The sequence below is a fragment of the Chiloscyllium plagiosum genome, unplaced genomic scaffold (genome assembly GCF_037043375.1).
Source record: "Chiloscyllium plagiosum isolate Xiang-an unplaced genomic scaffold, Cpla_swu_hap1 HiC_scaffold_49, whole genome shotgun sequence".
NCBI lineage: Eukaryota > Metazoa > Chordata > Chondrichthyes > Orectolobiformes > Hemiscylliidae > Chiloscyllium > Chiloscyllium plagiosum.
Window position 1 is genome coordinate 17,393,038 of NW_028270187.1, and position 144,179 is coordinate 17,537,216.

The 144,179-nt window shown below is 47.0% G+C and overlaps 1 long non-coding RNA gene across 4 annotated transcripts; it reads left to right on the plus strand.

Annotated features, from left to right (window-relative positions):
* Positions 1 to 6,967: 6,967 nt before the first annotated feature.
* On the plus strand, positions 6,968 to 75,796 carry LOC122552135 (uncharacterized). Of its 4 annotated transcripts, XR_015755176.1 has the most exons (6): positions 6,968 to 7,046; positions 7,151 to 7,557; positions 26,947 to 27,081; positions 46,479 to 46,612; positions 67,715 to 67,824; positions 75,619 to 75,796. It is a non-coding gene; the product is annotated as an uncharacterized LOC122552135 (long non-coding RNA). The 4 variants fall into 4 exon arrangements; XR_015755175.1 differs by having other exon boundaries at positions 6,988 to 7,557; XR_015755177.1 differs by having other exon boundaries at positions 6,988 to 7,516.
* The last annotated feature ends 68,383 nt before the right edge of the window (positions 75,797 to 144,179 follow it).

The following is a 144,179-nucleotide window of genomic DNA, read 5'->3' on the forward strand; positions in this document are numbered from 1 at the left end:
TAATGCCACTAGGCCATCACTTCGCCTGCTCACAGTTTGTATATCCCAGTGCAACATGAATCACAACTCTTTCTTCCTGCACAATCGTTTGACCTGGCGCTCTGGTGATGTCACTCAGTGCCTCTCCATGTGGTATCCCTCACTGTGTGGGTCTAATTGCTGCCTCTGTCACCGTCTCTCACTTTTGAAGCTACTCCAGATCATGAGCCAACAGAATTCTCCACTCCAGAGAGATGAGGCAGCACAGGTCAGGAATGTAGACTGGGATTTTCCAGATCTCTGTGGGCTCAGTGCCATTCTATATGTGTCACCCTCAAAGCTTTAGTCTAATTTCCCATTCTGCCTATTTCTGTGTCTTTTACAGGTACTCATGGAGTTCCTGACTCAATAGACTTGCCAACTGCTGGTTGGGACGATGGTTGGTCAGCCAGAAAGACAAAGTCAGGGAGGTCGGGAGTCTTCAATAAATCCTGGTCCCAGGTAAGATCATTCCAGTGCACAGAGCAGAAAGTAATAAGGGGGGATCGAAACATCAGCTAACAAGACATGACATAGAGAAAGTGCTGGAGGGGGAGCATAGTACAGATACACCCCAGGTTCAATCACCACGCCTGTGGCAAGTTTTGTTGTAATGAGACAGCGTCGGGAGTTGTCAGTTATCAGTCCAGGCCTGTGCTTTCTTAGGGAGCATCAGAACAACTGAGGGGAAAGCAGGCCTCCCACGAGAGGGTGGTAATGCTGCCTGGGATCTTTCTGTTCCCTATTCCCTCTCCAACACTGTATCAATGGCTTGTATTGAGGACCAGTGTCTTCAATCATTCTAATTCCTATAACAGTTCCTATCTCTGTCATCTCCTCCCCTCTCACCAATTATTTCACATATTTGAAACCTCCAGTGACCATCCTTATCGCTGTAACTTGCTTCAGTCTCTACAACATGCCTAGTCTCGATCGTCTCCTCCTCCAACAACTGGAGTAATGGGTTCTGTTTCTGTGCAGCATGACTCTTCGGCCAAGGTTCCCTAAATGGAATGAGTCGCGTTTGCCTGTGTTTGGCCCATATCCCTTCAAACCTTCTCCTCTCCATGTACCTGCCCGAGTGTCTTTTCCATGTTGTAATTGTACTTGGTTTTTACCATTTCCTCTGGCAGTCCATTCCGTCTATGCACCATCCTCTTTGTATAATATTGCCCCCCAGCTCCCTCTTTAAATCCTTGCTGTCACACCTCACGTTTATGCCTCTAGCTTTGGACTCACCTACCCTTGGCAATTCACCTTACCTCGGCCCTACATGGTTTCATAAACCTTTATAACGTCACCCTGTGGCCTCCTCTGCCCAGGAGAAATATTGACGACAGTGTTACCAATTTCTCCAACTCATGTACTCAATGCGCTGACCAATAAAGACAAGTATGCCAATTGCCGCTTTCAACACCCTGTCGCCCTGTGATGCCAGTCCAAGGAACAATGTAATTGCACCCCTTGGTGTCTCCCTTCTCTACAACACTGTCCAGGGCCCAACCATTAACTGTGTTAGTCCTCCCTGGTTTGTCTGAACTAAATCCAACACCTAAATTAATCTCCATCTTTCATTCCTTGGCCCACTGGCCCAGTTGATTAACATCCCCTTCGATAACTATATTCCCTGCCCATTCTTCCACTAATCTTGGTATCCACAAACATACTAACAGGGACTGCTATCTTTTCACTCAGATTGTTTATGTAAATGGTGCACAACAGTGGTCCCAGCACCAATCCTTACAGCACACTGCTGGTCAGAGGCCTCCAGTCTGAACAACAACCCTCTCCCACCACCCTCTGTCTCCTACTGTCATCCCATTTTGTATCCAGTTGGCAAGCTCTCCCTGATCCTTTGTTATCTACTGTTACGAACCAATGTATCATGCTACACCCTGAACAAGGGTTTGCGGAAGCCAGAAACAGTGTCTGTTGCCCTGCCTTCGTCTATCTTTTTGGTCATATCTTGAGCAAACTCCAGTCAAGTTTGTGAGACATGTTATCCCATGCACAAAGCCATGCTGGCTGTCCGTAACCAGGCCTTATCTTTCCACATGCATGTAAGGTCTACCTCTCAGAATGACCTCCAACAACTGACCCACCCTGATGTCTCAATCATCAGTCTGTTGTTCCCTGGCTTTCTCTTGCAGCCTTTCTTAATTAATGACACAACATTATAATCATAGTCAGAGAGTCATACCGCACTGTTCGGTTAACGCTAACCATACTCTAAAATGGATCTCATCCCACCTGCCTGTTCCTCGATCATATCCCTTCAAACCTTTCCTATTCCTGTACTAATCCAAATGTCTTTTAAACATTGTAATTGTCCCCATGTTCACCCCTTCCTTAGGAAGTTCATTCCACACACAACCCACCCTCTGTGTAACAATGTGCCTCTCATGTCTTTTTTTATATATATCTCTCCTCTGAAATTAAAAATGTAGTGCCTTGTCTTGAAACTCCTCTGTCCATGGGAAAAGACAACTCCCGTTAACTCTATCTATCCCCCTCATGATTTTATAAACTTCTATGAGGTCATCTGTCAACATTCAAGTTTCTGTGAAAAATACCAACCTATTAAGCCTTTCTTTATACTGAAGCCTTTCGTACCGAGTCACATCCCAGTAAATCTCCTCCCAACCCTTTCCAGCTTAATAATATCCTTCCTATAACTGTTCGACCAGAACTGGACACAGTATTCCAGAAGAGGACTCACCAATGGCCTGTATAATCTCAATGCGACTTCCCAACTCCTACATCCAAAGGACTGAGCGATGAAAGCAAGTGAGGCAAACACCTTTTTTTAAACCCTCCTGTCTCTCCATGTTGCAAACTTCAAAGAACTATGTAGCTGAACCCTGAGGTCCCTCTGTTCAACAACACTACCGTAGGTCTTGCCATTAATTGTATAATTCCTGCCCGTGTTTGTTGTACCAAATGCATTACCTCGCATTTATTCAGATTGAACTCCATCTACAGTTTTTCAGCCGTTCACACATTTCATCAGGATCCCTTTGTAAACGCCTTTTCTCGGTTAACTCCTCAGGTTCCCATGTTCAACTGAAAACATTCCCAGCCTATTCAGGCTTTTCCCTGAAGCGCAAACCCTCCAACCCTGGCAACATCTTTGGTCATTTCTTCTGAACCATTTCATGTTTCACGATATCCTTCCGATGGCATTGAGACCAGAATTGCACACAGTATTCCAATAGTGGTCAGGCCAAACATTGTTTAGTTCCCTGAGTGCCCCAGTCTTTATCCACAGTAAGTTCCAAAGTGAAATATTTGTTTCGGATCTTGTAGTTTCACACATCGTTGGCTTCATTGATCATTAAGGATACCGGGTTTGTCCCGAGCTCTTCTTTTGCTCTTAATACACTTGTAGAGTCTCTTTGGATTCTCCTTAACTTTCTCTGCCAAAGCTATCTCGTGTCTCCTTTTTGCATTCCTGATTTCCATCCAAAGTGTATTTCTACTGCCCCGATGCTCCTGAAGGGATTCCCTTGAGTCAGCCAGTTATATCTGACATGTGAGCCCTTTTTTCTTGACCAGAGCCTCGAACCTCAGCCAGTGTTTCCTAATTCAGTCAGCATTGAGCTGCACACTAACAGGAACACGTTGGCGCTGAACGCTCCTTTTATCTCAGTTTTAAAATATTCCTACTTGCCAGACTTCCCTTTATCTGCAAATAGCCTCCCCAGATCTACTTTAAAAATTCATGTCTAATACTATCTTGCTCCATTGAATAACTTTAACTTGTGGACCAGGCCGTCCTTTTCCATCGCTATTTTCAAACTAATACAATTGTGGTGACTTTCCCAAGTGCTTCCCCTCTCACACCTCAGTCCCGTTCCCTACCTTGTTTCCCAAGGGGAGGTCAGGTTTAGCCCCATTCTCCAGTCGGGCCACTTACATAATGACTGGGAGGTTTCAGAACACACTTAACAAATTCCTTCCATCCAAATGCTTAACTTAGTAGCAATCCCAGTCCAGGTTTGGAACAGTTAAGATCCCCTATCATTACAACCCTATTATTCTAAGAGATATCTGAAATCTCCTGACATATTTGCTCCTTCATCTCCCATTGCCTATCGCTGTAGTCCGACCGAAAACTAATGGCCAATTTTTATTTCTCAGTTCCACTAATATCGCTTAACTGGGCGATCCTGCATGAATACTCCCTCGAGGTACTGCTGGGATGTTTCCCCCAATCAAAACCACCAGCTCTCCTCCTGTTTTGCCTCCTGTTCTATCCTTCCTGGAGCATCTGTCTCCGGAACATTGAACTGCTGGTCCTGTTGCTCCCTCAGCTGTGTTTCTGTCATACTTATGGTATCCCAATCCCATGTTCCCATCCATGCTCTGGGTTCATCTGCCTTATCTGTCTGGCCCTTTGCATTGAAATAACTGCAGTTTAATCCACCAGTTTTCCCTAATTGTCTGCTATGTTCTTGCCTGCCTTGTCTACTTATATTGTTCTCTTCAACATTTGTACCAGCCACAACTTTCTTTCTGGCCTTACGACTCTTTGGGGTCACACAGCCTTGCCAGACGAATTTCAATCCTCTCGAGCAGCTCCAGCAACGCTCCCCACCAGGATGTGGTTCCCCCTCCTGCTCCCAGTTCAGGTGTATTCCCCACCCTGTCTATCTGTGCTGACACCTCCAGAGATCTCCGGACTTGCCCAGCAAGGTCCCTGTGTTCCTCAGTACTCCAGGAGGACCTACCATTCATGATGTATATCATTCGTTTATTAGACTTCCCACAGTGCATTACCTCACAGTGATCAGAAGTAAACTCTGTCTGCCATTACTCTGCTCAGTTTATCATCTGATCGATATCAGACTGCAGCCTGAGTCCATCCCGCTCACTGTAGACAACACCCTCCATCTTTTATGTCATCTGCAAACCTGCTAGTGATTCCTTCTGCTTTTCCATCCGAGCGATTAATGTACGTAACATCCAGCCATGGTTCCTGCACAGATCCCTGTGGTACACCCGCTGGATAATGGCTTTCAATCACAAAAACAACCCTCCACCTATTGAGGACCCAATTTACCAACTTGCCTTGGATCCCTTGGGCTCTTCCCTTTTGAACCAGCCTTCCATCTGGGACCTCGTCAAAGACCTTAATGAACTCCATATAAACCACATCATCTGCACTGCCCTCATCAATATCAGAGGACAGTCGTCTACCAACTCCATACAGACAATCCCAAATGAAATTGCGCGGGTATCCGTTTTTGGCGAATACATTGTAGAGGTGTTCTTCTTCCTCTTTTTGCAGTTCTGGTGTGTTGTGGCCCTTTTGAACAGTGTCTTGATGCAACCTCTTTTGTGTGTGTTGGGGTGGTTGCTTTCATAGTTTAGGACTTGGTCTGTGTGTGTGGCTTTCCTGTATACCTTTGTGGTGAATTCTCCGTTCGGTGTTCTCTGTACCATCACGTCTCGGAATGGGAGTTGGGTGTCCTTTTCTTCCTCTCTAGTGAATCCGATTCCTGTGAGTGTGGCGTTGATGATCCTGTGTGTGTTCTCTACTTCTCTGCTTTTAATGATTACAAAGGTATCATCTACATATCTGACCCAGAGTTTGGGTTGAATTTGCGTTAAGACTGTTTGTTCTAATCTTTGCATTACCGCTTCTGCTATGAGTCCAGAGATGGGTGAGCCCATGGGTGTGCCGTTGATTTGTTCATATATTTGGTTGTCGAATGTGAAGTGTGTTGTGAGGCACAGATCCAGTAGTTTGAGTATGCAGTCTTTTTTGATAGGTTCACCGTCCTGTTGTCTGTTCTGTATGTCCAGCAGGTTGGCTATTGTTTCTCTGGCTAGGGTTTTGTTGATAGAGGTGAACAGTGCCGTGACATCAAATGAGACCATAGATTCTTCCTTGTCTATGTGTCCAAGAATTCCTGTGTTGACTGTACAAAGTGTCTGGATCCGCTGATCAGGTGTTTCAGTTTCTGCTGTAGTTCTTTAGCCTGTTTGTGTGATGGTGTCCCTGGTCGTGATACTATGTGTCTGAGTGGGATGTCTGGTTTGTGCACTTTAGGTAGTCCATAGAATCTGAGGGTGTTGTTGCTTTCAGGTTTCATTCTCTGTAGGTCAAACCTGATTATCTGTCCTTTTTTTTTTTTGCAGGTTTCTCAGTGTGTTGTTTATCCTATTGGTGAGCTGCGGGGTGGGGTCAAACTCCACGCAATTTCATCCACAGATGCCTCAGGGAAAGACAACGGAACGAGGACATGCCGCAACCCAAAGGACTAGCCACACTACCATACATCAAGAACATTTCTGAACTGACAGCCAGACTACTGCGACCACAAGGACTCATAACGGCACATAAACCAACAGCCACCCTCAGACAACAACTCACCAGGACGAAGGACCCGATACCCAACATGAGCAAAACCAATGTAGTGTACAAAAACCCATGCAAAGACTGCACAAAACACTACATAGGACAAACAGGAAGACAGCTAACAATCTGTATCCATGAACACCAACTGGCCACGAAACGACACGACCAGCTATCCTTAGTAGCCGCACACGCAGATGACCAGCAACGTGAGTTCGACTGGGACAACACTACTATATTAGGACAAGCCAAACAGAGAACAGCCAGGGAATTCCTAGAGGCATGGCACTCATCCACAGTTTCAATCAATAAGCACATCGACCTGGACCCAATATACCGGCCACTACAGCGGACAGCTGGAACTGACAACCGGAAGCGGCAGGGACAGACCACTATAAATGCCGGAGGAAACATCACAGAAGCGCTTCACAGGAGGCTCCCTGAGGATGTCACCTAGACAGGGGACGAAACGTCTGCAACACAAATTCCCAGCTCGGCGAACAGAACCACAACAAGGAGCACCCGAGCTACAAATCTTCTCCCAAACTTTGAACCCTTGAGACTCTACAAAGCTCCGTCATGAACAACAAGCCACCATCTCTCTATTTCCTTTGCCTTCTTCAGTGTCTGCAACTCTCGCTCCATTAACGTTCTTTAGTCACTGCAGGTCTGCCGAGCTCCCCAGATAACCTGTTTCATCCCCTACAGCTCCCTCAATCACTGTAACACCCTCTGCTCTGTCTAATCCTCCTCTTTCCCACTGTCTTCCAGGCACAACGGCGATCCTGTAAGAGAGCAGTGCGGAATGGGATGTTATAAATCTCAGCTGAGGCTTGATGCCGACCATTACCTGGGAGTCACAAGGGGAGAGACCCGAGCGAGTGCAGCACAGAGCGGGAGAATATAAATCAGCAGCGAGGGTCAAGGCCGACTGGGACCTGGATTTGGATAAAAAGCAGAGCAGGAGGCTCGAAATCCGCACCGAGTCACAGAGGGAGTGACCGTGTGAGGGAGCAACTTGGAGCAGGAGCTTGAGACTGACTCACACCTGGGAGAATATAAATCAGCACCGAGGATCGAGGCCTAGTTGTACCTGGGAGTCACAGAGACGGTGACCCTGTGAGGGAGCAGACTGGAGTGAGAGCTGGACGATTACACGTCCGAGGAGACACATCACTGTGTGTGCACGTGTCCCTCCATTGTTCTGTGTTTGTGTGTGTGTATTTATGCGTGTGTGTCCCCTTCCCTCGCTGTGTGTGAGCATGTCCCTCCTTCACTGTCTGTGTGTGTGTGTGTGTGTGTGTGTGCGTATGTCTGCGTGTTTCCCTCCCTCACTGTGTGTGTCTGTCCCCTCAGTGTGTGTGTGCGTGTGTGTGTGTGTGTGTGCGTGTGTAAGTGTGTGTGTCCTCTAGCTTTCTGAGCACATGTCCCACCCTTGCATGTGTGTGCGTGTCTCAACCTCGCTGTGTATGTGTGTGTGTCCCTCTTGCTGTGAGTGTGTGTGCGCCCCTCTTGCAGTGTGTGAGTGTGTCCTCCCCTCTCTCTGTATGCGTATCACTCACTCACTGTGTGTCTGTGTGTCCCTCCCTCGCTGTGAGAGTATGTGTGTGTGCGTGTCCCTCTCTCACTGTGTGCGCGTCGCTCTTGCTGTGTGTGTCCCTCATGCTGTGTGTGTGTGTGTCCCTCCCTCGCTGTGTGTGTGTGTGTCCCTCCCTCGCTGTGTGTGTGTGTGTCCCCCTCCCTCGCTGTGTGTGTGTGTGTCCCCCTCCCTCGCTGTGTGTGTGTGTGTCCCCCTCCCTCGCTGTGTGTGTGTGTGTCCCCCTCCCTCGCTGTGTGTGTGTGTGTCCCCCTCCCTCGCTGTGTGTGTGTGTGTCCCCCTCCCTCGCTGTGTGTGTGTGTGTCCCCCTCCCTCGGTGTGTGTGTCCCCCTCCCTCGCTGTGTGTGTGTGTGTCCCCCTCCCTCGCTGTGTGTGTGTGTGTCCCCCTCCCTCGCTGTGTGTGTGTGTCCCCCTCCCTCGCTGTGTGTGTGTGTGTGTCCCCCTCCCTCGCTGTGTGTGTGTGTGTCCCCCTCCCTCGCTGTGTGTGTGTGTGTCCCCCTCCCTCGCTGTGTGTGTGTGTGTCCCCCTCCCTCGCTGTGTGTGTGTGTGTGTCCCCCTCCCTTGCTGTGTGTGTGTGTGTCCCTCCCTCGCTGTGTGTGTGTGTGTCCCCCTCCCTCGCTGTGTGTGTGTGTGTGTGTGTGTCCCCCTCCCTCGCTGTGTGTGTGTGTGTGTCCCTCCCTCGCTGTGTGTGTGTGTGTCCCCCTCCCTCGCTGTGTGTGTGTGTGTCCCCCTCCCTCGCTGTGTGTGTGTGTGTCCCTCCCTCGCTGTGTGTGTGTGTGTCCCTCCCTCGCTGTGTGTGTGTCCCCCTCCCTCGCTGTGTGTGTGTGTCCCCCTCCCTCGCTGTGTGTGTGTGTCCCCCTCCCTCGCTGTGTGTGTGTGTCCCCCTCCCTCGCTGTGTGTGTGTGTCCCCCTCCCTCGCTGTGTGTGTGTGTGTCCCTCCCTCGCTGTGTGTGTGTGTGTCCCTCCCTCGCTGTGTGTGTGTCCCCCTCCCTCGCTGTGTGTGTGTGTGTGTGTGTCCCTCCCTCGCTGTGTGTGTGTGTGTCCCTCCCTCACTGTGTGTGTGTGTGTCCCCCTCCCTCGCTGTGTGTGTGTGTGTGTCCCCCTCCCTCGCTGTGTGTGTGTGTGTGTCCCCCTCCCTCGCTGTGTGTGTGTGTGTGTCCCCCTCCCTCGCTGTGTGTGTGTGTGTCCCCCTCCCTCGCTGTGTGTGTGTGTCCCCCTCCCTCGCTGTGTGTGTGTCCCACTCCCTCGCTGTGTGTGTGTGTCCCCCTCCCTCGCTGTGTGTGTGTGTCCCCCTCCCTCGCTGTGTGTGTGTGTGTCCCTCCCTCGCTGTGTGTGTGTGTGTCCCTCCCTCGCTGTGTGTGTGTGTGTGTGTGTGTGTCCCTCCCTCGCTGTGTGTGTGTGTGTGTCCCTCCCTCGCTGTGTGTGTGTGTGTCCCCCTCCCTCGCTGTGTGTGTGTGTCCCCCTCCCTCGCTGTGTGTGTGTGTGTGTGTCCCTCCCTCGCTGTGTGTGTGTGTGTCCCCCTCCCTCGCTGTGTGTGTGTGTCCCCCTCCCTCGCTGTGTGTGTGTGTGTCCCCCTCCCTCGCTGTGTGTGTGTGTCCCCCTCCCTCGCTGTGTGTGTGTGTGTGTCCCTCCCTCGCTGTGTGTGTGTGTGTGTCCCTCCCTCGCTGTGTGTGTGTGTGTGTCCCTCCCTCGCTGTGTGTGTGTGTGTCCCCCTCCCTCGCTGTGTGTGTGTGTGTGTCCCTCCCTCGCTCTGTGTGTGTGTGTGTGTCCCTCCCTCGCTGTGTGTGTGTGTGTGTGTCCCTCCCTCGCTGTGTGTGTGTGTGTGTCCCTCCCTCGCTGTGTGTGTGTGTGTCCCCCTCCCTCGCTGTGTGTGTGTGTGTGTCCCCCTCCCTCGCTGTGTGTGTGTGTCCCCCTCCCTCGCTGTGTGTGTGTGTCCCCCTCCCTCGCTGTGTGTGTGTGTCCCCCTCCCTCGCTGTGTGTGTGTGTGTCCCCCTCCCTCGCTGTGTGTGTGTGTGTCCCCCTCCCTCGCTGTGTGTGTGTGTGTCCCTCCCTCGCTGTGTGTGTGTGTCCCCCTCCCTCGCTGTGTGTGTGTGTCCCCCTCCCTCGCTGTGTGTGTGTGTCCCCCTCCCTCGCTGTGTGTGTGTGTGTGTCCCTCCCTCGCTGTGTGTGTGTGTGTGTCCCTCCCTCGCTGTGTGTGTGTGTGTGTCCCTCCCTCGCTGTGTGTGTGTGTCCCTCCCTCGCTGTGTGTGTGTGTGTGTGTGTCCCCCTCCCTCGCTGTGTGTGTGTGTGTGTCCCTCCCTCGCTGTGTGTGTGTGTGTGTCCCCCTCCCTCGCTGTGTGTGTCCCCCTCCCTCGCTGTGTGTGTGTGTGTGTCCCTCCCTCGCTGTGTGTGTGTGTGTGTCCCTCCCTCGCTGTGTGTGTGTGTGTGTCCCTCCCTCGCTGTGTGTGTGTGTCCCTCCCTCGCTGTGTGTGTGTGTGTGTGTGTCCCTCCCTCGCTGTGTGTGTGTGTGTGTCCCTCCCTCGCTGTGTGTGTGTGTGTGTCCCTCCCTCGCTGTGTGTGTGTGTGTGTCCCCCTCCCTCGCTGTGTGTGTGTGTCCCCCTCCCTCGCTGTGTGTGTGTGTCCCCCTCCCTCGCTGGGTGTGCGAATGTCCCTCTCTTGCTCTGTGTGTGTTTTTGTGTTTGTGAATGTCCCTCCCTCACTGTGTGTGCATGTCCCTTCCTAGCTCTGTGTTCGTGTCCCTCTCTCGCTGTGTGTGTCTGTAATTGTGCGCATGCGTGTGTCCCTCCCTCGCTGTGTGTGCGTGTCCCCCTCTAGCTGTGAGTATGTGTGTCCCTGTTGCAGTGTATGTGAGTGTCCTTTCCTTGCTGTGTGTGTGTATGAGTATGTGTGTCCCTCCCTCGCTGTGTGCCTGCGTGTATCCCCTTAACTGTGTGTATGCGTGCATGTCCCTCCCTCGCGTTGTGTGTGTGTGTGTGTGTGTGTGTGTGTGTCCCCCTTGCTCTTTGTGTATATCCCCCTCAGTGTGTGTGCTAATCTCCCCTTGCTGTGTGACTGCATGATCCCCTTGCTGTGTGTGCATGTGTCCCTCCCTCGCCGTGTCTGTGCGTGTCACCTCTCGCTGTGTGTGTTTATGTATGTCGCTCCCTCGCTGTGTGTGTGTGCATGTCCCTCCCACGGTGTGTGTGTGTGCATGTCCTTCCCTCGCTGTGCGTGTGCGTGTCCCTACCTCGCTGTGTGTCTCAGCAAGCCTCTAGCTCACTGTCTGTGTCCCTCGCTCGCTGAGTGTGTGTGTGTGTGTGTGTATACATGTCACACCGTCACAGTATATGTTTGTGTGTTGCCCCTTCGCAGTGTGTCCCTCACTCGCTGTTTGTGTGTCACTCCCTCGCGTTGTGTGCGCGTGTCCCTCCCTCACTCTGTGCGTTTCCCTCCCTCGCTGTGTGTGTGCGTGCCCCTCCCTCGCTGTGTGTGTGCGTGCCCCTCCCTCGCTGTGTGTGTGCGTGCCCCTCCCTCGCTGTGTGTGTGCGTGTCCCTCCTCGCTGTGTCTGTGTGTGTGTCCTTCCCTCACTGTGTCTGTGTGTGTCCCTCCCTCGCTCTGTGTGTATGTGTGTGTCTCTCCCTCGCTGTGTGCGGTCCCACCCTCGCTGTCTGTGTGTGTGTGTGTGTGTGCCTCCCTTGCTGTGTATGCGTGTGTCCCTCCCTCGCTGTGTGTGTGTGCGTGTCCCTCGCTGTGTATGTGTCAGTTCCCCCCCGAATGTGTGTGTGTGTCCCTCTTGATGTGCATGTGTGAGTACATGTCCACGTTTGCTGTGTGTGCGTGTCCCTCCCACGCTGTGTGTGCATGTCCTTCTCCCCCTTGCTGTGTGTGTGTGTGTGCACGCGCGCGCATGTCCCTCCCTCGCTGTGTGCGTGTGTACCCCTCTTGCTGTGAGTATGTGTCCCTCTTGATGTGTATGTGAGTGTCACTCCCTCACGGTGTGTCTATTTGTCCCTCCCTCGTTGTGTCTGCGTGTATCCCCTTAACTGTGTGTATTTGTGCGTGTCCCTCCCTCGCTTTTTGTGTGTGTCCCACTTGCTGTGTGTGCGCGTGTCACTCCCTTGCTGTGTCTGTGCGTGTCCCCTCTCCCTGTATGTGCGTGCTTCCTGTCAGTTTCTGTGCACATGCCCTGCCCCTCACCGTGTGTGCTTGTCCCTCCTTCCCTGTGTGTGTGTGTGTGTCCCTCGCTTGCTGTGTGTGTGTCCCTCGCTTGCTGTGTGTGTGTCCCTCGCTTGCTGTGTGTGTGTCCCTCGCTTGCTGTGTGTGTGTCCCTCGCTCACTGTGTGTGTGTCCCTCGCTCGCTCTGTGTGTGTGTGTGTCCCTCGCTCGCTCTGTGTGTGTGTGTGTCCCTCGCTCGCTCTGTGTGTGTGTGTGTGTGTGTCCCTCGCTTGCTGTGTGTGTGTCCCTCGCTCGCTCTGTGTGTGTGTGTCCCTCGCTCGCTCTGTGTGTGTGTGTGTGTGTGTGTGTGTCCCTCGCTCGCTCTGTGTGTGTGTGTGTCCCTCTCTCGCTCTGTGTGTGTGTGTGTGTGTCCCTCCCTCGCTCTGTGTGTGTGTGTGTCCCTCCCTCGCTCTGTGTGTGTGTGTGTCCCTCCCTCGCTCTGCGTGTGTGTGTGTGTGTGTCCCTCCCTCGCTCTGTGTGTGTGTGTGTCCCTCCTTCGCTCTGTGTGTGTGTGTGTCCCTCCCTCGCTCTGTGTGTGTGTGTGTCCCTCCCTCGCTGTGTGTGTGTGTGTGTGTCCCTCCCTCGCTGTGTGTGTGTGTGTGTGTCCCTCCCTCGCTGTGTGGGTGTGTGTGTCCCTCCCTCGCTGTGTGGGTGTGTGTCCTCACTGTGTGGGTGTGTGTGTGTCCCTCCCTTGGTGTGTGTGTCCCTCCCTTGGTGTGTGTGTGTGAGTTTCCCCCCTTGCTGTGTGTGTGTGTTTCCCTCTTAGTGTGCGTGTGTGTGCTTGGACCTCCCTCGTTGTGTGAGCATGTGCCTCCCCCGTCGCTGTGTGTGCGCGTGTCCTTTTCTTGCTCTCTGTGTGTGTTTGTGTGTCTCCCTCCCTCACTGTGCATGCATGTCCCTCCCTGGCTGTGTGTGTGCGTGTCCCCCTCTCGCTGTGTGTGTCTGTGTTTGTGTGCTTCCTCATGCGCGTGTTGCTCCCCCGCTGTGTGTACATGTCCCTCTCTCACTGTGTGTGTGCGTGTCCCTCCCTCCCTCGCTGTGTGTGTGTGTCCCTCTCTCGCTGTGTGTGCGTGTCCCTCTCTCACTGTGTGTGTGTGTGTCCCTCCCTCCCTCGCGGTGTGTGCGTGTCCCTCTCTCACTATGTGTGTCTGTTTGTGTGCTTCCTCATGCACGTGTCACTCCCTCGCTGTCTGTGTATGTGTGTCCCTCCCTCACTCTGTGTGTGTGTGTGCGCGCACGCGTGTCCCTCTTGCTGTGACTGTGTGTGCCTGGCCCTTCCTCACTGTGTGTGCATGTGTCGCCTTCTTGCTGTATGTGCATGTGTGTTCGTGTGTGTAGTCCCACCCTCGCTGTCTGTGTGTGCGCGTGTCCCTCCCTCACTGTGTATGTATGAATTTCCCCCCTTGCTCTGTGTGTGTGTGTGTGTGTGTGTGTGTGTGTGTCCCTCTTGCTGTGTTTGTGTGTGCCTGGCCCTTCCTCGCTGTGTGTGCATGTGTGTCCTCCTCGTTGTGTGTGCGCATGTCCCTCTCTTGCTCTGTGTGTGTGTGTGCATGTCTCCCCCTGGCTGTGTGTGACCCCTCTCACTGTGTGTGTCTGTGTTTGTGTGCTTCCTCATGCGCGTGTCACTCCCTCACTATGTGCGCGTGTCCCTCCCTCGCTGTCGGTGTGTGTGTCCCCCTCCCTCGCTCTGTGTGTGCATGTGTGTCCCTCCCTCGCTGTGTATGTGTGAATTGCCCCCTTGCTGTGTGTGTGTGTGTGTGTGTCCTGCTGTGCATGTGTGTGTGTGTGGCCCTCCCTCGCTGTGTGTGCATGTGTCTCCTCTTCACTGTGTGTGCGCGTGCCCCCCTCTTGCTGTGTGTGTGTGTCTGTGTTTGTGTGTGTCCATGTCCCTCACTGGCTGTGTGTGTGCGTCTGTAATTTTGTGCTTGCGCATGTGCGTGTTCTTCCCTCGCTGTGTGTACGTGTCCCTCTTGCAGTGTATGTGAGTGTCCTTCCCTTGCACTGTGTGTGTGTGTGTGTGTGTGTGTGTGTGTGTTACTCTTGCTGTGTGTGTGTGTGGCCCTCTCTCGCTGTGTGTGCTTGTGTCTCCCCCTCGCTGTTTGTGCGCGTGTCCCACTCTTGCTGTGTGTGTGTTTGTTTGCGTGTGTCCATGTCCCTTGCTGGCTATGTGTGTGCGTGTCCATCTCTCGCTATGTGTGTGTGTCCCCTCTTGCTGTGAGTATGTTTGACCCTTTTACAGTGTATGTTAGTGTCCTTCCATCGCTGCGTGTGTGTCTGTATGCGTGTCACTCCCACAGTGTGTGTGTGTCCCTCCCTTGCTGTGTGTCTGTGTGTATGTCCCTCCCTCACTTCGTGTGTGTGTGTTCCCCTCGCTGTGTGTGCGTGTGTCCCTTCCTCACTGTGTAAGTCCCTCCCTCGATTTGCGTGTGTGTCCCTCCCTCGCTGTGTGTCTGCGTATATCCCCCTCACTGTGTATGCATGTCCCTCCCTCGCTGTGTGTCTGCAGGTATCTCCCTCGCTGTGTGTGTGTGTGTGTGTGTGTCCCTCCCTCGCTGTGTGTGTGTGTGTGTGTCCCTCCCTCGCTGTGTGTGTGTGTGTGTGTCCCTCCCTCGCTGTGTGTGTGTGTCCCTCCCTCGCTGTGTGTGTGTGTCCCTCCCTCGCTGTGTGTGCGTGTCCCTCCCTCGCTGTGTGTGCGTGTCCCTCCCTCGCTGTGTGTGCGTGTCCCTCCCTCGCTGTGTGTGCGTGTCCCTCCCTCGCTGTGTGTGCGTGTCCCTCCCTCGCTGTGTGTGTCTGTGTGTCCTTCCCTCACTGTCTGTGTGTGTGTCCCTTCCTCGCTCTGTGTGTGTGTGTCCCTCCTTCGCTCTGTGCGTGTGTCCCTCCTTCGCTGTGTGTGCGCGTGTCCCTCCCTCGCTGTGTGTGCGCGTGTCCCTCCCTCGCTGTGAGTGCGCGTGTCCCTCCCTCGCTGTGAGTGCGCGTGTCCCTCCCTCGCTGTGTGTGCGCGTGTCCCTCCCTCACTGTGTGTGCGCGTGTCCCTCCCTCGCTGTGTGTGCGCGTGTCCCTCCCTCGCTGTGTGTGCGCGTGTCCCTTCCTCACTGTGTAAGTCCCTCCCTCGATTTGCGTGTGTGTCCCTCCCTCGCTGTGTGTCTGCGTATATCCCCCTCACTGTGTATGCATGTCCCTCCCTCGCTGTGTGTCTGCAGGTATCTCCCTCGCTGTGTGTGTGTGTGTGTGTGTGTCCCTCCCTCGCTGTGTGTGTGTGTCCCTCCCTCGCTGTGTGTGTGTGTCCCTCCCTCGCTGTGTGTGCGTGTCCCTCCCTCGCTGTGTGTGTGTGTGTCCCTCCCTCGCTGTGTGTGTGTGTCCCTCCCTCGCTGTGTGTGTGTGTCCCTCCCTCGCTGTGTGTGTGTGTCCCTCCCTCGCTGTGTGTGTGTGTCCCTCCCTCGCTGTGTGTGTGTCCCTCCCTCGCTGTGTGTGTGTGTCCCTCCCTCGCTGTGTGTGTGTGTCCCTCCCTCGCTGTGTGTGTGTGTCCCTCCCTCGCTGTGTGTGTGTGTCCCTCCCTCGCTGTGTGTGTGTGTCCCTCCCTCGCTGTGTGTGTGTGTCCCTCCCTCGCTGTGTGTGTGTGTGTCCCTCCCTCGCTGTGTGTGTGTGTGTCCCTCCCTTGCTGTGTGTGTGTGTCCCTCCCTCGCTGTGTGTGCGTGTCCCTCCCTCGCTGTGTGTGCGTGTCCCTCCCTCGCTGTGTGTGCGTGTCCCTCCCTCGCTGTGTGTGCGTGTCCCTCCCTCGCTGTGTGTGCGTGTCCCTCCCTCACTGTGTGTGCGTGTCCCTCCCTCGCTGTGCGTGTGCATGTCCCTCCCTTGCTGCATGTCTCAGCAAGTCCCTTGCTCGCTGTGTGTCTCTCACTCGCTGTGTGTGCGTGTCCCTCCCTCTCTGTGTGTGTGAGTGTCCCTCCCTCGCTGTGCATGTGTGCATGTACCTCCCTTGCTCTGTGTTTATGTGTGTGTATGTATGTGTGCATGTCACTCCCTCGCTTTGCGTGTGTGTCCATCTCTTGTGTGTGTGTGTGACCAGCTTGCTGCGTGCACGTGTCCCACCCTTGCCGTGTCTGTGTGTGTCCTCTCTCGCTGTGTGTGTGCCTCCTCTCAATTTCTGTGCATATGCCCTCCCCCTCGACATGTGTGTGCTTGTCCCTCCTTCGCGGTGTGTGTGTGTCCCTCCCTTGCAGTGTATGTGCGTGTTCCTCCCTCACTTGCTCTGTGTGTGTATGTGTGTGCGTGTCCCTCCATTGCACTTTGTGTATATCCTCCTCACTGTGTGTGCGCTTCTCCCCTCGCTGTGTGAGTGCTTGTCCCCCCTTGCTGTGTGTGCGTGTGTCCCTCCCTCGCCGTATCTGTGCGTGTTCCCTCTCGCTGTGTGTGCGTGTCCCCTGTCAACTCCTGTACACATGCCCTCCCCCTCGCCGTGTGTGTGCTTGTCCCTCCTTCCCTGTGTGTGTCCCTCCCTCGCTGTGTGTGCGTGTCCCTCCCATGCTGTGTGTGTCTGTGTGTCCTTCCCTCACTGTGTGTGCAAATCCTTCCCTCGCTGTCTGTGTGTGTGTCCCTTCGCTGCGTGCCTCTCCCTTGCTGTGTGTGTGTGTCCCTTCCTCGCTGTGCGTGTGTGTGTCCCTTCCTCGCTGTGCGTGTGTGTGTCCCTCCTTCGCTCTGTGTGTGTGTGTCCCTCCTTCGCTCTGTGTGTGTGTGTCCCTCCTTCGCTGTGTGTGTGTGTGTCCCTCCTTCGCTGTGTGTGTGTGTCCCTCCCTCGCTGTGTGTGTGTGTGTCCCTCCCTCGCTGTGTGTGTGTGTGTCCCTCCTTCGCTGTGTGTGTGTGTCCCTCCCTCGCTGTGTGTGTGTGTGTGTCCCTCCCTCGCTGTGTGTGTGTGTGTCCCTCCCTCGCTGTGTGTGTGTGTGTCCCTCCCTCGCTGTGTGTGTGTGTGTCCCTCCCTCGCTGTGTGTGTGTGTGTCCCTCCCTCGCTGTGTGTGTGTCCGTGTCCCTCCCTCGCTGTGTGTGTCCGTGTCCCTCCCTCGCTGTGTGTGTCCGTGTCCCTCCCTCGCTGTGTGTGTCCATGCTCCCTCCCTCGCTGCGCGTCTCAGCGTGTCCCTCCCTCGCTGTGTGTGTGTCCCTCCCTCGCTGTGTGTGTGGTCCTCGCTCTCTGTGTATGTGCGCGTGCATGTCCTTCCCTCGCTGTGTCTGTGTGTGTCCCTCCCTCGTTGCGTGTGTGTCCCTCCCTCGTTGCGTGTGTGTCCCTCCCTCGTTGCGTGTGTGTCCCTCCCTCCCTCGCTGTCTGTGTGTGTGTCCCTCCCTCCCTCGCTGTCTGTGTGTGTGTCCCTCCCTCGCTGTCTGTGTGTGTGTGTGTGTGTGTCCCTCCCTCGCTGTGTGTGTGTGTGTCCCTCCCTCGCTGTGTGTGTGTGTGTCCCTCCCTCGCTGTGTGTGTGTGTCCCTCCCTCGCTGTGTGTGTGTGTGTCCCTCCCTCGCTGTGTGTGTGTGTGTCCCTCCCTCGCTGTGTGTGTGTGTGTCCCTCCCTCGCTGTGTGTGTCCGTGTCCCTCCCTCGCTGTGTGTGTCCGTGTCCCTCCCTCGCTGTGTGTGTGTGTGTGTGTGTGTGTGTGTGTACCTCCCTCGCTGTGTGTGCGTGTGTCCCTCCCTCGCTGTGTGTGTGTGTGCGTCCCTCCCTTGCTGTGTGTGTGTGTGTGTTTCCCTCTTGGTGTGCGTGTGTGTGCTTGGCCCTCCCTCGTTGTGTGAGCATGTGTCTCCCCCCTCGCTGTGTGTGCGCGTGTCCCTTTCTTGCTCTCTGTGTGTGTTTGTGTGTTGTCCCTCTCTCGCTGTGTGTGTGTGTCCCTCTCTCGCTGTGTGTGCGTGTCCCTCTCTCATTGTGTGTGTGTCCCTCCCTCCCTCGCGGTGTGTGCGTGTCCCTCTCTCACTGTGTGTGTCTGTTTGTGTGCTTCCTCATGCACGTGTCACTCCCTCGCTGTCTGTGTATGTGTGTCTCTCCCTCACTCTGTGTGTGTGTGTGCGCGCACGCGTGTCCCTCTTGCTGTGACTGTGTGTGCGTGGCCCTTCCTCACTGTGTGTGCATGTGTCGCCTTCTCGCTGTATGTGCATGTGTGTGCGTGTGTGTAGTCCCACCCTCGCTGTCTGTGTGTGTGCGTGTCCCTCCCTCACTGTATATGTGTGATCTTCCCCCCTTGGTGTGTGTGTGTGTGTGTGTGTGTGTGTCCCTCTTGCTGTGTTTGTGTGTGCCTGGCCCTTCCTCGCTGTCGGTGTGTGTGTATCCCTCCCTCGCTCTGTGTGTGCATGTGTGTCCCTCCCTCGCTCTCTGTGCATGTGTCTCCTCCTCACTGTGTGTGCACGTGTCCCTCTCTTGCTGTGTGTGTGTCTGTGTTTGTGTGTGTCCATGTCCCTCACTGGCTGTGTGTGTGCGTGCCCTTTTCTCACTGTGTGTCTGTAATTTTGTGCTTGCGCATGTGCGTGTTCTTCCCTCGCTTTGTGTACGTGTCCCTCTTGCAGTGTATGTGAGTGTCCTTCCCTTGCAGTGTGTGTGTGTGTGTGTGTGTGTGTGTGTGTGTGTGTGTGTGTGTGTGTGTCTGTGTGTCCCTCCCTGGCTATGTGTCTGTGCTTGAGCATGCGCGTGTCCATCTCTCGCTGTGTGTGCATGTCCCCTCTTGCTGTGAGTATGTTTGACCCTTTTACAATGTATGTTAGTGTCCTTCCATCGCTGCGTGTGTGTCTGTATGCGTGTCACTCCCACAGTGTGTGTGTGTCCCTCCCTTGATGTGTGTCTGTGTGTATGTCCCTCCCTCGCTGTGTGAGTGCGTGTTCTCCTCGCTGTGTGTGCGTGTGTCCCTTCCTCGCTGTGTAAGTCCCTCCCTTGATTTGCATGTGTGTCCCTCCCTCGCTGTGTGTCTGCGTGTATCCCCTCACTGTGTGTGTGTGTGCATGTCCCTCCCTCGCTGTGTGTCTGCGGGTATCCCCCTCACTGTGTGTGTGTTCATGTCCTTCCCTTGCTGTGTGTCTGCGTGTATCCCCCTTACTGTGTGTGTGCGTGTCCTTCCCTCGCTGTGTGTCTGCGTGTATCCCCCTCACTGTGTGTGTGTGTGCATGTCCTTCCCTCGCTGTGTGTCTGCGGGTATCTCCCGCACTGTGTGTGTGTGTGTGTGTGTGTGTGTGTGTGTGTGTGTGTGTGTGTGTGTGTGTGTGTGTGTGTGTGTGTGTGTGTGTGTTTGCGTGCATGTCCTTCCCTCGCTGTGTGTCTGCGTGTATCCCCCTTACTGTGTGTGTGTTCATGCCCTTCCGTCACTGTGTGTCTGCGTGTATCCCCCTCACTCTGTGTGTGTTCATGTCCTTCCCTTGCTGTGTGTCTGCGTGTCTGCGTGTATCCCCCTTACTGTGTGTGTGCGTGTCCTTCCCTCGCTGTGTGTCTGCGTGTATCCCCCTCACTGTGTGTGTGAGTTCATGTCCTTCCCTCGCTGTGTGTCTGTGTGTATCCCCCTCACTGTGTGTGTGTGTGTGCATGTCCCTCCCTCGCTGTGTGTCTGCGTGTATCCCACTTACTGTGTGTGTGCATGTCCTTCCCTCACTGTGTGTCTGCGTGTATCCCCCTCACTGTGTGTGTGTGCGCATGTCCTTCCCTTGCTGTGTGTCGCCGTGTATCCCCCTCACTGTGTGTGTGTTCATGTCCTTCCCACGCTGTGTGTCTGCGTGTATCCCCCTCACTGTGTGTGTGTGTGTGCATGTCCCTCCCTCGCTGTGTGTCTGCGTGTATCCCCCTCACTCTGTGTGTGTTCATGTCCTTCCCTTGCTGTGTGTCTGCGTGTATCCCCCTTACTGTGTGTGTGCGTGTCCTTCCCTCGCTGTGTGTCTGCGTGTATCCCCCTCACTGTGTGTGTGTGTGCATGTCCTTCCCTTGCTGTGTGCCTGCGTGTATCCCCCTCACTGTGTGTGTGTGTACATGTCCTTCCCTCGCTGTGTGTCTGCGGGTATCTCCCGCACTGTGTGTGTGTGTGTGTGTGTGTGCATGTCCTTCCCTCGCTGTGTGTCTGCGTGTATCTCCCTCACTGTGTGTGTTTGCGTGTCGCTGCCTTGCTGTGTGTGTGTGCCCAAAATTTGCACCATCAGAGGATTGGCCATCATAAATTGACTGTAGTATTCAGGAATGTGTGGTTTAAGTAAGTTCACCACGAGAAATGCAGGGTTTAATGTACAGGTAGAGGCGTGGGTCTGGGTAGGATGCTCTTCAAAGGTTTGGAATGGACTGGTTGGGCCAAATGGCCTGGCTCCACACGATGGTGATTCTGTTCAGGTTATTGTCCAGCCCTGTCAACCATCCCCGTCTCTTACACCTGGCCTGATCCCCAATGTTCTCCTTAACACTGTGATCTTCTCCAGACTCTAAAACACTCCTTGCCGATATAACCTTCTCCAGTCCTTGCAAAGATCGATATGTCTGTCACCTCTTCCTGCTTTTAGAACCCTCCCTATAACTATTACCATTTGGTATAGCACTCCCAATCACTGTTCCCTCTTGAAACTCCCATAAACATTTGTATCTCTGAAAACTCATCTGGACTGTCTCAACTTTTTTTGACAGTTACGTGCTGAGACCTGCTCTATTTCAGTGAAGTAATTAACTCTTGGCAACACTGACTGTTATAATCTCCCTCCAGCCTTACAGCACTGAGGATCTGTAGAAGCTCTTTTCAACCCGACAGCCATCTCTGTGTCTGTAATCTCCTCCACCCCCCATAATACATTCTCTCTGAGCTCCTCTGTAGTCCACTAAACACTCCCTAACACTGTCTGTATCAGTGTAACCTTCTCCAAAAACACAACCTTCTCTATCTGTGTAAATCCCTACACCAGTCCCTGTCCCTCTCAGCTCCGCCTAACAATACAACCCTCCATGTCTGTGTATTCACCTTCAGTCCCTACTCCCCTCCCTATCTGTGTAACCTTCTCCATGCATTTTTGCTACAGTCTCTTCAACGGTCCCTGTCAGTGTAACCTCTTCCAGACCCGAAAGCCCCCCTCTCTTTAACTTCCTCAGGCCACATACCTCTCACTATCTGTAAGCTACTCCTGTCGGAGAACCCTCCCTCTGTGAACTGCTCCTACTCTTTAACTCTCCATCAGCTTCTGCAGCTCTTACAGCCCTCCCTATCTACCAAACCTCTTCCAGTCCCGAAACACCAACAGTCTGTGGAGACCCGACCATCATCCCTATCAGTGTAATCCTGTCAGGTCCCTGCAGTACTCCTGGTCTGTCGAACTCACTCCATGCCTGTGCCTCTCCCAATCCAGTCCCTACAAAACCCACTATCTATTTAACAGCCACCTGTCGCTATCACCCCCATGTCAATGTAAGTTCCTCCTGTGTCTCCACCATCTACCCATCTCCATAACCTTGTCCAGCTCTTACCCAACTATCTGTTTAAACGTTACCCTCCCCTACAACTTCCTCCTGTTTGTGCTATGCTCCCTTACCTGTGAAACTGTCTCTGACCAAAATTGCTATCCCAATCTCTGAAACAAAATCCAGATTCTACAACCTGCATAACCCCTAGAACCTAAGCCTTCCCTACATCTATTAACATCTCCAGTCACGACTACCCAGCATATCTCTGTTTGTTCTTCCAGTCGATACAAACATCTTTATCTCTGTAATCTGCTCAGCTCCCTAAAACACTCCCTGCGGTGATCCAGCCCTGTCCTACAATCATCCTTATCCCTGTAAGCTTCTCCATCCCTCCCAACATTCCCAACTCCATGAACTTCTGCAGGCCCTATAGCTGTCCACATTTCTGTAACCTCCTGTGGGTCTATGGTCCTTCTTCTCTGTGTAACCTTGTTCAGACCCCATACTCTCCAGTTTCCTGAATCCTCTTCCTGCATTGCAACCAAAACAACATGTTTATGTAATATCCACCAGTGCTTAAACCCTCCGCAACTCAGTAACAACTCGCAGTCCTAACAAAACAACTAAACTGTGAAACCTTTCATTTCACTACAATCCTCCCTCCCTCCCTCCTCAAATGCCTTCGTCACCATGAAACCTCACAATTACTGAAGCCACCTTTTGGCTCTGCAACCCTCCTAATGTCTACAAAATCCTCCTGTCCTGATATCCCTCTCTATCTCTGTAATCCCCACCACCCTCCAGTGCCCTTCTGGGGAACATGGCAGAGGAGGGAAGATTTGCAGAGTCCGGGCCATGTTACGGAGGTAGAATTCTGTGAATTACAGATTTGGTCGAATGTCTGTGGTGTGCAGAGTATTGGCGAGGGTTCTAAAGACAGGGTGTATGACTATTTGGGAAACCATAGTTACATTAGAGACAGTCAGCACGGGTTTGTGAGGGGTCAGGTCATGCCTCACAAACCTTATTGCATTCTTTGAGGATATGACAGAATACGTTGATGGCTCATTCAGAAATGAAGGATGATTTTGGTTACAGGGGAATCTGTCTGTCTGGATACAGGATTGGATACCCCAGAGTAGACAGAGGGTGGCAGCAGATGGAGAGTATTGAGCCTGGAGCTCAGTGACCAGTGGTTTTCTGTAACAGTCGGCTCTGGGACTCTGCTCTTTGTGATTTATTTTAAAAATAATGTGCATGTGGATGTTGGAGAGTGGGTTTGTAAGTTTGCCAATCACATGAAGGTTGGTGGCGTGGTGGGGAATGTGGAGGGCTGTTGTAGGTTGCAATGGAACATTGACAGGACGCAGAGCTGGCAGGACGTGACAGATGGAGTTCAATCTGGAAAAGAGTGAAGTGATTCATTCTGGAAGGTCGAATTTGAATACAGAATACAGGCTGAAAGGCAGAATACTTGGCAGTGTAGAGAAACAGAGATCATGGGGTCCGTGTCCATAGATCCCTCAAAATCACCACACACGTTCATAGGGTTGTTAAAAAGGCATATGTTGTGTTGGCTTTCCTTAGCAAGGGGATCGATTTTAAGAGCCGCGATGTTTTACTGCATCTTTATAGCGTCCTGGTGAGACCACACTTGGAATATTGTGTTCAGTTCTCGTCCCATCTTTACAGGAAGGATGTGCAAGTTTTAGAGAGTGTACACAGGAGATTTACCATGATGCTGCCTGGAATGGAGAGCATTTCTTATGAAGAAAGGTTGAGGGAGCAAAGGCTTTTCTCATTGGAGTGACGAAGGGGGCGGGGCAACTTGGTAGAGGTGAACAAGATGATAAGAGGCACAGAGTGAGTGAATAGTCAGAGACTTTTCCTCCTATGGCATAAATGGCTATTACAAGGGGGTGTAATTTTAAGGTGAATGGAGGATGGATCAGAGGGTAGAGAATGGTAGGTGGTTGGAATGCACTGCCAATGGTGGGAGTAAAATTAGACACATCCGGGACATTTACTAGACTCTTGGACAGACACATGGATAATAGTAAAATGAAGGGAATGTAGGTTAGTTTGATCTTACAGTTGGAATAAAGGTTTGCATGAAATGTCCGAAGGGTTTTGAGCGGAACTGTTCTGTGTGGTAAACTGGGTAATAAGCTCAGATCAGTGCAAAAAGAATATGGCATTCAGGAGGAGCTCGTGAACTGGATACAAAAGTTGCTTGATGGTAGGAGCCAGAGGGTGGTGGAAGACATGTTTTTCTGACTGCAGGCATGTGACCAGCGGTGTAGTGGGCCCACTGTTGTTTGCCATTTGGATAAATGGTTTGGATGGGAATATTGGTTTCCTGGTAAGTAAGGTTTTTGGGTGACACTGACATTGGTGGTAAAGTGGTTAGTGGAGAAAATTACATATGATACAACAGGATGAACAGTACTGCTGGGATAGTGGGCTGAAGAATAGCAGATGGAGTTTAATTAGATAAATGTGAAGTGTGCCATTTTGGTGAAACAAACCAGGGTGTTACTTGTACAGTTAATGTTCGGGCCCTGGGTAGTGTTGTCAGTCAGTGACCCAGTGACCCACGCACACAGTTCTTTGAAAGTGGTGTCACAGGTAGACAGGCTAGTGAAGCAGGTGTTTGGGATGGTTACCTTCATTGGGGAGAGCATTGAGAGTAAGAGTTGGGATGTCATGTTGTGGCTGTAAAAGACATTGGTGGGGCCACCATTAAAACATTGTTGATCAGTAGGAAGAACTCATCTAGTTCACTAACCTCCTTTCGGGAAGGACACCAAATATTCTAACCTGGTCTGGCTGACATGTGACTCCAGACCCACAGCAATATGGCTGACTCCGAGCTACCCTCTGGGTAATTACCAGTGTGGTCAAAAAATGTTAGTTCAGGCAGTAACACCCACATCCCATGAATAAATAAATAAAACTAAATATGTTCTTCCCTACCTCTGCAACCCCTCCAGCTGCAGCAATCCGTACTGGCTTTGTAACACCATTCAGACCCTGACCACTCTCTGTAACACTCTCACCACCTCCAGCACCTTCACCTCTCCCTGTTCCTAACGTGTCTATAAACCCTGACAATGATTCCCCTTCCCTCTGCCCTCCTCCTGGGAGCAGACCCATTCCAATACATTAACATTTACTCCTAAAGCACACTTTTCAGGATTTTAAGTACTTTTTGGTGATCTTCTCAGCCTTATAATCTAGCCTTTTGTCCTGAGTGAGGGATAAGTGGGAATTTCTTGCTGAGGTGTTTACTGTTTCAATGGAGTGTTCTTTTGTTGAGTGTTTTACACTGTTCCTTCAAATGGTTCCCACTTTTCATTTACAGACATATGTTTCAGTCTGTTTAGCCTGTTTACCTTGGTCAGTTCTCCTCTCAAACCCATGTAATTTGCATTTTTGTTTCTAGTTGTAGCTTGTCCTTTCTGTGATTCACTTTAAAACTTTATATTTCTTCAAAAACTGCACTTTATCACAATTTCCCAGAGGATCTCTCCAGGTGACATTACTCATTCACTAAGTTTCATCACACAACGGTCGCTCTGCGATAGTTATGTCCCTTGCCAGTTGCACAATGTGTTTTTCAAAGAAACACTGAAAAAAACATTCTCCGAACTCCTCTTCCAATATCACTGTTGACCGTGTGATTGTCCCAGATTATACAAATATTGAAGTTTTCCAAAATTGTCACCATGTGTTTGTCAAAACATTCCAATGAGTTCCTGTTTAATGCAGTGATGAGCAATGGAATGCTGTTCAGTGGTTAAAACTGTTCTGTTGCTTGTGTCCTTGGCAAGTAGTAGCCAGAATTTACATTCAGACTGACTCTACTTCATGATCTGATGCCAAATGCTTTCTCTGTAATGCCTTTGTTACCCATCATTGTTAGCGTTGCCCATTTTGCCTGAGTTTCTGCAAGGTTGTGAACCATTGAATATTTATGTCCATCTTTTGTTCACCCTGTAACCACATCTCTCTGGTGTCTAAATTTCTTCTATCTCTGTGTCAGAAATCCATCTGTCTTATTGATGAGACTTCGTCCATTCAAAAAAAACCCATAATTTACTCTTTCCCACAATTTCCTGTCACAAACCTATTCCCTGATGTACAGTTTTAGTTAATCGCTGTCCCATTCTGTTCCTTCTTGCTTGTCTTCAGTCACATTCCCATGCTGTTCCGATGCTCCACCTTTTCTCTTTGGATTTGGAAAGCTCCTTTCACCTGGACCCTGTCCCTGCATCCTCTCTGTCAGTTTAAAGCCCTGTCCTTAAACCAACTGACATGATTGGCCAGGACACTGGTCCCAGCACAGTTCCAGTGGGACCATCCTAATGGATTACTTTTTTATAAATCAGGTAGGGGATGTGGGTGTCTCTGGCTGACCAGCCTTTCTTGCCCATCCCTAGCTGCCCACGAGCTGAGTAGCTTGCTCGGCCATTTCAGAGGGCAATTGAAATGCAAACACTTTGCTGTGGGTATGTCATGAAGACCACGTGAGCATGATCAGATCTCGTTGTCGAAAGGGCAAGTGGGCTCAGTGATTAGCACTCCTGCCTCACAGCACCAGGGTTCCAGGTTCGATTCCAGCCGCGGGTGACTGTGTGGAGTTTGCATATTCTCCCCGTGTTTGCGTGAATTGCTTCCGGATGCTCCGGTTTCCTCCCACAGTCCAAAGACGCGCAGGTCAGGCGAATTGGCCATGCTAATTTGCTCATCATGTTAGGTGTATTAGGCTGAGGGAGATGGGTCTGAGTGGGTTACTCTTCGGAGTGTTGGCATGGACTGATTGGGCCGAAAGGCCTGTTTCCACACTGTATGGAATCTAATCTAAGGGATTGGGATTTTTGTACATCAGCAATGGTTTCATATTTGTTTATGGATTGTTAATTGCTATTTTTAAAATTATTGGTTTTAAATTCCACCATATCTTATGATGGGATTCAAACCTGCCTCCCCTGAACATTAGCTGAGGTTTTGGATAAATGCCCTAACAATAATGTTACAAGGCCATCACTTCACCTGCTCACTGGTTGCTCATCCCTGACCACTGATACGTGAAGCTAAACCCATTCTTCTAACATGACTGTGTGATCCTGAAGTCTTCCAGAACTCTGGTGATATCACTCAGTCTCCTTCTGTGTGGTATCCCTCACTGTGTGGGTCTAATTGCTGCCTCCCGCTCTTGCAGTTACTCCAGTTCCTGAGCCAACAGAATTCTCCACTCTCAAGATACACAACAGCTAGGCCAGGGATGGAGTTTGGAATTTTCCAGATCTCTGTGGGGCTTATTTCCATTCTCCATGTGTAACTCTCGCTGCATCAGTCTAATTTCCAATTCTGTCTATCTCTCTGTCTCCTCTAGGTACTCAGGAAGTTCTTGACCGAATAGATTTCCCAACTGCCGGACGTCTCATCCAACACCCCATTGAAGATGGTTGGTCAGCCAGAGAGACAAAGGGAAGGGGGTTCTTGAGCCTTCAATAAATCCTGCAGTGTGGTAAGATCACTCACAGTGCATAGAGCAGGGAGCAATGAGTGGGCTCCAAGAATCGGCTAACAAGACATGATATAGATACAGTGCTGGAGGGGAGCACAGTATAGGCACACCCCAGACTCAATCACCACATCTACTTTAACCTATGTTGCACTGCGACAGCATCGAGAGTTCAGAGTTATCAATCCAGGCCTGCGCTGTCTTCGTGACCATCAGGACAACAGAGGTTAAAGCAGGCCTCCTACGAGAGCTTGGGAATGCTGCCTGGGATCTTTCTGTTCTGTGTTCTCTCTCCAACACTGTACTAAGACTCACTACTCTGCAACACTGTACCTATGGCATGGCTTGTGCACCAGTGTCTTCAGTCATCTTTAACTCCTATAAGAGTAGTTGTCCCTGTAACCTACTCCATTCCCGATTAGTCCCTCCACATATTTGAGATGTACTGCACTCCAGATTACCATCCCTATCGCTGTAAATTGCTTCAGTGTCTACACCATGCCTTATTTCGGTACTGTAATCCTCTTTAACTGGATACAGAGTGATACAGCATGGAAACAGAACCTGTGGTCCAACTCCTCAATGCTGCCCATGTTACCTAAACTGAACGAGTCTCATTTGCCTGCGTTTGGCCCTTAGCTCTTCAAACCTTCTCGTCTCAATATACCTGCCCAAATGTCTTTTCCGTGTTGTAATTGTTCTTGTTTCTCCCATGTGCCTGAGGCAGTCTGTTCCATCTATGCACCATCCTGTGGAGATAATGTTCCCCCTCAGCTCCCTCTTTAAATCCTTGGTCTCTCACCTCCCGTTTATACCCTCTAGTTTTGGAATCACCTACCCTTGGATATTCACCATTCTTAGGCCCCGCATGGTTTTGTAAAACTTTATAAGGTCACCCCGTGGCCTCCTCTGCCCAAGGGAAATATTTAGGACAATGTTACAAATATACCTAATGTATGTAACAAAGTGCTGGCCAATGTTGGCAAATGTGCCAAATGTCGCTTTCCCCACCCTGTCCACCTGGTATGCCACTTCCAAGGAACAATGTAACTGCACCTCTTGCTCTCTCTCTGTTGGACAATACTGCCCAGAGCCCTTCCATTAACTGTATTAGTCGTCCATGGTTTGTCTTAACAAAATCCAACGGCTGAATTAAACTCCATCTTTCATTCCTTGGTCCACTGGCCCAGTTGGTCACGATCCCCTTTGATAACCGTATTTACTGCCCACTACACCATTCATTTGATCATCAACAAACGTTCGCACAATCACTCCTATATTTTGAACCAAATCGTTTATGTAGATGATGCACATCAGCGGACCCAGCCCTGATCCTTTCTTCAATAATGGAATAAAACCATATTCTTGTCATAGAGCCATACAGCATGGAAACTGACCCTTCAGTTGATACCCACTATAATCTAAAACTAAACTCTTCCCAGCTGTCTGAAGATGGTCCATATCACTCCAACCCTTCCCTATTCACCTGTTTATCCAAATATCTTTTAAATGTTGTAATTGTACCCACATCAACCCCTTTCTCAGGAAGTTCATTCCACACTCAAACCACCCTCTGTGTAATAAATTGCCCCATATCTTTTTTTGAACATCTCTCTCCTCTAACCTTAAAAATGTGACCCCGCCTCTTGAGACTCCCCCATCCTGGGGAAAAGGCAACTACCATGAAATCGACCTATATATCTCATTTTTTTTCATAAATCTTTATAGCATCATGTCTCAACCTCCAGGCTCCAGTGAAAAAAGACTCAGCCGACCCAGCCATTTTTCAGAACTCAAGCTTTCCATACCCAGCAATATCCTGGTAAATCTCTTCTGAATGCCCTGCAGCTTAATAATATTCTCCCTGTTAACTGGGTGACCAGAACTGGACAGAGTATTGCAGAACAGGCCTCACAAATGTCTCTTTCCTCATTCCTGAAGAAGGGCTTATGCCCGAAACGTCGATTCTCCTGTTCCCTGGATGCTGCCTGACCTGCTGCGCTGTTCCAGCAACACATTTTCAGCTCTGATCTCCAGCATCTGCAGACCTCACTTTCTCCTCACAAATGTCTGCGCAATCTCAACATGACGTCCCAAATCCTCCACTCAATGGACTGAGCAATAGTCAGGCATGCCAAGCACTGTCTTATCCATCCTGTGATTGCAAGCTTCAAGATTTATGTAGCTGAACCCAGAGGTCCCTCTGCTCTAAAAGACTAACCGAAGCCTTAACATTAATTGTATAAGCTCTACCCTTGTTTGTTGTACAAAATGCATTATCTCGTATTTATTCAGATTGAATTCCATCTCTACTTTTTCAGCCCATTCACTCACTTCATCAAGATCCCTTTGTAATCTCAGAAAACCTCCTTCACTGTCCATGATGCCACCCTCCAGCCTGCCAGCCCATCACACATGGCTGTCAGTAGTACACATACCTTTGCTAGGGGCTCCACAATTTCTTCCCTAACATCCCACAGTGTCCTGTGATACACTTAATCAGGTTCTGGGACTTGCCATAGCTTCGAGTTTTAAAACCTCCATCACCACCTCTTCTATAACATGCACTCTTTTCAAGTCATAGAGATATACAGCATAGAAACAGACCCTTCGGTCCTCAACTCGTCCAGGCTTACCAGAAGATCTAAATAAATCCCATTCCCTTTTCCAGCATTTGGCCCATATACGTCTACACCATAACTATTCAGATGCCCATCCAGACACCTTTTTAATGTTGTAATTGTATCAGTCTCCATTACTTTCTCTCTCAGCTCATTCCATACACACATCACCATGTGTGTAAAGAAGCTGTCCCTTCAGTCCCTCTGTAAACCATTCACCTCTAACCTTAAACCTATGCCCTCTAGTTTTGGACTCCCCAACTTCTGGGAAAAGACCTTGAATGCTTACCCAATCCATACCGCTCATGTTCATATAAACCTCTGTAAGGACATCCCTCAGTCTCCGATTCTCCAGTGACAGTAACCCCAGCTTATTCAGCAACAACCCGGGCAATATCTTGTTAATCTTTTCTGAGCCCTTTCAAGTTTCACAACATCCTTCCTGTAGCAGAGAGACTGGAATTGCAGAGAACTCCAATTGTGGTCTAATGTATTACTCTTGTTGCCTGAGTTCCCCAGTCTTTCTCCACAGTAAGTTCTGGAGTGAAAAAATTGTTTTGGATCTTAGCAAATATCCTGCAGTTCCACAGATCGATGGCCTCATTGATCTTTAATGGACACTATGTGTCCTGAGTTACTTGTGCACTCTTAATATACTGATACAATCACTTTTGGATTCCCCTTTCCTTCTCTGCTGAGGCTATTTCATTTAGCCTTTCTCCATTCCTGTTTTCTACTCAAAGTGTATTCCTACAGCCCCTGTATACCCTCAGGGATTCCCTTGATGCAGCTGACTATACCTGACATGTGCCCCCTTTTCCTTGACCAGACCCTCAATAGACAGCCAGTGTTTCCGAATGTTGTCAGCGCTGACCTGCACACAAACAGGAACATGCTGGTGGTGATCGATCAGTTTATCTCACTTTTAAAATATTCTCACTTGCCAAACTACCCTTTTCCTGTAAATAATTCCCTTCCCCAATCACATTTTGAAAGTTCCTGGCTAATACGATCAAGATTGGTCAGGCCCCATTTTATAACTTGAACCTGTGGACCAGGCCTGTCCTTTTCCAAAGCTATTATCAAACTACTACAACTGTGGTCACTTTGGCAAAATGCTTTCCCACTAACACCTCAGTTCCTTTCCCTACCTTAATTCCCAAGTGGAGGTCAGGTTTTGCCCCTTTCTCTTTTCAGGCCATTTACATATTGATTGGGAGTTTTCTGGAATAAAATTACCAATTTTCTCCCTTACAAACCCTGAACACTGGCTGTCCCAGTCGAGGTTTGGAAAGTTCAAAATCCGTACCATAACAGCCTTATTATTATGGTTGATATTTAAGATGTCCTGACATATTTGTTCCTCAGTCTGCCACAGATTATTCGGGGTCAGCAGTTGATCGTATCAAGATGATGACCCATTCTTATTTCTCAGTTCCACTAACATAGCTTCACTGGGCGATCCCACAGGAATATCCTCTCTAAGTACTGCTGTGATGATTCATGCAATCAAAACCCACCACCACACGTCCTCTCTTGCCTCCCCTTCCTGTAGCATCTCTACCTTGAAACAATGAGCTGCCAGCCCTGCCCCTCCCTCAGCTGTGTTTCTGTAATAACTATAATATCCCAGTCCCATGTTCCAATCCATGCCTTGAGTTAATCTTCCTTAGCTGTCAGGCCCCTTGCATTGAAATAAATGCAGTTTAATCATCAGTTTTCCTCCATTCCTTGCTATGTTCTTGCCTGCCTTGTCTGCTGAAATTGCTGTCTTTAACTCATGTACCAGCCTCAATCTTCTTTCTGGCCTATGTTTATTTAAGGTCCAACACCCTGCCAGACTAGGTTATATCCTCTCAAGCATCTCTCGCAATTCACCCCACCAGGATATGGGTCCCTCTCCCGCTCTCAGTTGAGGTGCCTTTCCCACCCTGTCTCCCTGTGCTGACACCTTCAGGGATCTATGGACTTGTCCACCAAGGTTCCTGTATTCCTCAGTACTCCGCAAGGTCCTACCATTCATTATGTCTGTCTTTCGCTTATCGTACCTCCCACAGAGTGTTACCTCACTTCGATCAGACCTAAACTTTGCTTAGATTATCATCCAATCGACATCAGACTGTAGCCTGAGACCATCCCCCTCACTGTGGACTACACCCTCACCTTTCATGTCATCCGCAAACCGACTAACGATACCTTCTGCTTTCACATCCGAGTTATTAATGTTCTATGGTTCCTGCACAGTTCCCTGTGGTACACCCGGTGGTGAAAGTATGCTATCCACCAATTTTGCATCCAATTTGCCAACTTGCCTTGTCATCCAGTCCTTTTGGACCAGCCTTCCATGTTGGATCTTGTTTAAGGACTTATTCGAGTCTATGTAAACCACATCATCTGCACTGCCCTCATCAATATACTTAAGCACCATTTCAAAAAAAACTGAACTGAATTCCTCAGACAGTATCTTCCTCTGCCAAATCCGTGATGACTAAACCGAGTTGATCCTTACCTTTAAGTGTCGGTTTATCCTCACAATTGTTTCCAATAATTTCCCTCCCCCTGCTGTCAGACTATCTGCTCTGTAGTTACCTGGCCTACCCCTGCTGCCCTTCTTGAACAAAGGAACCACATTAGCGATCCTCCAGTCATTCAGCATTTCACCTGTGGCCAGCAAAGTATTAAATATATCCACCAGGGCCCCAGCAGTCTCTGGGTAATTAGCATGGGGTCAAAGAATGCTGGTCTAGGCAGTGACACCCACATCCCATGAATGAATCAATAAAAATACATATGTCTCTCCCTACCTCTGCAAACCCCTCCAACTGCAGCAATTCATACTGGCTTTGTAACACCATTCAGGCCCTGGCCCCTCTCTGTAACACTCTCACCACCTCCAGCACCTTCACGTCTCCATGTTCGTATTGTGTCAATAAACCTTGACAACGATTTCCCTTCCCATTGCCCTCCTCCTGCTAGCAGACCCATTGCAATCCCTTTAAAACTTACTCTAAAACTCTCTCTTACTTCAGGATTTTAAGTACTTTATGGTGATCTTCTCAGGTGATGGAAATGTGTTGCTGGAAAAGCGCAGCAGGTCAGGCAGCATCTAGGGAACAGGAGAATCGACGTTTCGGGCATTAGCCCTACTTCAGGAAGCCCGGTGATCTTCTCAGCCTAATAATCTAATATGATCCATTTTGTCCTGAGTGAGGGACCGGTGGGGATTTCTTGCTGAGTTTTTGTCTGTTTCAGTGGAATGTCCTTTTGTTGAGTATTTTACACAGCTCCTTCAAATGTTTTCCACTGTTCATTTACAGGCACATATTTCAGTCTGTTCAGCCTGTTTATCTTGGTCAGTTCTCCATCAAGCTCATGTAATTGGCTATTTTTGTTTCTAGTTGTAGCTTGTCCTTTCTGTGTTTCACTTTAAAACTTTATAGTTCTTTAAACTGAACTTTATCACAATTTCCCAGAGGATCTCTCCAGGTGACATTACTCATTCACTAAGTTTTATCACACAACAGTCACTCTGAGACAGTTACGTCCCTCGCCAGTTGCACAATGTGTTATTCTAAGAAACACTGAAAAAAATTTTCTGAACTCCTCTTCCAATATCACAGTTGTCAGTGTGATTGTCCCAGACTTTGTGAATATTGACGTTTCACTAAATGTTCACCATGCCTTTATTAAAAATTCCAATGAATTCCTATTTATTGCAGTGATGAGCCATGAAATGCTGTTCGGTGCATAAAACTGTTCTGCTGCTTGTGTCTTTGGCAAGTAGTAGCCAGAATTTACATTCAGACTGACTCTACTCCATGATCTGATGCCAAATGGTTTCTCTGTAATGCCTTTCTTACCCATCATTGTTAGCGTTGCCCATTTTGCCTGAGTTTGCACAAGGTTGTGAACCATTGAATATTTATGTTCCACCTTTTGTTCGCCCTGTAACCACATCTCCCTGGTGTCTAAATCCCTTTTATCTCTGTGTCACAAATCCATCTACCTTGTTGCAGAGACTTTGTCCATTAATAAAAAAAGATAATTTATTCGTTCCCACAATTTCCTGTCACAAATGGATTTGCTGATCTACAGTTTTAGTTAAACTTTGTCCCATCCTGTTCCTTTCTGTTGTCTTCGGTCACATTCCCCGTGCTGCTCTGATGCTTCACGTTTTCTCTTTGGATTTGGAAAGCTCCTTTCACCTGAAGCCTGTCCCTGCATCCTCTCTGTCAGTTTAAAGCCCTGTCCATAAATCTACCAACGTGATTGGCCAGACATTGTTCCACTGGAACTGTGCTGGGACCAATCTGAATGGATTTTTTTAAAAATCAGGTATGGGATATGGGTGTCTCTGGCTGACCAGCCTTTATTGCCCATCCCTTGCTGCCTTGAGCTAAGCAGCTGGCTCGCCCATTTCACAGGGTAATTGAGAGGCAAACACTTTGCTGTGGGTATGTCGTGCAGACCACATGAGAGTGAACTGTTGTCTTTCTCTGAAGGTCAAGTGTTTGGATTTTTATCAATACTTATTTATGGATTGTTAATTCCAATTTTTAAAACATATATTCATTTAAAATTCCACATGGTTAGAAGTTAGAAAGAAGAAGGGGGTGGTCACTTTGTTGGGACTGTATTGTAGACTGTTGTAGACCCAACAGATACCAGAGGAGCAGATGTGTAGAGAGATTGCAGATAACTATAGGAATAATAGAGGGGTGCAGGCTGGAGATTTTAATATTCCCTGTACTGACTGGGCCACCTAGAGAATAAGAAGACCTGGATGGAGGGCAATTTTTCAAATGTGTCCAAGGAATGTTCCTAAATAAATATGCAGAGGGCCCTACTCTACTCAGGCAGGTGCAACACTGGACCTCCCCTCAGAAAACGAGGTCGGGCAAGTGAGTGAAGTGTCATTCAGAGAGCACTTTGGGTCCAGTGCCCATAACTGTCTTCGTTTTAATATACTTATGGAAAAAGATCAGCAGGTCCACAAATTGAAGAGGAAAACTGAAACAGGGCCAGGTTTGGGGCCATTCTGCAGGACCTGGCTAGCGTCAATGCCGTGAATTTAAAATTGCACAACGCCCAGTTATAATCCAACTCGCTTTGGAAGCGCTGGTCATCACTGTAAAGATGAAAGGCTTAAACTAAATTTGTTTGATATTATATTCCATGACATGCCATCCTGTACCTTAGGATTGTGCTCCACAACCACCTGATGAAGAAGCAGTGCTCTGACAGCTAGTGCTTTCAAATAAACCGGTTGGACTGGAACTGAGGGTCGGGTGATTTTTAACTTTGTCCACCCCCAATCCGACACCGGCACCTCCATATTATGATTCTAATCGATTGGGTGAGTCTGTTTGAAGGAAAAGGAACAACTGGCAAATGGGAGACTTTTCAAAGTGTGATCTCAAGAATCCAGGGCCAGTATGCTCCATTTGGATAAAGGGAAACGCTGGCAGGGTTAGGGATCGTTGGCTGATGTGGGATAATAAGGCTCTGGTCTTGAAATGAAGACTGCATGCATTGGGTTTAAGATTTCCGTATCTACATAAACTCTTCTATTCTTAAAGACATGCTCAATCTGTGGAGACCCTACAATCTTCTCAGTCCCTGTAATACTCCCAATCTGCAGAAGTCATTCCAATGCCTGTGACTCTTCCAATCCAGTTCCTACAAGACCCTCTGTCTGTGATATATTTTCATTGCCAGCACCCACCCTGTCAATGTAAGCTCCTCCAGTGTCTCCATCCATCTACTCATTCCCATAATCTTCTCCAGCTCTTACATGTGTAAACATCACCCTTCCCCACAACCCTTCCCACTTTGACCAAACTGGAGGAGGTTACTAATGCTCCCTAATCTGTGAAACTGTCTCCAACCAAAATTGCTGTCTTTATCACATGGAAAATCTGTATGATTCCACACCCTCCATATCTAAATAACCTGCAGAACCTCAGCCTTCCTGTATCTATAAACATCTTCAGTCACGACTACCCTCCATATGTCTGTTTGGTTTTCCAATCAGTACAACCCACTTTATCTCTGTACTCAGCTCCATTCACCTGAAACATTCCTGTCTGTGTAAAACACCCCAATCTACCAACATCCTTACCAAACTGATCCATCCCTCCCAACGTCCCTAGCTCCATGAAACCCCTGTAGGCCCTACAGCTTTCCACATTTCTGTAACCTCTTGTGACTCGATGCTCCTCCCTCCCTGTGAAACCACCACCAGTCCCCACAACCCTCTGTCTCTGTTACCTCTTACAACCTTAGCAACGCCTCCTCTTTGTGTCTCTTCATTCAGACCCCATCCTCTTCAGCTTTCCGAAACCTCTTCCTGCCTTCATAACCCTCGCTATTTAGAACATAGAATAGGACAGCCCAGTACAAGCCCTTCAGCCCTCGATATTGTGCTGACCTTTTATCCTACTCTTAAGACTAAACTAACCTACATACCCTATATTTTGCTATAATCGCTGTGCCTATGGAAGAGTTGCTTAGATGTCCATAATGTGTCTGAATCTACTACCACGGCTGGCAATCCATTCCACGCACCCACCACACTCTGTGTAAATAACGTACCTCTGATATCTAAGCTAAATCTTCCGCCAATTGCCTTAAAAATAATCCCCTTGTGCTAGCCATTTTGCCATGGGAAGTTGTCTCTGGTTATCCACGCGATCGATGCCTCTCATTGCCTTGTACACCTCTATCATGTCGCCATTCTTCCTTCTTCACTACGATCAGAAAAAGCCTAGCTTCCACAACCTAACTTCAATTGGCATGCCCTCCAGTGCAGACAGCATCTTGCTAAGTATCCTCTGCGCTGTCTTTAAAGCTTCTACATCCTTCCTATAATGAGGTGAACAGAACTGTTCACAGTATTCCAAGTGTGGTGTAATTAGGGCTCTATAGATCCAGCTCTATAGACCTGGATCTCTTAAACTCAATCCCCCGCTAACGAAAGCCAACGCACCATATGCCTTCTTAATACCCTCTCAACTTGGGGTGGTAACTTCAGGGACACAAGAACCCTCTGTTCGTGCACACTGCTAAGTATCCTGCCTTTAACCATGTAAACTTTTTTTTTCCTTCAGAATCCTCCAATGTGAAACCATCCCTATCTTTGTAACTTCCTCCAGTCCCTGCAACACTCATAAACTGTGAAACCTCCTCAAGTCCCTATATTCCTAATACCTGCAAAATCCTCCAGTCCCAATATCCCTCCCTAACTCTGTAAATGCCCTTCTGGGGAACACTGCAGAGGAAGGAAGAGTTGTCGAGTCCGGGCCATGTTACAGAGGTAGGAAGGGCTGCAGAACCTGGAGGATGGTGCAAACATGGGAAGGGACGTGGGTCCTGTAGGAGTGTAGAGGGAGCGGGATTCATAGAGCCTGCAAGATGGAACCAAGAATGGATTACAGAAACTGGAGGATGTTATGATTTGAACCACAGATAATTTTCGATTGGACCATTCAGCCCCTCTTCGAATCATAGAGATGTACAGCATGGAAACAGACCCTTCGGTCCAACCCGTCCATGCCGACCAGATATTCCAACCCAATCTGGTCCCACCTACCAGCACCTGGCCCATATTCTTGCAAACCCTTCCTATTCATATACCCATCAGATGCCTTTGTTTCAGCCTCCACCACTCCTCTGACAGCTCATTCCATACACGTAGCACCCTCCGCGGGGGAAAAATGCTCCTTAAGTCTTTTTTATATCTTTCCCCTCTAAACGTAAACCTATGCCCTCCAGTTCTGGACTACCACAGCAAAGGATAAAGACTTTGTCTCTTTACCCTCTCCATGCCCCTCATGATTTTATAAACCACAATAAGGTCACCCCTCAGCCTCTGACACTCCAGGGAAAAACAGCCCCAGCGTATTCAGCCTCTCCCTCTAGCTCAACCCCTCCAATCCTGGCAACATCCTTGTAAATATATTCTGAACCTTTTCAAGTTTCACAACATCCTTCCGATAGGAAGGTCACCAAAATTGCACACAAATTCCAAAAGTGACCTAACCAATGTCCTGTACAGCCACAACATGACCTCCCAACTCCTGTACTCAATACTCTGACCAATAAAAGAAAGCATACCAAATGCATTCTTCACTATCCTACCTACCTGTGACTCTGCTTTCAAGGAGCTATGAACCTGCACTCCAATTTTTACTGTATTCAGCAACACTTTGTCAGACCTTACCATTACGTGTATAAGTCCTGCAAAGATTTGCTTTTGCAAAATACAGCACCTCGCATTTATCTGAATTAATCTCCATCTGCTACTTCTCAGGCCATTGGCTCATCTGGTCCAGATCCTGTTGTAATCGGAAGTAACCTTTTTTGCTGATGACTACACCTCCAATTTTGTTGCCAAATGGACACTTACAAACTATACCTCTCATGCTCACATCCAAATCATTCATGTAAACAATACAAAGTATTGGACCCAGCACTGATCCTTGTGGCATCCACTGTTCACAGGCCTCCAGTTTGAAAACCAACCCTCCACCACCACCCTCTGTCTTCTACTTTGAGCCAGTTTTGTACTAATTGGCTAGTTCTCCCTATATTCCATGAGATCTAACCTTGCTAACCAGTCTCCCATGGGGAACCTTGTTGAACGCCTGACTGAAGTCCATATAGATCACATCCACCGCTCTGCCCTCATCAATCCTCTATGTTACTTCTTCAAAAATCTCAATCAAGTTTGTGAGACATGATTTCCCACTCACAAAGCAATGTTGACTGTCCCTAATCAGTCCTTGCCTTTCCAAATACATGTACATTCTGTCCCTTACGATTCCCTCCAGCAACTTGGGGGCGGCACGGTGGCACAGTGGTGGGGGCGTCACGGTGGCACAGTGGTGGGGGCGGCACGGTGGCACAGTGGTTAGCACTGCTGCCTCACAGCGCCAGAGACCCGGGTTCAATTCCCACCTCAGGCGACTGACTGTGTGGAGTTTGCACGTTCTCCCCGTGTCTGCGTGGGTTTTCTCCGGGTGCTCCGGTTTCCTCCCACAGTCCAAAGATGTGCAGGTTAGGTGAATTGGCCGTGCTAAATTGCCCCATAGTGTTAGGTAAGGGGTAAATGTAGGGGTATGGGTGGGTTGCGCTTCGGCGGGTCAGTGTGGACTTGTTGGGGCGAAGGGCCTGTTTCCACACTGTAATCTAATCTAATCTAAACTTGCCCACCGATGTCAGGCTTAACAGCCTATAGTTTCCTGGCTTTTCTTTACTGCCTTCCTTCAATAGTAGCAACACGATAGCCAACCTCCAGTCTTCTGGCTCTGATGTCCTTTTTCTAGAGATCTTTACCGGAACGGGTGAGCACAGCTTCAGATTGCCAGGATGGGAGATGTGAATTCAGATGTGAATCTATTTGCTCATTCTGTCTGTGTGCCTGACACTGACCTGATAGAAAGCACTGTCTGTACATTGTGGTAACCTCCAGATCTACATGACTGACCACAGCTCACTTAATCAAAGCCTTCATTTAGAATGTTCTTTATTTTAATATTTTTAAATGGCAGTTATGTGAAATGCAGGAATTGAGGAGTTGTGATTTTTAAAAGAATGAAACTTTTGTCATTGACCCTGACCCATGCAATGGGGATTCGTGGATTCTGTAGTTCCCTGCAGACAATCACTCAGAGGGTTGTATCACCAGGGAATCTGAGTGCAGATAATCTTTGCTTAGTTGAGTGTCAATTTACCATTTATGTCGGCTAGGACAGTGTTTCTGGAGAATGTATAGCTGTGTAAATACCTCACTGACAGGTTCAGGGGTGAGTGCACTGGGCCCTGAGCACCAACAGCTGGGAAACCTCATGCTGTTTGTATGTTGCAAAATTGAGAATTGCAGATGCTGGAGATCATGGTCTCGATTAAGTGGTGCTGGAAAAGCACAGCAGGTCAGGCAGCATCTGAGGAGCGTGAAAATCGACGTTTTGCCCAATGTCAATTTTTCCGCTCCTCAGATGCTGCCTGACCTGCTGTGCTTTTCCAGCACCACTCTAATCTTGACTCTGTGGGGCTTGGCACAGACTGGGTGAGAGCAACTCCATAAATAAATGACAGGTATGGAGCTTGGGATCCTCCTGCTGTGTTTGACCTTGTGCCATATCGTCATCTCCCTCTCATGAGTGAGCGTGTCATGTTTCCCAGTCCTGACAGTGTCCACTCCCTGGAAACCCTTCCAGCTGTTGAACATCTCCCTTCTCTCTCACTGCCTCCAGTCCCTCCAACCTGGCCTTGGTCTTGTATCTCCTGCAGTTCCAAAAAGATCTTGCTCTTTGTTATCGCACTGCATTCCTTTGAGCTGTGTGGGAACAAACCTGAAGGAGATTTGGGCCATTGGAAGAAAAAGACAACTCCCCCTTCTCCACCTTTGTCAAACAGAGTCTGCTTGTTTGTCTCTCTCCCATAAGGGGAAGTGGGCATCCTTTCAGCATCCACCCTATCCATTCCCCTGAGGATCTGTACATTTTAATGAGGACAACTGTCCTCCTGATGACCCGCAGTGGCACAGCACCGAAGTGACAGGTATATGTTCCTATAATGTTTACGACCACTTCCTTTTGCTCGACCCCTTCATCATTCTGAAACCTCCCCCAGTCTGGACAGTGTTCCAAACCAATCATTACTGAGAATGCTCCACCCTCCCAACCTCTTTAAACTCCTCACCCTGCGACAATCCTCCTTGTCTGCGTGAACCCCTCCAAGTTTCTACAGTCCATCCAACTTATTCCATCTCCTCCAGCCCTCACCATCTCCGTATGCTCCAGTCACTACATTTCTCCATGCCTCTGTAAACCCCTCCAGCCCCTCCAAATCTACCTATCTCTTCAAGGTCCAACAGTTCCAAAAAGCATCCCTCTACCTGGAACTTCCACCAGAGACCACTAGCCTCCAGATCTCTCTCATCCCCTGCACTTCTCTCTATCTCTGTTCCCAGCTTCAGTCCTGACAACCCTACTTCCATGTACAACATCATCAAGTCCATGCAATCCTCCCGAACTGTGGGACCTCCAAAAGACCTTACAATTCTATCTCGGTGTCTGACTGCCTGCAGTGATTTGAAACTTCCCCAATTAGCGTCAGAGAATCATAGAGGTGTACAGCATGGAAACAAACCCTTCGGTTCAACACGTCCATGCCAGTCCAGTCGCACCAACCAGCACGCGACCCATATCCCTCCAAACACCTCCTATTCATGTACCCTTCCAGATACCTTTTAAATGTTGAATTGTGCTAGTCTCCACCACTTCCTCTGGCAGCTCATCCAAACATGTACCACCCTCTGTGTGAAAACGTTGCCCCTTAGGTCTCTTTTATATCTTTCCCCTCTCACCCTAAACCTATGCCTTCTAGTTCTGGACTCCCCAAATTCAGTGAAAAGACTTTGCTTATTTATCCTATCCATGCCCCTCATAATTTTGTAAACCTCTATAAGGTCACCCTTCAGCCTCTGAAAATCCAGGGAAAACAGCCCCAGCCTGTTCAGCCTCTCCCTATAGCTCAAATCCTCCAACCCTGGCAACATCCTTGTAAATCTTTTCTGAACCCTTTCAAGTTTCATAACATCCTTCCGATAGGAAGGAGACCAGAATTACACACGGTATTCCAAAGTTGGCCTAACCAATGTCCTGTACAGCCGCAACATGACCTCCCAACTTCTGTGCTCAATACTCTGAATAATAAAGGAATGCATACCAAGTGCAGCCTTTGCTATCCTATCTACCTGTGACTCTACTTTCAAGGAGCTCTGTACTTCATTTGAAAAATTGGAGAGACAGATGGAGTAGCCTGAGGTCTTGTGGGTAAAGCTAGTTCAGTCTAAACTGTTAGGCAGAGCCAGTGAGGTATTTGTAGTGCTGTTTCATGAGTGGTCAGGAGATTATGCGCATGTCAAACAGGCTATTTTAAGTGCTTGTGGCTTAGTACCAGAAGAACTATTAGTGCCATTACAAAAGAGAAAGTGCTAGAAAAGCTAAAAGGTCTTAAAATTGATAAATCTCCTGGCCCCGATGGGCTACATCCTAGAGTTCTGAGGGAAGTGGCTGAGGAAATAGCGGAGGCGTTGGTTGAGATCTTTCAAAAGTCACTGGAGTCAGGGAAAGTCCCAGATGATTGGAAGATCGCTGTTGTAACCCCGTTGTTCAAGAAAGGATCAAGACAAAAGATGGAAAATTATAGGCCAATTAGCCTAACCTCGGTTGTTGGTAAAATTCTAGAATCCATCATTAAGAATGAGGTTTTTAAATTCTTGGAAGAGCAAGGTCTGATTAGAACAAGTCAACATGGATTTAGTAAGGGGAGGTCGTGCCTGACAAACCTGTTGGAGTTCTTTGAAGAGGTGACAAGTAGGTTAGACCACGGAAACCCAGTGGATGTGGTCTATCTAGACTTCCAAAAGGCCTTTGATAAGGTGCCAAACAGGAGGCTGCTGAGTAAGGTGAGGGTCTATGGTGTTCGAGGTGAGCCACTGGTATGGATTGAGGATTGGCTGTCTGACAGAAGGCAGAGAGTTGGGATAAAAAGTTCTTTTTCGGAATGGCAGCCAGTGTTGGGGCCACAGCTGTTCACACTATATATTAATGATCTGGATAAAGAGACTATGGACATTCTAGCAAAGTTTGCCGATGATACAAAGTTAGGTGGACAGGCAGGTAGTACTGAGGAAGTGGGGAGGCTGCAGAAGGATCTATACAGTTTGGGAGAGTGGTCCAGGAAATGGCTGATGGAATTCAATGTGAGCAAATACGAGGTCTTGCACTTTGGAAAAAAGAATACAAGCATGGACTACTTTCTAAACGGTAAGAAAATTCATAAAGCCAAAGTACAAAGGGATCTAGGAGTGCTAGTCGAGGATTCTCTAAAGGTAAACATGTAGGTTGAGTCCGTGATTAAGAAAGCGAATGCAATGTTTTCATTTATCTCAAGAGGGTTGGAATATAAAAGCACCGATGTGCTACTTATAAAGCTCTGCTTGGGTCCCATTTGGAGTACTGTGTCCAGTTTTGGTCCCCACACCTCAGGAAGGACATACTGGCACTGGAGCGTGTCCAGAGGAGATTCACACCGATGATCCCTGGAATGGTAGGTCTAACATATGAGGAACGACTGAGGATCCTGGGATTGTATTCATTGGAGTTTAGAAGATTAAGGGGAGAGCGAATAGAAACTTACAAGATAATACATGGCTTGGAAAGGGTGGACGCTAGGAAATTGTTTCCGTTAGTCGAGGAGACTAGGACCCGTGGACACAGCCTTAGAATTAGAGGAGGTAAATTCAGAACAGAAACGCGGAGATATTTCTTCAGCCAGAGAGTGGTGGGCCTGGGGAATTCATTGCCGCAGAGTGCAGTGGAGGCTGGGACGCGAAATGTCTTCAAGGCAGAAATTGATGAATTCTTGATGTCACAAGGAATTAAGGGCTACGGGGAGAATGCGGGCAAGTGGAGTTGAAATGCCCATCAGCCATGATTGAATTCGGAGTGGACTCGATGGGCCGAATGGCCTTACTTCCACGCCTGGGTCTTATGGTCTTAGTGTATCGACAGCGGTTCAAAACATAAAGAAGGAACCAGGACAGACTTATGTAGAGTTCTAAAGCATTAAACATAGTAATCTTTCTGCAACATCTCCAGTCTCCATGCCCCTCCCCATCATGTTGAGCTGCTCCAACCCCCACAAGCATTCCTGCCTGTGTACACGATCAAGTTGATACAACTCTTCAGATTTCTGTCGTGTCCTGCAGACCCGTTTTTTGTGAATTCTGCCGATCACTAATACTCTCCCCATCTGTGTAAATGTTTCCAGCCATTACAATTCACTTTACTGTGCAGCCCCCACCAGACCTGACAGCCATCACTATCTGTCAAAGCTACTTCTGGTCCATATCCTCCGAATTGTTGAAACCTGCTCTCACCATTATTTCCTAACGATGTTGTCTCTAAAGCCATCCCTATCAGGTTAATCTCCTCCACTGCATACAACACTCCCAGTCTGTGTAATCTCTTCAATTCCTTCAGTTCCTATATATCTATGTATAGGTGTGACTGCTTTGTGGCCATTGTATCCTTGTTTATATCTGCAAAAGGCTCTGCTCACTGTAACACATCCTATGTTCATAAGTGAACCTGGTCTCTCACAAGCCTCTCCATGACTCTCTCCTCCAGTCTCTACAAGCTTCCCTATCCCTGTCGCATCTTGCAGCATGCACACCACTCACTCTCTCTGACACTCCTTCCAGAACATAAAATCATCTCTCCTTCTACCTTTATCCATTCGACAACTTCCTCCCTCTCCCTGCAACATTCCCCAGTGTATATCATCGTCCATGTGGTTGCAACATTCTCCAGTCCATACCAGCCTCCCTTTCCCTGTAATATTCTCCAGTCCATACCATCCTCCCTATTGCTGTGATATTCTCCAGATCCCACAACTGTTGTTAAATGTACGACGTTCTGGAATCATGCGAATGTTTCTACACCCTGATCAACATAGTCCATGTAACGATCCACAACCCTACACACGTCCCTCTCTCTGAAGTCTAATCAAAGACGCTTTATCTCTCTAAAGGTTTTCTCCTGTCAACATTCTGTAGCAACTGTAACTATGTTTAACCCTGCAACATTGTCGCGTCCCCAAACATCTCTCCCACTCTGTGACCTCTATCCATCCCTCAAAGGCCCTCTCTCGGTGACACGCTCCATGCATTTGCAACAAGGCAGATGGAATGACAGCATTAACTGAAGGGAACAGATATGATCGAACTGTTATTGTGGAGGTGTGGCTGCAGAATGATCATGACAGCAATGTGATTATTGAGGGGTTGTAGGGAATTAGGCAGGATCAGCAAAAAACCAAACAAGGTCCCGTTTTGTTGTGAAGAAAGGACACAGTCAGTGCTTTCGTCAGACAGCCAATTTAGTCTGGGAATCAAAATATAGAATCATTTTGCATGGACAGCTTCCAACGAGCAAGGGGGATCTGGAAGATCAAATCACAATCCATGCTCGTTGGTAAGTTGGATACAATATTTTCTTGGTGAGAGTAGACAGAGGCATGTGGAGTGGTCACTTTCTGACTGGACGTCTGTGGGCAATGGTGTTTCACAAGGATCAGTGCTGCGATGTCTGTGTGTAATTTATATCTGTGATTCAGATGGAAAGGTCAGCAGTTTGAGTGGTAATTTTGCAGACGACATTTGGAAAGGCATGTAATGATTAGGGATAGTTAGGGGAATTGTGGACAGTGAGGAAGAGTGTTCAAGGTTGCAGCACTATGTCGATCAGCTGGAACGTTGGGCAGAGATGTGGCAAATTGAATTTCATCGGGACAAGTGTGAAGTGATGCATTTATGAAGTCAAATGGAAGAGAGAAGTGCACTAATTGACTAGTTGGAAACATTGATAAACAGAGAGACATTGGAAGCAAATCCATAGCTCCCTAAAAATAACAACCCAACAGGATGTGGTGGGAGAGGGGGTGGATGGTATGCTTACCTTTATTGGGCACAGTATTGAGTACAGACGTTTGCATGTCATGTTGTGACTGAATGAGACTTCATTTGGCCATGTTTGGAAGGTTGCGTGTCGTTCTCATCGCCACGCTACAGGAAGCATGTGGAGGTTTTGGGGAGGTTGCAACAGAGGGTTGGAAGAATATGGCCTGGATGTGAATGTGTTTACTGTAAGGAGGTTGGATGCAGTTGTATTGTTTTGCGTGAGTATCGGAGACTGAGGGGTGACCAGATACTGGTATACAGCATTAGGAGAGGCGTGAATAGTGTGGATAGTTGGAATCCTCCTTCCTATGTCGAAATGTCAAATACTAGGGCGCATCTGTTTAAGGTGAGAGTGAGAAGTTTTAAATGAGATGAATGAGGCCAGTTGTCTTTATCGAGAGGGTAGAAGCTGCTCAGGAGGTGGGAGAGGTAGCAACGAGAGCAAACATTTGAAGGGCATTTAGACAGAAACATCAACAGACAGAGAATAGAGGGATATCGCCCATGTGCAGGCAGATGGGATTAGTTTAGAATAGCATCATGGTCAGCACAGCCATGGTGGGCCGAAGGGCCTATTACTCTGCTGTTCTGTTCGATTTTCTAACTTAACGACATCGAACCTGTCAAAGCCCCTCCGAATCCTGGATGTTTCATTCAATTTCTCTCCCATTCTTCAAAACCCAATAGGTTCAAGGGCAATCTACTCCACCTCCTCTCATTGGAATATCCCGCCATCTCCAGGATCAGCCGAGTGAAGCTTCCCTGGCCTGCCTCCAATACAAGAATGTCTTTCCTTAGGGCACGCATACTGTTCATTATCATCTAGGTGTGGTCTGACTTGTACCTTGCATCGTTATAGCAAGACCTCCCCATCACTTCGTTTTGCTCACTGGTTGCTCATCCCTGAGTACTGATACGAGAGCAATATGAGGCTAAACCCATTCTTCCAACATGACTGTGTGATCCTGAAGTCTTGCAGCACTCTGGTGATATCACTCAGTCTCTCTCCATATGGTATCCCTCACTGTGTGGGACTAATTGCTACCTCTGTCAGTGCCTCCCGCTCTTCAAGTTACTCCAGATCCTGAGCCAACAGAATTCTCCACTCCAGAGAGACGCAACAACACAGGCCAGGGAAGGAGTTTGGGATTTTCCAGATATCTGTGGGGCTCATTTCCATTCTCCATGTGTAACCCTCACTGCATCAGTCTAATTTTCTATTATGTCTATTTCTCTGTCTCCTGTAGGTATTTAGAAAGTTCCTGACTCAATAGACATCCCAATTTCTGGGGTCTCGTCCAACACCTCATTGAAGATGGTTGGTCAGCCAGAGAGACAAAGGGCAGGGAGATGTGGAGTCTTCAATAAATCCTGCAGTGAGGTAAGATCACTCAGAGTGCACAGAGCAGAGAGCAATGAGAGGGCTCCAAACATCGCTAACAGGACATGATATAGATACAGTACTGGAGGGGGAGCACAGTACAATACAGACACATCCCAGACTCAATCACCACCTCTACTTTAATTTACGTTGCACAGAAACAGACTGGGGAGTTCATAGTTATCAATCCAGGCCTGTGCTGTCTTAGTGAGCATCAGGACAACAGAGGGGAAAGCAGGCCTCCAACGAGAGTTTGGGAATGCTGCCTGGGATCTTTCTGTTCTGTGTTCTCCCTCCATTACTGTGCTAAGACTCACTACTCTGCATCTCTGTGCCTATGGCATGGCTTGTGCACCAGCGTCTTCAGTAATTTTTAACTCCTACAACAGTTCCTGTCCCTGTAATTACTTCCCTTCCTGACTGTCCTCCACATATTTGAAACATAATGCATTCCAGACTACCATCCCTATCGCTGTAACTTGCTTCAGTGTCTACAACATGCTTTATTTCGGTACTGTAATCCTCTTTAGCTGTATACAGAGTGATACAGCACGGAAAAAGAACCTGTGGTACAACTCCTCAATGCTCTCCATGTTTCCTATAATGAATGAGTCTCATTTGCCTGAGTTCGGCCCTTAGCTCTTCAAACCTTCTCCCCTCCATGTACCTGCCCAAATGTCTTTTCCATGTTGTAATTGTTCTTGTTTCTCCATGTGCCCCTGGCAGTCTGTTCTGTCTGTGCACCATCCTCTGTGGATAATGTTGCCCCTCAGCTCCCTCTTTAAATCTTTGCTCTCTCACTTCCCGTTTGTACTCTCGAGTGTTGGACTCCCTTACCCTTGGCTGCTCACCATTCTTAGGCCCAATCCTTGTGGCAATCCACTGGTCACAGACCTCCAGTCTGATAAGCAAACCTCCACCACCACCTTCTACCTTTGAGCCAGTTCTGTATCCAAATAGCTAGTTCTCCCTGTATTCCATGAGATAGAATCTTGTTAATCAGTCTCCCATGGGGAACCTTGTCGAATGCCTTACTGAAGTCCATATAGATCACATCTACAATCCTCAGCCCTCTTCAATCCTCTTTGATACTTCTTCAAAAAACTCAATCAAGTTTGTGAGACATGATTTACCAATCACAAATCTCTATCTCTAATCAGTCCTTGCTTTTCCAAATACATGTACACCCTGTCCCTCAGGATTCCCTCCAATAACTTGCCCACCACTGACGTCAGGCTCACTGCTCTATAATTCCCTGGCTTGTCCTTACCACTCTTAAACAGTGGCACCACGTTAGCCGACCTCCAGTCTTCCGGCACCTCATCTGTGACTATCGACGATACACATATCTCAACAAAAGGCCCAGTGATCACTTCTCTAGCTTCCCACACAGTTTGAGTGTACACCTGATCAGGTCCTGGGAATTTATCCACCTTTATGCATTTCAAGACATCCAGCACTTGCTCCTCTGTAATATGGACATTTTGCAAGGTTTCACCATCTATTTCCCTACATTCTATATCTTCCATATCATTTTCCCCAGCAAAAACTGATGCAAAATATTCGTTTACTGTCTCTGTCTTTTAAACGTTGTAATTGTAACCACATCCACCCTTCCTCAGGAAGTTCATGCCACAATCAAAACACCCTCTGGGTAACAATTTGCCCCCATGTCTTTTTTTTTGAACATCTCTCTCTTCTAACCTTAAAAATCTGGTCCCTCCTCTTGAGACTCCCCCATCCTACGGTAAAGACAACTACCATTCAATAGATCTATATCACATTTTTTTATAATAAACTCTTATCATATCACATCTAAAACTCCAGGCTCCCGTGAAAAAAGACTCAGCCTATCCAGCCATTTTTCAGAACTCAAGCCTTCCATATCCAACAATGTCCTGGTAAATCTCTGCTGAACACCCTGCAGCTTAATAATATCCTCCCTATAACTGTGCGACCAGAACTCGACAGAGTAGTGCAGAAGAGGCCTCAAAAATGTCTGCACAATCTCAACATGACGTCCCAAATCCTCCACTCAATAGACTGAGCAATAGTCAGGCATGCCAAGCACTGTCTTATCCATCCTGTTATGCAAGCTTCAAGATTTATGTACCTGAACCCGGAGGTCCCTCCGCTCTAAAACACTAACCGAGGCCCGAACATTAATTGTATAAGCTCTACCCTTGTTTGTTTTACCAAGTGCACTACCTCGCATTTTTTCAGATTGAGTACCATCTACAGTTTTTCAGCCCATTCACCCATTTCATCAAGGTCGCTTTGTAATCTCAAAAACCCTCCTTCACTGCCCACTATGCCACCCTCCAGCCTGTCCAGCACATCACACATGGCTGTCAATGGTACAAATATCTTTGCTCGCGGCTCCACAATTTCTTCCCTCGCGTCGCACAATGTCCTGTGATGCACTTAATCAGGTCCTGGAGCTTTCCATTCCTTTGTGTTGTAAAATCTCCAGCACCACCTCTTCTAAAACATGCAGTCTTTTTAGAGATGGGCAGCATGGAAACAGACCCTTTGGTCCAACTCATCCATGCTGACCAGAAGATCTAAATAAATCCATCCCATTTACCAGCATTTGGCCCATGTACCTCTAAACCCTTTTTATTCATATACCCATCCAGATACCTTTTAAATGTTGTCATAGTATCAGTATCTGCTACTTTCTCTCTCAACTCATTCCATATACACATCACCGTGTGCATAAAAAAGCTGTCCCTTCAACCTTAAACCTATGCCCTCTAGATTTAGACTCTCCAACTCTTGGGAAAAGACCTTGACTGTTTACCCAATCCATACCCCTCATGTTTATATAAACCTCTGTCAGATCACCACTCAGTCTCCGATGCTCCAGGGAAAATAACCCCAGCTTATTCAGCAACAATCCTGGCAACATCTTGTTAATCTTTTCTGAACATTTTCAACTTTCACAACATCCTTCCTATAGCGGGGATACTGGAATTGCAGAGAACTCCAAATGTGGTCTAACGTATGACTCTTGTTCCCTGAGTTCCCCAGTTTTTGTCCACAATAAGTTCTGGAGTAAAAAATGTGTTTACGGTCTGAGCCATATCATGCGGTTCCAGACACCAATGGTCTCATTGATCTTTAAGGGACACTATTTTGTCTCGAGTTACTCTTTTACTCTTGATATGTTTTATACAATCACTTTTGGATTCTCCTTATCATTCTCTGCTGAGGCTATTTCATGTACCCTTCCTGCATTCCTGATTTCTACCCAAAGTGTATTCCTGAAGTCCCTGTGATCCTTAGGGATTCCCTTGATCCAGCTGGCTATACCTGACATGTGCCCCCTTTTCCTTGACCAGATCCTCAATAGACAGCCAATGTTTTCTAATGCTGTCAGCATTGGCCTGCACATAAACAGGAAAATGCTGGTGGTGTTCGCTCAATTTATCTCAGTTTTAAAATATTCTTACTTGCCAGACTTCCCTTTCCCTGCAAATATACTCCCCAATCACCTTTTGAGAGTTCCAGGCTAATATTATCAAGATTAGTCTGGCCCCATTTTATAACTTGAACCTGTGGACCTGCCCTGTCCTTTTCCATCGCTATTTTCAAACTAATAGGCTTGAGTCACTTTGGCAAAATGCTTTCCCACTCACACCTCAGTCCCTTTCCCTACCTTGTTTCCCAAGGGGATGTCAGGTTTTCCCGCTTTCTCTTTTCAGGCCATTTACATATGGATTGGGAGTTTTCTGGAACACAATTACCAAATTCCTCCCTTGCAAACACTGAACACTGGCAGTCCATGTCTAGGTTTGGAAAGTTTAAAAACCCCAACCATAACAGGCCTATTATTATGATCGATATTTGAGATCTCCTGATATGTTTGTTCCTCAGTCTGCCACTGATTATTCGGGGTCATTAGGACAATCGTGTCAGAGTGATGACCCATTCTTATTTCTCAGTTCCACTAACATAGCGTCACTGGGTGATCCTACAGGAATATCCTCTCTAGGTACTGATGTAATGATTCATGCAATGAAAACCCACCACCACACGTCCTCTCTTGCCTCCCCTTCGATCCTTCCTGTAGCATCTCCACCTTGAAACACTATCACCCACCCTGTCAATGTAAGCTCCTCCTGTATCTCCATCCATTTACCCATCTCTATAACCTTCTCCAGCTCTTAACCCTATATGTTGAAACATCACTCTCCACTCGAACCCTCCCTACCGCAGGAACTTCCTCCTGTTTGTGCAATGCTCTCTTATCTGTGAAACTGTCTCCAAACAAACTTGCTACCCCAATCTCTCAAAAACCAATCCAGATTCCACAGCCTCCATGTCTAAATAACCCCCAGAACCTAAGCCTTCCTATATCTGTAAATATCTTTAGTCACGATGACCCTCCATATCTCTGTTTGTTTCGCCAGATGATACAAACCTCTTTATCTCTGTAATCTGGTCAGTTCCCTAAAACAGTCACTGTCTGTGTAATCCAGCCCTGTCCTACAAGCATCCTTATCCCTGTAAATTTCTCTATCCCTCCCAACATTCCCAACTCCATGAATCCGTCAGCCCTACAGCTCTCCATATTTCTGTAACCTCCTGTGGGCCTATGGTCCTCCCTCCCTGTCAAACCACCTCCAGTTCCCATATCCCTCCCAATCTGGGTCCTCTGCTCCAGATCAGACCATTGCTGTCTCTGTAAACAGCTGCACTCCTGACAACCCTTCCCATTTGTATAACCTCGTTCAGACCCCATACTCTCCAGCCTCCTGAATCCTCTTCCTGCATTGCAACTAAAACCACATGTTTATGTAATATCCACCAGTGCTTACACCCTCCCCAACTCAGGAACCTCTTACAGTCCTAACAAAGCAATTAAACTGTGAAACCTCTCATTTCCCTACAATCCTCCCTCCCTCCCTCCTCAAATGCCTTCATCAACATGAAACCTCACAACTACTGAAGCCTCCTTTTGGTACTGCAACCCTCCTAATGTCTGCAAAATCCTCCTGTCCTGATATCCGTCCCTATCTCTGTAACACTTACCACCCTTCAGTGCCCTTCTGGGGAACATGGCAGAGGAGAGAAGATTTGTAGAGTCCAGGCCATGTTACGGAGGTAGAATTCTGGGGATTACAGATTTGGTCTAATGTCTGTGGTGTGCAGATTATTGACGAGGACCCTAAAGGCAGGATTTATGACTACTTGGAAAACCATAGTTAAATTAGTGACAGTCAGCATGGGTTTGTGTGGGGCAGGTCATGCCTCAAAAATCTTATTGAATTCTTTGAGGATATGACAGAATACGTTGATGGATCATTCAGAAAAGGATGATTGGGATACAGGGAAATCTGTCTGTCTGGATACAGGATTGGATGGCCCAGAGAAGACACAGGGTGGCAGCAGATGGACAGTATTGAGCCTAGAGCTCAGTGACCAGTGGTGTTCTGTAACAATCGGCTCTGGGACTTTGCTCTTTGTGATTTTTGTAAATGACTTGGATGTGAATGTTAGAGAGTGGGTTAGTAAGTTTGCCAATCACATGAAGGTTGGTGGAGTAGTGGGTAATGTGGAGGGCTGTTGTAGGTTGCAATGGGAGATTGACAGGACGCAGAGCTGGGCTGGAAGTGGCAGATGGAGTCCAATCTGGAAAAGTGTGTAGTGATTCATCCTGGAAGGTCGAATTTGAATACAGAATACGGGGTGAAAGGCAGAATACTTGGCAGTGCGGAGGAACAGAGAGATCATGGGGTCCGTGTCCATAGATCCCTCAAAATCGCCACGCACGTTGGTAGGGTTGTTAAAAAGGCATATGTTGTGTTGGTTCCCCTTAGAAGGGGATTGATTTTAAGAGCCGGAAGGTTTTACTGCATGTTTATAGCGTCCTGGTGAGACCACACTTGGAATATTGTGTTCAGTTCTGGTCCCCTGTTTACAGGAAGGATGTGCAAGTTTTAGAGAGTGTACACAGGAGATGTACCAGAATGCTGCCTGGAATGGAAGGCAGTTCTTACTAAAAAAAGTTTGAGGGAGCTAAGGCTTTTCTCATGGGAGTGAAGAAGGGGGTAAGGTGAACTGGTAGAGGTGAACAAGGTGATGGAGAAAGTGAGGTCCGCAGATGCTGGAGATCAGAGCTGAAAATGTGTTGCTGGAACAGCGCAGCAGATCGGGCAGCATCCAGGGAACAGGAGAATCGACGTTTCGGGCATAAGCCCTTCTTCTGGAATCCTGAAGAAAGTCTTATGCCCGAAATGTCGATTCTCCTGTTCCGTGAACAAGGTGATGCGAAGCACAGAGTGAGTGAATAGTGAGAGACTTTTCCTCCTATGGAATAAATGGCTATTACAAGGCGGCATAATTTTAAGGTGATTGGAGGATGGATAAGAGCATAGAGAATGGTAGGTGGTTGGAATGCACTGTCAAAGGTGGTAGTAAAATTAGATACTTTCGAAACATTTAATAGACTCTTGGATAGACACATGGATAATAGTAAAATGAAGGGTATGTCGGTTAGTTTGATCTTACAGTTGGATAAAACATAGGCTTGAAGTCATGGCCGAAGGGTCTTGGGCTGAACTGTTCTGTGTTCTATGTTCTGTCTGATAAACTGGGTAATAAGCTCAGATCATTGCAAAAAGGATATGGCATTCAGGAGGAACGAGGGAACTGGATACAAAATTGGCCTGATGGTATGAGACAGAGGGTGATGGGATACATGTTGTTTTTTCTGACTGGATGCATGTGACCAGCGGTGTAGTGGGTCCCCTGTTGTTTGTTATTTGGATAAATGGTTTGGATGGGAATATTGGTTTCCTGGTAAGTAAGGTTTTTGGTGGTAAAGTGGACAGTGAAGAAGGTATCTGTGATTCAACAGGATGAACAGTACTGCTGGGATAGTGGGCTGAAGAATAGCAGATGGAGTTTAATTAAATAAATGTGAAGTGTTCCGTTTTGGTGAAACAAACCAGGGTGGGAATTGTACAGTTAATGCTCGGCCCCTGGGTATTGTTGTCAGTCAGTGACCCAGTGACCCATGTACACAGTTCTTTGAATGTGGTGTCACAGGTAGACAGGCTGGTGAAGCAGGTGTTTGGGGTGGTTACCTTCATTGGGTAGAGCATTGAGAGTAAGAGTTGGGATGTCATGTTGTGGCTGTAAAAGACATTGGTGGGGCCACCATTAAAACGTTGTTGATCAGTAGGAAGAACTCATCTAGTTCACTAACCTCCTTTAGGGAAGGACATCAAATATTCTAAACTGGTCTGGCCGACATGTGACTCCAGACCCACAGCAATATGGCTGACTCTGAGCTACCCTCTGGGTAATTAGCACGGCGTCAAAGAATGTTAGTCCAGGCAGTGACACCCACATCCCATGAATGAATATATAAAAATACCTATGTCCCTCCGTACCTCTGCAAACTCCTCCAGCGGCAGCAATCCGTCCTGGCTTTGTAACACCCTGACCACTCTCTGTAACACTCTGACCACCTCCAGCACCTTCACCTCTCCCTGTTCCTATCATGTCAATGAACCCTGACCGTGGCTCCCCTTCCCACAGCCCTCCTCCTGCGAGCAGACCCATTACAATCCATTAACATTTACTCCTAAAACACACTCTCATTTCAGGATTTTAAGTACTTTTTGGTGATCTTCTCAGCCTCATAACCTAGTATGATCCCTTTTGTCCTGAGTAAGGGATCAGTGGGAATTTCTTGCTGAGGTTTTTACTGTTTCAATCGAATGACCTTCTGTTGTGATTTACCATGTTCCTTCAAATGTCTTCCACTGTTCATTGACAGGCACATATTTCAGTCTGTTTAGCCTGTTTACCTTGGTCAGTTCTCCTCTCAAACTCATATAATTGGCTATTTTTTGTTTCTAGTTGTAGCTTGTCCTTTCTGTGATTCACTTTAAAACTTTATATTTCTTTAAACTGCACTTTATCACAATTTCCCGAAGGATCTCTGCAGGTGACATTACTCATTCACTAAGTTTCATTACACGGCCGCTCTGCGATAGTTATGTCCCTTAACAGTTGCACAATGTGGTTTTCAAAGAAACACTGAAAAAAATTGTCCGAAATCCTCTTCCAATATCAATGCTGCCCGTGTGATTGTCTCAGATTATACAAGTATTGAAGTTTTGCAAAATTATCACAATGCCCTTGTTAAAAAATGTCAATGAGTTCCTGTGTAATGCAGTGATGAGCAATGGAATGCTGTTCGGTTGCTAAAACTGTTCTGCTGCTTGTGTCCTTGGCAAGTAGTAGCCAGAATTTATATTCAGACTGAATCTACTTCATCATCTGAGGCCAAATGCTTTCTCTGTAATGCCTTTGTTATCCATTATTGTTTGCGTTGTCCGTTTTGCCTGAGTTTGCACAAGATTGTGAATCACTGAGTATTTTTGTTCATCCTGTATTCATGTCTCCCAGCTGTCTAAATCTCTTTTATCTCTGTGTCTCAAATCCATCTTCCTTATTACAGCGACCTTGTCCCTTCAAAATAAAACACAACTTACTCTTTGCCACAATTTTCTGTCACAAATCTATTCGCTGATGTACAATTTTAGTTAAACTCTGCCCTATCCTGTTCCGTTCTGTTTGTCTTCAGCCACATTCCGATACTGTTCCGCTGTTCCACGTTTTCTCTCTGGATTTAGAAAGCTCCTTTCACCTGAAGCCTGTCCCTGCATCCTCTCTGTCAGTTGAAAGCCCTGTCCATAAGGAGAAAGTGAGGTCTGCAGATGCTGGAGATCAGAGCTGAAAATGTGTTGCTGGAGAAGCGCAGCAGGTCAGGCAGCATCCAGGGAACAGGAGAATCGACGTTTAGGGCATAAGATTTCTGAAGAAGGGCTTATGCCTGAAACGTCGATTCTCCTGTTCCCTGGATGCTGCCTGACCTGCTGCGCTTCTCCAGCAACACATTTTCAGCCCTGTCCATAAACCTACTGACATGATCGGCCAGGACACTGATCCCAGAACATTTCCAGTGGGACCATCCTAATGGATTATTTATTAAATCAGGCATGGGATGTGGGTGTCTCTGGCTGACCAGCCTTTCTTGCCCAGCCCTAGTTGCCCTTGATCTGAGTTGCTTGCTCAGCCATTTCAGAGGGTCTTTGAGAGGCACACACTTTGTTGTGGGGATGTCGTGCAGACCACGTCAGGATGGGCAGATGTCTTTCTCGAAAGGACAAGTTTTTGGGTTTATTTGTACATCAGCAATGGTCTCATACTTATTTGTGGTTTGTTAATTACTATTTTTAAAATTATTGATTTCAAATTCCACCATTTCAGATGGTGGGATTCCAACCTGCCTCCTTGAACATTAGCTGAGGTTTGGGATACATGCTCTAGCAATAATACCCCTCGGCCATCACTTCGCCTGCTCACACGTTGCTCATTCCTGACCGGTTATACCAGTGCATGATGAAGCGAAACCTGTTCTTCCAACATAATTATGTGATCCTGATATCTTCCAGTACTCTGGTGATATCACTTACTATCTCTCTCTCTCTCTCTCTCTCTCTCTCTCTCTCTCTCTCTCTCTCTCTCTCTCTCTCTCTCTCTCTCTCTCTCTCTCTGTCTCTGTCTCTCTCTGTCTCTCTCTCTGTCTCTCTCTGTCTCTCTCTGTCTCTGTCTCTCTCTCTCTCTGTCTCTCTCTCTCTGTCTCTCTCTCTCTGTCTCTCTCTCTCTGTCTCTCTCTCTCTGTCTCTCTCTATTTCTCTGTCTCTCTCTATTTCTCTGTCTCCTGGAGGTACTCAGGAAGGTCCTGACTCAGTAGACTGCCCAACTGCTGGGTGTCTCGTCCATCACCACATTGAAAATGGTTGGTCAGCCAGAGAGACAAAGGGCAGGGAGATCTGGAACCTTCAATTTATCCTGCAGTGAGGTAAGATCACTCACAGTGCACAGAGCAGAGAGCAATGAGAGGGCTCCAAATATCGGCTAACAGGACATGACACAGATACAGTGCTCGATGGGGAGCACAGTTCACACATACCACACGCTCAATCACCACTCCTGCTGTAAGTTCTGTTGTACTAAGACTCACTACTCTGTAATACTGTATCTATGGCATGGCTTATTCAGCAGTGTCTTCAATAATTTGTAACTCCTATAACAGTTCCTATCTCTGTGATCTCCTAGCCCGATTTTCCCTCCACATATTTGAAATGTACTGAATTCCGGACTACCATCACTATCGCTGTAAATTGCTTCAGTGTCCACAACATGCCTTTTCTCGGTAGTCTCCTCCTCCAATAACTGGAGACCATGCACCACGGAAACTTTTCCTTCAACCAAACTAGTCCATGCTGACCAGTGTCCATGAACGAGTCGCGTTTCCCTGCATTTGACCTGTATCCCTTCAAACTTCTCCTCCCCCCAAATTGAACATTTCTCTACCACTTCCCCTGAACATTTATTCCATAACTGCACCATCCTCTGTGTGGAAACTTTTCTCCTAAAATCGATTTTATGTCTTTCCTCTCCCATCTCATATTTTTGCCCACTGGAACACAGAACATGACAGCGCATTACAGGCCCTTCGGCCTTCGATTTTGCACCAACGTGTGGAACCAATCTGAAGCCCAAGTAACCAACACTATTCCAACTCTTGTCCATATGTCTATCCAATGACTGTTTAAATGCCCTTAAAGTTGGCGAGTCTACCACTGTTGCAGGCAATGCATTCCATGCCCCGACTAATCTGAGTAAAAAACCTACCTCTGGCATCTGTCCCATATCTATTTATTCATGTTAATATCTACCTCAATGTAAAGGTATCTCCCCTTGTGGTAGGCATCGCCATCCAAGAGAAAAGGCTCTCACTGTCCAACCCATCTCACCTGCTGATTATCTTATTTGTCTCAATTAATTGACCTCAAACACATTCTTTTGAACAAAAACAGCTTAAAGTCCCTCAGCCTTTCCTCATAAGACCTTCCCTCCATACTGCGTAACTTCCTAGTAAATCTCCTCTGAATCATTTCTAAACTTACACATCCATCCGGTAATGCAGTGTGAACAAATGTGGCCACACTCAGAAGTTTGTATAGCTGCAGCATGATCTAATGGTTCAGAAACTCAATCCCTCTACCAAGACAAGCTCACACACTGAATGCCTTCTTATAAAACCCATAAACCTAGGTGGAAACTTTTAATGATCTCTGTACATGGACATAGAGATCTCTCTGTTCATCTACACTACCAACAATCTTACCATTATTCTAGTACCCTTTTTTCCTGTTACTCCCTCCAGAGTGAATCGCCTCACACCTTTCCACATTAAACTCCATTTGCGAACATTCAGTCCAGCTGTGCAGCTTATCTATACCTTTCTGTATCCTACAACACCCTTCGTCACTATCCACAACTCTACCGACCTTAGTGTCTTCTGCAAATTTACTAACCCATCCTTCAATGCCCTCATACAGGACATTTATATAAATGACAGCAACAGTGGATCCAAAACACATCCTGGAAGTACCCACCAGTAACAGAACTCCAGGATCGATATTTCCCATCAACCACTACCCTCTGCCTTCTTTCAGTGCACCAATTTCTGATCCAAACTGCTAAATCACCCACAATCCCATGCCTCCGTATTATCGGCAATCGCCTACCATGGGGAACCTTAACAAAAGCCTTACTGAAATACATATATACCACATCAACTGCTTTATCCTCATCCATCTCTTTGTTTACCTTCTTAAAGAACTTAATAAGGTTTGTGAGGGCACGACCTGCCCCTCACAAAACCGTTTTGACTATCCCTAATCAACTAACTCATCTCCAGATGATTATAAATCCTACCCCCTACAAGCCTTTCCAACAGTTTACCCAGAATCAAAGTAAGGCTCACAGGTCTATAACTACCAGGATTTTCTCCACTCCCCTGCTTGGGGTGGCACGATGGCACAGTGGTTAGCACTGCTGCCTCAGAGTACCAGTAGACCTGGCTTCAATTCTTGCCTCAGCCAACTGTCTGTGTGGAGTTTGCACATTGTCTCCGTGTCTGTGTGGGTTTCCTCCGGGTGTTCCAGTTTCCTCCCACAGTCCAAAATGTGCAGGTTAGGTGAATTGGCCATGCTAAATTGCCCATAGTGTTAGGTGAAGGGGTAAATGTATATAAATATGTTTATATAAATGTCTGTAGGTTCACCCCTCAGTCTCCGATGCTCCAGGGAAAATAGCCCCAACCTATTCAGCAACAACCCTGGAAACATCTTATTAATCTTTTCGAAACCCTTTCAAGTTCACAACATCCTTCTGACAGCAGGGAGACGAGAATTGCACAGAGTACTCCAATTGTGTTGTAACCTAGTAATCTGAGTTCCCCAGTCTTGGTGCACAGTAAGTCCTAGAATGAACAAATTGTTTAGGATCTTAGCCATATCCAGAGGTCTTGCACATCGACGGCTTCATTGATCTTTAAGGGCCTCTACTTTGTCCCGAGTTAATCGTTTACTCTTATTGTATCTATATTATCTAAAATCAGTTTTGGATTTTACTCATCCTTCTTTGCCGAGGCAATTTCATGTCCTCTTTTAGCATTCCTGATTTCCATCCTACAGCCCCTGTGATCCTCAGGGATTCCCTTGATCCAGCTGGCTATATCTGACATGTGGCCCCTTTTCCTTGACCAGACCCTCAGTAGACAGCCAGTGTTCCCGAACGCTGTCAGCATTGACCTGCACACAAACAGGAACATGCTGGCGCTGATCGCTCAATTTAACTCACTTTTAAAATATTCTCACTTGCCAGACTTCCCTTTCCCTGCAAATAGACTCCCCAATCACCTTTTGAAAGTTCCTGGCTGATACGATCAAGATTGGTCTGGCCCCATTTTATAACTTGAACCTATGGACCAGGCCTGTCCTTTTCCATCGCTGTTTCAAACTACTAGAACTGTGGTCACTTTGGCAAAATGCTTTCCCACTAATGCCTCAGTCCCTTTCCCGACCTTGTTTCCCAAAGGGAGGTCAGGTTTTGCCCAATTCTGTTTTCAGGCCGTTTATATATTGATTGGGAGTTTACTGGAAATTAATTACCAAATTCTTCCCTTGCAAACGCTGGAAAGTTAAAAAAACATCTATCATAACAGCCCCATTATTATGATTGACATTTGAGATCTCCCGACATATTTGTTCCTCAGTTTGGCACTTGTTATTAGGGATTAGTAGGACAATCAAATTGGAGTGATGACCCATTCTTATTTCTCAGTTCCACTAACATAGCTTCACTGGGTGATCCCACAGGAATATCCTCTCTAAGTACTGCTATGATGATTAATGCAATCAAAACACATCACCACGCGTCCTCTCTTGCCTCCCCTTCGATGCTTCCTGCAGTCCCTCTACCTTGAAACAATGAACTGCCAGTCCTGCCCCTCCCTCAGCTGTGTTTCTGTAATAACTATAATCTCCCAGTCCCATGTTCAAATCCATGTCCTGAGTTCATCTTCCTTAGCTGTCAGGCCCCTTGCATTGAAATAAATGCAGTTTAATCATCAGTTTTCGCCCATTCCCTGCTATGTACTTTCCTGCCTTATCTCTTGAAATGGCTCTCTTTAACTTGTGTACCAGCCTCAATCTTCTTTCTGATCCTTCGACTGTTTAAGATACAACACCCTGCCAGATTAGATTGTATCCTCTCTAGCAGCTCCAGCAATTTGCCCCACTAGGATATGGGTCCCCCTCCCGCTCCCAGTTCAGGTGCCTTTCCCACCCGGTCCACCTGTGCTGACACCTTCAGCGATCTTTGAGTTGTCCATTCAGGTCCCTGTGTTCCTCAGTACTCCGCAAGGTCCGAACACTCATTACGTCTGTCCTTCGCTTATCATACCTCCCACAGGGTCTGACCTCACATCGATCAGAACGACACTCTGCTCAGATTATCATCTGATCGTCATCAGACTGTAGCCTGAGACCATTCCCCTCACTGTGAACAACACCCTCACCTTCCATGTCATCTGCAAACCGACTAATGATACTTTCTGCTTTCACATCGAAGTTATTATTCCCCAGAATAACCAGTGATCGTTCCTGCACAGATCCCTGTGGTACACCCGCTGGTGAAACAATTTCAAACACGAAAAAGATTATCCACCTATTTTGTATCCAATTTGCCAACTTGCTTTGGATCCCATGGGCTCTTTCCTTTTGATCCTTGCATTTGCAAGCGTTGATTCATCCTCAGAGTGGTATCCAATAATATCCCATCCCCTGCTGTCAGACTATCTGCTCTGTAATTACCTGGCCTATCCCTGCTGCCCTTCCTGAACAGATGAACCACATTCGTACCGCACTTAGGTGGTAGTGTGGGGGTTAAATTTAAGAGAAAAAAAACAGGAGATCAGGGTGCCGCACGCAGCAGTCCCCTGCAAAAAAGAGAAAAAAAATAAACAGGAGATTCCTACCCTCCCCTTCACTGTTTTGATCACACACCAAACGAAAGAAAAAAAAAATGAACCACATTCGTGATCCTCCAGTCATTCGGCACTTCACCTGTGGCCAGCAAAGTATTAAATATATCCACCAGGCCCCTGCAATCTCCTCTCTTACTTCCCATAGCAGCCTGGGATACATTTCATTGGGCACTGGGGAGTTCTCCACCTGTTTATGCCTGTGAAAATATTTAGTACCTCCTCCTTATTGATCTTAACATGTTATAGAACCTCACCTTCCCCGTCTGAAATCCCCGGCTACAATGTCTTTCTCCTGCATGAATACAGATGGGAAGTATTAATTGAAGACCTCACCTACTTCCTCTGGCTCCATGCACAGGTTGTTTATTTGGTTTCTAATAGGCCTCACCCTTTCCTCAGTTACCCTTTTATTCTAACTATACTGACAAAGTACCTTGTGGCTTTTCCTTCATAGTATCTGACAAGGATATTTCACAGCCATTTCTAAGGACCCCGTTGCACTCCCTATCCTTGTGAATGGCTTCACCTGGTTTTATTGCACTGTGTTTTCTTCATCAAACTCACGATATCGCCTGATCTGTATTCGCTGGGCTTGCGGCCTTTACTACTCTCTCTTCATGAACACAATGGGATCGGCTCCTGTGAAATGAGTATCAGGCGTTAGGTAAGAAGTTAAAAAGCAGGACCTCAAGGGCAGTGATTTCTAGATTACTCCTAGTGCCACATGCCCCAGTGAGGATAGACATAGAAAGATAGGCCGGGGGGGTGGATGTATGCCTGAGGAGCTGTTGGAGGGGGCAGGGTTTTCAGTTCTTGGATCATTGGGATCTCTTCTGGGGTAGAAGTGACCTGAATGGGGCGGGGGGGATGGGTTAGACTTGAACCAGAGGGGCACCAGTATCACTGCGGGGAGATTTGCTCGTGTTACCCTGGGAGGTTTAAACTAGTTTGGCAGGAGGTTGGGACTCTGACTAAGAGAGGGACCATCGAAAAGTCAGCGGAAAATACATTAGCCATCAAAAGCAAGTTTCCTATTCAGGATATCTAGGGGCACAGACGAGGGAGGGAAAAGACCTCTGGTTTAAAGGGCATTTATTTCAACGCATGAGGCCTGACTGGTAAGGCAGATAAGCTCAGAGCATGGATTTGCTCTGGGGACTGGGATATTATAGCCATAACAGAAACATGGCTGAGAGAAGGGCCGGACTGGCAGCTCAGTGTTCGAGGATACAGAAACTACAGGCGGGACAGAAGGACAAGTAAGTGAGGAGGGGAGTTGTCCTTTTGATAAGGGAGGACATAACAACAGTGATTAGAAAGGATATGCTCAAAGAGTCAACAAATGAGGCCACATGTTTAGAACTTAGAAACAAACCAGGGGTGGTCACTCTGTTGGGATGGTATTATAGACCCCTAAATAGCCAGCAGGTACTAGAGGAGCTGATGTGTAGAGAGATTGGTGATAACAGTCGGAATAATAGAGTAGTATTGGTTGGAGAATTTAATTTTCCCAGTATTGACTGGACCACCCAGAGAGTAAAAGGCCCGTACTGAGTGCAATTTGTCAAATGTGTCCAAGAACGTTTCCTAAATCAAGATGCAACTCTAACAAGGCCCAACTCTACTCAGGCGGGTGCAACACTGGACCTCCCCTCAGAAAACGTGGTCGGGCAAGTGACTGAAGTGTCAGTGGGAGAGCACTTTGGGTCCAGTGACCACAACTGTCTTCGTTTTAACATAGTTATGGAAAAAGATCAGACAGATCCACAGATTAAGGTGTGAAACTGGAGTAGGGCCAGGTTTGGGGCCATTAGTCAGGATCGAGCAGAGGTCGATTGGGTGAATTAAAAATAACACAAAACCAGGTTATACTCCAACAGGTTTATCTCACAGCACCAGCTTTCAAAGTGCAGATGATCATCCTAAAAGATGAAAACTTAAACTAAATGTGTTTGTTATTACATTCCATGACACTGCAATCCTGTTGCTATAAATTCTGTGCCTTATGATTGTGCTCCATAACCACCTGATAAAGCAGCGAACCAAAACCAATCGCTCCCAAATAAACCCACTGGACTGGAAGCTGGGGTTGTGTGATTTTTAACTTTGCCCATCCCAGTCACCACCGGCTCCTCCACATCATGCTACCGTCAACTGGGTGAGTCTGTTTGAAGGAAAAGGAATGACTGGCAAATGGGAGCCTTTTAAAAGTCTGATATTAAGAATCCAGGACAAATTTTTCCCTGTTAGAGTGAAGGGAAAAGCTGGCAGGTTTAGGGATTCGTGGCTTATGAGGGATATTGAAGTTCTGGTCCGGAAAATGAAAATGGTATACATTGGATTTAAGCTTTCCATATCTACCTCACCTAGCTCACCAGACTGATTGACACAATCTGTGAAGACCCTACAATCCTCTCAGGTCCCTGCAGCATTCCGATCTGTAGAACCCGCTCCAATGCCTGACTCATCCAATCCACTTCCCTATCTGCGTGACATCCAACCGTCGCCAGCACACTCCCTATCAATGCAAGCTCCTCCAGTCTCTCTATCTATCCGCCCATCTCTATAACCTTCTCCAGCTCTTACACCCCTATCTGTGTAAATGTCACCGTCCCCCACAACACTTCCCACTTTGACCAACTGTAAAAGATTAGTAATGCTCTCTTATCTGTGAAACTCTCTCCAACCAAAATTGCCCTTGTTATCTCCTGGAAAATCTGTCTGATTCCACATCCTCCATGTCTAAATAACCTTCACAACCCAAACCTTCCTGTATCTATAAACATCTACTGTCACGACTACCCTCCTTATGTCTGTATGTTCTTCCCATCTGTACAACCGTCTTTACCTCTGTCATCTGCTCCGGTCCCTAAACAATCCCTGTCTGTGTAAACCTCCCCAACCTAACAACATCCTTATCACAGTAAAGTGCTCCACCCCTCCCAATCTTCTTTGCTCAGTGAAACCCCTCCAGCTCTCCACATCTCTGCAGGATCCTGCAGTTCCACAAAACATCCCTCTATGTGGAACTTCCACCAGAGACCACTACCCACCATATTTGTAATCCCCTGCTGACCCCTCTATCTCTGTTCCCAGCTTCAGTCCCGTCAACCCTACTTCCATATACAACATCATCAAGTCCTTGCAATCCTCCAGATCTGAGGAAACTCCAGCAGACATTGTCACTCCATCATGATCTCTGACTGCCTACAGTGATTTGAAACTTCTGCAATTCAATAACATTTCCAGTCTCCGTGCCCCTGTCGATCATGGTGAACTGCTCCAAACCTCTCAACCCTCCCTGCCTGTGTTCATCATCAAGTTGATACAACTCGTCTCATGTCTGTAGTTCCCTGCAGCCGTACAATCTTCCCCGTTTTTGTGAAGTCTGCCTATCACTATTACTGTCCCTATCTGTGTAACTGCCTCCAGTTACTACAGCCTCTTTACTGTGTAGCCCCCATCAGACCCTAAAGCCATGCTATCTGTGTAACCTCCTTCAGGTCTATATCCTGCAACTTGCTGAAACCTGCTGTCACCACTGCAACCCCCATTATTACTCAACATTGCTTTGTCTTTAAAACCATCCCTATCAGTGTGATCTCTTCCACTGCGTACAATACTCCCAGTCTGTGCAATGGGCGATGCGTGGTTTTATAAAAGGGGAATTTAAAAAAAAATCTGTTGGATTCTATATTTTGGTGTGACCATAATAGACAGAATAGATAAGGGTGGGGGAGGCTAGTAGCGGTCGAAGTATATTTGAAATTTAGGAAGCATTTTGATAAGTTTCAACAAGGGTTAAATATTAGCTCAGGAGAGAATAGGGCCCCTGAAAGGTCAATGAGGCTGTCTGTGAGGAATCACTGCTGATGGGGGAGGTTCGAAACAAATATTTTGCATTTTGATTTACTTTGGAGAAAGACATGGAAGCTCGGGAACTTGGGAAAATACATAGTGATGTATTGAACAGAGTTCACATTGGATAGCAGGATGGTTTAAAATGAAAAAAGGTTGATAAAACCTTGGGACATGATCAGATGTATCCCAGCGCTCTGTGAGAAGCTCGGGAGGAATTTACAGGGCACCTCACAGGGATATTTGTATCATCAACAGCCACCTCAGACCAGTGAGACTGATAAAAGAGGTGGGTAAGTTGTTGGAGGAGATTCTGAGAGAAAGGATCATCATGCATTTGGAAAGGCAAGGATGGATCAGCGATGGTCAGCATGACCTTGTGCACGGGAAACCATGTCTCACAAATTGGATTGAGTGTTTGCGGAGGTAGAAAAGTGATAGATTTTGGCAGAGCAGTGGATGATGTCCACATTAACTTTAGCAAGGCCTTTGACAAGGTTTTGCACGGCAGACTGGTTAATAAGTTTAGATCACTCATAACCAGGGATCACTCACCAACTGGAAACAAAATTGGATTGACGGTAAGAGACAGAGCATGCTCATAGAGAGTTGCTGCTCAAACTGAAGTCCTGTGACCAACGGTGTGTCATGGGGTTCGGTACTGGGTCACTGTTGTGCATCATTTATATGAACGGTTTGGATGATAATACAGGAGTTATGGTTAGCAAGCTTGTAAGTGAGACTGGAAGTGGTGGTAAAGTGGACAGTGAAGAGGATTATCTGAGAGTGGGCCAGTGAGTTTAGGAATAGCAAGTGGAGAAATACACAGTGTTGCACTCTGGTAAAGCTGACCAGAGCTGGACTTGTACAGGCAGAGACCCAGGGATGCAGGTAAAAGGTTCTTTGAAAGTGGTGTCACAGATAGACAGGTTGATGAAGCAGATGTTTGGGATGCTTACCTTCATTGGTCAGTGCATGAGATTAGGAGTTGGGATACCATGTCATGTTATATCTGTACAGGACATTAGTGAGGCCACCATAAAAATAGTGTTGATTACCTGGAAAAACTTAACTGGTTCACGTCTGTCCTTTAGGGAAGGACATCTGACATTGTTACCTGACATCTGACACCATGGCTCACGTGTGAATCCAGACCCATAGCAATATAGCTGATTCTGAGCTGCCCACTGGGAAATTAGCTGTGGGGCAAAGAATGCTGACTCAATCAGTGACATCCTTATCGAATGAATGAATCCATTAAAAAAAAGTGTTCCTCCCTACCACTGCAATCCCCTCCAGCGCAGCAATCCGTACTGTATTTGTAACACCGTTCAGGCCCTTGGCCTCTCTGTAACACTCTCATCACCTCCAGCACCTTCACCTCTCCCTCTTCCTATCATCTGATTCCCCTTCCGACTGCACTCCTCCTGCTAGTAGACCCATAGCGATCCCTTTAACAAATACTTCCATATTTCTAAAGCATTGGCTTCTTCAGAAATTGTCTTCTGTGCATCGCTTAATGAAGTCTGGTAAATCCTGGGAATTACTGAACCAAGACCGTCCAAAGTGGGGGAGGAGCAGTGGGACGGCATCGAGCAGCTGGACACTTGATGTGGAGAAAAAGGGGAATCCAGGAGAAAACAGCACAAGGAGCACGCTGTCACACCAACGTCCCACCCACCCCATCCCACGGCCACCTTCTGCCCCAAGTGTGGAAGGCCACATCAGTCTGTACAGCAACACACAGACTCCCGTGAGAGTGGGAGAGAGTCAGCCTGGTTTGTGACCCACCGCCAATGAGATGGTGAGATAGGGAAGTTGAATCCCCTTTCAGTTGTCCTACTGTCTTTGTTTCAAATTCCAATAATTCCCTGTCCAATGCCATGCCTCACAATGTAATGCTGTAATGGGGCCTTAACACTGCCCTTCACCTTCTGTGTTCTGACTCTTATTACCCAGAATTTGGTTTCCTAATGTTTGATAGTGTGAGGCCACATATAATCCCATTGTTATCCCTAACGATGAGAGTTCCCCATTCTCCTTCCCACTCTGCCTGACTTACCACAATGTTGTGTAGCCGTGAATATTAATGCCCCACCTTTTGTTCACCCTGTGACCACGTCTCCCTGATGGTGATTAGATAGAAATCACAGTCACACCAGCATATCCCTTATTACAAATGCTTCGTGCATTCAAATTATGAAATAGTAATTTACTTTTGAAATCACAAATTCCTGTCACAAATCTATCTGCTGATGTATAGTTTTAGTTAAACTTAGTCTCTTCCTGTTTCTTCCTGTTTTTCCTCAGCCTCAGCCCCATGTTTCAATATTTGAACATTTCTCTATGGAATTGGGAATTTCCTTTCAGCTGAGCCCTGTCCCTCCTTGTCTGTGTCAGTTTAAAGCAGTCTACATTGTCCTGGTCATATGATTGCCCAGGACACACATTGGTCCCAGCACTGAACCATCTCAATAAAATAGCTGACTCCTCCCTGAGTACTGGTAGCAGTGCCCACTGCATCAGACCCACTTCTTCTGACACTATGGTTTGATCCTGAAATCTCTGGTGATATCCCTCAGTCTCTCTCCATTTGGTATCCCTCACTGTGTGGGTCTAATTGCTGCTCCTGTCAGCGTCTCTCACTCTTACAGCTACTCCGGATCCAGAGCCAAAAGAATCTTCCGATCCGCCACAGTACGGACCAGGGATGGAGACTGGGATTTTTGTGATCTCTGCTGGACTCAGTGCTACTCTACATGAGTTATCCTCACTGCATCAGTCTAATTTCCCATTCTCTCTATTTCTCTCTCATGCAGGTAATCAGGATGTTTCTAACTCCTGTCTCATCCATCACCTCATTGAAGATGCTTGGTCAGCCAGAGAGATGGAGAGGGAGATCTGGAGTCTTCAGTAAACCCTGAAGCCGGTAAGATCAATCATAGTAAACAGCACAGGGTGGAGGTAGTAGACTTCTATATTCAGACTGGAACACAGGACATAGCTACAATGCTGGGCAAGGAACAGCAACATTCTCGGCTTCATTCCCACCAACTTGTGAGGGCTCTGCTGTCACCTCTGCTGTACCGGAACTCCCTGAGACTGCACAGGAGGTCCCAGGCATCAGTCTTGGCACATACTCTATTAGTGATCTCTGTAATATACTACAGCCCCGATATTCCTTCCTCTATTTGGAATCGCCTCTAGTACACACAATGCTGTCTGTCTCTGTCAGGTTCTCCAATCCCTGACACCCTAATCCCTAGCCTTCACCAGTAGATACTAAATTCCTTCATCCCTGTAATTGCCGATCCCTGTCTATCCCTGTAAGCTCCTCCTACCAATGCCACCCTCCATGTAAATGTGTTTTGTCTCTAACCTCTCCATCCATCCTTATCTGGGTAAACTTCTCCAGCTCTTACAACCCTTCCTTACTTATGAAAAAAATCGTAACCTCCTTATGGTTCGACTAATCTTCGATCTTAATCTATTTAAACTTCACCCTCTCCCCACCAACCCTCCTGACCACAGGAACCTCTTTCATTTTGTGCAACCCTCCCCATTTGTGTAACTGTCTCCAGCCCAGTAACCTGGCATTCTCCATTGCCTTCCTATCTATGCAGCCTCCTGAACCTAGAAGCCTTCTTATATCTTTAAATATCTGCAACCTTCCATATCTCTGTCAATATACACAATAATCTCCTACTGAAACACTCCCTATCTGTGCCTCTCAGTCTGCCTGCCTCTCTCTATATCCATCCCTATCCCTATCTCCAGAATCTAATCCAGTTCCCTCTCCCTCTGTAAATTCCTCCAATCCGCAAACCCCTTTGTCCCATGAACATTATTGCCCAGATTTAGCTCGAAAATCCTCAAGTCCCTGTAAGCCTCCCTATCTCTGTAACCTCTATCCATCTGTTTAACCCCCTACTACTGAGGAATGACACCCTGCATTCGCCATAAGGCAGATGGAATGACAGTGAATAGATATGCTGGAACCGTCATTCTGGAGATGTAGCTGCAGAATGACCATCGCTGGGAAGGGACGATTGAAGGGTTGTTGGGATCTAGGCAGGATAGGCAAAAATCCAACAAGTTGTGAAGAAAGGATAGGGTTAATGCATTAATGAGATAGCCACGTGGAACTGAAGATCAAAATTTGGAGACTATTTGGATGGAGCTGGGAATGAACAAGCAGCTGCAGAAATCATTGGCTGGAATTCTTTTAAAGGAATCAACCAGTGATGGGAATGTCAATATGGTTACAGTCAGGACACTGAATGTACTTGTAGCAAGGGCAGTACAGTAACTGTATGTGACAGTGGTCTCCATCCCGACTGGATAACTAATGAGTATCAGGACTGTAATGGATGGAATCCTGGATTGTATACGAGATGGTTTTCTATAACATCATATCAAGGAGCCAGCAACAAAATTATCCATTGGATTTCAAATGCTGTGTAATAATAAATATCCAATAGTCCCATTTTAGAGGAGTTTTGTGAGGAAAGACCCATAGTGTTATAATGCAGATATTGAGTTCGAGTTAAGACCATAAGATGTCGGAGCAGAATGAGACCATTTGGCCCATTGAGGATGCTCTGCCCTTCAATCAGATCATGACGGATCTGATACTCTCCAACTCTACATTCCTGCCTTTTCCACAAAACCCTTGTTTCCCTGATCCATTAACATCTGACTATCTATGCTGTCAATATTCTTAATGACCCAGCCTCGACAGTCAGGAATTCCCACAGATTCCCTACCCTCTGAGTGAAGACATTCCTCCTCATCTCCATCTTAAATGTGTGAGCTCTTGCTGGGATTTTCTGGTTACACATTCTCTGACACAATTGAAACGAAAGGAAGTCACAAAGATAATTATTGCAGATGATATGAAAATTGGTGGAGTTGGTGTGAAAGAGCAAGGAGATCCAAGGTTGCAGGAGGTTACTGATCAGTTGGAAAGATGTGCAAAGAAATGGCAAATTAAGTTTAATCTGTACAAGTGTGAGGTCATGTCAAATTCAAGAAGAAAGTGAGGGTACTGAGGGACATTGATGTACAGAAGGATCTTGGTGCATTGAGTGGTAAGGTCCTAGGGAGTGTTACTGAACAAAGAGACCTTGGAGTCCAGGTTCATAGTTCCTTGAAAGTATAATCCCAGGTAAATAGGATAGTGAAGAAGGTGTTTATTCTGCTTGCGTTTACTGATCAGAGCACTGAGTAGAGGAGTTAGGAGGTCATGTTGTGGCTGTACAGGACATTGGATAAGCCATTTTTGGAATATTGCATGCAGTTCTTGTCTCCTCCCTATCGGAACGATAAATTGCAAGGTTTCAGAAAAGATTTACAAGGATGTTGCCAGGATTGGAAGATTTGAGCTAAAGGGAGAGGTTGAATGGGCTGGGGCTACTTGAGGCTGAGGGGTGACCATATAGAGATTTATACAATCATGAGAGGCATGGATAGGTTTAACAGACAAGGTCTTTTCCCTGAGGTAGTGGAGTCCAGAACCGGACGGCCTAGGTTCAGGGTGAGAGGGGAAATATATAAAAGGAATCTAAGGGGCAACTTTTTCAGGCAGAGGGTGATGCGTGAATGCAATGAACTGCTAGAGGAAGTGGTGGAGGCTGGTACTATTACTGCATCTAAAAGGCATCTGGATGGGTATACGAACAGGAAGGGGTGAGGGCGATTTGGGCCAAGTGCTGGCAAGTGAGACAAAATTACGTTAGCGTATGTGGGCAGCGTGAACGAGATGGACTGAAGAGTCTGTTTCTGTGCTGTACATCTCTACGACTAAATGTTTTGCACTGTTCCTTTCTGCTTGTCTTCAGCCACATTCCCATGCTGTTCCAATGTGTCCCCTTTTCTCTTTAGATTTGGGAAGCTCCTTTCACCTGAACCCTGTCGCTGCATCTTCTCTGTCAATTAAAGCACTGTCCATTTCCAGCCACAAACTTCACTGTTTCCCCTGTTTACCTTGGTCAATTCTCCCATGAAACACATGCTTGGTTGTGATTGTAGGGTGTGCTTTATGGTCCATCATCTCACTGAATTCCACTACACTACAATTTCCCAGAGGATATCTCAGTGTGACATTACTCCTTCACTCAGCTTCATCACCCAACGGTCGATCTGAGATAGTCACGTCCCTGGTCATTTACACACTGTGTTATTCAAAGAAACACTGACACAAACACTTGAAGAGGAGTTCGGAGAATATCATTTTTGACAAAGATTGAAGTCTCCCAAAATTATCACATTGCATTACACAGGAATTCACTGGAATGTGCAAACAGGGCTGAGCAATGAAATATTGTTAGGCAGCCTAACCACTGTTCTCTTGCTTGTGTTTTTGACACGCGTTACTCATAATCTGCATTCAGGCTGATTCAGCTGCATCATCTGAGGCCACATGCTTTCTCTGTTATGCCTTTGTTACCCATTACTCTCAGGGTTACCCATCCTGCACTCCCTGAGACCCCTCAAGGATGGGTACGATTGAATATTTATGTGCTGCCTTTTGCTTCTCCTCTAACCACATCTCCCTGGTGACTAAATCTTATTTATCTCGGTGTCACAAGTCTATTACCTTATTACAGATACATTGTTCATTCCAAAAAAACGAACATTGTAATTGACTTTTTCCCAGAATGTCCTGTCACAGCCTAATTCACTGATGTACAATTTTAGTTAACCTCTGTCCCTTCCTGTTCCTTTCTGCTTGTCTTCAGCCACATTCCCATGCTGTTCCAATGTGTCCCCTTTTCTCTTTGGAATTGGGAAGCTCCTTTCACCTGAACCCCGTCGCTGCATCTTCTCTGTCAATTAAAGCACTGTCCATAAACCCACCGACATAATTTGCCAGGACACGGATCCCAACTATGTTGTTTTCAATTCACTCAATGGGATGTTAGTGTTTCTGGCTGGCCAGCATTTCATGCCCCCCACCCCGAGCTGCCATTGAGCCAAGTGCCTTGTGAGGCTATTAGACAAGGCAGCTTAGAGTCAACCCTATTGCTCTGGATCTGGAGTCATATGTAGGTCAGACCAGCTGCCTATCGCAGATTTCATTCTTGAAAGGATATTGAGCATTCAGATGGGTATCCCTGCCACTGTCATTAAATTCTGGATGAACAGTCTAGTGAGAATAACACTGCCCCACTGACAGCTCCCTCATCCCTGAGCACTGATCCCAGTGCACCATGAATCAAAACCCCTTCTTCTTGACCGTGGTTTGATCCTGATACCTTCCTGCAATTTGATGCTATCACTCAGACTCACTCCATGTGGTATCTGTCACTGTGAGAGTCTAATTGCTGCCAGTGACTGCAGCTTTTGTCGTGTCGTGTGATAGAGTCATACAGCAAGGAGACATACCTTTCGGTCCAACGCATCTGTGCCAGTGTCTTGAATGCTTGTAATTCCCAGAAAAGTTCCAATTTCTGTAACCTCCACCCTTCCCATAATCCTGCTGTTTATTTGAAACCTTCTCCAATGCTGACGACGCTCCCTATGTATAATTTGCTCTAAACTCGGTAATTTGCCCAATCTCAGTAACCGCATCCTGCACTCAGTACAATCATCTCTATTTCTGTAGTTTTCCACAATAACTACAGTCCATCCTGTCTCTGTAAAATACTCCAGCCCGGACCAAAATACCCACCTGTGTACCTTCCTCAAGCTCCAAGAGAACATGATCTCACTGTAACCTTCTGCAGGCCAGATCACATTCCTGCCTCCTGGCCTATAGCACCACATGACCTCTGTAACCATCTCCCATCCCGGCCCAACTCCTTATCTGTGTAAACACCTCCAGACCCTTTTCCAGCTGTAACAACACTTCCCATCTCTGTGTGCTCCTCCCTGCCCCTCAAACACCCTCTCTATGTGTAGCTCTGCAGTTTGGGGTGGTTCAGTGGTGAGCACTGCTGCCTCACAGCGCCAGAGACGCAGGTTCAATTCCAGCCTCGGGTGACTGTCTGTATGGAGTTGGCACATTGTCTCTGTGTCTTCATGGGTTTCCTCCCACAGTCCAAAGATGTGCAGGTCAGATAAATTGGCCATTCTAAACTGACCGAGCGTTAGGTGCATCATTCAGAGGGAAGTGGGTCTGGGTGGATTACTCTTTAGAGAGTTGGTGTGGACTTGTTGGGCCGAAGTGCCAATTCCATATTGTAGTAGGGAATCTAATAAAATCTAAACTCTCCCTCTGCGTTCCATATTAATGACCCTAAAAATGTCCCTCTAACAATTAAACAGCTCCAAACATCCCAAACTCTGTAAACTACGACAGCTCCAACATCCCTCCTTATCGGTGTAACCTCTTCCTGAAAACCTCTCAACATGTGGAGACCCCACAGTCCTCCCTATCTGTGTAATCCAACAGGTCCCTGCATTACTCCCGATCTGTAGAACCCTGTGCCTGTGACTCTCCCAATCCAGTTCCTGCAAGACTCACTATCTGTGTAACAGTCTCCCGTCACTATCACTCACCCTGTCAATGTAAGCTCCTCTAGTATCTCCATCCATCTAATCATCTCCATAACCTTCTCCAGCTCTTGTACCCTATCTAGTAAATGCCACCCTCATCTATAACCCTCCCTACGGCAGGAACCGTTCCACAGATTCATCACCCTCTGGCTGAATAAATTCCCCCAGATCTCCATTCTAAAGGGTTGTTCCTTCCCTCTGAAGCTGTGCTCTTGAGCCCTGGTCTCTCCACCAGTGAAAACATCTCCCCAACCCCGTCCACTCCATCTAGGCCCCTCAGTATTCTGTAAGTTTGAATGAGATCCTGCCACCGTCAACTCTGAAAATTCATCAAGTACAGACTCAGAGACTTCACCAGCTTCTCATATGACAAACATTTCATCCTGGGCTCTTTCGTGTAAAACTATTTCTTGTACCCCTTCGCATCCTTTGTCCAGACAGTTAATGTGTAACATGAACAGCGTGGTCCCAACACTGACCTCTGCGGAGTTCCCCACGTCACCAGTTCCCATCGTGAAAACGACCCCTTTATACCAACTCTGTCTTCTGCTAATCAGCCAATCCTCTACCCATGCCAAGCATGTTGTTCTGAAACTGAAATTTTATTTCACAAACCCTGCTGGGTTTGTTTTCCTGTCTGGCTGTGAATAAGCAATGTAGATAAAAGGGAGGAATGGTTTGTCGGGGTTTTCAGAAACCTTTCAACATGGTCCCACTGAAGATGTGGATAAGCAAAATTGTCAAATGTGGGATTGGAGGGAATGTACTGGCATGGATTGGGAATTCTTTAACAGAAAACTAAGTGGGAATAAATGGATTAGTGCTTGACCCCCAACTATTCACAAAGGGATTCGATGCATTTGATGGATGGACAAAATCTACTGCTTCCATGTTTGTTGCTGACACAGAACGAGATGGGAATGTGGGTTGTGTGGAGGAAGCAAAGGGGCCATGAACAGTCCATGAGTTTCCCTTGTACAAATTCATTGATGTGATGTGGCCATCACTTGCTTGGCCATCATTACCTTCCCATTTGTAATTACCTGGAGAAGGTGGTGGGAAGCTGCCTTCCTCACCCATTGCGGTCCTTTAGGTGTAGGGACAGACACAGTGCTAGGAGGATGGAGCGTGGCTTGGAGGGCACCTTGGCAATGCTGAAGTTACCGTGCACCTGGAGCTCCTGTTCTTCCAGGGAATAGTGGTTCCGGGTTTGTGAAGTGCTGCTGAAGGGGCCTGCCTGAGTGATCTCAGTGCTTTTTGTAGATACTTTATTTATTTATTTATTCACTCGTGGTTATGAGCATTACTGGATGTATTGTTGATTTGGAGTTGTCCCTGAGAAGGTGGAGGTGAGCTGCCTTCCTGAACCACTGCACCAGCCATTGGAACTGTTGTTATCTGTGTCCCCTCCAGCAGGCGCTACATCACTCCACACATCTGTAACTGCATACAGACAATGCAGCTCTTCCTGTATATGTGACATCCTCCTCTGCCGACAACTCTAATTGTTCATCAGAATGTCTCACCACTTCCATTGCCATCTGTGCTAGTGATCTCTCAAATTTCTGTATTCTTGTTTAAACTTCTGATCACCCATAACCTCTTCCTTTCTAAATTTGTAACCCCTCAGTACCTGTAACTCTCCATATAACTGTATTCAATGACAGCACAGGTTCACTTCCTTAAATCTCTGTGAATTACAGCGGCTGGTTGTGCTGCATTGGTACTTTTCATCCTCCTCATCCATCCTAGTTCTCCCAGCCCCTGCAATCCCACTATTTAGAATGCTCCCATTCTCTGTACCTCCTTATGTTCTGAGGGTCCTTGAACACCACGAGTGCTTCAAATATCTGTAACCCCCCCCCCCCCCCCCCCCCAGCCCAGTTACTGCGAGTCTTCTAACTCTGTAACATCCAACAGTCTCCAGTGCCAATCAACACTCCCTGGCTGTCAATTTGAATTTGTTGAAGTCTTCACATCTCAGTAAGCAGCTCACAAAAATCCCTTTAGACTCTACAAGGCTCCATCACCAACAAGCCGCCATCTCTCTATTTCTTTTGCTTCCCTCAGTGCCTACAAACCTCCATGTATCTTCCAGAAACCTGCTTTAGACACTGCAGGTCTGCCTACCTCTCCAGATAATCTGTTCCATACCCAACAGCTCCCTCAATCACTTTAACACCCTCTGCTCTGTCTAATCCTTCTCTTTTCCACTGTCTTCCAGGCACAACGGCGATCCTGTGAGGGACCAGTGTGCAATGGGATGTTATACATCTCAGCTGAGGCTTGAGGCCTACCATTACCTGGAAGTCACAAAGGGAGAGAACCTGAGAGTGAGCACCACAGAGCGGGAGAATATTAATCAGCAGCGAGGATCGAGGCCGACTGGGACTTGGATTTGGAGAAACAGCAGAGCAGGAGGGGCGAAATCATCACCGAGTCACAGAGAGAGTGACCATGTGAGGGAGTAATTAGCAGGAACATGAGGCTCACTCATGCCTGGGAGTTACAGAAGCACCAAAGTGGGAGGATATAAATCAGCACTGAGGATCGAGGCCTAGTCATACTTGGAAATCACAGAGACGGTGATGCTGTGAGGGAGCAGTGTGCAGTGGGAGCTGGAGGATTACACGTATCTGGGAGTCACAGAGACGGTGACCCTGTAAGGGAGCAGAGTGGAGTGGGAGCTGGAGGATTACACACACCTGGGAGTCACAGAGACGGTGACGCTGTGAGGGAGCAGAGTGGAGTGGGAGCTGGAGGATTACACGTATCTGGGAGACACAGAGACGGTGACCCTGTAAGGGAGCAGAGTGGAGTGGGAGCTGGAGGATTACACGTATCTGGGAGTCACAGAGACGGTGACGCTGTGAGGGAGCAGAGTGGAGTGGGAGCTGGAGGATTACACGTATCTGGGAGTCACAGAGACGGTGACCCTGTGAGGGAGCAGAGTGGAGTGGGAGCTGGAGGATTACACATATCTGGGAGTCACAGAGACGGTGACCCTGTGAGGGAGCAGAGTGGAGAGGGAGCTGAAGGATTACACGTATCTGGGAGTCACAGAGACGGTGACCCTGTGAGGGAGCAGAGTGGAGAGGGAGCTGGAGAATTACACGTATCTGGGAGTTACAGAGATGGTGACCCTGTAAGGGAGCAGAGTGGAGTGGGAGCTGAAGGATTACACGTCCCTGGGAGTCACAGAGACGGTGACCCTGTGAGGGAGCAGAGTGGAGTGGTATCTGAAGGATTACAAGTTCCTGGGAGTCACAGAGATAACTTTCTGCTGCTGGGACATGCCTGCACTGCGTTTGAAAGAAGTGCAAGAGCCATTACAGAAAATGCTGTAAGTTCATTGGCTGATAAATTCGCTGTTATTAGCGACTGTCAGTTAATTGCTATAAGTTAGCAATTTTGTTTTCAACTTCTGAAATAAGGGTTGCACACAGAAATAAGAGGGAGAAGTAAAATTGTGAGCCAATATAATAAATTACCCTCAGTAAGCCACAGTTGAATAAGGGATTTAACCATATTGTTATTTCCTGGATGTTCACATCATTCTAAGTAATTAATTAAGTAACTCGAGACAAAATGCATTTTAGGACATGTTTGTCAGATGGAAAATGTGTTCTGTTACATTGGGAAGTCATAGCCCCTGCTCGTGTCTGAGATGCACACTGAGTCATGGAGCTCAGACAGTGACGAGAGACCCTATGGGACATCTGTGATGCTGAGTTATGTGGATAACACACTCGCAGAGCAGATCACCCTGCAGACATGACGGCCAGGAAGAAGGAAGGGTCTGGGGTCCAGGCAATCGGAGGGAAACAGTCAGGGAATACAAGCATAACCTGGTGTTTCCCTCCCAATGCAATTTCCCAGTTTGAGAGCTGATGAAGGTGTAGGCTGCTCAAGGGAGGGCAGTCAGAGCCATGTCTGTTCCCCCACAAGCAGCCTGACTGTACAGGAGAGGAGGGAGAAGGAAGGAGGGGCAATAGTCACAGGAGAGACAGGGAAGTGAAGAAGGTGTCAGCGTGTCTGTCATTCCAAGATAGTGGGGTTAAGAATGTCACTGTGACTGCAGGACATTCATCTGGGGGACAGTGAGCAGTCAAAGATCATGCCCATGTTGGTAGGAATGACCTGGGTAGGAAGGGTGAAGTGGTCTGGGAATCAGAATTTAGGGAGCTCGGTGGATGGTTAGCAAGCCGATCCACAGATGTAGCACTCCCTGGAATAGTCCCAGTGCCGTGTCCAAGTGAGAACAGGACTCAGAGTTTTAGGTAGATGACAGTGTGACTGGAACGATGGTGCAGCAGGAAGGGCTTCAGATTCTTGGGACATTGGAACTGGTTCTGGGGAAGACAGCAACTGTACAAACTGGATGGGCTAACGTGACAGAGCTGGGACTGAATTTCTTACGGGGTTTGGGAGGGATTGGAAATAACTTGGTGTGTGCTTAAGACCCAAAAAGAAATAGGAAAGGAGAGTACCAGGATTCTCAAAATAATGGGAGATACAGTTGGTACTAGTTTACAACAACACGATTAACAGTGGAAGACGGAGTGAGAAAGAAAGCCTTAATCTGAGGTTCTCTGCATGGACCTGAATACTGGGAGGGTGCGGAGTTACAGACGCAGATTGGTGTGTGGAAATCTGATGTACTGATCACTGAGAGCTGGCTCAGGGAATGGCAGGATAGGATGTTAAATATTGCTGGGTATAAAATATCCAAAATGATAGAAGGGAAGGGAAAGGATGAAGGTAGAAGTATTGGTTTAGATTAGCGTTAGTTAAGGAGTCCAAGAGAAAGAGGATCCGTCCAAGGACAGAATGAATTTGGCTGGAGCTACAGAACAAAAAGTGTATAATTACACTGTGAGGTACAGTCTGTCGGCCAGCAACCATTGGAAAGGATGGAGAGAATAAATATGCAGAGTCATTTGAGAGTGATGACAGTATTACAGATTAGTTATAATGAGAAACTTAATTTATTCAGATATTGACTGGGTTACTGGTGGTGCAGCGTCCTGAGGGGCGAGTGTTCCTGGATTACATGGAGGAGAGCTCACTGCAGGAGTATGTGTCCAGCCCAAGAGAGCATGTACTGTTGGCCCTGGTCCTTGGGGAAGAGGTGGGGTAAGTGGATCCATTGTTAGTAGGGGAACGTTTTGGGGGGTCAGCGATCATTTTATTGTAACGTTCAGGATGATGATAGAGAATGCTATGCAATAATTGAGAGTGAGAAACATTAGTTGACTGAGAGCAGCCTTCAATGGAGCAAGAATGAAGCTGGGAACTTTTCAACGAGGCCAGTGAAAGGTTAGCTTTAAATAGTGTGAACCAAATCAGATGGAGCTGGGATGATGGAGATGGGGCTGCAGTGTGACCATGACTGGGAACTGGATAATTAAAGGTTTTCCCCATTTTGACAGGAAGGATTAATAGACCAACACAGTGAAGTGGCTTTGTGTGTAAAGGATGGGATCAGTATTATTGTGATGCTAATCATTTACATACTGTTCCTCTCTGCCCTCATCCCTCATGCCTGTGTCCTATGAGATATTGATCCCATCAGATATTGGTAACCTTTTGAAAACTTCAGAAAACAGCAGTATAGGGGGGATGACTCTGTCCACTGTCTGCACTGGTCAAGATGTAATGTTTTGTAAAGCCCTAGTTCTGTCTCCCCGGACACTATTGGTCTTAGGGTGCAGATCCCGGCACCTTTTTAAAATGCTTTGAGAGTTTCTGCCTCTGCTCGGCTTCCATGTGTGCCTCCCAGATCCCGACCATACTCTGGGTGAAATAATAACTTTCCTCACCACTTCTCTAATACTTCAACCAATTATATTAAATATCCACCACCGGTAACTGAGCTCTCCAACAGGAACAAGGTGTTCGCTCCCTCTCTACCCAGGCTCCTGACAATATATGCACTCCAATCAAATCTCCTCTCAGCATCCTCCGTTCCAATCTTTCCTCATAACTGCACTTCCACTGTCACAGGGTGAAGAATCTCCTCTCTCCCCTCTCCAGTCGAATTCCAGCTTTCCATGTGATGGGGTGACCAGAACTGCACACAATCCCCAAGCTGTGACTGAGCTCATTATTTATACAGTTCCTGCATAAGCTTCCTGCTCTGATTTTCTACACTTTGGCTGATAGAGGAAATGGTGCCATTTGCTACATTAATGAGATTATTGGTGTTTCCAGCTACCTTCATTTATCTGCCCCCACTGACTATACTCTCATTTATTGTCCATTCCTCTCTATTGTGGATGTCCCCAAATGCCTTGCCTTGTACTTCTGAGTTGTTTGCTCCATTCACCCGGATCCTATAGTTTCTGTTTTTAAACAGCCTGCCATGGGATCTCTCATCAAATCCAAGTCAGTCACATGCAGTTACAAGTTACTGCCTCAAACCGACACAGTCAGATCAATTACACACGATCTTCCTTGAACAACTCCAGATCGATTGTCATGGAGTCCTTGGGACTTCCTTAGTGACCGTTTATCCACTGTCTCAGAATTCCAGCCGTGACCTATTCAGTCAGTCCCTTGCTCCACATTAAACAAAGCTGCAGGGTTCTCCAGGCCTCTGGCATCATCCCTGCATCCAGGGAGGATTGGATAATGTAGGTAACTATAACGCAGGGGATTTTCCCCGGCTCCTTTTAAAAGTCTGGCACATTGTGTTACCCCTTTTTAAGGATTTGAATCTCCTTTATAACTCACCGCTCCAAGTTTAGGTAAAAAAGATGACTGCAGATGCTGGAAACAAGATTCTGGATTAATGATGCTGGAAAAGCACAGCAGTTCAGGTAGCATCCGAGGAACAGTAAAAATCAACGTTTTGGGCAAAAGCCGTTCATCAGGAATACAGGCAGAATGCCTGAAGGGTGGAGAGATAAATGAGAGGAGGGCGGGGTGGGGAGAAAGTAACATTGAGTACAATAGGTGAATGGGGGTAGGGATGAAGGTGATAGGTCGGGGAGGAGGATGGAGTGGTTAGGTGGAAAAGAAATACTCATTTCCCCTTCCCCCACCTCACCCTATTTCCAAACTTCCTGCTCAGCACTTGTCCTACCTGCCTATCTTCTTTTCCACCTATCCACTCCTCCTCCCTGACCTGTTACCGACATCCCCTCCCCCACTCACCTATTGTCCTCTATGCTACTTTCTCCACACCCCACCCTCCTGTCATTTATCTATCCACCCTTCAGGCCCTATGCCTGTATTCCTGATGAAAGACTTTTGCCCGAAACGTCGATTTTACTGCTCCTCGGATGCTGCCTGAACTGCTGTGCTTTTCCAGCACCACTAATCTAGAATCCGTTCCAAGTTTGTTGCTCCCAATATTTCACACTTCATACCTGTTTTGATTCAGACAGACAGAGGCCGAAACCAACTTATGATGTGGTCAAGTCTCATTTTAGTCAGGTTTTATGGAAGGGGTTTCTCTCCACAAAGTGAAGTGCATTTTCTCATGAGACCATCCCCAATCTGCCTCATTAACTACCCTCCCTGCCCACGTGGTTGCCTTCTCATCTGATACTAACGCAATGATTTTTCCCCTTCATCATAACAGCTGCCCACTCTCTGGGTATCCCAGAATGCAGGTGCCTGTTCCAGGTGCCATTTGTCAAAAGGCATTACACTCTTAGATTGTCAATCTGAAACTGCCCTGGACATGGCAGAGAGGTATAACTGGGGCTTCACTTTGTGGACAAGCCTCTGAGGTTCTGGTGAATGACATGGCGTAGGAGAGGGACATTATCTTCCTCCAGGACTGGCAGGGAAAGCTATGACACCAGACTATGCCAGCTTGGTACGAGCCTGACCCCTGGGTCAGTGAGGTGCCAGCCTTCTGGGTGAATGCCCAGCAGGGTAGGAAGTAGGTCAGTGACCTTTCCCACTCCACCAGGGGAAGTGCCACCATCTGCATTTTGTGACCTTGCCCTCACTCTATCTCTGTTACTGAACCCACCTCCCACCAAGGCTCATGTTCTCCCACTGTCACTGAATGCAGCACCTTCTGTCAGTCTCTCCAATCTCATCACTGCCCCTCTACCCAACTCTGCCTGGTGTCTGTGCTGCTTAATCACTCATTCAGGACACCTCACCAGCTTACCCCACAGCTGTACCAGCACTAACAGCTGCACCAACCTTTTCCATCTTCCTTAAGACCTCATGCTAATTTTTACATTCCAGAACGAAACATCCCACAATAGGAGAGAAAGAGCCAAGAGAGATAGGCGTTTCCCAACATTCAGCTCCTCACCCCCTCACAGGGGAGGGATCCTGACCCTAACAACCACGATAAGCTGACTGACCGTGTCCAAGCTCCCAGATTGGGACTTGAGGCTCCCGTTGACTGACTGTGCTGGGCACCGTGACTGACTGTGGACAATGATATCAAGCACCCTGTGTTTGTGTCTGTGCTAAATACCAAGACAATACAGCAGGCGGATGAGTCTGATTGCTCTGGCTGAGGGGAAACACTGCTAAAGGCAGGGTAAGGCAAGGCAATAAGGCAAGGCAATAATTCTGTAAGTATTCAAGTCTGCTCAAAGTGAGTGTACAAACACGGAGTGAGCACACCAGCGGGGCAGTCCATGAGCTGAGTGTATGTCCCTGAGAACAGTGTCCTTGCGGCAGCATTGAGTGTGTACATACATGGAGTGAGCAGCCCAGCAGGACAGACCATGATCTGGGTGTGTGTCCCTGAGCACAGTGTCCTTGCACTAGTATTGAGTATGTACAAACACACAGTGAACAGCCCAGAGGGACATTCCATGAGTTGTGTGTGTATCCCTGAGCAGTGTCCATACAATTAGAGTTGTCAGTGCACCCCGAGCTGCAGCATTGAAGTACAGAAGTGTACTGTCAGTGGGTCGGAGATGTGCTGGGAATACATGGTGAGGCTGGCATGTGATAGATGCCAGCATTGGTTGGTGTGGAGTACATGTAGTTTCTGTTCGTGCATTGTCACCAGAGACGTTGGTTTCCAAGAGAGAAGGCCGCAGGAGCAAGGTGCAAGATGGAGTCACCAGTTACCAACTCTGGCATTCATGTCAAATTCTCCATATTGAGCTTCCCCACAGTGGGAGGGAGGATATGAAGTGAAAATTGATGAGGAGAGATCTACAATAATGTGGCTGTTGATCATCAGTCATCATTCAGTCAGCACCTCGTCACTGCTGCACTCAAATCTTGACTTAAAGAACAGTCCAGCACAGGAACAGGCTGTCCCGCCCAGCAAGCCCACACTGACACATGATACCCTTCGATTGTTCAAATGAAAGTTTTTGCTTCTACACATTCTATTTCATTCTTTTCGGTGCTTTCTCTTCTCTGTGCCAAGATACCTCTTAATTCTTGCTATATTAGCTCCTTCCCCTCTATCAGTGCATCCCAGTCACTTGCACATTCTGTCTGAAAAAGCAAAAAAAAACTTACCAATCATGTCTCTTGAACTTTCTCCATTTTAACTAAAACCTATGGTTCCCCCTAGTAATTGATATTTCTCCTCTGGGAAAAAGCCTCTAACTGTCCTTCTATCTATGCCTCTGACAGTTTTGTAAATATCTATCAGGTAGCCCCATAGTCAATGATGCCCAGGTGCAAACAAACCATGTGTGTTCAATTTCTCCTTCTGGCTAATACCCTCCAAACCAGACAACACTCTGGTAAACCTTTTCCATATCCTCGCCAACACTTCCACATCGTGTGGCAAGCAGTACTCGACAGAATATTCCAATGTGCACAAACTAATTTTCTCTACAGCTGCAATATGGCCTGCTAATTTTCATACTGTATGCTCCGATGCCTGTCTGCAAGTTTGCCGTCAGTCTTCGTGATCACCCTATCCACCCGTGTTGCCACTTTCAGGGAACTGTGGAGCTATAAACCTTGATCTCTTTGGATGTTGATGCGGCCAGTAGTTTTTCCATCCACTTCTCTCCTGCATTAGACATTCTAAAACACATCACGTCACAGTTGTCCAAATAAAGTTACATCTGTGTTTTCTCTGTCCAAGTCTGCAGCTGACCTATATCCTGCTGTATTCTGTGGTAATCATCCTCACAATCTGCAACTCCACCATCTATTTACAGATCTCCAGTCACACAAACACTGTTCCACCACTACTCTGTCTTCTATGACCAAGCAGTTCTCTATGCATCTTACTAACTGACCGCTGATCCTATTTCACTTCACCTTCTGTATGAGCCTGGCATAAGGAACCTTATCAAAGGCCATGCTAAGGTCCAAACGGCTAGCATCCATGCCCTCATCAATCAATTTTCTCACTTCCTCAAAATAATCAATCAAGTTTGTGAGACAGGATCTTCCCCACACAACTGTGTTGTCTGTTGCGAGTAAGTCCATACTAGAGTACTGTTGGAGCTGCACTCATTCAAATAATTGATTATTCCATCATATTCCCGACTTGAACATTGAAGAGTAGATTAGATTCCCTACAGTGCGGAAACAGGACTAGCGGCCCAACCAGTCCACAGCAACCTTCCGAAGAGTAACCCACCCAGACCCATTTCTCTCTGACTAAAGCACCTAACACTATGGGCAATTTAGCATGGTCAATTCACCTGACCTACACTTCTTTTGCCTTTGGGAGGAAACCCACGAAGACACGGGGGGGAACGTGCAAACTCCCCACATTCACACTAGGTCTGTGGTGCTGTGAGGCAGCAGAGCTAACGACTGAACCACCATGCCACTCTTGATGGTTACCGTAGAGAAGGAGGCATGTTGGACCGTGATGGTTACTGTACAGTGGGAGGTATGTCGGGCCGTGATGGTTACTGTACAGTGGGAGGTAGGTTGGGCCGTGATGGTTACTGTACAGTGGGAGGTATGTCGGGCCGTGATGGTTACTGTACAGTGGGAGGTAGGTTGGGCCGTGATGGTTACTGTACAGTGGGAGGTATGTCGGGCCGTGATGGTTACTGTACAGTGGGAGGTATGTCGGGCCGTGGTGGTTACTGTACAGTGGGAGGTATGTCGGGCCGTGGTGGTTACTGTACAGTGGGAGGTAGGTTGGGCCGCGATGGTTACTGTACAGTAGGAGGTATGTCGGGCCATGGTTACTGTACAGTGGGGGTTATGTTGGGCTGTGTGGTTTCAGACCTAATGAGTTGTGCAGAATATGATTCTGCTCCTGCCGATGGCCCTCTACACTTCATGGATGCATCATTATTAGTTTCTCAATCTATTTGAAGACTGTGCCATTCACTGCCCAGGGGGCTACATATCATGTTGAGGTGGGTCTGCAAAATGTAAAGATAGCCCTTGCTCCCCATAAGAACTGTGCAGTGACCTATTCTTACCGATGTATGAAATGGAGTGGTGTACCTGCAGCAGGCAGATCGGTGATGATGTGGTCAGTTATAGGTTTCCCTTTTATTGATTCCCCCATAACCAGCCACAGAGCAGTCCCGCAGCCACAGGATTCAGCATCAATACCGAGCACTATACTGACTATATACCAAGGAGCTGCCCCCTCAGCCTGGCTATGTGCTTCCAGTGGGGCAGACCCCACCAGAGAGGGTGGTGATGTTGCCTGGGACATAGTCCTGTTCACAGAATCCTGCTTTACAGACAATATCTGACTGTTGCTTGATTAGTCCTTGGGAAATATACAACAGGTCACTTTTCCTTTTTGTATAATGAAGAGTTAACATCATTTTTCTTACATATTTGAAAGAAACTAACATCATTATTTTTCAGTTGAAAACAATTGAAGTGAACAATAATTGAAATACCAGAGCGCACAGCTAACTATTACACAATTCAGTGACTGTAGTAAACAGCTCATTGATGTTCAGATGAATGAACACACCATCTTGCAGGCAGCAAAGCTGTTGAAAAAGACTTGGAGAAAAAGCCTGAATTCAGACACAGTGTTACTGGGCCTCACCATGACCTCCAAAACACTGGCCATCTCCAAAATCTGTCCAGAGAGCTTCCAAACTGGAGCTGGGCAGTTACTGACATAATCCCTCACAACGGACTGGTTCGAGACATACCTGAACAGCAGGGAGATGTGAGTGGGGAAAACTGGCCAATGGAATAGCACATGGCGCTGGTCTCGACCCAGTTCAACATTTGTAACAATGACCTGTGAACAGCCATGTCTTGCAAGTATATCTCTTCTGATATGGTCCCTAAACTCTGTAATTCTGCACCTTGGACCCGATCCTGAATGAAGGTGTTATAAAGGTGATGGGCTCCTGCAACACATCATACATTGAATCCCTCATAAAACATATCCAGTGTTATAATATGCAATATCCAAACAGAATTGTGTAGCTCCATTGAAGGCCAGTATGATCCCAGCCCAACAACCTTGTATGTAACTTGAGCTGGAAATATCTGTGTAAATGTTTACAGCGTTGTTTTAACCGTTAACAGCAAAGTCTCTTTACTGAAGGTATGATAGCCTTTCATAATACCAACTTTTAGATTGTCCAATAAGCCCAAAATCCACCCATTTATTCCGTTCACTTTTATAACAACGATATGATGAAAACACTGCCCAACTCACGGTCAGGAGCATTGAAATGTTGAGTCTCATTACCACACCCAAGATCAAATTATTATTAAGTGCAAGGACTTTGAAAATATGCAATTATTTTCCTTTGTATTACTATTGTGAACTAATAGTTGACCCTCCTGTTCCTCAGATGCTGCCTGAATGGCTGTGCTTTTTCAGAACCACACTTTTTGACTCTGATCTGCAACATCTGCAGTCCTCACTTTCTCCCTGCTAATATCCATTCATAATCATTTTCGTGGCAACAATATCACTGTGTGTTTAAACATGTTACAGTCAGATATGGATATATTTTCAATTGCTTCTGCCTATCATAGAACTTAGTAATATGGGATGTGAATGTCAGTGTATGTGTGATGCTCGGTATGTAGGCCATGCGTCTGAAAGACTGACAGATTATTTCAAACAATATATCCCTTCAGCTGTTCAGAACAAGCAAGATACTGCCTCGACCCAACCAGCCTGAGCTCACAAAGTCCAATACTCAGGGTCCAGCATTTGGCATGTTTGGACAATATTTTTCATTTTAATTTCTTCATGGAATATGATTGGGACGGTATTTCTTGCCTGTTTCGCTTTGCCCTTGAGAAGGTGGTGTTGAGCTGTCACATTGACCCGTTGCAGTTCATGTGATGTAGATGTGCATTAGCGAGGGTCTTTGAAACAGTGGCACTGAAGGAACCGCAATATACTTCCTAAATCAGGATGGTGGACAGCTGGGATCGGAACGTGAACATGGTGGGGGTCCCATGTATCTGTTTCCTTTGTCCTTGTTGATGGTCGGGCTTCAATGGTACGTTGTAAGAAGCCTTGGTAAATTTCTGCAGAGCACCGTGTAGATGGCAGGTATTGCTGCTATTGGGTGTCAGTGGATGAGGGGTGAAGCTGCACTAACACAGGCAAACGGTGGGTATTTCATCACACACACATTCAGTGTGTGTCTTCTAGATGGGTGACAGGCTTTTGGAAATCATGAGGTAAGTTATTTCTGCAGGATTCCAAGCCCCTGACATATTATTGTAGCCGATTAATTTATATGCATCAAAGTGTAACACTGGACAAGCACAACAGGTCAGGCAGCACCTGAGGTACAGGAAACTTGACATTTTCGCAATAGCCCTTCACAGGAATGGGTAATGAAATTATATGGTCAGTCCAGTTCTGGTTAACGGTAACTCCCGGGATATTGCGAGGTGGGAGTTCAGTGATGGTGGTGGCATTGAACGTTAGAGAATATGGTTCAATTTTCTATTGTTAGAGGTAATCGTTGTCTGGCACATGTGCAATGGAAATGGTACTTGTCAATATTAAGCACAAACCTGCATATTTCCAGGTCCTTGTTGCATTTGGATAAGGATTGCTTCAGTGCCTGAGTAAATCACAAATAGTGTCGAACATTGTCCAATCATTAGCAAGCATCTCCACTTGTGATTTTAAAGCTTAGGGATAGTCATTTATGATTAGGCTTAGGGCAAAGAGCACTCTGAGAGCTCACTGATGCTGCCCCTCTCTCTGAGCTAGGAAGCTGGCTTCGAGTTCGACCTGCTCCAAAGGATTCTGACAACATATCGGAACGGATTAATGTTACAATATTTATCCCAAGGAGCTGAGTGAGGACTTGGTTAGCTCAATCGGTTGGACGGTTAGTTATTAATGTCAACAATATGGGTTCAATTCCTGCACTGACTGGGATGACTAACGGACTGTCCTACTCAACCTCTCCCTTACTTGAGGCATGATGACTGTCCAGTTAAATTGCCACCAGTCGTCTCTGTCTAGCAAGCGAGCATCCCTATCATCCTGTAGGAGTATGGTGGCTTACTCTTCCATTTCTGATCTACAGGCTTACCCAGAAACCCCTCCCTTGGAGAACTGGAGCTGAGATGGCTGCTGCCCACCAACCCCAGCCACCTTCCTTTGTACCAGGTATCACTTCAGCCAGTGCAGACAATTCCTATTTGCTCCAGTTTTGCCGTTAATCCTGGATACGACACTTGATCAAATGCAGTTATGATGAAACTAAGTGCAGTCCCTGTCGCCTCATCTCTAGAATTCAGCTGTGTGTTTTCTTGTTGTATATCGTTCAACCAAGGCTTCAATGAGCACAAGGGATGAGAGCCCAAACTGAGCTTCAGTGAGCAGGTTGGTGCTGAGGAAGTGCTGCTTGATCCCACTGTGAGAGACATCTTCCATCACTTTATTAATGATAGGGATTAGAGCAATGGGGCAGTCATTGATTGTCTGATGTTTTGTCTGTGTGTACAGGACACACCCGGATAGTTTCCCACATTGTCAGGTAGGTCCCAGTGCAATATCCCTGCTGGAATAGTTTGAATGGAATGTTATCAGAGCCCCATCAATTGCATTATCCCATCCCTCCAGCCGTTTGTAGATACCATACATAGTGAATCAAATTAGCTGAAGACTCCCATCTGGAGAAGACTAAAGTAGATCATCCCATCGACACTTCGGTCTGTACATTGTTGTGAATGTTTCATCCTTAGCTTTTCCTTTGTTGTGCTGGGCCCTTCCATAGTTGAGGAAGGTGATATTTGTGTATCCTACTCTTCCAGTGAGTTGTTTAATTGACCACGCAATTCACGCTGATTGCATATGACAGGATTGCAGAAATTAGGTCTGATTTGTTAGTTAGATTTGTCTGTCACTGGCTGTTTATGCTATTTGGTGAGTAAGTGGTCCTGTTTGGTAATGTCACATCATTGTGAGGTGTATCTAGTGCTGCTCTTGACCGGCCATCCTGTGTACTTCATTGAACAAGGGTTTATCCCCTGGCCTGATGGTCAGGGTATTGTGGAGCACAGGCCAGGCAGTTACAGTGAAAATTGTGCAGGAGTACAATTCTGCTGCTGTTGGTAATGACCCGAATCACCTCACACACGCCAGTGCTGAGTTCTAGATCTCTTTGAATTTTGTTCCGTTGAACATGTTGATGGTATCTCTCACATGTGTGCTCGTGTGTATACACACTCACACACTCACACTCACTGTCACTGTCATTCTCACTCTCACTAACTCTCACAATCACAAACACAATCACACTCACACTCACTCACTCTCTCACTCTCACACTCTCACATTCTCTCATTCTCTCACTCTGACTCTTTTACTCTGACACTCACTCTCTCACTCACTCACTCACTCACTCACTCACTCACTCTGTCACACTCTCACACTCACAAAATTCACAATGTAAAATCGGGACTTTGTCTGTAGAAATACTGTGTGTGGTAGTCACCTTTCCCAATCCGGTCATCGATCAATGTGCCTGCAGCCGGTAGATTAGATTAGATTAGATTACATTACATTACAGTGTGGAAACAGGCCCTTTGGCCCAACAAGTCCACACCGACCCGCCGAAGCGCAACCCACCCATACCCCTATATTTACCCATTACCTAACTCTACGGGCAATTTAACATGGTCAATTCACCTAACCTGCACATCTTTGGGATTGTGGGAGGAAACCGGAGCACCCGGAGGAAACCCACGCAGACATGGGGAGAATGTGCAAACTCCACACAGTCAGTCGCCTGAGGTGGGAATTGAACCCGGGTCTCTGGCGCTGTGAGGCAGCAGTGCTAACCACTGTGCCACCGTGCCGCCCACAAAGGTTGGTGGTTGGTTGGTTGGTAGGTTGGTGAAGATAAGGTCAAGAATGTTTCTCCTTCTCAGTCGTTCCCGTCCCACTCAGTGCAGACCCTGTCTTGCAGCTATGTCCTTTTGGACCAGACCGTCTTGATTAGCAATGCTGCTGCTGAGCCCCTCTGGATGGTGGTTTTGAAATAACCACCCAGGATACCTTTTCCAGCGTTGTCACTCTCTCAGGGCTTCCATTAGGACACTGATCCATCAGCTGAGGGAAGGGAGTCAGCAGGAGGTTTCCGTGGCAGTGTTTGATCTGACACAATGAGGTTTTGTTACGACACGTTGTTGCTTGAGGAGTCTGTTGGTGTCTCTCCCACATCCAGCCCTAGCACCCAGATGTTAGGAAGGAGGGATTTCCAGCGTCTGCAGTGCTTTTTTGTCACTATCAATCAAATGGCCTCTTCTGTGCTCTATGACTCTTGTGATTGGACTGTCCAAGGTCTCACTCCTTCAGTTCCTCCAAGTGCCTTGTCAATTCCACAGATTTCTACAATATTTTCTCCATTAAGACATTGCATAATTCCGTTTTTAAACTCTCTATGTGTATTTCTGTATCTTTCCCTGTCATCTCCTCCAGCCGCAACATCCATTTGTATCTCTGTAACCCTCCGTATCACTACAATCTTTATCCCATACTCCAGTCCCATCTATCGCTGTAAATTCCTCCAACCACTGGATCCCTCCCTATCTCTCTCATCTTCAGTTGCTTCATCTTACCCCATATTCTGTAAACGAACTTAAAAGTATCTCACTAACCTATTCTAGCATGCACAGGCCACACTATCTCTGTAACATCTCCTGTCTTGCTTTCCTGTCTCTGCAACATCTCCAGCCTTGTTTTTCTATCTCTGTAACATCTCCAGCCTTGCTTTTCTCTCTCTCTGTAACATCTCCAGCCTTGTTTTTCTCTCTCTGTAACATCTCCAGCCTTGTTTTTCTATCTCTGTAACATCTCCAGCCTTGCTTTCCTCTCTGTCTGTAACATCTCCAGCCTTGCTTTCCTCTCTCTGTAACATCTCCAGCCTTGCTTTCTTGTCTCTCTGTAACATCTCCAGCCTTGCTTTCTTGTCTCTCTGTAACATCTCCAGCCTTGCTTTCTTGTCTCTGTAACATCTCCAGCCTTGCTTTCTTGTCTCTCTGTAACATCTCCAGCCTTGCTTTCTTGTCTCTCTGTAACATCTCCAGCCTTGCTTTCTTGTCTCTCTGTAACATCTCCAGCCTTGCTTTCTTGTCTCTCTGTAACATCTCCAGCCTTGCTTTCTTGTCTCTCTGTAACATCTCCAGCCTTGCTTTCCTCTCTCTGTAACACCTCCAGAAAGCTTTCCTATCTCTAAAATATCTCCAGCCTTGCTTTCCCGTCATCTCTGTAATATCTCCAGCCTTGCTTTCCTATCTCTGCTTTCCTGCACACCTCAATGAATTGGTTTTTACGCACTTAGTGAATTGGTTATATATCCGCTCCTGTATTTTCATATTTCTGGGACTCTTGTTCAAGAAGGGGAGTAGGGATAACCCTAGTAACTATAGGCCGGTGAGTCTCACTTCTGTTGTAGGCAAAATCTTAGAGAGAATTGTAAGGGCAAGGATTTATGAACATCTGGATAGGAATAATGTGATCAAGGATAGTCAGCATGGTTTTGTGAAGGGCAGGTCGTGCCTCACAAACCTTATTGAATTCTTTGAGAAGGTGACTAAGGAGGTGGACGAGGGGAAAGCGGTAGATGTGGTGTATATGGATTTTAGTAAGGCGTTTGATAAGGTTCCCCATGGTAGACTACTGCAAAAAAATACGGAGATATGGCATTGAGGGTGATTTGGAGGTTTGGATTAGGAGTTGGCTGGCTGGAAGAAGACAGAGTGTAGTAGTTGATGCCAAAGGTTCATCTCGGAGTGCCGTCACTAGCGGTGTTCTGCAAGGATCTGTTTTGGGACCATTGCTGTTTGTCATTTTTATAAATGACCTGGAAGAGGGGTTAGAAGGTTGGGTGAGCAAGTTTGCGGATGATATGAAAGTCGGAGGAGTTGTAGACAGTGAGGAAGGATGTGGCAGGTTACAGCGGGATATAGAGAAGCTGCAGAACTGGGCAGAAAGGTGATTCACTTTGGTAAGAGCAACAAAAAGATGGGGTACTGGGCTAATGGTCGGATACTTGGTAGTGTGGATGAGCAGAGGGATCTTGGTGTCCATGTACACAGATCTTTGAAAGTTGCCACCCAGGTAAATAGTCTGGTGAAGAAGGCATATGGCGTACTGGCTTTTATTGGTAGAGGAATTGAGTTCTGGAGTACTGAGGTAATGTTGCAGTTGTATAAGACTCTGGTGCGGCCGCATCTGGAGTATTGTGTGCAGTTTTGGTCGCCATACTATAGGAAGGATGTGGAGGCACTGGAACGGGTGCAGAGGAGGTTTACCAGGATGTTGCCTGGTATGGTAGAAAGATCGTATGAGGAAAGGCTGAGGCACTTGGGGTTGTTTTCATTGGAGAAAAGAAGGTTTAGGGGTGACTTGATAGAGGTGTACAAGATGATTAGGGGTTTAGATAGGGTCGACAGTGAGAATCTTTTTCCACGTATGGAGTCAGCTATTACAAGGGGGCATAGCTTTAAATTAAGGGGGGGTAGGTATCGGAGAGATGTTAGGGGTAGATTCTTTACTCAGCGAGTCGTGAGTTCATGGAATGCCCTGCCAGTAGCAGTGGTGGACTCTCCCTCATTATGCGGGCATTGGATAGGCATATGGAGGATAGTGGGCTAGTGTAGGTTAGGTGGACTTGGATCGGCGCAACATCGAGGGCCGAAGGGCCTGTACTGCGCTGTATTCTTCTATGTTCTATGTTCTATCCCCAGCGTTTGGACCCTAACCTCGACGCATAAAGCCTCATTTGAAGACACGTCCAAGATATCGTCCCTCCTTACTGCAGTAACTGTTCCTTAATAAATAATGCAATACTACCTCCTTTTTAACATTCCCTCCTGTCCTGCCTATAGTTCCACTAGTACAGAATATTTAGTTGTTAGCCCTGACCACCCTCAAACACGTCTCTGTGATGGCAAAAATATTTCACCTCCACATGTCAACTCACGCCATTATCTCATCAGTCTGTCTGATAATACACCCAGTATTAACGTAAGCTGGAATATAACACCTGGAATACTCTGTGCCTCGGAGTTCCTCAATCGTCCTCAAACATGCCCAAACCATGAACCAAAATTGTAACTCTGGGACTGAATGAATATTTGTTGAACTGTAATTTCTTTTTTAAAAATGTATTTCTCAAGTCCAACTTTCCAGAACTGAGCAGTCAGCTCCACATACAATGAGTCCTGATGGTTAATTTCCCGCTCAGTGTGCAGAGAAACTGAGGACTGTGTGCAGTAATGGAGAAACTGAGGACTGCAGATGGAGATCAGAGTCGAACAGTGTGGTGCTGCAAAGGCACAACAGGTCAGGACGCATCCGAGGAGCAAGAGAGTCGCTGTTTCGGCCATAAACTCATTATCAGGAAGAGATTGGCGCATTCCTTTTTATTTGAATCTGTGATTCGCAGGACGTTGAGAACCGTACTTACTCAGGCAGCACTGCATATTGCACTGAAATGGAAAGCAGTCAATCATTTGTTTGGACAGGGTGCAGGCAAGGTGAGGGGAAGTACAGACTGATTGAAGTACAAACATAAGGATAGATAAATCCCCTGGGCCAGATGGGGTATACACAAGGTTACTCCAGGAGGTGATGGAAGAGATCGGTGTGCCTTTGGTGATGATCGTTGTGTCCTCGCTGTCCACTAGAGTGGTACAAGATGATTGAAGTGTGTCAAATGTTATTCCCTTGTTCTAGGAAGGGAATAGGGATAACCCTGGGGAATGACCGAACAGTCAGTCTTACATCAGTGGTGGGCAAAGTATTGGAGACGCTTCAGAGAGGCAGGATTTACAATTGCTTAGAAAATGATAATTTGATGAGAGATAGTCTGCATGGCTTTTTGAGGAGCAGGTCATATCTCACAAACCTAATTAAATTATTTTCAGATGTGAAAAATATAAGTCGTGAAGGTAGACCGGTAGATGTGGTGAATACGAATTTTAGCAAGGCGTTTAATTAGGTTTCCCATTGTAGGCTCATTCAGAAGCTAAGGAGGAATGGGATGCAGGGAAATTTGGCTCTCCGGATACGGGCATGGCTGGCCCATAGAAGACAAAGGATGGTAGCAGATGGAAAGAATTCAGCCTGGAGCACAGTGACCTGTAGTTTTCCACAGGGATCGGCTCTGGGACCTGTGCTGTTTGTGATTTTTATAAATGACTCTGATGAGGAAGTGGAATGGTGCTTAGTAAGTATACCGAAGATATGCAGGTTGATGGAATTGTGGATAGTGTGGAAGGCTGGTGTAGGTTGCAACAGAACATTGACAGGATGCAGAGCTCGGCTAATAAGTGGCAGACAATGTTCGACCTGAAAAAATGTGAAGTGATTTGGTTTAGAAGGTTGCATTTGAATACAGAATACAGAGTTAAAGGCAGAATTCTTGGCAATGGGGAGGAACAGAAGGATCGCGTGGTACATGTCCATAGATCCCACAAAATTGTCACCCAGGTTGATATAGTTGTTAAGAAAGTGTATGGTGTGTTGGTTTTCATTATGGGGGATTGAGTTTAAGAGCGGAGAGGTTAATGCTAAGCTCAATAAAGCTGTGGTTCAACCACACTTGGAATTTTGTATTCAGATCTGGTTGCCTCAGTATAGGCAAGCCTCAGAGAGTGTGCAGATGAAATTTACCAGGATGTTGCCTAGACTAGAGGACAGTCTTAGGAAGAAAGTTTGAGGGAACTAGTGCTTTTCTCCCTCGAGCGAAGATGAATGACAGCTGACTTGATAGAGGTGTACAAATGTTGAGAGACAAAGATTGGATAGCCACAGTCTTTTCCCAGGCAGAAATGGCTATCTACAAGGAGCATAATTTTAAAGTGATTTGACGAAGGTTTTGGGGTGATGTCAGAGGTAGCTGCTTTACACAGGGTATGGTGGGGTTGGAGTGCACCGCCAGTGATAGAAATAGAGTCAGATATATTTGGCATAATTTAGAAGACTCTTGGATAGGCACATGGAAGCTAGTGCATTGAAGGTTATATATGTTAGTCTGATCTTAGAGTAGGCTAAAAGGTCGGCAATGTATTGAGGGCTGAAGGGCTCTTATTGTGCTGTACTGTTCCATGTTTCAAGTTTCTCTCAGCTGGTGGACTCTCATCAGTCGGTGAATGTGTGAGGGAGTGAGGTGTGTGAGGTCAGGAAGCTGTAAGGGGCGTGAGGCCAAGACTTCCAGTTATGGTGTGCATGGTTACAGTCAGCTGAGTGCCAGCACAATATGTGTGGTTACCTCGACCAGACAAAATCCACCAAGTTTAGTTATTAAACTGATTTTTGGTTTGTCCTTAGCTCCTGGTTTCTTCAGATACATTCTGGTGAGTGACCAATGTATTACTATCCGACCATCCACAGGCAGGTACAATTTTATTTTGATACTGGTGAATGTGAAGGTACATTTATTGGATATAATGTCAGATGATTCACTGTGAGACACAAGATGCTGTAGAAAGCTGTCAATTGTGAACATTTTCACACAGCGTCTGGACCAGGGAACAGATGGAGGAAGTATGGGGAACGTGCTAGATATCAGCACCGTAAGCAATACCATGTGATTCTGACACTCCATGCCCATACAATGCCTGGTTCCTGATCAAACATTGGTATCTAATTTAGATAGTATTTGTAACTACACTGAGAACATTGATAGGTAAAAACAAGGCCTCAGATGCTGGAAACCAGAGTCTAGATTAGAGTGGTGCTGGAAGAGCACAGCAGGTCAGGCAGCATCCGAGGTGTAGGAAAGTCGACGTTTCGGACAAAAGCCCTTCATCAGGAATGATAGCCTGTTGGCTAGTTTCCTCCTGCCCAAGGTGGAATCCAAATGATTTACTTTGAAGGAGAGGGATAAGTGTGCACTACAGGGCAAGAGTTATAGCTGGGGGCAGGGAAATTATGATGCGGTGAGGCATGACTTAGGATGTGTGGCTTGGAAAAAAAAGCTTCAAGACAAGGGTGTAATTGATATGTGGAGCTTGTTCAAGGAACAACTATTGAGTGTCCTTGATAAGTATGTACCTGTCAGGCAGGGAGGAAAGGGTCGTGTGAGGGAGCCGTGGTTTAATAAGGAATTGGAGTCCCTTGTTAAAGGGAAGAGGGCGGCCTATGTAAAGATGAGGCGTGAAGGTTCAATTGGGGTGATTGAGAGTTATAAGGTAGCCAGGAAGGACCTGAAGAGAGAGCTAAGAGCAGCAAGGAGGGGACATGAAAGGTCCTTAGTTGGTAGGATTAGGGAAAACCCTAAGGCTTTCTCTAGGTATGTCAGGAATAAAAGAATGACTAGGGTAGGAATAGGTCCAGTCAAGGATAGTAATGGGAAGTTGCGTGTGGAGGCTGAAGAGATTGGGGAGACACTGAATTCGTCAGTATTCAATCAGGAACAGGACATTGTTGTCAATGTGAGTACTGAGTCACAATTAAGTAGAATGGATGGCTTTGAGGTATGTAGAAAAGAGGTGTTGGAAATTCTTGAAAGGGTGAAAATAGATAAGTCCCCTGGGCCTGATGGCATTTATCCTAGGATTCTCTGGGAAGCAAGGGAGGAGATTGCAGAGCCATTGGCCTTGATTTTTATGTCCTCGTTGTCTACAGGAGTAGTGCCAGAAGATTGGAGGTTAGCAAATGTGGTTCCCTTGTTCAAGAAGGGGAGTAGGGATAACCCTAGTAACTATAGGCCGGTGAGTCTCACTTCTGTTGTGGGCAAAATCTTCGAGAGAATTGTAAGGGATAGGATTTATGAACATCTGGATAGGAATAATGTGATCAAGGATAGTCAGCATGGTTTTGTGAAGGGCAGGTCGTGCCTCACAAACCTTATTGAATTCTTTGAGAAGGTGACTAAGGAGGTGGACGAGGGGAAAGCGGTAGATGTGGTGTATATGGATTTAAGTAAGGCGTTTGATAAGGTTCCCCATGGTAGACTACTGCAAAAAATAAGGAGGTATGGCATTGAGGGTGAGTTGGAGGATTGGATTAGGAGTTGGCTGGCTGGAAGAAGACAGAGGGTAGTAGTTGATGGCAAAGGTTCATCTTGGAGTGCCGTCACTAGCGGTGTTCCGCAAGGATCTGTTTTGGGACCATTGCTATTTGTCATTTTTATAAATGACCTGGAGGAGGGGTTAGAAGGTTGGGTGAGCAAGTTTGCGGATGATACAAAAGTCGGAGGAGTTGTAGACAGTGAGGAAGGATATGGCAGGTTACAGAGGGATATAGATAAGCTGCAGAACTGGGCAGAAAGGTGACAAATGGAGTTCAATGTAGCTAAATGTGAGGTGATTCACTTTGGTAAGAGTAACAAAAAGATGGGGTACTGGGCTAATGGTCGGATACTTGGTAGTGTGGATGAGCAGAGGGATCTTGGTGTCCATGTACACAGATCTTTGAAAGTTTCCACCCAGGTAAATAGTGCGGTGAAGAAGGCATATGGCGTACTGGCTTTTATTGGTAGAGGAATTGAGTTCCGGAGTACTGAGGTCATGTTGCAGTTGTATAAGACTCTGGTGCGGCCGCATCTGGAGTATTGTGTGCAGTTTTGGTCGCCATATTATAGGAAGGATGTGGAGGCACTGGAACGGGTGCAGAGGAGGTTTACCAGGATGTTGCCTGGTATGGTAGAAAGATCGTATAAGGAAAGGCTGAGGCACTTGGGGTTGTTTTCATTGGAGAAAAGAAGGTTTAGGGGTGACTTGATAGAGGTGTACAAGATGATTAGGGGTTCAGATAGGGTTGACAGTGAGAATCTTTTTCCACGTATGGAGTCGGGTATTACAAGAGGGCATAGCTTTAAATTAAGGGGGGGTAGGTATCGGAGAGATGTTAGGGGTAGGTTCTTCACTCAGCGAGTCGTGAGTTCATGGAATGCCCTGCCAGTAGCAGTGGTGGACTCTCCCTCATTATGGGCATTTAAGCGGGCATTGGATAGGCATATGGAGGATAGTGGGCTAGTGTAGGTTAGGTGGGCTTGGATCGGCGCAACATCGAGGGCCGAAGGGCCTGTACTGCTCTGTATTCTTCTATGTTCTATGTTCTATATTCTATGAATGTTTGAATGATTGTCCTAAGGAGAAAGTGAGGACTGCAGCTGCTAAGATCAGAGCTGAAAAATGTGTTGCTGGAAAAGCGCAGCAGGTTAGGCAGCATCCAAGGAGCAGGAGAATCGACGTTTCATGCGTCTCCACCTTCACGCCGACCTCCTGATTGTCCTGACCCAGGTTGGAATCTTTCTGGTCAGATTCTGGATCAGGCCAGTATCTCACTCAGTGTCACAGGCAGCTGTGAGGTCCAGCAGCACGGTGCCTGAATTCAGGGCTTTTGGAATCCATTTTTAATGTCGGTCATGATTGAAAGGTGGTGGGTTTACTGACCTGAACAATGATCAGGAGTTTGCCATGTTTGTGAATTGGGCAATGATGAGATATGAACTACAATTATTCAACTGAACAATAATTGCCTCATCTCTGAAAACAATTAAGTTGGTTCTATATTGATGGAACTAAAATGTAAACACCCAACAACATTTTATGATCAAAGTTTGTGAGAAGATTTGTAGCTCGGGTGCTCGTTGCTGTGGTTCTGTTCGCTGAGCTGGAAGTTTTTGTTGCAAACGTTTCGTCCCCTGTCTCGGTGACATCCTCAGTGCTTGGGAGCCTCCTGTGCAGCGCTTCTGTGGTGTTTCCTCCGCCATTTATAGTGGCCTGTCCCTGCCGCTTCCGGTTGTCAGTTTCAGCTGTCCGCTGTAGTGGCCGGTATATTGGGTCCAGGTCGATGTGTTTGTTGATGGAGTTTGTGGATGAGTGCCATGCTTCTAGGAATTCCCTGGCTGTTCTTTGTTTGGCTTGCCCTATAATGGTAGTGTTGTCCCAGTCGAATTCATGTTGCTTTTCGTCTGCGTGTGTGGCTACTAGGGATAGCTGGTCATGTCGTTTCGTGGCTAGTTGGTGTTCATGGATGCGGATCGTTAGTTGTCTTCCTGTTTGTCCTATATAGTGTTTTGTGCAGTCCTTGCATGGGATTTTGTACACTACATTAGTTTTGCTCATGCTGGGTATCGGGTCCTTCGTTCTGGTAAGTTGTTGTCTGAGTGTGGCTGTTGGTTTGTGTGCCGTTATAAGTCCTAGTGGTCGCAGTAGTCTGGCTGTCAGTTCAGAGATGTTCTTGATGTATGGTATTGTGGCTAGTCCTTTGGGTTGCGGCATGTCCTCGTTCCGTTGTCTTTACCTTAGGCATCTGTTGATGAAATTGCGAGGATATCCGTTTTTGGCCAATACCTTGTATAGGTGTTCCTCTTCCTCTTTTTGCAGTTCTGGTGTGCTGCAGTGTGTTGTGGCCCTTTTATTTTATGATGCAAAATTAAAGAGTGTGCGTTTTGTTTTATACCAAAAAGAAAATGTTGTCTGATTATTCTGGTGATCACAATTGCACACTAAATGCCAGTTTTCAAATGCATACGTTGTCGCTATATCATTTACAAAGTGGTTGACCGCTGACTGATTGCATATTCAGAGTGAGGAAACGATTGAACAATCTGATAGAATTATCATTCTGACAGATGTATATATAATCAATCGATTTAATTCTCACTGAAGTGTGTGAACTTCAGCTATTCGCCAAGAATTCTATTAGTTTTAAAATAATGATGGAAAATGATCGACCAGATCTTAAAGTCGAAGTTCTAATTTGGGGTAAGGCTAATTTCGATGATATCAGGCAAGAACTTTCAGAAGCTGACTGGACGCAGATGTTCATAGATAAAAGGGCAGCTGGGAAGTGGAAAGCATTCAGAACTTAGGTAACAGTATGTTCCAGGTACGGTAAAAGGAAAGGCTGGTAGGTATAGGGAATGCTGGATGACTAAAGAAATTGAGGGTCTGGTTAGGAAAACGAAGGGAGCATATATCAGATACAGACAAGGTAGATCGAAGGAACCCTTAGAAGAGTACAAAAGGCAATATGAGTATACTTAAGAGGGAAATCAGGAGGGCAAACGGGGACATGAGATTATATTGGCAAATAGAATTAAGGAAAATCCAAAAGGGTTTTACAAAGACATTAAGGACAAAAGAGTAAATAGAGAAAGAATATCGCACCTCAAATATCAGCTTGGAGGCCTTTGTGTGGAACGCAGGAGTTGGGGGCGATACTAAATGAACATTTTACATCAGTGTTTACTGTTGGAAAGGACATGGAAGATATGAAATCTAGGGAAATAAATGGTAACATCTTCAAAAATGTTCATATTACAGAGGAGGATGTGCTGGATGTCTTGAAATATATAAAAGTGGATAAATCCTCTGATCAGGTGTACAGAGAACTCTGTCGGAAGCCATGGAACGGATTGCTGGGCCTCTTACTGAGATATTTGTATAATCGATAGTCAAAGGTGAGGTGCCAGAGGACTGGAGCTTGGCGAATATGGTGACAATGTTTAAGAAAGTTGGTAAGGACAAGCCAGGGAACTATAGACCAGTGAGCCTGACAGCGGTGATAGGCAAGTTGTTGGAGGGAATCCTGAGGGACAGGATATATATGTATTTCGAAAGGCAAGGACTGGGTTCGGATAGTCAACGTAGCTATGTGAGTGGAAAATCATGTCTCACAACCTTCTTTGAATTTTTTTACAAAAGTAACAATAACGATTGATGAGGGCAGAGTGGTGGATGTGATTTACTTGAACTTCAGCAAGTCGTTCAATAAGGTTCCCCATGGGAGATTGGTTAGTCAGGTTAGACCTCATGGAATAGAGGGAGAACTAGCCATTTGGATCCAGAAGTAGCTCAAACGTAGAAGACAGAGGGTGTGGTGGAGGGTTGTTTTACAGACTGGAGGCCTGTGACCAGTGGAGTGCCACAAGGATCGGTGCTGGATCCACTACTCTTTGGCAGATGCATCACCTTCCTAACGATTGACTCAACCTGCAAGTTTACCTTGAGACAATCCTGGACTAGAACTCGCAACTATCTTTGCACTTCAGACTTCTGAATTTTCTCTTCGTTTATAAAATAGTCCATGCCTCTCTCCCTCCTCACAAAGTGCATCACTTCAGGTTTTCCCAAGCGTACTCCATCTGCCACTTCTTTGCCCACTCTCCTACCCTGTCTAAATCCTTCTGCAGACTCCTGCCATCTCAATGCTGCCTGTCCCTCTACCTACCTTTGTATAATCTAAAAACCGAGCCAGAATACTCTCAGTTCCTTAATGTAGATCGTTAATGCACAAAGTAAAAAGTTGTGGTCCCAACACTGAGCCATGCAGAACGCCAGTTGTCATCGGCTGCTATCCCAAGAAGGACGTTTTTATCGCCTCTCTTTACTTGCTGTCAGACAGCCAAGCTTCTGCACACACTAGTAACTTACCTCGAACAAAATGGGGCCTAATTTTATTCAGCAGCCTCCTGTGCGGCACCTTGCCAAAGTCCGTCTGGAAGTCCAGGTGGATAATATCCACTGGCTTTCCTTTGTCTCACTTGCTTGTTGCATCCTCAAATAACTTTTACAGATTTCTGAGGCATGACGTCCTCTTGATGACACCATACTGATTTTGCTCAATTTTACAATTCACTTGCAAGTATTCAGAATCTCATCCTTCACAATGGATTCTAGGATCTTACACATGACTGAGGTTAGGTTAATCGGTCTGTCACTTTCTGCCTTTTGCCTTATTCCCTTTATAAAGAGGCTGTCATGTTTGCAACTTTCTAGTCTTTTGAGCTTCTCCCTGATTCTAGAAATTCATGAAAGATCACCACAAATGTCTCCATTATTTCTTCAGCTAACTCCCTTGGAACTCTGGAATATTATCCATCAGGTCCAGTTTATTTACCAATTTAGTCTTTCGAGCAACTTCTCCTAATAAGCTCTGGCCCCTCGCTATCTTGAATTTGTGGGATACTATTCGTGTCTTTCACTGTAAAAAGTGACGTGAAATAATTGTTGAGTTTCTCAGCCATTATTTGTTCCCCATTAGTATATCTCCAGCGTCGTATTCAGCGACCAATGTCCATTTCTGCCTCTCTTTTGCCCTTTACATATCTAAAGAAACTCCTACAGTCTTTTATATTACTGGCTGGCTTACCCTTATATTTAATCTTCTTCCTCCTATTTCTTATTTTGTTGCCCTATATTGGTATTTGGAAGCTTCCAAATCCACTGGTTTCCCACTGCCATTTGCCATGTTACCTCATTTCTCTTTTGCTTTTACGCTAACCCTGATTTCCCCTGTCAGCCATTGTTGCCTCATTCTCCCTATACTATGATTCTTTTAGCTTGGGATGAGTCTCTGCTGTGTCTCCTGATTTACTCCCAGAACCTCCCGCAATTACTGTCCCACTGTCTTTCCTGCTATCCTACTCTCCCAGTCAATTTACCCTAGTTCCTCCCTCATGCCTTTGTAGTTGCTTTTATTCAGCGGTAATAATGTTAACTCTGGTTCTACCTTCACCCTCTCAAATTGAAGAGTAGGTTCAATGATATTATGAACACTGTCTCATAAAGCTTTCTTTACCTTAAGCTCCCTTATCAAATCTGCCTCATTGCACAACTCTAAATACGGTATTGCCCGTTCCCTTGTTGCTTTCACCATAAGCTGCTCCAAAAAGCCACCTCGTAGGCATTCCACAAATTCCTTTCCTTGCAAACCATTGCCAACCTGATTTTCCCAGTCCAGCTGCATATTGAAATCTCCCCAATCACTGTAACTTTGTCTTTCCGACACATCGTTTCTACCTCCTGATGTGACGTCCGACCCAGCTCCTAACTACGGTTTGTGGACCTGAACATAACTCCAACTATGGTTTTTCACCTTTGCCGTTCCCCAATTCTAACCACACAGATTCTACACCATCTGTCCCTACTTTGAGTTTTGGGAACTGAGTGATGGGACTACAAAACACTTTAGCATTGTCACAAGTTCATAGTTTAGACATTAATTTAAAAATTACGCTGTCAATTCCATTGGAATATGGCCACAATCTATTTCTTTGGCCAAATATTCTGTGTGTGCTATGGAAGAATGCAGACTTTTGAAACTGTTAGAAAATCATCATGTGAAGAGGACTTGAATCTATAAAGTAATTAAGGTGGGTCAAGTGAACAGAAAAGTATTGGTGTATGAAGCATCGTAGGATGTATTGTCTGTGCGCTCAAAGATGTTGGCGGGTTGAATTGAAAGGCAGTGTGTTATTTCAATGGAGAGATTGGGTTGAGGCGCAGAAGAACAGGCACATGGAGTACAAAAAAAACTTTATATGTGCATAAAGTTTTGAGGGTAGTAAGATAAATGTATACATTTTCGGAAACAGAATACATTTAAAATTAGGGAAGATTTTCTTCAGTTTTGCAGAGTAGTGGCGAGACCACATCGAGAGAACAATGGTCATACTGACAGGCAAATCAGTCCAGAGAAGATTCACTCAACTGACTCCTGTGTGGAACATTTATTTCAGGTGGAAATCTTGAACTGACTGACTGACTCCGGATCTGCTGGAGTTTAGGCAATCTTGGTGACCCAAGGATATTCCGAGTTGTCTTTTTGTGTTGAATTCTGAAACCACATTTCAGCTTGTATGAGAGATTACCAGGAATGGATGGACTATGAAACTGAAGGTTACCTCAGTTAAGAAGATGTTGGATGTTTTAATCCTCTCAAAGTGTCGTGTATTTGTGAACTCTCTTCCCAGATAGCAATGGAGGATAAAACATTGAATATTCCTAAGGCAGAAGCAGGCAGGTTCTTGACTAACAATGACGCACTAACATTGTAAGGGCATAGGAGGAATGTGTGATTGATATCACAATCAGATCATCCACGATCTTATCACATGACTGAGCTGTATTGGTGACTTACCCCTGATGCTAGTTTCTGCATTTCTGTTGACTTCAGATACTGAGAAAAATATGAGATGATTCTCATGAATATGGAGACATTACCTTTCAGATTATTGGGCGCAGGTTTCCAAATGTGACTTTTAAACAGCACTCAAAAGCACTCAGGGAAGTTTCATGATACTGGAGAAAGGTCAGGAGCATAGGGCAAAGTGAAAGCCTGCCTTGAATCTGCTTTAGAAATCAGATTGGGTCGAATGGATAACTTTAATTCTGCTCATTCCTTTCAGTTCTTGTTGTGAGGTGAGTTTCATTTGCAAGGCCAGCATTCTGTTGCTGATGTGTAATTTCTATTCAGAATATGGTGATAAACCCCAGGGATTCTTGTGGTTCAGGAACACTAAAAGGTATGTTACAAAGAGAGAAATGGGGTTCTGAACTATTTGATAGTGAAGGCAGAATGATAAAACTTCAGGTTGATGTGCTGTGTGACCTTGGAGATTGCATTCTTCACCACTTGATGCTCACAATTTATGGAAATAGTGAGACAATAATTAAAGTAATAGTCATACAGCATATAAACAGGCCATTCAGGCCAATACATCTACGCCAGCCAGAAAACACCAACGTACATTATTCCCAGTCACCTGAAGATCTATAGCCTACTATGCCCTGGCCGTTTTGCTTAAATGCTGCATTGTCGTCTTATACACATAATGGTAAGGTACTAGGGAGTGTTGTTGAACAAAGATACCTTGGAGTGCAGGTTCATAGCTCCTTCAAAGTGGAGTCGCAGGTAGATAGGATAGCGAAAAGGGCGTTTGGTATGCTTTCCTTTATTGGTCAGAGTATTGAGTACGAGAGTTGAGAGGTCATGTTGCGGCTGGAAAGGACATTGGTTAGGCCACTGTTGGAATATTGCGTGTAATTCGGGTTTCCTTCCTACCGGAAGGATGTTGTGAAACTTTAAAGGCTTCAGAAAAGATTTACAAGGAGGTTGCCAGGGTTGGAGGATTTGAGCTACAGGGAGAGGCTGAACAGGCTGGGGCTGTTTTCCCTGGAGAATCGGAGGCGGAGGGGTGACCTTCTAGAGGTTTATAAAATTATGAGGGGCATGGATAGGATAAATAGACAAAGTCTTTTCCCCCTGGGGTTGGGGAGTCCAGAACTAGAGGGCAAATGTTTAGGGTGAGAGGGGAAAGATATAATAGAGACGTCAGGGACAACTTTTTCACACAGAGGACGGTGCGTGTATGGAATGAGCTGCCAAAGGATGTGGTGGAGGCTGGTACAATTGCAACATTTAAGAAGCATTTGGATGGGTATATGAATAGGAAGGGTTTGGAGGGATATGGGCCGTGTGCTGACTAGATTGGGTTGGGATATCTGGTCGGCATGGACGGGTTGGACCGAAGGGTCTGTTTCCATGCTGTACATCTCTAAGACTCTATGACTCTATCTGTGACCTGAGGGTTTTTTGTTCTTTTATGTACAAAATGGTTTCATGGACATAGATAACGCAACGATAAAGACAGTGACAAACTCATCAGATCAATAAAAACAGACTCTGCATTTTTCAATAATTATAGAAAATCCAATTGTCGTTTCAATTCACTTGGAATTTTAAAGGAGCTAGACCAGCATTGATTGCCCTTGAGACGTTCCAGTCCAGTTAATGTTGGTCCGTCCAAGTGGCTGGTGGGAGGGAGTGCCAGCTGTGCATCTCATGTGCTGGGTAAGCTGGGAATAAATATTACTGGTGGTGGATGGAATGTTACACAATCCGTCATGCTGTGATGAACAGCTCGCAGGCAAACAGGAAAACGGACTCATTGTCAAAGCAAACATATAGGATGGAGTTTATTATTTTTCTGAGAAATACCAACCTTGCATATACAAGTCTATATAGTAATGAAGGGAAGTCTGGGTCTATGTTATTGGTGTCCTTAAACTAATGGTGCCAAACAGTTGGAATTATGTTATTGCTTTGGAGGGATGATGCTTGCACTGAGCATGTGATTTATCCTGGATATTTTAACAGATGGCTGAGCTTTCCTAGGTTGAGTAATTGCTGATATTCCATGGGATGATGTTGATTTGTAAACTCGCCACTTACTGAGCACAGTTCACCAGAACAAACCAACAAGTACCGTTGGTTGGTGCTTCAGAATGTATCAGAGCTTTCATGGCTGCCACCACATGGAATCATGTTTAAAGACAATGCCAATCGAGACTGCACCATCCAGTGCTGATGCTAGTGTTTTATAAAGTTTGTGAGGTTACCTCACTGAACCACCCTCCCAGGCAATGCATTCTAGACACAATCCATCCTCTGGGTTAAAAACGGATTCCCCAAATCCTCTCTCAATATCTTCTCTCTCGCTTCAAACATGTCTCCCTTGTTTTGACACTATAATTAAGGGGAACAGCTGCTGTCTGTTCACTCTGCCCATACCTCTCATGCTTTTATACACCTCTGTCAGGTTCACCCCTCACCCATCTTTACTCCAAAAGCAAGACTAACCTATCTTCTTGGTTTGAGTTCTCTCTTGTCTTGTTACTTCTTCCAAAGTGCAGCATCTCACATCTTCCAGTGCTAATTTTTATTGGTCATTTATCTGACCACCTGAACAATCAATGTGTACCCTCCTGCAACTAAACACTTTCCTCCTCACTGTGACCCATCCAGCCTATCGTTGCGTCATCCACAAGATTGTTTATCATTCTCCAACTCCCCCCCCAACCCCACCCCCACCATCTCCCACATTAATATCATCAACATTTCGGAGCAGCGAGAGGGGGGAGCCGGGATGAGGTGATATTGGTGCAAGGTGATTGTTGGGATGGCCGGTAAGTATATTTAAACTTCTTACCTTCAGACCAGCGAGGGAGGAGCGAGCAAAGGACTTCTGGGAAGGGGAAGTAGAACAATTTATATTTGCGTGGTTGCATTACCTGAGACACTACTTGGGTAGTGTCTCCCAGACATACTCCTCCTCTAACCTAAAGAAAAATTGTGGGTGCCAGACTGATGAGGTAAGGTAACCTTGGGAATAGTGGGAATTGAGTTTAGGGCAGTGGAATGTTCCTCTTGCAGAATTAGGGAAGTAAGGATCACCACTAGGGTCCCTGCTGACTACATCTGTGGGAAGTGCACCCAACACCAGCTCCTCGAAAACCGCGTTAGGGAACTGAAGTTGGTGTTGATAAACTTTGGATCATTCGGGAGGCAGAGGGGGTTATTGGCAGGACTTACAGAGAAGTAGTCACTCCCCAGATAAAAGAAAAAGACAGATGGATAACAGTTGGGGGACAGAAAGGGAACCAGCAGGCAGTGCAGGGATCTCCTGTGGCCCTTCCCCTCAACAATAAGTATACCGTTTTGGATACTGTTGGGGGGGATGACTTACCAGGGAAAGCAGTGGGGCATCTGCTGCTCAGAAGGGAAGGAGAAAGAGGAGCAGAGCAGTCGTCATTGGGGACTCGATAGTTAGGGAGGCAGATAGGAGGTTCTGTGAGGAGGAGAGAGACTCACGGTTGGTATGTTGCCTCCCGGGTTCCAGGGTCCGCGATGTCTCTGATAATGTTTTTGGGATCCTTCGGGGGGGAAGGAGAGCAGCCCCAAGTCATGGTCCATATTGGCACCAACGACATATGTCAGAAGAGAGATGGGGACTTGAGGCAGAAATTCAGGGAGCTAGGATGGAAGCTTAGAGCTAGGACAAACAGAGTTGTTTTCTCTGGTTTGTTGCCCATGCCACATGCTAGTGAGGTGAGAAATAGGGAGAGAAAGGACTTGAACACATGGCTACAGGGATGGTGCAATAGGGAGGGTTTCGGGTTTTTGGATAATTGGAGCTCTTTCTGGCGTAGATGGGACCTCTACAAGCAGGATAGTTCTTCATCTAAACCAGAAGGGTACCAATATCCTGGGTGAGAAATTCTCTAAAGATATTAATGTGGGATTAAACTAATACAGCAGGTGGGATGGGAACCAAAATTGTAGGACAGGTACAGAAGAGGATGAGAGTAGGGAGTTCCAAAATCAAGTATCTGACACTGGCAAGCGAGAACCTCGTTTGAAGTGTGTGTACTTCAACACGAGGAGTATCCGAAATAAAGTGGGTGAACTGGCAGCGTGGGTTAGTACCTGGTACTTCGATGCTGTGGCCATTACAGAGAAATGGATAGAGCAGGGAGTGGAATGGCTGTTGCAGGTTCCAGCATTCAGATATTTCAGTAAGATCAGAGAAGATGGTAAAAGAGGGGGAGGAGTGGTATTGTTGATCAGGAACAATATTACAGTTGTAGAAAGGATGTTTGGAGACTCGTTAACTGAGGTAGTGTGGGCTGAGGTTAGAAACAGGAAAGGAGAAGTCACCATGCTGGGAGTTTTCTATAGGCCTCCGAATAGTCCCAGAGAGGAAAGGATAGCAAACATGATTTTCGATAGGAGTGAGAGAGGCAGGGTAGTTGTCATGGGGGACTTCAACTATCCAAATATTGACTGGGATCACTACAGTACGAGTACTTTGGATGGGTCAGTTTTTGTCCAGTGTGTGAAGGAGGGATTCCTGACACAGTATGTAGACAGGCATACAGGGGGCGAAGTTTAGATTTAGTACTGGGTAACGAGCCTGGCCAGGTATTAGATTTGGAAGTAGGTGAGCACTTTGGAGACAGCGATCGCAATTCTGTCAGGTTTACTTTAGTGATGGAAAGGGATAGGTGTACTCCACTGCGCAAGAGTTACAGCTGGGGGAAGGGAAATTATGATGCAATTAGGAAAGATTTAGGAAGCATAGAATGGGGAAGGAAACTGCAGGGGATGAGTACATTAAAAGTATGGAACTTATTCAAGGAAAAGCTGCTGTGTGTCCTAGATAAATATGCACCTGTTAGGTAGGGAGGAAGGTATAGAACGCGTGAACCGTGGTTTACTAAGGAAGTGGAATCCCTGGTCAAAAAGAAGAAGAAGGCTTATGTTAGGACAAAATGTGAAACTCAGTTAGGGTACTTGAGGGTTACAAGGAAATCAAGAAAGACCTAAAAAGAGAGAACAGAAAAGTCAGGAGACATGAGAGGTTGTTGGCAGATAAGATCAGAGTTAACTCCACGGCTTTCCACAGATATGTCAGGAATAAAAGAGAGGTGTGAGTTAAATTAGGGCCAACCAAGGATAATAGCGGGAAGTTGTGTGTTGAGACAGAGGAGATAGGGGAAGCACTAAATAAATATTTTCCGACAGTGTTCACTATAGAAAATGAAAATGTTGGCGAGGAATATACAGAAATACTTGCATCTAAACTAGAAGAGATTGAGGTTCACAAGCAAGAGGTATTAGAAATACTGTAGAATGTGAAAATAGACAAGTCCCCTGGGCCGGATGGGATCTATCCTAGAATCCTCTGGGCAGCAAGGGAAGAGATTGCCCGCTTTGGCATTGACCTTCAAATCATCATTGTCTACAGGAATAGTGTCTGAGGACTGGAGGATAGCAAATGCGGTTCACTTGTTCAAAAAGGGTTGCAGAGACAACCCCGGTAATTACAGACCAGTGAGTCTCACTTCACTTGTTGGTAAAGTTTTGGAAAAAGTTATAAGAGATAGGATTTATAACCATCTAGAAAATAATAATCTGATCAGGGACAGTCAGCACGGTTTAGTGAAGGGTAGGTCGTGCCTAACAGGTAGATGAGAGTAAACTGGTTGATGTGGTGTATATGGATTTCAGCAAGGCGTTCGATAAGGTTTCCCACAGTAGGCGATTGTATAAAATGCAGAGGAATGGGATTATGGGAGACATTACAGTTTGGATCAGTAATTGGCTTGCTGAAAGAAAACAGAGGGTTGTAGTTGATGTAACATGTTCATCTTGGTGTCCAGTTACTAGCGGCATACCACAAGAGTCAGTGTTGGGTCCACTGCTGTTCATCATTTTTATAAATTACCTGAATGACGGCTTAGAAGGGTGGCTGAGTAAATTTGCGGATGACGCTAAGGTCGGTGGAGTTTTGGATAGTGACGAAGGATGTCGCAGGTTGCAGAGAGACATAGATAGGATGCAGAGCTGGGCTGAGAGGTGGCAAATGGAGTTTAATGAGAACAAGTGTGAGTTGATTCACTTTGGACGGAGTAATCGGAATGCAAAGCACTGGGCTATTGGTAAGATTCTTGGGAGTGCAGATGAACAGAGATATCTCGGGGTCCCTCGGTGAACAGAGATATCTCGGTATAAGAATGCATATAGTGTTTTGGCCTTTATTAATAGAGGGATTGAGTTCCGGAACAGGAGGTTATGCTGCAGCTGTACAAAGCTCTGGTACGGCCACATTTGGAGTATTGTGTACAGTTCTTGTCACCGCATTATAAGAAGGATGTGGAAGCTTTGGAAAGGGTGCAGAGAAGGTTTACTAGGATGCTGCCTGGTATGGAAGGAATGTCTTACGAGGAAAGGCTAAGGGCCTTGAGGCTGTTCTCGTTAGAGAGAAGAAGGTTGAGAGGTGACTTAAAAGAGACATACAAGATAATCAGAGGGTTAGATAGGGTGGATAGGGAGCGCCTTTTTCAAAGTATGGGGACGGCAAAGTATGGGGACGAGGGGACACAACTTTAAAGTGAGCAGAGATAGGTATAAGACAGATGAGAGAAGTAATTTCTTTACTCAGCGGGTAGTAAGGGTATGGAATGCTTTGCCTGCAACGGTAGTAGATTCGCCAAGTTTACGTGCAGTTAAGTCGTCATTGGACAAGCATATGGACGAACATGGAATACTATAGATTAGATGGGCTTGAGATTAGTATGACAGGGCGGCGCAACATCAAGGGCCGAAGGACCTGTACTGTGCTGTAATGTTCTGTTTTCTATGTTCTATGTTCTACTTATGAATATCAGTTTCAAATCTTGATTTTCTACCTGTTCTACAGATCTGTTGCAGAGGAAGAATTGGGAATTCCAGTCTCTTGTTTTTCATATTTGGTGAATTTACAGCGTGATGAAGTTGAGGTCATTTGTGAGGAAGCCACAAATAATATTTTGGACATGGAGCTGAATTCTGCTTTTACACTCCAACCCTCTGCATGTATTATTCATAAGACTTAATGTTTCTCATTAATTTTGGACTAACTTTTGGCACTGTGCACTGCGACAGTTCAATTTGATGTGGGCCTGCATCTTATTCTGTACAATGTGAACAAGAATCATTTGTTAATAAAGAAATATGAGAAATCTTTTCTTAATTTTCAAAGGAAACCAGATCCCAATTTTTGAACAGTGATGTTTGATTGTTCATCAATCTCACTTTTCCAATTATATGCTTTTCTTGCCACTGATGCACCTTCTGGCACACCTCATCCTCCCTTCCGATTCGTTCCTTACCCTCCTACTTCCCTTGCATTGCCCATTCCGATGCTACATACCCTTCCACTGACCATCTCCCTTCACACTTCTCGCACTGTATTTCACACCACTTCCCCTGACCCTCTATTTCCCTTTTTGCTCTCACGCTAGATGCTGGAACCTGCTGATTTATGTGCTACTACTGGTCATCAGTGAATGATGAGTTTGTAATGATCAATGTCCAATAGCAACAGACAATAGGATGTTTGCCACTGTCTGATGCACGGTGAACAGGATAGTTTTGTTCACTAATGGTACAGACCGGAGCTTCTTCCTGTCCGTCTGACACAATGTTTAACCAAACAGACTCATCACCAACAGGATAAACAACTTCTGACAGAAACGTACGACCATGTATCAATTGTCTTTTGAATATTGCGAGGACATTGTTCTAACAAACAGTGTTCTTGTCTTTTGCTCTTTATCCTTTCAACTGATCTTCCCATGTAATTTGGGCTGAGATCAGAGTGACTTCCCTTTCAATCGAAGCAGAACTTGACTGAGGGTGGAATCAAAGACCCTGAGTAAAACTGTGGTTAATGGTAATGAGAGAAAATTCTGCACTGGAAATTGGAACAATGGTAAAAGCGGTATCTGCAAGTTATCATCCAAGTTGCATGTCATTCTGACTAGGGACTAATTTATTCTTACTTCATTATCGGTTGTTAAAAATCTTGAAATGTCCCAACAACAGCTCTGTGGATCTGCATTACTTAGATTGAAGAGGTTCAAGTAGGCAGCTCTCTGGCGTCATTTCAAGAGCTACTTGGGACGACAAATAAACTCTGCCCTTGCTCGTGCCTTCCAAAACCCTGGATGAATATGTCCTGCTTAAAAGAAAAACAAGATATATTATGTTTACACACTCTCATCTGAAGTTTCGGAAAGGTAAGACCTTGCTGGATGAGTATGATGCCAGTGACATCAGGAGCATGACAAGACATTGATAACAATTGGAATCATTAATTCAGTTAGTTATTTACAGATAATTGATTGTGTGATGTCAGTGCCACTGGGTTCAACATTTTCATAATGCGCAATGGCAGTCATTTTCATATTTTAAAATTTTTCATTCAGATGCCATAACCAAATACTCCAGAGCCAACAGAAATGGCAGCTTCATTGTTCACTTTCAGATCAGACAAATATCCACAGTCCAAAAGACTAAGTAAGTTGAAAGTGCTGGAAAACCTTAACATGTTCTGAGCAGAGAGAAACAGATTTAACTTATTGAATCGAATATGAGTTTTTCCCAATAGGGTAATATAAGACTTAATATTCTAACTCGGATTTCTCTCTCCAGATACTGGCTCATCTGCAGAGTTTTGCCACTGTTTTCTATTTATATTACAAATTTGCATTTTCCCCAGTATTCCCAAGCACAGTGATTCACTGGGGGGAGGGGTGGGAGTGACATGGTGTGTCAGTGGTTAGCACGACTGTCTCACAGTAGCAGGGGCCCTGTTTGTGGGGGGAGGGGTCATGGCATCTCATTGGTTAACACGGCTGTCTCACAGTACCAGGGACCCGGTTTGGGGGGAGGGAGAGAGGGGCATGGTGTCTCAGTGGTTAGCACAGCTGACTCACAGTACCAGGGACCCGGTTTGGGGGGAGGGGGAGAGGGGCATGGTGTCTCAGTGGTTAGCACAGCTGACTCACAGTACCAGGGACCCGGTTTGGGGTGGGAGGGAGAGGGGGCATGATGTCTCAGTGGTTAACACGGCTGTCTCACAGTACCAGGGACCCGGTTTGGGAGGGAGAGTGGGAGGGGACCATCGAGTCTCAGTGGTTAGCACAGTTGTCTCACAGTACCAGGGACCCGGTTTGAGAGGGAGAGTGGGAGGGGACCATCGAGTCTCAGTGGTTAGCACAGTTGTCTCACAGTACCAGGGACACGGTTTGGGGGGTTATGGGGGAGGGAGAGGGGGCATGGAGTGGGGGGGGGGGCGGTTGGAGGAGACGAATATCGGGCACTCCACCACCCGGCTTGTCCCTTTCTGTCCTATTCCAGGCTGTTTCTCCTCGAATGTGAGAAAGGGAGGGAGTGAATGTGGGAGTGAGTGTCCCTGCTGTTAGTGCTGGTGTGGGAGGAGGGGAGATGGTGACGTGTCCAGAGGGAGTCAGTCCACAGTGTTGTATCCATGCGGTGCTATTAATGAGGGAAATATAGTAGAGGGGAAAGAGAGAGGGAGGAAGTTGCTGCATGCAGCAGTGAGAGTGGTGGAGCATGAGCCTTGTTCGTGGGGGTGACCCTTACCCTTACAGAGGGAGGAAAGTTATTGATGCTTGTCCCGTATTGCTGGACATTTCTTCAGATTGCAGATACTGCACTGAGCTGGGTGGTGAGCTCAGACCATGCTCGGGGGGTCTGGTGGTGTGGCCCCCTCTGGGAAGACACTAGTCCCCCTCCATCAGGACCTCATGCCCCTGTCGACAAACCATGGTGTAATTGGCTCTTATCTGCCATGCTCAGCGTAAACTGTGCAGGGCAGCTCCATACTGAGAAAGCTCAATCGTGTGCCCATTGGCCTTTTAAAGATGGCACTAATGCCAGGGATCATGGAATATCCAGGGGCACCCGGGCGATGGTGAATACCTCCAGCCATGATGGGGAATCGGCTGGCATTGAATGAGAGGGACACCATGTGGTGGGGTGGGTAGTTAATGAGGTGAGTTTGATAAGATAGCACGAGGGAACTATCTCAGCCTCGTACGGATAATCCTCTGTCATACGCAATGAAAATGGCAAATTATTGTTAGATTCAGCCCAATGAGTCGAAGACTCTTCTGACCCCAATCCCAATTAAAAAGCTGCAGCTGCTTGTCCAATGGTCTCCATCACAGAGAAGGAGCTAAACCTCACCTTACCGTTGGGAAATAAGGCAGTGGGAAGGGGTGGTTGAGGGGGAGCACTTTATGGCAAGTCATCATAATTTCAAAATAGTGATAGAAAAGAATGAATCACGTCTAAAGCTTTAAGTTCTATATTGTTCAAAAAAATTGATGATATTAATCAAGAACTTCCAAAGTCGATTGGGACATATATTCGCAGGTAAGGGGCCAGTTGAGAGGTGGGAAACCGTCAAAAATGAGATGTCAAGAGCACAGAGGTAATATGTACCTGTCAGGGTGAGGGTCAGGCTGGTAGGTGAAAGGAATGCTGGAGGACTTGAGAAATTGAGGTTCTCGTCACGGATAACAGGGAAGCATGTGTCAGGTATAGACAGCAGGAACCAAAGTTTTTTTTTCTTAATTCATTCGCAGGGTGGGGATGTCGCTGGCTAGGCCAGCATTTATTACCCATTCCTAATTGCCCAGACGGCAGTTAAGAGTCAACCACATTGCTGTGGGTCTGGAGTCACATGCAGTCCAGACCAGGTAAGGATGGCAGATTGATTCCTTCAAGGATGTTAGTGAACCAGATGGATTTTTCTGACAATCGAAATGGTCATCATTAGCTTCTTAATTCCTGATTTAAAGTGAATCACTGGAAGAGTCTGAAGGCCACAGAAGTATACTTAAGAGGGAAATCAGGAGCACAGGGAATAGGGTCCCTTAAAGATTAGAAAGGTCACAGATGTGCAGAACTGCAGGAGATGGAGCTGGTTCTGAACGAATATTCTGTGTTAGTATTCACTGTGCAGGATATGGATGATAGATAACTTAGAAAAAAATACTGACATCTTGTAAAGTGTCTGTATTACAGAGGAGATGCTGGAGGTCTTAAATTGTGCAAATGTGGATAAATGTCCACGGCGTTATTAGTTGTTTGTTAGAACTTTGAAGGAAGCTGGGGAAGTGATTCCTGGGCCCCGTGCGGAGATATTTGTATCATTGATAGCCACAGGTGAGGTGCCGGAAGACTAAATGTGAGAAACAAAGCTCACTCACTTCAATAATTTCAGTCCGAGGCAAAATAAGTGTCCTTTATTTTACCCTTGCAAGAGGGTGTGATGTCCACACACACACACTGAATTCAACTAATACACGATATTTATGTAATTTGGTTCCTTTTTTTTATCCCATGTCTCCTCCCCGTTTACATCTTCCACTTCTCTAAGACCGGCACCCATTACTCCTGATTATCTCTTGCCTTATCCGGTCTTGTCTGTGAAAAAATGCTTAATTCTGGCCTCACAAGGCCATTTGACCACATCCTGCTGTAGCCCATTGTTAGGTATATCCTTTCTTCACCATTATCTACTCCCTCCATCTGTGCTTTCCCCAACCATACTGATCCTTATGACCTTTTAATTAGGGTTTGTTCCAGTGTTTCTGTAAAAGTGGGAAACAGATGCTTATAACTACACCTTGTGCAAGCATATCTGCCTTAATTCCCTCCCCTCACAGCACCTTATCTATTTGTCTGTAACATCTATCATTCTTTGCAGGCACATTTCAGCTAATACAAAAACAATTATGTATTTCCTTCACATAGTTTCCATTTTTGTTGACTCAGCTCTTGGTTGAAACAATTACACACTGGTGTGAGTTCATTTACCTTGCATAAGTAATTATAATTGCAGAAGTAACACTACTCTACCTATATCCCACACTAGAGGTTGCCTAATATGATGCCATTACTTAAATGATTTAAGATTTAAGGGTGATAGGGAAAAGCCAGTGAGCCTGATGTCAGTAGTGGGTAATTTGTTGGTGGGGATTATGAGGATTGGATCTGCACGTATTTTGAATGGCAATAACTGATTAGGGATCTTCAACATAGCTTTGTGCAAGCGATATTGTGTCTCACGAACTTGTCTGAGTTTTTTTTGAAGAAGCGACTAAGATGATTGATTGCGGCAGAAATGTGTACATTGTCAATATAGCCTTTGGTAAGGCATTTAATAATGTTGTGCAAAGGCATCTGGTCAACACGGTTGGTTGATATGAATATATGGAGAACTAGACATATGGATATAAATTTTGTTCAAAGGTAGGAGACAGACGGTAGTGGTGGAGGGTTGCAATATACTGGCAAAGGTTTGCAATGCTGGGCAGATAGTCCAGTTTAGGGAGTAATCCCTGAGCACGGTCTGCACAGCTCTCCATCCTGGCTGTTACCTTGTTCCAGTTTATGGTGTCTGGGCTGGTTCTGTGTTGTAGATTCAGACTTTGAGGCAATGGAACTTCCAGCTGATCTGGCAATGTGTTTATTCAATGTTTGCATTCTTGTGAGTTGTCCCATCATTTTCTCCCTTCTCCAGTTACGTCCATTCCCATGCCTCCTTAATCGTATGTTCTCGAAGTTATCAGTTTATTAATTATTTGCTTTTTTTTTTCTTTCTGTATCTTTCCCTGGCTTTTGTTTTTGGCTACCTCGAGTGCTGGCATTATGAAGCTCAAAAACATTGAAATGGTGTGTGTCGGGCTTTTGTTCACTTCCCGCTGTGTCCCATGTGGTGTTCCATGTAGGGCAGGGGGATTCCAGTAGCTTTGACTCACGCCTTTGAAACTTGGTCTGTGCCTGTCCACTGAACACCTGTGTTTGTCCCTCTCAGCTGATCGTGCGGTGAGTTACACAAGGAAGCCCCTTGAATACTATTGTAAAGGAGCAGGCACCGAACTTGTAGCTCAAGGGCTTCTGAATGACTCATTTTCTTGAAAAGTTAGTGGAGCTGCTGGGGATGGTTTGTTGGAGGTTGTGCTGTGAGCTGCCTCAGACATTCAGGGAGACCTGAGGATTTGGTGACCCAACTCTCGATGGAGCATGGGGACTGTAGTTACAGCATCGGGGTCTGTAACATGAACAACAAATGGAGCAGAGGCTGCAGAGAGGGGAAGCTCTGAAACCACGGAGTGAGTGTGTGGGGAAATGGATCTGCCAAGTTTGTCTGTGTCTTAGCCTGCGCAAGCACACCTTCTCACTCTCCCCTTTACATACACTGATGCACACTCTACCTATCCGCTCCACAGACACACGCATTCATAATCCTCCTGTCTCACATGTTCACACGCATACTCAGTTCTGTTACACCCATGCCCACATCCATTCTGTTTCCCTCCTGTACTCACACACACATACCTCCTTAGTCTCTCTCACTTACACACATTGTCTCTCTGCCCTTCACACAGACACCCTCGTTCACACACATATGTATGCGCGTATAAATTTGTGGTGTGAATTTGCATGTGCACGTTTGCATTTGCAGATACACTTCATTTTGTTCCAAAAACACACAGTTTGGAGGCAGTCAGTCAATGCTGTATTTTATGAACTCGTACTTTGGGAACAAGCCCACTCTGACTCCAGGCGAAGACACTGACAGACTCCAAACAAGACCTGTCGCCAGAAATACATTGTCTGACCGGAGGGGTCACCTCTTTTACATCAATAATGCCTGAAGGTATCTCCAGGCAGTGACTTGAAATAAATTCTGCGATTTGCATTTTATCAATCAAGACATGAACCTCCATTCTAAGTGATTAAGGATTTAAGAGCCATCCTAGGTGCGTACCTTTCATGTGCATGAGTTGTACAATCCTTCTATTTTATGTGTTTAAGGTAGTCCTCTCTCTCCAACACTTAATGAAGGAGCAGCGCTATGGAATCTTGTGTTTTCAAATAAACCCGTTGCACTAAAACCTACTGTCCAGTGAATTTTGACCTTGTCTGACCCAGTCCCTGCAGCTCCATATCATAGCTTTTTATTGCTTAGTCAATCATCTCTCTTAGCAAATAAATCTTTCCTTTCCCCATGTGAACTTCTCGTGCATTACAATATTTTGTGAAGCACGTTACACACTGCTGTCTGGAAATCCAGGTATAATACATCTATATGATCCCCATTATCCACCTCGTTTGTCAATTTTTTAAGAAAGCTAGTCAAATCATTCAAACATGATTTATCCTTTATAAAGCTATGTTGCCTGTGCTGGATTATGTCTTGACTTTGAAAATATCTTGCTATTAATTCCTTCATAATGGATTCTAACAATTTGCCTTCTTTACCAATAAACTTTTCGTTACTTTCCATTCCCTAGAGAAGCTGGTTATTCTAACTTCTTTGTTTTCTACAACCTCTACGTTTCCTTTCACAATTCCCATGTAACAGGCACAAGACTGTAAAAGATCTGCTCCAATTGCTGTGTAAAATGCCTGAGTGGCTGATTGGACTCATTCTGTTCCTGCTTTACACACTTACTAGGCTGAATGTCCTCCTGCTGTCCCTATATTATAGTCTCGATGGCTTGCATGTCCTGCTCCTGTTCCTGACCAAGCCGTTCAAGATCTCAATGCCCTCCTCCTGTCGCTCAACAACAGTTTTGGGGACTTATGGAATCTTCCTCCTCAACTGTCACTTTTCAAGAGCTGAAATATGCAGGCAAGTTGTGTTAACACTGCTGCCTCACTGCACCAGAGATTCATGTTCAAATACATCTCCAATTTCCTCCCACAGCCCCAAGATATGTAGGTTAGGTGGAATGGCCACGCTAATTTACCCATAATGTCCGGGGATGTGGAGGCTAGGTGCATCAGTCATGGAAAATGCCAGGTTATAAAGATTGGGTGGGGTGGGTGGTGGGGTTTGGATGGGATGGTCTTCGGAGGATCAGTGTGTTGTCGATGGGTCAAATGGACTGCTTCCACACTGTAGAGATTCTTGCAGAAATCAATTGAGGGAACAATCATCGAGTTAATTCCAATATCCTTTCCTCAGTGAGGAAATTAACTCTGTTCACACTACTCGAGATATGATCTCACTGAGACCCTATACAGCAGCATGAGCACTTTGCCAGCCTATTGTAAGGTTCCCACCCAGGTTAGAGCAGTCTCAGCTCTCTGGGGAATACACAGCATTGCTGAAAGATCATTGTCCTTCTCTACTCCACCAGCACAACGGGAGATCTGGTGATAATGTCACAATGACACTTGAGAAGAACAGGTCTGGTGTGTGAGATGATATCAATGTTGAGATATGCCTTGCCAAACATCTCGCCTGAATCTACCGTTAATCTCCCCAGAACCCACATCACTCAAATTCCACAGAAGCTGGTAAGGTGGAGCTTTGAAACAGTAAACATTGATGAGAGTTATATCTCAAAATCAAAATTGTGATACAAATGTTGGGTATGTTATAAAACAGGAAATTAGACATACAAGTTTGTGAGTACTGCAGAAATAATGGACAGCTTTAAGTTACTTCCGAACAAGTTAACCCAAGTGAATGTTAATACTGAAAAAATGGATTTCATGACCATGTGTATGAGATGGGTTGTTTTGACAATATATTGACCATATGTTGACTACCGAGCTAGATATCAGGCTGTTTTGGAATTGCTGATGTGTGATCAGAAGATGTAATTAAAGACTTTGTTGTAAAGGAGCTTTTGGGAATAGTAAGCTTAATATTTTGAATTTAAATGACATCTGAATACAAAGCAGTTTTTTTTCTTATATCACTCGTGCATACCTGAGCCGTGCACGCCATTAAGATACGAGGATAAAGTTGGCTTCAGTGAATTTGAAAAGTATATTAAAATGATTTAATGAAGGCAGACAATGGCTGTTATTTATACAAACATTGTGAGATCTGTAAGGACATTCTCGAGATTAATCCCTCAGGTAGCAAGATTGTCTGATGAGGGAACTCCGCCCGTGTTCCAGAGAGTTTCAGAGAGTGAGAGGTGATCGAAATGAAACATTTTTAAAACACTCACACATTGGGGAGTGATGAACACAGGGGCATTCACAAGTGAGAGCAAGAGTACCGAGAATCCCAAGGCATTCCAGAAGGACGTCAAGCAGAACAGAATAACCAGGTAAAGTTTGATCAGGGATAGTCAGCATGAACGTGTCAGAGGGTGGTCACGCCGAACGAATTTTATTGATTTTTTTCAAGGAGGTTGTTTATATGTTATTTTTTTCAGCAACGCCATTGACAAATCCTCACATGCAAAACAGATAAAGAAAGTACAATTTCATGGTATCAAGTGTAACTTGGTAAATGACATTCAAATTTTCTTCTGGGCAGGAGACAGAGGGTGATGGGAGAAGGTTCTTTGGGCGACTGGAGATCTGTGACCCCTGGTGTACCCCAGTGCTGTTTCTCTTATTGTTTGTGGCATTCATAAATGATGTAGATGTGAATGTGCAGGGGGGAATAAAGTGTGATAAACAAGTGTATGTTCGACATAAAGATTGACCAGTGATTGGCAGTGAGGAGGAAGGCCTTATCTTACAGGGAGATAGAGATGGATTGGTCAGATGGGCAGATCAATAGAAGATAGAATGCAACCCTGATAAATATGAGGTGATGCATTTTGGAAGAAGGAACTAGTCAGGGGAAGACTCATTGAATGGCAGCACGCCAAGAAACGGAGATGGTGCTTCTCGACACATTCCTGGATGTGACTGGCCAGGGTAATAGTGGAGTTAAGAAGGCATTGGGAATAGTAAATAGCCTTGACTTATCGGGACATAGATTATAAGAGCTATACAGGACTTTGGTTCGGCCAAGATGGAATATTTTATGGCATTCTGGGAGCCACATTACAGGAAGGATGTAGTTCCATTGGAGGGGGTGCAGAGGAGATTCACCGGGATATTCCCGGGAATTGAGCATATCAGCCATGAAGAGAGATTGGATAAGCTCAGATTATTTACTTTGGAGCAGAGAAGGCTGAGGGGGATGTGATTCAGAAAGATAAGATTACGAGGGGCTTGGACAGGATGGATAGACAGCAGCTGTTTCATTTAGTCAAAGAGGCAAGAACAGGGGAGCACACTTTTAAAGCGAAGGGTTTGAGAATTAGAGAGTATTTGCGGATTGTTTTTCACCCAGAGGGTGTTGGGATCTGCAATGTACTTCCTGAGGTGGAGTTGTCCTGGTAACCTCATACCTTCTAAATAGGACTTGTACAAGGTCTGGAAATGTCATAAAAATCACAGCTGTGGGCTTCATGTCGGAGAGTGGGACTACTGTAGTGCATGCTGTATTTCTGACGGTACAAGGACTCTGCTCCAGTGATTGTATGGTGTTGAGACGAATTGATGGGTTTCTGAAGAGAATCTTATAAGAATTATAAGAGTGAAATGTCAATGGAAAAGTTAGAGAAAACACGTGCAGACTTCGTTACAGTCTGAACCCAGAGGAAGGAGAATAGAGAACAGGGCAATAGCATTCTATGAATCAAATACTTCAGTTTAGTCTTCACAGACGAAAACAAACCAAACAAATCAAATCTTCCCAGCAAGACTGGAAAGCCTAAGCCACGACAGAAAAAGAATGAAATTAGTAAATAGGTGTTTTGGGAGATATTAGTGGGACTGAAAATATGGTTGAATTTAGAGTACAGAGGGACGGTGAGAAGATAAAGTCCAATGCCAGGGTCCTGTGCTGAATCAAAGGAGACTACAATAGGATGAGGGAGGAGTTGGCTAAGTGGCTGGAAGCAAAGACTTTAAGGTGGAACCATTGATGAACATTGGCAGGCTTTCAAAGCAGTTTTTCCAAATGGTCAGCACCAGCATATAACAGTGAAATGGAAGGATTGTCAGAAAAGGTAAGCTGCCATGGATGTCTCATGAAATAAGGGAGGCTATCAAAATAAAATAAATGGCATAAATAATGGCAAAGACCAATGTGAAACTAGAAGATTGGGAAAACTATAAATGTTAAAAAAAAGCTATCTTGAAACATCAGATTGATTATGCGAGTAAACTACCTCAGAATGTAAAAAAACAGACAGCAAAAGATTCTAAAAATATATGAAATGAAAAGAATGGCTAAGTTAACCATTGGTCCTTTATAGGGTGAGAAGGGTGATTCAGTGAGGAACTGGCCGAGGAATTGAACAGATATTTATTCGGTTTTCACAGTGAAGGACACCAATAACGTGCCAGAATTGTCAAAGAGAGGAAGGTATTTGAAGACCTGGAAACAGCCATTCCCACGAGATAGACAGTGTTGGGCAAGCTAATGGATCTAAAGGTAGATAAGTCTCCCGGCCCTGATGGAATGCATCCAAGGGTACTAGCAGAGGTGGTGGAAGAAGTAGCAAATGAATTTGTAGAATTTTTCTAAATTCACTGGACTCTAGTGCAGTTCCAGCTGATTAGAAAACAGGAAATCAGACACCATTGTTTAAAAAGTGTAGATAAAAAGTGGGGAATTATAGACCGGTTAGCCTAACATGTGTATTGGGGAAAATACTTCAATCTGTAATCAAGGAAAAAATAGCAATGCATCGAGTTCGAAATTGTTCCGTTGGACAGGCACAGCATCAGTTCATTGAAAGGCAGGTCATGATTAACAAATTTAATGGAAATCTATGAAGACATTATGACCAGGGGGATCCCAGAACATGTGGTGTACCGACATTTACAAAAGACATTCGACACAGTGCCGCCAAAGAAAAAAAAAAAGCTGCTGCATAAGGGAAAGATGCGTGGCGTTATGGGTAATGTATTCACATTGGTAGAGGATTGGTTAACTAACAGGAAACATAGAGTGGGATTAAAAGAGTGAGTTTCTGGTTGCTGATCAGTGACTAGTGGTGTGCCTCTGGGATCAGTGCTGGGACCGCAATTATTCACAGCTTACATCGACGATTTAGAGCTGGGGACCAAGTGTAATGTCTCAAAGATTGCAGATGATATGGAAATGAGTGGCAGAGCAAATGTGCAGAGGACTGATAAACTTTACAAAACAACATAAATAGTTTAAGTGAGTGGGCAAAGGTCTGGCAGATGGAGTACAATTATAATAAATGTGAAGTCATCCATTTTGGTCGGAATAACAGTAAAAAAGACAGCATCTGTGGAGAGGGACCTGAGTGTCTTTGTGCATGAATCACAGAAGTTGGTCTGCAGGTGCAGCAGGTTATTATCACGTCAAATGGAATGTTGTACTTCTTTGAGAAAGGGATTGAGGTTAAACACAGGGAGATTTGACCTGTTGCTGCTGTACAGGGTGCTGTGGAGGTCACATCTGCAATACTGTGTGCAGTTTTGGTCTCCCTACTTGAGAAAGTATATCCTGGCACTACAGTGGATGCAGAGGAGGTTCGCTAGGTTGGTTCCAGAGTTGAGGCGTTTGGTGTATGAGGAGAGACTGAGTAGACTGGAAAAAATAAATTGATTGGAATTTTAAAGAATCAGGCAGGATCGGATATAAACAAATCTATTTGGGAAGGGAATAGATAAGATGGAAATAAAGAGGATGATTCCAGTAGCAGGTGAAACTCGGATAAGAGTACAGATCTCAAAATTTGGTGGAGCAGATTTAGCATTGAACTGAGAAGGAACTTCTTGACCAAGAAGGTTGTGAATCTGTGGAATTCCCTGCCCAGTAAAATAGTTGGGGCTTTATCATTGAATATTTTTGAAGCTTAGGTAGATAATGTTTTGAGCAGTAAAGGAACAAAAGGTTATGGTGAGTGGGCGGATAGGTGGAGCTGAGGCCATGATCTTATTGATGCTCCTAGTTCTTATGTAATGGGTAAATATGAAATGAGAATCATATTTGAGAAATGGACTGGTTGATACATACGGAGAATCAAAGGATGAAATGCATTTGAATTTTCAGAAAGATAATGGTACAGACTCTGGCTTGTTGTGCAAAGTCAAATGTTACAGGATTGGGGCTAAAATACGGACATGGTTTTAGAATAGGAGAGCTGACAGGAAACAGTGAACAGGAATAAAGCAATATGTTTTGAAGTAAACGATCATGGCGTGTCATAGGGATTGGTGCTTGGGCTCTTACTATTCCAATGCATGCCAAAAATTTAGTTGAGAGAATCAAATGCAATATTTCCCAGTCTGCTGACAGCACTGAATGAGGTCGGATTGTGAGTGGGTGAGGAGTATGCAAAAAAAGCTCCAAGGTGATTGAAACAAGTGGAGTTACTGGACAAATACATGGCAGATGGAGAGCAATGGGGTGGATGTGATAGTGTGTACTTTGGTGGGGGATCAATAGAACGGCATCTTATCATCTGAAAAAGGATTAGTTGAAACATGTTGATCTTTAAAGGTATTTATGCTCTTTTTTGTGTCTTCTGTGCAGACCTCCGAGGTCAGTGCAGGGCAGTGAGTCCTTAACCTAGAAATCAATGCTGGAAATGGCATTGGCATGCTGACCAGCGTGCATAAACCCACCAAGTGGGGAGCTGTAATATTGAAAAGTATATGGATCTCCCTGTGCACCAATTACTGACAGCAATGAAAGCAGGTAGGAAAATAAACGGTGTAATGGACATCACTTCAGGGGGATTTGAGTCCAGGAATATGGGTGTCGTAATGAAGCTGGACAGGGCTTTAGTGAGACACCATCTCGAACATTGTGCAGTGTTGCATGCCATTTTCGTCTCCTCACTTCATAAAGGACAAACCTGACATTGAGGGAGTGCAGTGAAGGATGACCAGACTGATCTCTTCGGTAACAGACTTGTTGTGGGAGCAGAGTTTGGGGCGACTGGGCCTGTATTCCATGGGGTTAGGAAAATGAGTGGCGATCTCAGTGAAGTATATAAATCTCCGACAGATTGGAAGTAGAGCTGATAATTTCCTTGGCTTGGACGTCAAAAACAAGGGGCCACAGTATTATGTACAGGCAGGTCACACTGCATTGAGATGTGAATAAATTTCTGTACTCAGAGACTGGTGAACCTGGGGAGTTCTCTCCCACATAAGGTTGTGAAAGCCAGGACACCGAATATAAATAAGAATTTCTGGACACTAAAGGGATCAGGAGACAGTTGGAATACAACTGTTACAAGCTCTCAGATGTTAAATACGAGATCTCTGCAGTGTCAACAGGACTGTGTTTCCCATTCCCTTTTCTGACACCGAGTAATCCAGTGACATTTCCACAACAGCACCATCTCCACATGGTGACCTATCAGAAAGCACAATGAGCACGATATTTCTTTGCTGCTTGACAGCTCTGTCAGAAAAAAACAAACACTAATGTGACATTATGGCACTGAGGATGTGGAACTTGGTCAGATTGTAACTATTCTTCTCTTTGGGAATTGGACGTAGCTAAGTAATTTTCGGCTTTGTGAGGGAGATGTCAGAGTTCCCATTTTGGTGGTAATGGTAGACTGAGGAATTATCCCAGTCAAAAAGTTACAGATTGTGCTTGAATATAATACTGCTTCTGCTATGGTCTACAGCACCACATCAATGTCAGGAATTCTGTATTTAAGAAAGTTCACAGAGTTATATCATTGATGGTATTTACAGAGAGGTTTTGACTTGAAAATGAATTGAGTGCAACGAGGAATTAGTGCTGCAAGAGGAGTTTGCAAGTCATAGACTCTTAGTAATACAGTGTGCAAACAGACCCTTCGGCCCACCTCATCCATGCTCACCAGGTTTCCTAAACCGAACGAGTTCTATTTTTCTGCTGTTGGCACATACCCCTCCAAACCTTTCCTATTCATGTGCACATCAAATTGTCTTTCAATTGTTGTAATTGCACTCACCAATGCCAGTTCCTCTGACATCTCGCTACATGTCTCTGTAGCGCTCTCTGTGAGAAACACTATCCTTGACCTTAACACTATCCTGCCTGGATTTGGACACGCTCGCCCTGGGAATGTTTGATTTCCTATCCGCTTCCTGTTTCATTGCATGCTGCAATACTTTTAAATTCTGACGAGTCAACTCCCCAGCGCTATTATTAGTTCCCTGAAATTCGAGACCTATTCCAAATGTGTGGCCTTTGAATTCTGATTTACTAATTTCTCCTTCACCAATTTTAACGGTCCTCTCACTTGATTCCCAAAAACTCATTCCAATGGACTAAATTTGGTGCATTCATTTGATGCATCTCTGTTCGCAAAAAGAACAAAGAGAATTCCCTTACCCGAATCATCAGGATAATCCTGACCATAAGCCGTCAACATGGTCTTTAGTGTTTGATGTCACCTTTCTAGTAATCCCTGCGTTTTTGCATGGGACGCAGTAGATTTGAATTCCTTTATTCCTAAGCGGCCCTTATCTTCTTTGAATAGTTTGGATGTGAAGTTTGAACTTTGATCTCACTGTATCTCTATTGGTAGACCGTATCTTTTTTTAAATGAGTAATTTTTCTACAATCCTTTTAGCTGTGATATTGCATCCGGGAATGGCCTCTGGAAATCTAGTCGATGCAGCCATTATTATTCAGAAGTACTGATTCCCACTTTATTGTTTGAGGTTGGCGACCTAACCAGTCAATTAGTACTCTTGTAAAAGGTTCCTCAAATGCAGGAATAATTATTAAGGGTGCAGATTTTATTACGACTTGTGATTTTACAATTACATGACATCTATGCCACAGCTGGCAAACTTCAACTACATGCTGGTGCAGTCCAGGTGTGTAAAAATGTCTTTGTATTTCAGCCTGAGTTTTCCTCACTCATAAATGACCCCTAGGTGGTCGCTCATGCGCCAATCATAACACCACCATTCTATACTGCATTAGCAATACAATTTGATGCATTAATGCCCATTTCTCCTCTCCTTGATTATATGATAGTCTCCATTTCCTCATTAGGACTTAATTTGTAAGGTAATAACAAACAGTGATACATTCAGAATATCTAATGTACAAACTTCTTTGTTATAACAGCTTTAGATTTTCATCTTTCTGCTGTAACTTAATTAGTTTAGCTGAGCTAAACACTATTGCATGAGACCCTGTTTGCTCCTGTTTTGTCTCAACTAACTGATGGAATAAAGTGTCTGCTAATGCCAGTTCAGCTTCCTTATCTTTACATTTTTGATCTCGCTTGTTGCTTCTAGTGACATTGAGACCTTGTTACCCCACAATCTGGAAAGATTACAGGATAAGACTCCTGCATTGCTTCAGTTGCCTGTGTCTCTGCTGGCTTTTCAATCAGAGTAGGTAGTATTTCTACAGGTAAATCAGCTATATACTTCGCAAAGACAATTTGTATTCCTGGAGCTGACAGTGTGTCCACCACTCCTATCACAATTTCTCCACACTCTTCTTGATATTCTGCACTTGCTTTACGTAATTTTGTGTTTTCAGTCTCACCATGAGTTCCCTTTAGCAGTACCTTTTCTGGAAATATTCCTTCCGGAGTACATATCTCCTCATCTTTCAGCATCACAGACTGAGAGGATCCTGTGTCCCTTAATATCGCATTTTCTTTACCTGCTACTCCTGGACTATGTGAATAAACTTGGTCGGTACATTTTATAAGCGGTTCCGGCACTTTCTCGTTAACCAACCTCCAATAAACTGGACACTCTGATGCAGCTTTCTAGCTTCCACTGTGCTTTCTGTTGACGGTCCAACAAAACTCCCAGACTTATCCTGTTTTCCTACATCTGTTTTATTTGCCCTAGCCAACCAACAGAGTGATTTCATGTGACCTAACTTATTGCAATAAAAACATCGGAGCTTTTCTAACTTCATTGTGCTCTTCACGGGTTTCCTTTTTATCCTATAGTAAGTTGTTCTTATGATCTTCACTGTCATCTTCCTTTCCCTTTCCACGTGAGGATTTATCATTGGCCCAATTTCTATCCCTCATGGGCTGAAATTGATTCTGGAAGCCAAACCGTGTTGTATGGGTCAATTCATAATCATCAACCACTTCAGCTGCTAATCTTGCTGTTTTAACTCTCCGCTCTTCCACATGAGTTTGCACAATATCAGGCAAGCATTTTTGGACTCCTCCAAACTAATTGTCTCTCGACGAGCATCGTAGATTTGTTTGATTTTTAAAGCTCTTATCCATCTATCAAAATTATTTTGTTTGTTCCTTTCAAACTCAAAATAGTTTTGACCAGGATACCACCTTAGATTCCTGAACCATTGTCTATAGGCTTCTGGCTTACAGGTTATGAAGTCAGAAGGGCAGAAGGAGGGGACAGCATCCAATTTCAACAGTGACCCTCACTCAACTAATAGGAGAAAGTGAGGACTGCAGATGCTGGAGATCAGAGTTGAAAATGTGTTGCTGGAAAAGCGCAGCAGGTCAGGCAGCATCTAAGGAGCAGGAGAATCGACGTTTCGGGAATGAACCCTTCTTCAGGATTCCTGAAGGGCTCATGCCCGAAACGTCGATTCTCCTGCTCCTTGGATGCTGCCTGACCTGCTGCGCTTTTCCAGCAACACATTTTCAGTTCACTCCACTAATCCCAGACTGAACCGAACTGTCCAACTAGACAGCTGGCCACGTCTTCTTGATTATTCAAACTTCTTTTTAAAGACGAAAAATTTGTTTGCCTACGGCATTATTGTTATGTATAAACAAAAGGACGTCAATAAACCTTTTAGAATTCAGACATATTGGTCATTTAGAACCTCTTTAAAAAGAATCACTAACAACATAACCTTGTAAAGGGACCAGCTTTGTGCCAACATGCCACATTTCACTATGGACCGAATTCAATAAACGTAAGTCTTACTGTTTTGAATCCAAATAAGTGTATTAAGGTGAAGCGCATTGTGCGTTGAAGATACGAATTTGCCTTATGAGAGCAATTAGAGGAACGCTCAGGCAAATCCACACTTCCTGCCCACTGCAAATCTATTGCTTGGGGCCTGTTCTAGTGGAGGGGAGCACGCTAACCCCAACATCGAGATTGTGTTTTTGGAGGTGATGGTGGGAGGTTCAGGTGGTTACAGCATTGCAAATTAACAACACGCCAGAATTATCTAGCCTGCAAAAAGATAATATCCATCATTCTCCCTCATAACTAACTTCACCTGATCAATTGGTGATGGGAGATGTGACCAATATCCTGCAATGCCAGCATTCAATCCAGTCCAGTTGTTATTGTGATCTGAATGTACCACACTGAAAGGAGCTAACTGATCTGTTTGTTCAGTGACTGTGATTGATGACAGTCTCCATGGATTCCAATTGTGTCACTGGATGGTTTCCCTCTTCTATTAGTAAGGGGCTTCTTGCAATGCTTTGTCCCATTGTAGCAGCAGATGCATCACCTCCAACACTAACGGGGATCAGCAGCTGTAGAATCGGGAAGAGGAGTGATAAACATCTGTGAATATTTTGGATTGTTACACTAATGGATCAGAATCTGAGAACATTAGACTGGAATGCTGCACCAATGGACAGGAGTTTATCCTTGGGTCTTTTCTATCTTTCGTGGTATTGATCAACATTACCAGATCGGATAGAAGCCGTACTGTTGATTATCCAGGCGGGTTACTATCCCATGCTCGCTATTGTTGGTGTTCCTGGTAAATCTCTCCATCTCTATCCATTTATTAATCCGATAAACTATACTGACCTTCATTGCTATTTCTGTTACCTATATTTGACAAAGACAGAAACTACTGTCTTCAGTTTTCAATACAAATTCTATTCATTACCATAAACTTCTGAACCACCCAACACCCCGGTCCTCACAAACATCTGAGAACTAGACTTGATTTGGAGATGCCGGTGTTGGGCTGGGGTGTACAAAGTTAAAAATCACACATCACCAGGTTATAGTCCGACAGGTTTAATTGGAAGCACACTAGCTTTCCGAGCCACGCTCCTTCATCAAGTGACAGTGACTATCACCTGATGAAGGCGTGTCGCTCTGAAAGCTAGTGTGCTTCCAATTAAACCTGTTGGACTATAACCTGGTATTGTGTGATTTTTAACTGAGAACTAGACTGTTCACCATCACAAATTATCTTTTGCTTTGAATTCATTTATTTCCCCGTATTCTCTCCATCACCAAACATCCTCAATACCAGATCCATAATATTCAAAGTCCCCACCTTGACGTCAGTGCAGTCCCTAAATAAACCATTATCTATGCCTTGGTAAAATTCAGATTTTATGTTTCCAGTTCTCTTCTCAGCACTCTGTTTGTTACAAATATGTCCATCAGAGCCTTGTTCTTGTCTCTCAAGTAAATTCATGACAGGGACAGTGTGTCAGAGAAGCAATATCGCTGGACATGTAACTCAGATGCCCAGGTTACTACACGAAATACATTGTTTCAAATCCTACCTCAGATGAGTGTCAGAACTTAAATTCAAATGACAAGAATTGGAAGTTAAAGTTAATTTCAGTAATATCAACAATAATAGCACAGGTTTTTGTCAATAAGTTTGTCTATACCACTGACGTTCTTTGGTAAAGAAATCTAACATTATTACCTGGTCTGGCTTCAGACTGATGTCAGACCCACAGCAATGAGCTTGGCTCTTTACTGCCTGAAGGGTTGACCTCACAGTAAAGAGCATTTAGTGAGGTTATTAAATGTTGCCCTTACCAGCGATGCAGAAATCCCATGTTATAACAACATGGACATTTAAATAAAATAAAGAATGATGCAAGAGATCAGAAACAAAACAAAGCCGAAAAACTGCCACAGAAACTGAGCAGACTTTGCACCGTTGGGTCGAGGGAAAAGTAGAATTGACATTTCGAGCCCACTACCCATACATCATAACTGAACACAGCTTGAAAATATTGTGACAGATGTTGGTGACAGTGATGTCAATTAGGAAGGAGAGAAGGAAAAATTTGAATAGATAGAGAAAGAGAGAGATAAAAGATCATTTGTTGCATAGGGGAGAAGGAATGAGTTGAACAGATAAAGAGAGGGAGAGAGAACAAGAAGCAAACCTTCTTTGAGAAGGTGACCAAACAGGTAGACGACAGTAAACCAGTTGATGTGGTGTATATGGATTTCAGCAAGGTGCTCGTTAAGGTTCCCCACAGTGGGCGGGGGACAAAACGCGGAGGAATGGGATTGTGGGAGATATAGCAGATTGGATCAGTAATTGGGTTGCTGACAGAAGACAGAGGGTGGTGGTTGATGGGAAATGTTCATCCTGGAGTCCAGTACCCAGTGGTGTACCGGAAGGATCGGTGTTGGGTCCACTGCTGTTCGTCATTTTTATAAACGACCTGGATGTGGGCGTAAAAGGGTGGATTAGTAAATTTGCAGACGACACTAAGGTCGGTGGAGTTGTGGATAGTGACGAAAAATGTTGTAGGTCACAGAGAGACATAGATAAGCTGCAGAGCTGGGCTGAGAGGTGGTAAATGGAGTTTAATGCGGACAAGTATGAGGTGATTCACTTTGGTCGGAGCAACCGGAATGCAAAGTACTGAGCTAATGGTAAGATTCTTGCTAGTGTAGATGAACAGAGAGATCTAGATGTCCAGGTACACAGATCTCTGAAAGCTACCACCCAGGTTGACAGGGTTCTTAAGAAGGCACATAGTGTTTTAGCTTTGTGCAAGATAGGGGACTCTGCGACCCCCCCATCAGGCACTCTGCTTCCCTTCCCAAGAACAAAGACACGGAGGAGTTCGTCCAAAACTATTTATTCAATTCTGCAGAACCGGGTGTTCCCTCAATGGCTTCCCACGAGGCACACACACAGATTGTAATCCCCGCACGTTATATACATGTAGGAGTGGGCGGGGCCTTCTACTGTCTCAGCCAATGAGTGTTAAAGTTCCCCACTGTCCTCCTGATGGATGAGATTATTTGGTTATTCACCCAGCCAATCAGTGTTCGAGTTCCCCGCTTCTCCCTTATATGGATGATGACGTACAGCCGTGGTTGTGGGCGGTCCCTCAGCCACGAGGAAAGCTGTTTCCATTGTTCCATTCATGAAAATGTGGGGGAGTGTCTGCTCGTGCTTACTACAAGGTCGAGAAGACTAAAATGGTGGCTTTGTACTTACTATGTGCTTACTACAGCAGTTAATGATTTAAAAATTACACCACCCCCTACAAATCCCCCGTGTCTTTTCTTACGGTTTGTAATTTTTAAACTGGGAGTTTCTTCTCCAGGGCGTCCAATAGCTCCCGAGCTTGTTTATCAAGCTGCCCGTCTCTAATGCTACCCCCGCCCAAGAGGGATTCAGACTGTTCTATCTCGAGGTTCATCCTTTCGACCTGCCGATAAGGAACATCCCTCTTAGTAAGGGCGGTTTCGATCAGTCGCTGAGTTAACCCCCTGGCGCAGGGAATGATGCAACACCCGAGGGCAGTTAGTACCCCTGCCACCATTATACATGAGACGAGAAAGGAAACGACCACCCCCTTCCATTTACCGAACCAAGCTTCCAACCAACCCGTGAGGCCAGAATCGATGCCAGAGTTTTCGGCGAGTTCATCCGCCAATGTGGTGAGCCGATCCAGGGCGCGGGTGATGGACCCATCAGGGGCTGTGTTGTTGGGGATGAAAGTGCAGCACTGAGTGCCTATCATGACACAAACACCCCCATTCTCTGCTAACATCATGTCCAGGGCCAACCTATTTTCCCACGCCATTCTGCTAGTGGCGTCTAGTTGTTCTGCTATTCCCTTCACTGCATCCTGAGTATAATTAATGAACCTCTGCTGATTGTAGTAAATATAATTAATCCAATCCACGTTCTTATTGATGGTAACCCACCAGAACAGTGACGACTCAAAACATGCCGCTATCTGGTTCCTAGCCTTGTATTCATCAGGAACACCCCTGGGGACCCCTATGACATCTAAATATATATTATCATCAAAAGAGGTCTCCAAAGCTCTCTTAGTTCTTCTACTGGAACGGGGTTGCTCTTGTTTTTAGAATGCCAGGGTGAATGGGATGGCCAATTGAACGATTGCACAAGTGCCCGCCCATTTTTGGGGCAGGGTCGGTCGCAGAATCCTCCCACCACAGTACCACCAGAGGTCTGCCCTAGGCACATGAATGTGGGAGTAATTCCTGCCCCCGGTAGTTTCGTTGACCCGCCGAATTGATCCGCTGCACTTGTCAAATGTCCCCACATCATTGTCCCATTGCGGTCCCGTCCGAGAGACGCAGGCTTGGTGCGTACCCGTTACCCCTGTGAATGATGGCGGGCGGGGCGCCCCTTTAGACCTGACGGGAGGAAACTTCAAACTTAAGGGTCGACAAGTGGGGTCGTTCCAGGCCTCTCGGTCCTGGTACAGCCTTACCATGCAGTCCAAGGCTTGTGGATGTTTCTCCCATCCCAGCAGGAATGGGACCACCTGAGGGTTAGGACGGGCACCCGTGCACGCGTAACAATCACTCTTTTTCATGCTCCTTACCGTATATTTGACCCATTCCATCCAGGCATTCGCCTCCCCGTATCCCGTTTCTATTTCAAAGGTCCTTTCCAAGTCCATCACCTCAATTATCCTAACCTTTTCCTGCTCATCGGGGGTGGATGAGGCCCCAGACCCAGCTTCAATGACCGTGATGGCTGTGCAGCACAGCTGCAACCCCTTCTGTCCTGCCTGGCCCCCCAACCCTAATACCCAGGATCGTTCCATTAAGGCTCGTCCCGTTGTTCCCCAAGGTCTTTATGGTCAGATAGAGTGGATTGCACTGATTCTGCTCACAATTCCGCCCAGGGGTGATGGGATCACGGACAATTGACACCATAGCCTGGACCCCGGGGGCCGGAGGCCTATTGATGCCTTCTTTGCCATGCAACTGTAATACTAACGTCTGACCCTGGAATCCCCTTTCTCTCTCTAGGTTACGCTTAGTCTGATTCAGTTCACTTTTAGTCGCACAGGGCACCAACCCACATAGGTCTAAACTAAGTGTCTGTGTTGGCTTGTTGGCGGGAACGGAGATGGAGAGCCACCGACGGTCCTCTGCCTGTTTTTTTTCCAGAGGCCGAATTGGGTACCACGCACACTATGACCCAGCCGAAGGATAATGGCAAAGCAAGTTAACAATACGATTGACTGCATTTTGTTGCAACACTCGTGTCCGGCCGGAGGACACAGTCCTTTAAACTCGCCAAAGTCCAATTAGTCTGTTCTCAGGGTCTCTGTTCCCTAGATGCCTCTGTCAGAGAGGTTTGTTCGTCCTCCGTCGGTTGTGGCACCGGTCCCTTGATCCGAGTATAATGTGTCCAGCCCTTTTCGGCCGTGCGGACAGCCGTTTCGGTAGTCAAAAGTACTAGGAAGGGACCGTCCCAAGTTGGTTCGAGGGTACGTTGCTTCCAGCTTTTAATCAGGACCCACTGACCTGGCTTGATGGTGTGCACCGCGAACTCGAGGGGCGGCATCTGTGCCAAAAGTCTCTGTTGGCGTAAAGGAGATAGAGCAGACCCCAGAGCCACCACATATTTTTGCACAAACATGTCCCGAGACTCGAATAAGGGAGGTTCTCCCTTCGGTCCATGGAACGGGAGGCCAAACAGCATTTCGTAAGGGGAGACGCCCAAATCCCGTCTTGGCTGGGTGCAAATTTGCAACAGGGCGAGGGGTAGGCATTTGGTAACTGTCTTCAGGCCCTGCCTCCCTTCCCAAGAGATGGGGTATTGGCGCACTCTGACGTCGGGGCTCTGGGGCTTTAATTTTACCTCCACAGGTCGAATTGCGAGCCCCCCCCCCCGGTTCCCTTTGGCGACCCAAACCCTAGGGTCTATCTCTGTCAATCGGGACTCACTAAGGTATGACATGGTAATGGCTAATTCTTCCTCTTCTCCCACTTCTATTCGTAGTCCGAAACGGACTATTAAATCCCGTCCCAACAACCCATAGGGAAGGTGCGGGAGGTGAAGGAGTTCCACTTGGAGCTCCTCCTCCTCCAGCCGCAAGGGTTGTGGTTCAAATATTCTTGCACTGAAAACCCCACCCTTTACTCCTGAAATGTTTAATGTTTTAGCCTGGAAGCCAACCCCCCTAGGATGGAGGGGGATTGAGGACCTGTCGGCGCCTGTGTCAACTAAGAAAGTAACATCTTGTCTAAATGGGCCCACCCGTAAATTTACCAGGGGTTCTTGGTAGGCCTGTGTTCCGATCCTCCCCTGACTTCCCTAATCCATTTGTTCGCGCTCCATTTCATACATCCCTCTGAACGTACACCTTCTGTGCTTCCCGTAATAATTCTGCAACATCCTTTTCAGCCCAATCCTCCACTTTCTGTAATTTCTTCTGAATGTCAGGCCATGACTTAGTCACAAAGTGCACCATAAGCATGCCCTTGCCTATTTCCCCATCGGGGTCTAAACCTGAATACTTTCGCATGGACTCCCGCAAACGGTCTAAAAACTCACTCGGGGATTCATCCTTTTTCTGTCCAACTTCGAATGCTTTTGCTAAATTCCGATGTTTCGGCACGCAGGTTTTGATTCCCCTGATTATAAGGTTTCTGAGGTCTGTCATATTAGCCCGTCCCCTCTCGTCATTATGATCCCACCGGGGGTCCTCTAAGGGGTACTTCTGCTCTCCACGCTGAGGGGCGTCCTGATGCTCCCTATCCCAAATGGCCATTGCACTATTCCGGATCATGACAATTTCATCGTAATTAAATAGTATTCTCATCATGGCCTGCAATTAGGCTCTTGTGTATATACTGGGCCCCAGAAATTGATCTAATTGTGTTCCCACACTGATGGGGTCGGCCAGTAGACGGGGTAGTTCATTACGGAGTTGTCGGATATCCCCAGAATTTAAAGGTTGTACTACGAATCCGGTCCGTTCGTTCCCAAACGGCACCTCTCGTAAAGGGTTCATCTGTTCAACATTGTTAACCCTCTCAACACCCAAACTCTCTTCTTGATCTCTCCGCATCTCAATTCGGGCTGATCTCCTAATGCCTGGGGTGGGCTCTTCTTCCCTTCCTGTGTCCCCCCCAGCAGGCTCCCCCTCACTGAGCATGACCTGCCGGGAACCGGGATTATCCGACGCAGGAGGGAGGTCCGCGCTGGACGCCTGGCCGTGCGCGGGTTGTACATACGGGGGCGGGGCAAAAGGGGGCAAACCGTCGGTGAGGACGTCCCAAGACTTCTGGGGCTTTCTCGGGTCTGTTTGGGGAATCAGAGGATAGAGACTCGTGGGGTCCCCGCAGTCACTCGCCAACCAGGCGGTGGCGTATTTGCTCTCTTCTGGGTCAAACGGTTGTTTTCTGTTAACATATATATTTAGGAGTTGACACACCCAGTCTTCATCAGACCCATACTCGGGCCAAACTACCGAGGGGGCGCGGATAGGTTCTTTGGTCCATATAAAACAACAATATTTTATCATAGTCTCTTTCTTTAAGTCCTTTGTCCTACTGCTTTCCGTCCATAAACTGAATTTCCGACCTAGTGGACTATCGGGGGGTATTTCTTTTCCATTTACAGTCCTCCCTGACTTGTCCTTAGTGGACCTAAAAGTCTGATTTCCCATGGTCTATCTTCAGTCCTGGTCTTAAACGCCTAAAGCATTTTCACAGATAACCGTCAAAACCACAATTTCCCATGGTCTATCTTCGGTCCTGGTCTTAAACGCTTAAAGCGTTCTCACAGATGACCGTCAAAACCACGCGGCCAACAAGGAAGAACAAAAAGAAACTCTCTCACCTTGATTCGTGCACGAAGTTGTCTGGCCTTTTTAAATGTGTGTACCCCCGCGTATAGTCACTAACCGGTCGTCCCAGCACTCGTCCGTGTGTTCCTTTTCTCGGGATCCAAAATTATTTTAATGAGCCGGGTCACTCTCTTGGCCGACGGCTGACGGACCAAGCCGATCCAGTGAGCAGTATAAATATATACCAGACGCGTCTTTTTGTGTCAGACTTGATCCTCGAGCCGAAGAGAGCCCCGGCAATAATTATTGCATCCCGGAAGAGCCCCCAATTGTGCAAGATAGGGGACTCTGCGACCCCCCCATCAGGCACTCTGCTTCCCTTCCCAAGAACAAAGACACGGAGGAGTTCATCCAAAACTATTTATTCAATTCTGCAGAACCGGGTGTTACCTCAATGGCTTCCCACGAGGCACACACACAGATTGTAATCCCCGCACGTTATATACATGTAGGAGTGGGCGGGGCCTTCTACTGTCTCAGCCAATGAGTGTTAAAGTTCCCCACTGTCCTCCTGATGGATGAGATTATTTGGTTATTTACCCAGCCAATCAGTGTTCGAGTTCCCCGCTTCTCCCTTATATGGATGATGACGTACAGCCGTGGTTGTGGGCAGTCCCTCAGCCATGAGGAAAGCTGTTTCCATTGTTCCATTCATGAAACTCTGGGGGAGTGTCTGCTCGTGCTTACTACAGGGTAGAGAAGACTAAAATGGTGGCTTTGTACTTACTATGTGCTTACTACAGCAGTTAATGATTTAAAAATTACACCACCCCCTACATCTCTGTCCCCCTCTCTCTCTGTCCCTCCTCTCTCTGTCCCCCTCTCTCTCTGTCCCCCTCTCTCTCTGTCCCTCTCTCTCTGTCCCTCTCTCTCTGTCCCCTCTCTCTGTCCCACTCTCTCTGTTCACTTTCTCTCTCTGCCCCATCTCTTTCTGTACCCCCTCTCTATCCCTCCTCTCTCTGTCCACTCCCTCTCCGTCCACCCCTCCCCCCCGTTCCCCACTCAGTCCATCCCCCTCTCTCTGTCCCCCAGTCTCTGTCCCAGGCTCACTGTCCCCCTCTCTCTGACGGACTCTCTCTCCCCAACTCTGTACCCCTCTCTCTGCCCCATCTCTCTCTGTCCCCCCTCTCTGTCCCACTCTCTCTGCCCCCTCTCTGTCACCGTCTCTCTGTCCCTGCTCACTCTGTCCCCCTCTTTCTGTCCCCCTCTCTCTGTCCCACTCTCTCTGTCCCACTCTCTCTGTCGCCCCTCTCTGTCCCCCCTCTCTCTGTCCCCCCCTCTCTCTGTCCCCCCCTCTCTCTGTCCCCCTCTCTCTCTGTCCCCCTCTCTCTCTGTCCCCCTCTCTCTCTGTCCCCCTCTCTCTCTGTCCCCCTCTCTCTCTGTCCCTCTCTCTCTGTCCCCCTCTTTCTGCCACCTCTCTCTGTCCCCCCTCTCTCTGCCCACCTCTCTCTGCCCACCTCTCTCTGCCCCCTCTCTCTGTCCCTCTCTCTCTGTCCCTCTCTCTCTGTCCCTCTCTCTCTGTCCCTCTCTCTCTGTCCCCCTCTCTCTGTCCCTCTCTCTCTGTCCCCCCCTCTCTGTCCCCCTCTCTCTCTGTCCCCCTCTCTCTCTGTCCCCCTCTCTCTCTGTCCCCCTCTCTCTCTGTCCCCCTCTCTCTCTGTCCCCCTCTCTCTCTGTCCCCCTCTCTCTCTGTCCGCCTCTCTCTCTGTCCCCCTCTCTCTGTCCACGTCTCTCTGTCCCTCTCTCTCTCTGCCCCTCTCTCTCTCTGTCCCCTCTCTCTGTCCCACTCTCTCTGTTCACTCTCTCTCTGTCCCCTCTCTCTCTGCCCCATCTCTTTCTGTACCCCCTCTCTATCCCTCCTCTCTCTGTCAACTCCCTCTCCGTCCACCCCTCCCCCCCGTTCCCCACTCAGTCCATCTCCCTCTCTCTGTCCCCCAGTCTCTGTCCCCGGCTCACTGTCCCCCTCTCTCTGACGGACTCTCTCTCCCCAATTCTGTACCCCTCTCTCTGCCCCATCTCTCTCTGTCCCCCCTCTCTGTCCCACTCTCTCTGCCCCCTCTCTGTCACCGTCTCTCTGTCCCTGCTCACTCTGTCCCCCTCTTTCTGTCCCACTCTCTCTGTCCCACTCTCTCTGTCCCACTCTCTCTGTCCCACTCTCTCTGTCCCCCCTCTCTGTCCGCCTCTCTCTCTGTCCCCCTCTCTCTCTGTCCCCCTCTCTCTCTGTCCCCCTCTCTCTCTGTCCCCCTCTCTCTCTGTCCCCCTCTCTCTCTCTGTCCCCCTCTCTCTCTGTCCCCCTCTCTCTCTGTCCCCCTCTCTCTCTGTCCCCCTCTCTCTCTGTCCCCCTCTCTCTCTGTCCCTCTCTCTCTCTGTCCCTCTCTCTCTCTGTCCCCCTCTTTCTGCCACCCCTCTCTCTGTCCCCCCTCTCTCTGTCCCCCCTCTCTCTGTCCCCCCTCTCTCTGTCCCCCCTCTCTCTGTCCCACTCTCTCTTTAGCCCTCTCTCTCCCCCTCCCTCTCCCCCACTCTGTCTCCCACTCTCTGTGCCCCCGCTCTCTTTCCCCCCTCCCTATGTCCCCCTCTGTCTCCCGCTCTCTCTTTCCGCCCTCCCTCTGTCCCCCTCTTTCTGCCCCCCTGTCCCCGTCTCTCTATCCCCATGCTCTCTCTGTCCCCCTCTCTCTGTCCCCATGCTCTCTCTGTCCCCATCTCTTTCTGTCCCCCCTCTCCCTCCACTCTCTGTCCTCTCCCCCTCTGTACCGCACGACCGCATCTGCCCCCCTCTCTCTGCCCCCCTCTCTCTGCCCCCCTCTCTCTGCCCCCCTCTCTCTGCCCCCCTCTCTCTGCCCCCCTCTCTCTGCCCCCCTCTCTCTGCCCCCCTCTCTCTGCCCCCCTCTCTCTGTCCCCCTCTCTCTGTCCTCCTCTCTCTGTCCCCCTCTCTCTGACGGACTCTCTCTCCCCAACTCTGTACCCCTCTCTCAGTCCCCACTCTCTGTCCCCCCTCCCACTGTCCCGCTCTCTCTGTCCCCCCTCTCTCTGCCCCATCTCTCTCTGTCCCCCCTCTCTGTCCCACTCTCTCTGCCCCCACTCTGTCACCGTCTCTCTGTCCCTGCTCACTCTGTCCCCCTCTTTCTGTCCCCCTCTTTCTGTCCCCCTCTCTCTGTCCCCCTCTCTCTGTCCCCCTCTCTCTGTCCCCCTCTCTCTGTCCCCCTCTCTCTGTCCCCCCTCTCTCTGTCCCCCCTCTCTCTGTCCCCCCTCTCTCTGTCCCCCCTCTCTCTGTCCCCCCTCTCTCTGTCCCCCCTCTCTCTGTTCCCCTCTCTCTGTTCCCCTCTCTCTGTTCCCCTCTCTCTGTTCCCCTCTCTCTGTTCCCCTCTCTCTGTTCCCCCTCTCTCTGTCCCCCTCTCTCTGTCCCCCTCTCTCTGTCCCCCTCTCTCTCTCTGTCCCCCTCTCTCTCTGTCCCTCCTTCTCGCTGTCCCCCTCTCTCTCTGTCCCTCCTTCTCGCTGTCCCCCTCTCTCTGTCCCTCCTTCTCGCTGTCCCCCTCTCTCTGTCCCCCTCTCTCTGTCCCCCTCTCTCTGTCCCCCTCTCTCTGTCCCCCCCTCTCTGTCCCCCTCTCTCTGTCCCCCCTCTCTCTGTCCCCCTCTCTCTGTCCCCCTCTCTTTGTCCCCCTCTCTCTGCCCACCTCTCTCTGCCCACCTCTCTCTGCCCACCTCTCTCTGCCCCCCTCTCTCTGTCCCCTCTCTCTCTGCCCCCCCCTCTCTCTGTCCCACTCTCTCTGTAGCCCTCCCTCTCCCCCTCCCTCTCCCCCACTCTGTCTCCCACTCTCTGTGCCCCCGCTCGCTTTCCCCCCTCCCTATGTCCCCCTCTGTCTCCCGCTCTCTCTTTCCGCCCTCCCTCTGTCCCCCTCTTTCTGCCCCCCTGTCCCCGTCTCTCTATCCCCATGCTCTCTCTGTCCCCCTCTCTCTGTCCCCATGCTCTCTCTGTCCCCATCTCTTTCTGTCCCCCCTCTCACTCCACTCTCTGTCCTCTCCCCCTCTGTACCGCACGACCGCATCTGTCCCCCTCTCTCTGACCCTCTCTCTGCCCCCCCTCTCTGTCCCCCTCTCTCTCTGTCCCCCTCTCTCTCTGTCCCCCTCTCTCTCTGTCCCCCTCTCTCTCTGTCCCCCTCTCTCTCTGTCCCCCGCTCTCTGTCCCCCGCTCTCTGTCCCCCTCTCTCTCTGTCCCCCCTCTCTCTGTCCCCCCTCTCTCTGTCCCCCCTCTCTCTGTCCCCTCTCTCTGTCCCCCCTCTCTCTGTCCCCCCTCTCTCTGTCCCCCCTCTCTCTGTCCCCCTCGCTCTTTCCCCCCCTCTCTGTCCCCCCCCTCTCTGTCCCCCCTCTCTCTGTCCCCCCTCTCTCTGTCCCCCCTCTCTCTGTCCCCCCTCTCTCTGTCCCCCCTCTCTCTGTCCCCCCTCTCTCTGTCCCCCTCGCTCTTTCCCCCCTCTCTCTGTCCCCCCTCTCTCTGTCCCCCCTCTCTCTGTCCCCCTCTCTCTGAACCTCCCTCTCGGTCCCCCCCCTCTCTCTGTAGCCCCTCTCTCTTACCCCACTCTCTGTCCCATCTCTCTGTCCCCCTCTCTCTGTCGCCATATCTGTCACTGTCTCTCTGTCGCGCTCTCACTGTCCACCTCTCTCTCTGTTCCCATCTCTCTCTGTCTTCCCTCTCTGTCCCCGTACACTCTGTCCCCCTCTTTCTGTTCCCCCTCTTTCTGTTCCCTCTCTCTCTGTCCCCCTCTCTCTCTGTCCCCCTCTCTCTCTGTCCCCCTCTCTCTCTGTCCCCCTCTCTCTCTGTCCCCATCTCTCTCTATCCCCCCTCTCTGTCCCACTCTCTCTGCCCCCTCTCTGTCACCGTCTCTCTGTCCCCACTCACTCTGTCCCCTTCTCTCTGCCCCCGCGTCCCGCTGACCCCCTCTTTCTGTCCCACTCTCTCTGTCCCCCCTCTCTATCCCTCCTCTCTCTGTCCACTCCCTCTCCGTCCACCCCTCCCCCCCCGTTCCCCACTCAGTCCATCCCCCTCTCTCTGTCCCCCAGTCTCTGTCCCCGGCTCACTGTCCCCCTCTCTCTGACGGACTCTCTCCCCCCAACTCTGTACCCCTCTCTCTGTCCCCCACTCTCTGTCCCCCCTCCCACTGTCCCGCTCTCTCTGTCCCCCCTCTCTCTGCTCCATCTCTCTCTATCCCCCGTCTCTGTCCCACTCTCTCTGCCCCCTCTCTGTCACCGTCTCTCTGTCCCTGCTCACTCTGTCCCCCTCTCTCTGTCCCCCTCTCTCTGTCCCCCTCTCTCTGTCCCCGCTCACTCTGTCCCCTTCTCTCTGTCCCCGCGTCCCTCTGTCCCCCTCTTTCGGCCCCTCTCTCTCTGTCCCCATCTCTCTCTGTCCCCATCTCTCTCTGTCCCCATCTCTCTCTGTCCCCATCTCTCTCTGTCCCCCTCTTTCTGCCCGCTCTCTCTGCCCCCTCTCTCTGTCCCCCTCTCTCTGTCCCCCCCCTCTCTCTGTCCCCCCCTCTCTCTGTCCCCCCCTCTCTCTGTCCCCCCCTCTCTCTGTCCCCCTCTCTCTCTGTCCCTGCTCACTCTGTCCCCCTCTTTCTGGCCCCCTCTCTCTATCCCCATCTCTCTGTCCCCCTCTCTCTGTCCCTCGCTCTCTCTGTCCCACTCTCTCTTTCTCCGCTCACTCTGTCCCCTTCTTTCTGTCCCCGCGTGCCTCTGTCCCCTCTTTCTGTCCCACTCTCTCTCTGTCCCACTCTCTCTCTGTCCCACTCTCTCTCTGTCCCACTCTCTCTCTGTCCCACTCTCACTCTGTCCCCCTCTCTCTCTGTCCCCCTCTCTCTCTGTCCCCCTCTCTCTCTGTCCCCCTCTCTCTGTCCCTGCTCACTCTGTCCCCCTCTTTCTGGCCCCCTCTCTCTCTCTCCCTCTCTCTGTCCCCCTCTCTCTGTCCCTCTCTCTCTCTGTCCCCCTCTCCCTTTCTCCGCTCACTCTGTCCCCTTCTCTCTGTCCCCGCGTGCCCCTGTCCCCTCTCTCTGTCCCCCCTCTCTCTGTCCCCCCCCCTCTGTCCCCCTCTCTCTCTGTCCCCCTCTCTCTCTGTCCCCCTCTCTCTCTGTCCCCCTCTCTCTCTGTCCCCCTCTCTCTCTGTCCCCCTCTCTCTCTGTCCCCCTCTCTCTCTGTCCCCCCTCTCTCTGTCCCCCCTCTCTCTGTCCCCCCTCTCTCTGTCCCCCCTCTCTCTGTCCCCCCTCTCTCTGTCCCCCCTCTCTCTCTGTCCCCTTCTCTCTGTCCCCCTCTCTCTATCCCACTCTCTCTGTAGCCATCCCTTTCCCCCTCCCTCTCCCCCAGTCTATCCCCCACTCTCTGTGCCCCCACTCTCTGACCCCCCTCCCTATGACCCCCTCGATCTCCCGCTCTCTCGGTCCACCCCTCCCTCTGTCCCCCTCTTTCTGCTCCCTTTCTGCCCCTCCTGTCCCCGTCTTTCTGTCCCCATGCTCTCTCTGTCCCCATCTCTTACTGTCCCCCCTCTCCCACCACTCTCTGTCCTCTCCCCCTCTGTACCGCACGACCCCATCTGTTCCCCTCTCTCTGACTCTCTCTCTGTCCCCATCTCTCTGTCCCCATCTCTCTGTCCCCATCTCTCTGTCCCCCGCTCACTGTCCCCCGCTCTCTGTCCCCCGCTCTCTGTCCCCCTCTCTCTGTCCCCCCTCTCTCTCTGTCTCCCCCCTCTCTCTGTCCCCCTTTCTCTTTCACCATCTCTCTTTCATCCTATCTCTGTCCCCCTCTCTCTGCCCCCCTTTTTCTGACACCGGCTCTTTCCCCACTCTGTAACCCTCTCTCTGCCACCCCCCCTCCCCCACCCTGGCCGCCTCTCTCATTGTCCACCTCTCAATGTCCCACTCTCTCTCTGTACCACCTCTCTCTGTCCCCCCTCTCTCTGTCCCCCTCTCTCTGTCCCCTCTCTCTGTCCCTCCTCTCTTTCCTCCTGTCTCTTTCCTCCTGTCTCTGTCCCCCTCTCTCTGTCCCCCTCTCTCTGTCCCCCTCTCTCTGTACCCCTCCTCTCTCTGTCCCTCCTCTCTCTGTCCCTCCTCTCTCTGTCCCTCCTCTCTCTGTCCCTCCTCTCTCTGTCCCTCCTCTCTCTGTCCCTCCTCTCTCTGTCCCTCCTCTCTCTGTCCCTCCTCTCTCTGTCCCTCCTCTCTCTGTCCCCCTCTCTCTGTCCCCCTCTCTCTGTACCCCCTCTCTCTGACCCCCTCTCTCTCCCCGTCTCTCCTCTCTCTGCCCCCCTCTCTCTGCCCCCCTCTCTCTGCCCCCCTCTCTCTGCCCCCCTCTCTCTGCCCCCCTCTCTCTGCCCCCCTCTCTCTCTGTCCCCCCCTCTCTCTGTCCCCCCCTCTCTCTGTCCCCCCCTCTCTCTGTCCCCCCCTCTCTCTGTCCCCCCCTCTCTCTGTCCCCCCCTCTCTCTGTTCCCCCCTCTCTCTCTCTGTCCCCTCTCTCTGTCCCCCCTCTCTGTCCCCCTCTCTCTGCCCCCCCCCCCCCACTCTGGTCCCCCCCGTCCCCCCTCTGTCCTCTCTCTCTCTGTCCCCCCTCTCTCTGTCCCCTCTCTCTCTAACCCTCTCTCTCTCTGACCCCCTCTCTCTGACCCCCTCTCTCTGCCCCCTCGCTCTGTTCCCCGCTCTCTGTTCCCACATCTCTATCGCCCACTCTCTGCCCACTCTTTGTCACTGTCTCTCTGCCCCCCCTCTCTGTAGCCCTCTCTCTGTCCCCTCTCAGTCACCATCTCTCTGTTCCCCTCCCCCGCCCACGCCTCTCTGTTGCCCACTCTCTGCCCCCTCTCTGTCATATTCTCTCTGTCCCCCTTCTCTCTGTCCCCCTTCTCTCTGTCCCCCTTCTCTCTGTCCCCCTTCTCTCTGTCCCCCTTCTCTCTGTCCCCCT